Here is a 127,430-nt window from a genome sequence, read left to right as displayed (position 1 = left end):
TAAATTACACGTGTAACACGTGATCCTTGTTTAAAAAAAAAAAAAAAAAAAGGAAAGTTCCAGGAAAACATACAGTAGAGAATAACCACCTGAATTCCATCAGCCTATTTCTGGGGCTTGACATGGGAAGCCATGTTCCCTATACCTGGGTGACAGTAAACTGCTTTATATTCCCCCAACACTCCACCTATTTCATATATCCATGTCTTTGTCCTTTCCTTGGTCTGAGCGGCATGCATTTCTCTCAGTCACTTGTCTTTTAACTTTGCTTCACTCTGCACAAGTTCAAAATTTTCATGCAGTCAACTCTATTATTTTCATGTAATCTGGGAAACACCCTCACACCAAGATTTCAAATCTGTTCCTTATAGATTTTTCTGATCTTCTTGTAGGCTTAATTTTTATATTTAGGCCCTAAATCCATCTGAAATTTATTTTTGATATGTTGTGAGCTAATTAACTTCAATTCTTCCCAATTGGGTAATCAATTGACCCAACAACATTTACTAATTTTTTAAAGATTTTATTTATTTATTCATGAGAGACAGAGAGAGAGAGGCAGACACATAGGCAGAGGGAGAAGCGTGCTCCGTGCAGGGAGCCGCACGTGGGACTCGATCCCAGGTCTCCAGGATCATGCCCTGGGCCAAAGCCAGACACTCAACCGCTGAGCCACCCAGGCATCCCTTATTAATATTTTTAAAGATTTTATTTATTTATTAGAGACACAGAGAGAGACGCAGAGACACAGGCAGAGAGAAACAGGCTCCACGCAGGGAGCCCAACGTGGGTCTCCATCCCAGGTCTCCAGGATCACACCCTGGGCTGAAGGTGGCACTAAACCACTGAGCAACCGGGGCTGCCCCATTTATTAATTTTTAAGTCATCCTTTCCACACTGATTTGAAATTCTACCTTTATCACGTTTTAAATTTATTCAAAAGCGTGAGTCTATTTAAGACCTCTCTATAATAGCTCCATTAGAAAAAAGTAAGAGAAAGCTTGTCCTCCTTTGTCTTTTCAAATTTTTTCATGACTACTTTAATCATTCTTTAGATGAACTTAAAAATTGACAGTCCAAGATTGACCCTGTGTTGGTACTTACTGCAGCTATTCTAGTTTTGAATACATTTGAAAAATTCCATACAAAAATATGTTTTTTTAAAGGATTAATTTGTCAAACAGCATTGCAAATTCTTTTAAGATTTTGTTCAGAAATGTAGTCAATTCATAGATTAATTTGGAGGATAACTGACATATTTACAAAACTGCCTTCCCACTCAAGTCTATTGTCAATCATTAAAAGAAAAAGGTAAACAGTATAGCCAGCAAAATTGAGTTTATTCAGGAATAGCAGAGGAGTTGCAAACTATGATGAACCTAGAAACTACTAAGTTTCTGAAGAAGAAAGAAGAAAGTGATTTTTAAGAAGAAAGAGGTTGGGAGGGGTTATTTTGAACAAAAATTCATTAAGGAGAGCAAGATTTTGAGGTTGCAGCAGCTTCTCATTGGGTGAGTTGTTGCCAAGCCAGAGGAAACTCTTCCTTCTTTCTGGGGATGTAAAGTAAGCTTATTCCTTCTGAAGTATGTAAGGTAAGCTGCCAGGAGTAGTACCTGCATAAGAACCCTTCCTTCATTGAGTCTCTTCTCCATTTTGAGTTAGATTTCCTTTATTTATTTTCACATTTCCCTCTTTTGATCAAGATCTTTCCTTGAAAGCATTGCTGCTCATGCATTTGGTTGGTTATTTATTTACTAATTAAGCATTTTTGTCTGTGCCACTGAGCGGCAGAAAGGAGTTCTTGTCCCATGTTGCAGGGAGAGCATGAGGTGATGGAAACCATATTTGCGCAACAAAGACAGTAGAAAGAGTTTTTAGGTATTTTCCACTCTTGGGGTCATATCTTGTTTGGATTGTAACCTTTGGAAATCATCTCAAAGTATTGAGCAACATCATTCTATCTGGTGCATCACTTCTGTTGAGATTTGACAAGCAACAAATTTAAAAATAATTATGGGGATCCCTAGGTGGGTCAGCGGTTTGGCGCCTGCCTTTGGCCCAGGGCGCGATCCTGGAGTCCCAGGATCGAGTCCCATGTCAGGCTCCCCGCATGGAGCCTGCTTCTCCCTCCTCCTGTGTCTCTGCCTCTCTCTCTCTATGTCTATCATAAATAAATGAATAAATCTAAAAAAATAAAAATAAAAATAATTATGCAAAACAGAATTAAAAGTAATGTAACAAATCCCATATGCATAATCGTTCAAAACCATGACCCAAAACTGAAGGTAGCCAACTAAACAAGTCAAAGGAGCAGGGAGATCAGGTGCAATTTGTTGTAACCAGTGTACTTGTTCCCCAATCTTGTGTAATTGAGTGTCTACCTCTCCGGAGGCATTTAGCCAGGTGCAGCAGGTGGTGTTTGCTATTGCACAAACGCCTTCTTGTTCAGCAAGTAACCAAGGACTATGCAATTGTCCAAAACTATCTTAGCAGAGTCAAATGATCATTGTTGGGCTGCTACTGCTTTGATGTGGAATTGGCTACCTCTCCTAATATTAGGGAGAGATTTCTGATCATCTGTTCATTGGTATTTACACCAATCCAAGGAAGAAAAACTTTCCCTATGGAGTCATGGATGCCTTTTAGAAGTTCCCGTTTAAGGCAGCCATGGAGTCTCAGTGGATGGACAAATGAGAGGCTTCTGATTTGTTAGGCATGTTAACAGGGATGGTTAAATCCCAAGAAGCTTTGGCCTCCAATTCACCAGCTATCTAGACATTCATATGCCCATAAAAATGCCATCCACTGAAGACAAAAATTAAAGCAGGGGGAGCACAGAGGACTTCAGCTGTCTGGTTATTGACAGATTCATTAGCTAGAATTTCCTAATTGAAATTTTCAAGCCAGAGGTCAGAGAAATGAGGATGACATTCTGTGAGGTACCATCCCATCCTAAAGCTGTCTTTTCCAAAAACCTTGCAAAGAAGAGTTAGCTCATTTGTATTTCCCTTGGGTACAGAGGACAGATCATATTTCACTTAGGAAAAGACATAGATTGGGAGGAAGCAAAGATTGTATGATTGGCAAAGGTGGAGGTGTCTAGTTGAGCTAGCATGAGTATGATTGGGGAAAGTATGGGAACACCTGGCGGTAATACCCTGCCCCATATAGGTAACATTCAAAGGCTTGTGGTTATAATTAGTAGTGGCATTTGAGACTAAGGAAAAATTGATTACAGGGAAGACCAAGGGGTCTCTGACATTGTGAATAGATTGGAGTTTCTGGTGTTAGGTCCAACAGTCAGAAAGATTTGCCCCCCCCCTTTTTTTGCCCCTTTTGCAATAGATTGGGAAAGGTGAATAAGAGCATTGTCTTTCCAAGAAAGAAAGAAAATAAGATGAGAAACAATAGCAAGAAAAAAATATACAGGCCTAGTCCAATCATCTTGGGAAAGTTGTCTGCCTTGGTTGTCATTTGCTTCAAATCCTGGTCAGGTCCCTTCCAGACAGCAAGGTTGGAGGGAATCTTTCTGAAAGGGTCTTTTCTAGGTGATGAAATCTCCAAGCTGCAGATTATGATGATGTCTAATGGTTTTGTCTCTTGGGAGCACCATGGAAAGATTGTTCTACTAAGTATAATCATTCTCTAAAGATTTTATTAGACCTTTGCAAAATTGAAATATATCCCCTTTTATCAGCTGTGGATCAAAGGAAGCAGGGGTGAGGTAGGTGCATCGGGCATACTGTGATTATCTCAGAAAGGGAGCTTACCAGTTTCAAAAGGGGTGGATCTGAGATTCAGAAGAACCAGTGGCAGTGCTTTTGGCCAAGGTGTTTCAGGGGTTTCTACAAATTTTGCTAATTCAGTCTTAATGATGAATTACCAACTCAACTGGTTCTGAAAATTGGGGGTGGTAGGCACAGTGAACATGTTCTAAAACTGGCCAAACAGCACAAGTCTGTTGAAGCACCTGACCAGTAAAGTGGATTCCTTGATCACTAGGAAGTTCAAATGTGGGAAGGGGGGTGGTTTCCCAAGTAGGAATGATCCTTTCTAATAGGATCTTAGCCACTGAGGAAGTGGTGGCCTTTTTACAATAACAGATTCTTATTGAACTCATGCAAATAATTATACTGTCATGAAAAAAAGTACTCAAGTTTCTGAATTATGGAGGGATCATTTAGGAATAAAAAAAAATAATTTCATCTTTTTTTTACAAAGATTTTACCCAATTGTTGTAAGCCATAGATCACTTAAGAAGTTTTCTTCAGGGATCCCTGGGTGGCGCAGTGGTTTGGCGCCTGCCTTTGGCCCAGGGCGCGATCCTGGAGACCCGGGATTGAGCCCCACATTGGGCTCCTGGTGCATGGAGCCTGCTTCTCCCTCTGTCTGTGTCTCTGCCTCTCTCTCTCTCTCTGTGACTATCATAAGTAAATAAAAATTAAAAAAAAAAAAGAAGTTTTCTTCAGTTATATGATCCTAAAGCTATCAGAGACCTATATCCTTGGTACTTGTCAGAGTCCTTTTTATGAATTTCTCATTAGATGAAATACATTTGCAAAAGCATTAGAGTAAAACAATAACTGTCTATAAATGACAAAAGACTTAAAAATGCCCATTTTTAAAGATCTGCTAACAGTTCATTACAACAGAATTGACAAGAAAATTTGCTTATTTCTATGACATACATTTTAAAATTATGACTAATATATCAGGACACACCTGAATTTTAGGAATTTCATATAAATTTTGCAGCACCTAATCAGATACACATATACAAATATAAGGTAAAGAAGGTTTAGCATTACTTCTTACTTGACAAGCTTCTCATGTAGTTTAACATACCATATAAGCCTAATAAGTTTAACATTTCCCTTTTTGTAGGGAGAGAGAACAAATATTTTGAGATATTCTAGGAACCTTCTGGAAAAACTCAAGATAGTTCAAGGTCAAAAAGATTTCACCCAGAATTTGAATTTTGGCAAGTTTGTAAAAAATATAAAATTTTTTGAACACTTGACCAAATGGATCACAGAAAATTATGAAACAAGACTTAATTATTCTTTTAACTAAAGTGACAAAAGCATTTTAAAGGCAAATACAGAAAGTTCTGTAGTTGCAAAAAGCCTTAGCTCCTTAGCACTTTTTAATAGGGAAGACTCTGTTTTTCTAAGTAATCAAAGACCTTATAAAGATAAAACACAGAATCTTTGTTTCCTAGGCAGATTACATTAAAGGTAAAGAAACTTTGTTTACAATTTCTTACTAAGAGCAAACAAATAATCTAAGAAAACTTTGTCATTTTAATAGAAAAAGTAAATTTTAATTTAGTAGCAGTATACTTTTTTTTAAAAGGATTTTATTTATTTATTCATGAGAGACACAGAGAGAGAGAGGAGACATATGCAGAGAGAGAAACAGGCTCCATGCAGGGAGCCCGATGTGGGACTCGATACTGGGACTCTAGGATCACACCTTGAGCCATAGGCAGATGCCCAACCACTGAGCCACCCGGGCGTCCCTGTACCAGTATATTTTTGATGTGAAAATTCTTTCTCTTTTTTCAAATTTAAGTAAACCCAGTTCAGTTTTAGCTGGACCACACAAAGAATTTCTTTCTAAAGATTCCTTTTTCACAAACCTACAACTTAACAAATCTATTCAGCTTTTGTTCTATCTTATTCCTTTCTTATTCTTGTAATCATTTTACATTAGGATAAAATCACTATCTTTTTCCTCAACAAAAAGATGAATATCTATTCCTAATACTTCGTGTTACTGAAAACATCCTACTTTTCTTGCCTACCTTTCATATACAATAATTTTCTTTTTTAAAAAATATTTATTTATTCATGAGAGACAGAGAGGGAGGCAGAGACATAGGCAGAGGGAGAAGCAGGCTCCATGCAGGGAGCCCTACGTGGGACTCAATCCTGGGTCTCCAGGATCACTCCCTAGGCTGAAGGTGGTGCTAAACCACTGGGCCACCCAGACTGCCCCAAAGTAGATACATCTGTGTTCAGTAACTAATGTTTTAATATTTGATCTTTATGGAAAATGATCTAGATATTCAATGAAATTCCATCATTTAAAGTTTCAAGTTACCAAAATGATTTGGGGAAGTTATGTTTTAAGCACATATACCATAAAACATAATTACGGCACTTTAAAAGATTCTCATCCCACTTTTATCTATCTAAATAATTTGTTCCTCAAAACTATGTCTAGATTACTCACAAAACCTAATGAGATATTTGACAAAATCAGCCATCATCTCAAGTGAATTTTCTTGCTGACAAATTCTGCAACAGAAATAACATGAACTTATCTGATTACATTTAATGCTGATAACTCTGAAGACATGCTTGTTTTTATGAAACCAACAAACTTAAACTAGCTTTTAGTTTATCTCAGACCGTGTGAACTCAAAATACATTTGGTTCAGTCTATTTAATTTATAGAAGGACTTATTTTTTAAGCCAATTAAATAGAATTGTTTACAAATTAATTTTGGCAGTATTATCCAGAGGTAGAAAAATATCACATATCTGTAACATCCATACAGAACATATAGATAGACACAGAGATCTTATAACTTTTGTTTTAAAATTTTTTTAATATAGACCTACATAACATATAGATAGACACAGAGATCTTATAACTTTTGTTTTAAAATTTTTAGTTATGTGTCAGGTACAAAACTTGAAAGAATAGTTGGATCCAAATTATGTTTCTGGTAATGGCCTAAGTTAAGTTTACCTCTTCAGATGGCCAAAGTTTTTTTACTAAATATTTTTTTATTTGTATACCATAAGGATCCTTTTAGAGTTATTTTTGGAGCCATTTTGTTTTTCAGGACCTTCTGCATTCCAATCTAAGAATGCATTCCATTGTCACTGAGATGTTTGGAATCTTCTCTTTTAAGGCATCTCCTTAAGGTGGATTTATCTAAAACAAAGTTTTCCCAGAATGGTCATTACAATTCCAAAGTATCCAGAAATTTACCCAGTTTTCAGAAAGGTACAAGAATGTGGTCCAAGGATTACATGGAACCCATTTTGCCTTTGGATTCTCTAAAACATACCATGAGGGGCCCTGTTTTCCAACAGCTGTTTTAAAACAGCTGGGAATCACGTGTACTCCCACATTTTGAACAGGATGGGTGAGTTACCAAGAAGCTTCAACAAATAGAAACAGAAACAGAGGAGAATAAACAAAAATAGAGACCAAGTATGCACAGTAACATTGGAGAACTGAGAACGCAAACAAAACAAAACAAGCAGAAATTTAGAAAACAAAACATACTCACCAGAAAGGGTGACACTTTAATAAAAACGGACCCCAAGTAAAATCCAAAAGCTTGACCAAGAGGAGAAAGCTTGAATTGGAGAGGAGACTTACCCAAACCAAAATCGAAGAAGACCATGCACCTTGTGAAGAATACAAGGGGTTCAAGTGGATACTGTGCATAGTCCTGGCCGTTGGTAGTTCCTCAGAGGTTTGTCTCCTTTGGATCCAACGTGTAACACCAAGAAATGTCAATCATTAAAAGAAGAAGGTAAACAGTTTAGCTCCCCCCCCACGACCCCCCTCCCCAAAATCGACCTTATTTGGGAATAGCAGAGAACTCAGAACAAGCAAACCTTAGCTATCCCTAGGCAAGTTCAAAGAACAAAGGAATAGAGCACCCTTTAATAGAGGAAAGGAAAAAGTTTGGAGGGGTTTTTTTGAACAAAAATTCATTGGAGGAGAGCAAGAGTTCAGGATTGTGGTGGTTTCACATTGGTGGAGTTGTTGCTGGGCAAGGAGAAAAACCTTCCTTCTTCTCACTGAAGTATGTAAAGGAAGCTATGACTAGCAGCACAGAAGTGAGAACCCTTCCTGGCTTCCTGTCTCCATTTTGAATTAGCTTTTCTTTATTCATTCTCTTACTATGATACCCCTCCTTGCACTATTTTTATTAATTTTTTAAAAAGGTGCTTCTTCAAAAAAGTCTTAAATGTTTCTAAATCTGTTCTGAGTTTTGGCATACTTTATAAACACTTAATTGGAAAGTTTGCTTTTCTGTGATCTTAAGTAGATACAACTGAAATTACTTTTCCTTAAGGGTTTGGTACAATTACCCTAAGGAAGCATCTAGACCTAGTGTTTTGAGGGAGGTTAGCTTTATTTCTGTAGGATGCTGCCTTTATTTCTTATTTTGTGTTAAATGTCCTCTATTTTTTCTTGATTATGTTACCTAATGGTTTATCTATTTTATTGACTTTTAAATCTCATTTCTTCTTCCTAGTTGTATTATTCTTAAGTCCTTCTTTTTTAATAGCTTAATTGAGATATAATTCACATACTCTACAATTAATTCATTTAAAGTTCACAATTCAGTGTTTTTATTATATTCACAGTTGTGCAACCATCACCACAACCTCATTTTGGACTTTTGTCACTCTATACTCAGCCACCCCTCTTCATCTTTTCCTAACTTCTTGCATTTGATACTTATTTTATTCTTTTTTATTCACTTGGTTATTTAAGGCTTTTTCCTGATCACATTATGTTTTTGTATTATTTCTAGTTTGGAGATTTTTTTTTTAGGTTGTCTTTGAAACCTAATTTATGGCTTCTTTTGGAGAATATCCGTTAGTATTTGAAAAGAAGTAATCATTTCTGTGTTCAGAATATCAGGGTTGATGTATCTATTGGAATTATCTTAATAATATCATTTAAGGGCACCTGGGTGGCTCAGCAGTGGAACATGCAACTGTTGATTGTGGGATTGAGTTCAAGCCCTGCATTGGGCATGGAGCTTAGTTAAATAATAATAATAATAATAATAATAATAATAATGTCATTTAAGTTTTTAAATTTTCCCCCTCTTTATGTGTCATGGATTTCAAGAGGTCATTTAATCTTTCCCACTCCTAATATGATTATATTTTTTTCTGTCTCCTTTTTTATACTTGATGCTTCAGTAGTTGATTCACAGATATTCATAACTATCTCTTTATCAATCATGAAGTGGTCATAACTTTGTCCTCAGTTCAAATTTTTCTGATACTAACATCATAAACTTGGCTTTTGTTATTGTTGTGTTTTTTATTTAGTTGCAACATTGTAATATGCCTTGACCTACACTTTTAACTTTCCACTTTTCTGAATCACATGCTATTAGGTGTGTCACACGACAACAGCAAAATGTCTTTGCTTCAAGACCCAATCAGAACTTTTTGATACAGTAGTTTAACACATTTATATCCAATAATATAAATGTATTTGGATTTAATATTGTTATTTTATATCATGCTTTCTGTTTGATATCTCAAGATATCTTTCATTGTAGGTCTCTTTGTTTTACAATATATTTCATCCTATAACTTAGAAATTTTATTTTTGTTCAATTAGTTCCTTTTACAACTATATATTTAGATAATTTCTTTAATCTTCCATTTCTTCAGTTTCTTTTAATACCCAGAAAGGAACAATAATGAAATTAGTATAATTCTCTTCTCCTTCTCCTTTTCCCTTTACTACCCATTTTTAAATCATATTCTCTTAGTATTTATCTTTGTAGTTTTAGATATAGTTGTATATCTAGCACTTGATTTATCAACTTAATCTAATAAATTTTGATAAGTAGAAATAAAGTAGCATACCTGCTCTATTTCTTACTTTTCTCCCTTTTCTCTACCACCACTACCATTTGTTACTCACTTTGATATTGTTAGCTTATACATCACAGTATATGTATGTGTTCAATAGCTATTACTAGTCATGCTGCATAATGAACCGCCCCAAACTCACTGGCTTACAGAAGAAACATTTATTCTCTCTCATGTACCCAAAGGATCATTAATATAGACTCAGCTCTAGTGGATTTGGTTTCAAGATGAAAGCTGATCCTGCTCTGCTCCCCTCTCTGTCATCTTCCTTGGTCCATGGGTCGGCCAGGTCATGTTCCCCTCATAATGATGAAAGAAATTCAAGAATAATGAGCAGATGTGGCTCTGTACTAATCATTCTGTACACATTCCATTGGCCAAAGCAAGTCAGAGAGCCAACTGCAAAGCCACATTGCAAAGGGAATGAATTCTAGGAGGCTAAAAAAACAAAAAACAAAAAACAAAAAACTGGAAACAATAGTATAATCTACAAAAATATGTTAGCATAATTCCCAGATTTGTTTTAGCTCAATTCTCTAGTTACAGATTCACTGCTCATTATGGATCCTATTGCCACAGTTTATGCAATTATCTCTGGCTTGCTGAAGTTTTCTCCCTGAGAATAGTATCCCCTAAGATAATGCATGTTCTAAAATGTTGGCCTGTTGAGTGTGAATTTTTTTCTTGAAACATTTTTTGCACAATAATTAAAATATAACAAATCACATGTTTGTAAGTACACAATTTGATAACTTCGAACTTATGTATACACTGTGAAACCATCACCACAGTCCAAGATAGTGGACGTATCCCTCATCCTCAACATTTCCCTCCTGCCCTTTTATTCTGTCCCTCCTGCCCCTCCCCTCCTTTCACTCCCAAGTAATCAACAGTCACTATAACTTGCATCGTCCAGAGTTTTATATAAATGAAATAATACATTACATACATTTTGCCTGGTTTCAATCACTTGATATAACTATTTTGAGATTCATTTATGTAGTTGTGTATATGAATGGTTGCTTTTTATTGTTAAGTAGCATTACTTTGAATGGATATACCTAATTTGTTTCTCCATTCATGAACTGGTGGAAAATTTAGGTTGTTTTCACTTTGGGGCTATTACAAATATGGCCACTATGAGCATTTATGTACAAAGTCTTGTATGGACATATATTTCCTTTTCTCTTGGGTAAATACCTAGGAGGTAAATGAATGGATCATATGGAAGAAGTATGTTTTTTTTTTTAATTTTTTTTTAAATTTATTTATGATAGTCACAGAGAGAGAGAGGCAGAGACACAGGCAGAGGGAGAAGCAGGCTCCATGCACCGGGAGCCCGACGTGGGACTCGATCCCGGGTCTCCAGGATCGCGCCCCGGGCCAAAGGCAGGCGCCAAACCGCTGCGCCACCCAGGGATCCCTGGAAGAAGTATGTTTAACAGAAACTGCTTAGAATATTTTCAAGAGTGGCTTTATATTTCCACCAGCAGTGTTTGAAAGTTGTTTCTTCAATAACCTTGTTAACAATAGGTATTGTACTAATTTTAATTGAACTTTAGTTATTCTTAAAAGGGTGTAGTGTTGTTTCGTTATGAATTTAATTTGCATTTTTTCTAACGATAAAGCTGTTGAGCAGCTCTTTATATCCTTATTATCCATATATCTTATTTGATGAAATGTCTATTCAAATCATCTACCCATTTTTTAAATTGAGCTGCTTTCTTATTTTTTGAATTATGAGAGTTCTTTTATATTCACAATACAAATATTTTCTTAGGCATGTGATTTGCAAAGATTTTTTCCTCTCAGTACACATCATTGTCTTTTATTTCTCTTAACAGTGTCTTTTGAAGAACAGAAGTTTTCAGTTTTGATAAAGTGCAGTTTATCAATCTGTTCTTGTATGTATTGTGCTTTTGATGCCATATCTGACCTAATTCAAAATCACAACGATTTTCTACTAGGTTTTCTTCTAGGATTTTGATACAATTGTACTGAAGATGTAGATTGCATTGGGTAATACTGGCATTTTAAGAATATTATCTTCCAATCCATGGACATGGGATGCCTTTCTATTTATTTAAATATCCTTTCAGGGGGATCCCTGGGTGGCTCAGCAGTTTAGTACCTGCTTTTGGCCCAGGGTGCGATCCTGGAGTCCCGGGATCGAGTCCGGCATCGGGCTCCCTGCATGGGGCCTGCTTCTCCCTCTGCCTGTGTCTCTGCCTCTCTCTCTCTCTCTGTGTCTCTCATGAATAAATAAAATCTTAAAAAAAGAAATCCTTTCATTGCTTTCAGCAATGCTTTATATTTTTCAGTGTACACATTTCTCACTTTCTTGATTAAATTTATTCCTAGTTATTTTATTTTGTGTGCAATTGCAAATTAATTATTTTGTAAATCTTGTTTTCAAGTTCATTGTTTATGTATAGAAAGACAATGAATTTATTTTAAAGATTTTATTTATTTATTCATGAGAGACACAGAGAGAGCTGAGAGGCAGAGACACAGGCAGAGGGAGAAGCAGGCTCCATGCAGGGAGTCCGACATGGGACTCGATTCCAGGGCTCCAGGACCATGCCCTGGGCCGAAGGTAGGTGCTAAACCACTGAGCCACTGGGGCTGCCGGACAATGAATTTTTGTATGTTGGTATTTTATCCTGAAAACTTGGCTGAATTCATTTATTAGCTCTAGTAGCTTTCTTTTAATTCTTTAGGATTTCTTTAGATATGTATAAAATCATGTCATAGGACAGTACGATTAGTTTTATGTCTTCTTTTCTAATTGAATGACTTTTTTCCCCCTAATTTCTTTAGTCAGAACTTCCAGTACAATGTTGAATGGCTTTGGTGGAAGTAAGCATCCTTGTTTTGTGACTGATCTTAGAGGGAAATCCTTCAGTTTTTCATCTTTGAGTATGATGTTGTGTTTTTTTTTTCATAAATGTCCTTTATCATGTTGAGGAATTTCACTTCTATTTCTGGTTCTATAAGTGTTCTTATCATAAAAGATAAATTTTGGGCAGCCCCGGTGGCTCAGCGGTTTAGCGCCGCCTTCAGCCCAGGGCATGATCCTGGAGACCCGGGATTGAGTCCTCCATTGGGCAATCTGCATGGAGTGTGTTTCTCCCTCTGCCTGTGTCTCTGCTTCTCTCTCTCTCTCTCTGTCTCTCATGAGTAAATACATAAAATATTTAAAAATAAAAAAAAAAGAATTAATTTTGTCAAATTAATTTTTGTGTCGAGTTGATAACGTGGATTTTTCCCTTCATTCTGTTAGTGTAGTGTATTATAATTATCAATTTTCTTATGTTGAACTACTCTTACTTTCCTGAGATAAATCCCACTTGGTCGTGGTGTATAATCCTGTTAATATGCTATTGAATTCAGTTTGCTAGTATTTGGTTAAGAATTTTTGGATCTACATTCATAAAGAATATCAGTCTGGAATTTTTAAAATATTTTATTTATTCATGAGAGAGAGAGAGAGGCAGAGACACAGGCAGAGGGAGAAGCAGGCTCCATGCAGAAGCCTGATGTGGGACTCAATCCCGGGACTCCAGGATCATGCCCTGGGCTGCAGGCAGGTGCTAAACCACTGAGCCACCCAGGGATCCCTGTCTGTAGGTTTTTAATGGTATCGTTGTCAGCCTTACTTTGGTGTTGGTGTAATACTTGCTTCACAGAATAAGTTAGGAAGTCTTCCTTCTATTTTTTGGAAGAATTTGAGAAGGATTATTTTTCATTCTTCCTTAAATGTTGGGAAAAATTCACCAGCGAGGCCATCTGGACCTGGGTTTTTCATGTTTAGAGGTTTATGATTACTGATTTAATCTGTATACTTGCTAGAGTATACCATAGGCCTACTTGGATTTTCTATTTCTTCTTGAGTGGGTTTTGGTAATTTGTATCTTTCTAGGAATGTGTCCATTTTGTGTAGGTTTTATAATTTGTTGGCATATAATTGTTCTTAGTATTCTCTTATTATTATTATTATTATTTCTGTAAAGTCAGTAGTACTATCCCACTTTTATTTCTGATTTTAGTTATTTGCTTGGTTTTCCTTAGTTAGTCTAACTAAAAGTTTGTCAATTCTGTTAATCTTTTCAGAGAACCAACTTTTGGTTTCATTGGCTCTCTCTGTTGTCTTACTAGTTGTTTATATGTTTATCTCTAATCTTTAATATTTTAATATATTTATTTTAGAGGGAGAGAGAAAAAATCTCAAGCAGACCCCCTGGTGAGCCCTGACCCTGATATAGGGCTCAATTTCACAACCCTGAGATCATGACCTGAGCCAAAATCAAGAGTCAGACACTTAACCGACTGAGCCACCCAGGTGCCCCATCTCTAATCTTTATTACTTATTTCCTTCTGCTAGCTTTTGGTTTAGTTTGGTCTTCTTTTTTCCAATTTCTTGAGTTGTAAAGCTAAGTTCTGGGCTTCCAGTTTCTTCTTTTTTAATGTAGGCATTTACAGTAGTAAATTTTCCTCTGAGCATTGCTTTTGCTGCTTTCCATAAATATGTTATCCTACTATTCTTTTGCCTCTGTGGTTTTTGATGAGAAGTCGACTTTTGTCTAGATTTTCTAGATTTTCCTTGTGTCTGGCTTTTGACAAATTGAATATAATGTATTGCTGTGTAGATTTCTTTTGTTTATCATTTTGGTTTAATTTATCAAATTGATTTCCAAATTTATCAAATTTGAAAAGTTTTGGCCATCATTTCTGCAAATATTCCCTAGGACTCCTATTATCTATAAGGTAGTATGTTTGATGGCATCCAATAGGCACCTTATGCTCTGTTCACTTTTCTTGTTCTTTTTTAAAAAATAGACTTTAATTTTCAGAGTTTAGGTTCACAGCAATATTAAGAAGGGACAGAGATTTTCCATATAACAACTCATGTGCTCACACATGCATGGCTTCCCCCATTATCAGCATTCCCCACTGGAGTAGTTAGTACATTTGCTACAATTGATGAACCTATATTGACGCATCATTAGCACCAAAGCCCATAGTTTACATTAGGAATGACTTTTTCTGTACATTCTATGGGTTTTGGCAAATGTGAAATGAATGTATTCATCATTATGTTATCATACAGTATTTTTACTGTCCTAAAAATCCTCCATGCTCCTCTTACTCAGCCTGCTCACCCCAACCCCTGGCAACCACTTTTTTTTCTTTTTAAGATTTATTTATTCATGCAAGACACACAGAGAGAGATAGAGACATAGGCAGAGGGAGAAGCAAGCTCCCTGCAGGGAGCCTGATGCAGGAATCAATCCCAGAACTCTGGGATCACAACCTGAACCAAAGGCAAATGCTCAACCACTGAGCCACACAGGTGTCCCATCACTGATTTTTTTTTTTTACTGTCTTACAGTTTTTCCTTTCCCAAAATGCCATATAATTGAAATTGTATAGTATGTAGCCTTTCATATTGACTTTTTTCACTTAGTAGTATGTGTTTAAGATTCCTTCATGTCATTTTTGGCTTTATAATTAATTTAAAAAATCACTGAATAATTTCATTCATTTCATTGCCTGGATGTACCACAGTTTATTTATCCATTGGTGAATGGATGATGGAATGGTGATGGAACCTACCAAAGGACCGCTTAGTTGCTTCAGTAATGAATAAAGCTGCTATAAACATCTGTGTGGATTTTGTGTGGACATAATTTTTCAATTCTTTTGATTAAATGCCAAGGAATGCAATTGCTAGACCATATGCTACAAGTATTTAGTTTTGTAAGAAACTGCCAAACTTCCAGTACAAACTGGCTGTACTATTTTGCATTCCCACCAGCAATAAATGAGAGTTCCTGTTGCTCCACATCATTGACAGTGTTTGTCAGTGTTTAGGTTTTTGGCTATTCTAATAGGTATGAGGTGGTATCTCATTGTTTTAATTTCAATTTCCCAGATGATGTATGATAGAGAGCATCTTTTCATATGTTTATTTGACATCTGTTTATGAGGTGTCTGTTAAAGTCTCTGGCTAATTTTTTAAAAATCAGATTGTTTATTTTCTTAGTTGGGTCTTTTTTAAAACAAAATTTATGTATTTTTTCATGAGAGGCACAGAGAGAGGCAGAGATATAGGCAGAGGGAGAAGCAGGCTCCCCGTGGGGAGCCTGATGCAGGACTCGATTCCAGAACCCTAGGATCACGACTTGAGCCAAAGGCAGATGCTCAACCACTGAACCACCCAGGTGCCCCTCTTAGTTGGGTTTTGAAAGTTCTTTTTTATATTTTGCTGAGCTGTCCTTTATTAGATATATCTTTTGAAATATCTTTCCCCAGTCTGTGGATTGTCTTTTCATTTTCTTGATTCTGTATTTCAAAGAATAGACTTTTTTAAAAAATGAAGTCCAGCTTATCAATTATATCTTTCATGGATTGCACCTTTGGTATCATAGGTAAAAAGTCATTGCCAAATGTAAGATCATTTGTATTTTTTCCTGTGTTGTTATATAGTTTTATTGTTTGTGTTTTACATTTAGGTCTGTGATCCATTTTGAGTTCATGTTTGTGGAGGATATAAAGTCTGCCTAGAATCAATTTTTTCCACGTGGATATACAGTTATCTGGCACCATTTATTGGAAAGACTATCTTTTCTCCATTGTATTGCACTTATTTACCTGTGTCTATTTCTAGGCTTTCTATTCTGTTCCACTGATCTATTATCTATTCTTTCACCATTACCACACTGTCTTGATTATGCTGGACTTTTAGTAAATCTTAAAGTGATAATCTTTCAGTTTTATTTTTTATATTTTTAAAAAAGATTTATTATTTGAGAGAGAGAGAAAGAGAGCTAGAATAAGTAGGGAGAGTGGCAGAGAAGGAGAGGATATCTAGCAGACTCCACACTGAGTGTAGAGTTTGACTCAGGGGTTGGTGAGTCATGATTCATGACCCATGAGATCATGATCTGAGCCAAAGCCAAGAATTGGACACTGAACTGACTGAGCCACTCAGGCATCTCCCCACCACCACCACCAGTTTTGTTCTTATGTTCAATATTGTGTTGTCTATTCTGGGGCTTTTGCATCTCCATATAAACATCAAAATAATTTTGTCGATATCCACAAAATAACTTGCTGGATTTTGGTTGGGATTGCATTGAATCTATAGATCAAGTTGAGAAGCACTGTATTCTTGACAATATTGACTGTTGCCATCCATCAGCATGGACTATCTATTTATTTAGCTCTTCTTTAATTTCTTTCATCAGATTTTTGTAGTTTTTCTCATTCTAGATCTTATACGTATTTTGTTAGATGTATACTTAAGTACTTCATTATTTTGAAGTGCTAAGAAATGATATTATGTTTTTTAATTTCAAATTCCACTTGTTCATTTCTGGTATATAGAAAATGATGGACTTTTATACATAAACATTGCAATATTGCTATAACTGCCTCTTAGTTCCAGGAGTATTTTGTTGGTTATTTTGGATTTTCTACATACACAGTTATATTATGTGAACAAAGACAATTTTATTTTTTCCTTCCCAACTTGTATATGTTTTATTTCTTTTTCTTGCTTTATTTCATTAGCTTCAACTTTCAGTACAATGTTGAAAAGAAGTGGTGAGCGGGGACATTCTTTACCTGATCTTGGAAAGCTGCAAATTTCTCACCATTAAGTATGATGTTGTAGGGTTTTGCAGATATACTTTATCAAGTTGAGGATGTTCCTCTCTTAGTTTACCAAGTTTTTTATCATCAGTGGATGTTAGATCTTGTCAAATGCTTTTTTCTACATCTATTGATATGATCATGTTATTTTTCTGATTTAGTGTATTAGTCTGATGGATTACATCAATTGATTTTCTTTTTTTTTCACTTTTTTGTTGTTTTTATTATGTACTACATTAATACACTGCGTTACCATCTAGAAGGGGTAGATGAGCATAACCAAGTTATTTTTCATCAATCAGGAAAATTATTCTTTAATCAATATTTTCCAAACCTTTGATGCATAGTAAGTAACAACTAACTCCAGAGATTTGCCTATCTCTTTCCATCAAACTCCGGTGATATGAATAATAGGCAGCCCTTTTTTCCTTGCCCCCATTAGTGAGCCTGTGGATGTGTGTAGTGGCTATATATGGAGGATGAACAAGCACATGGCCATGAACCCAATCCCAGGTAGAAGCTCAAACCAAATCACATGTTGGTTGCCAAAGTTTAAACCCTTCCTTTCTGGCCTCTTAAAGGAGACCGAGCCTTATTAATTGATTTTCTAATCTGAATAGCCTTACATACCTGGAATAAATACCACTTGTTTGTGGTATATAACCCTTTTTATGCATTATTGGAAAGATTTGCCAATTTTTTTAAATGTTTATTTATTTATGATAGAAAGAGAGAGGGAGAGAGGCAGAGACACAGGCAGAGGGAGAAGCAGGCTCCATGCACCGGGAGCCCGACGTGGGATTCGATCCTGGGTCTCCAGGATCGCGCCCTGGGCCAAAGGCAGGCGCCAAACTGCTGCGCCACCCAGGGATCCCAGATTTGCCAATTTTATTTTGAAGATTCTTGTGTCTATGTTCATAAGAGATACTGATTTGCAGTTTTCTTATGATGTTTTTGTCTGCTTTCAGTATTTGGTATTTGGTTTTAGGGTATGCTAGACTCATAGAATGATTCAGGAAGAATTCTCTCTGCCTTTAACTTCTGAAAGAGATTCTAGAGAATTGATATGATTTAAATGTTTCATGTAGTTTACCAGTGAACCCATCTTGGCCTACTACTTTCTCTCATAGTAAGTAACAACTAACTCCAGAGATTTGCCTATCTCTTTCCATCAAACTCCGGTGATATGAATAATAGGCATGTAGTTTATGTAGTTTACCAGTTTACTTTCTCTTTTGGAAGGCTATTAATTTTATTTATTTATTTATTTTCCCAAGCCAAACTGTATCCAGCTTTATTAAAGATACTTTTCATAAACAATCATAGTATTTCAGGCAGGACATGGGCGGACGATCGTTAACAGTATACAGCAACTTTCAAACTCCCTTCTTCAATGGACTACCAAAATCAGAAAGCCACTATAAAACCCAGTGAAGCCTTCATGTGGTGCTCTGAACAGGGAAAGTTTAGAGTGAGGGTTGACAGTTCACATTTAGAATGTTGTTTAACAACTTTTCACAAGCTGACCCTGACTTTCAGGAAATGAAATGAAAATGGCAGAATTATCAATCTGAAGATCCACAAGCTAAAAAAAAGGAACTCTTTTGAGGGATGCCACCTCAGTGGTGACACTGTAAAGTCCAGATTGCCTGACATACTGGGAACCATTTCATGGGGTCAGATTCCAACAGGTCTCTGGGCTTAAGGGAGTCAAGTCTATGTTGAAGGCAGAGAGGAAAAAGAGGGCATTAAAAAATGAATTTTAGTTTTTCCACACCACCAAGGTGCCTCATGTGTGTCAACATCAAGGAATCCCTCCTCCTGGGAGCCAAGAGGAAGTTTCTCAAAACTAGAAGGGAAAGGTGTTTTTCCCCTTGCTATTAATTTAGCTTCGGAGATATTCTATTAGTGACATATGCCCTTCCCCCAAAACAACAAGGAAGTGTTCCGTGTGCTAACAACATAGCTTAAAAAAAAAGTAAAACAAAATTCTGCATTTTTATAAAACTTGATAAAAAGTAGTATTTCAAACTGTACAATCACCAGAGGTACAGTTATCAAAAATGCACACACTTCATTTGGCATCTCCAGCACCTTCAGCTTTCTGTGCCTGGTCTGTTTTGGCATCTCCATTTTCTGCAGGGTTATTTCCATCTTTGCCAGCATCAGCTTTCCCCTTTCTCCCTTTGGGTACCTTCTCTCCCTTCTTTGCAGAGGCTTTTTAGGCTTGGGCTCTGTCTTTGGAGGAGCAGGTTTAGCAAATAACCTTGCAGATCTTCTCTGTGGCTCATCCTTCACCTTGGCTTTATCTCCTTTAGCATCCCTTTTAGCCTTAGGCATCTCTTAGGCATGGTGGCCGCAGGGGTGGGACATAAGCACTGGACACGGAGATGCAGCGGCAGGCGGGCTTTGGCCGGTCCGGGGGTCGTTCTCACCTTTTCTTCTTCTGCCTATTAATTTTAGATTTGATTTTTTAAATAAATATTGCTTATCTCTCTCTCTCTCTTTTTTTTAGTTGCTTATCTCTTCTTGTGTGAATTTTGGCAGGTTGTGTCTTTCAAGAAATTCATCCATTTTGTCTACGTTATCAAATGTGGGCAGAGAGTTGTTCATAGTATTCTTTTATCATTCTTTTAATCTCCATGGGGTCTGTATTATTCTCTCTTTCATTTCTGATATTAATAATTTGTGTCCTCACCTTTTTTTCTTAGTTATCCTGGCTAGAGGCTTATTGATTTTATTGATTTCTTCAAAGAACCAGCTATTTGTTTCATTGATTTTCTCCATTAATTTCCTGTTTCGATTTCATATTTTTATTATTTATTCTATTTGGTATAGTCTGGGTTTAATTTGCTCTTCTATTTCTAGTTTCCTAGGGTAGAAGCTTAGATTATTTTTAATCTTTCTTCTTTTCTAGTATGTACATTCAATACTGTAAATATCCCTCTAAGCAGTCCTTTCACTATATCCCACAGATTTTGAGAACTTGTGTTTTCATTTTCATTTAGGTCAAATATTTTTAAATTTCTCTTGAGATTTCTTCTTTGACCCATGTGTCACTTAGAAATGTGTTGTTTATTCTTTGAGTATTTGGATATTTTCTAGCTATCTTTTCTGTTATTTTTTTTAAAGATTTTTATTTATTCATTCATGAGAGACACAGAGAGAGAGGCAGAGACACAGGCAGAGGGAGAAGCAGGCTCCACACGGGGAACCTGATGTGGGACTTGATCCTGGGACTCTGGATCATGACCTGAGCCAAAGGCAGATGCTCAACCGCTGAGCCACCCAGGTGTCCCTCTTTTCTGTTATTAAATTCTAGTTTAATTCTACTATGGTCCAGAAGAAGTCATTATATGATTTCTATTCTTTGAAATTTGTTAAGGTATGTTTTATGGCTTAGAATGTGGTCTATCTTGGTGAATGTTCCATAGGAACTTGAGAAGAATGTGTAGTTTCTTGTTGGATGAAGTAATCTATAGATATGCATTATATCCAGTTGATCAATGGTGTTGTTGATTTCTAGTATGTATTCAGTGGTTTTCTGCCAGCTAGATCTGTTCATTTCTGACACAGGTGTATTAAAGTCTCCAACTATAATAATGGATACATCTATTTTTCCTTGCAGTTATGTCTTTGCCTGATGTTGTTTGATGCTCTGTTGTTTGGTGCATACATGTTTAGTCATGTTATGTCTTCTTGGAAAATTGATCCCTTTAACACTACAATAATGCCCCTCTTTATCCCTAAAAACTTTCCTTTTTATGAAGTGTTCTTTGTTTGAAATTAATATTGCTTTTCCTGCTTTGTTCGGTTTAGAGTTGGCATGTTATCTCTTTCTCCATCCCTTTACTTTTAATTTATATTTGTTTTTATATTTAAAATAAATTAATATATAGTTCGATCCTTTTTAAAAAAGATTTTATTTATTTATTTGAGAGCATGAGTGTACATGTGTGCATGATAAAGAGAGCAAGAGAAAGCTTGAGTGAGGGGAGAAGCATAGGGAGAGAATCTTAAGCATTGCACTCCTCACTAAGCATGGAGCATAACTCAGGGTTCTATCTCAGGACCTTGAGATCATGACATCAGCCAAATTCAAGAGCCATATGCTTAACCAACTGAGTCACCCAGGTGCCCCGGGTCTTGTTTTTTGATCCATTCCAACACATGGCACAGTTAGACCATTTATATTCAAAGTGATTATTGATACAGTTGGATTAATATTTACCATATCTGTTGTCTTTTTCCATTTGTTGCCTTTGTTCTTATTTTTTGTCTTCCAATCTTTTTCTGCCTTTTGTCATTTTAATTAAGCATTTTATATAATTTCATTTTCTCTCCTTTTAGCATATAATTTATACTTTCCCCCTTTATTCAGTGATTGCCCTAGAATTTGCAATACATTTATAACTAATTCAAGCCTACTTTCAAATAACACTGTGCTGTTTCCCAGGTAGTGTGAGTACCTTTTAAAAAACAAATAATGGGGATGCCTGGGTGGTTCAGTGGTTAGGCGTCTGCCTTTGGCTCAGGGCGTGATCTTGGAGTCCCAAGATCGAGTCCCACATCGGGCTTCCTGCATGGAGCCCGCTTCTCCCTCTGCCTGTGTCTCTGCCTCTCTCTGCATCTCTCATGAATAAATAAATAAAATCTTAAAGAAAAAACAAATAATGCTATTTCCTCCATTTCTTCCCTAATATCATTGTTATCACTTATTTTATTTATACATAAGCATATATATACATTGTTGTTCTTATTATTTTGAACAAACGTAATCTGTTAGATCAATTAAACATAAGGACAATAACTTTTATTTTACCTTCAATTTATCCAGTGCTCCTCCTTTCTTTTAGTAGACCTGAGTTTTTGACTTATATCATTTTCCTTCTCTCTAAAGGAAGGTTTTTTGCAAGGTAAGTCTACTGGGAAAAAAAATCTATCAATTTTTGTTTGAGAAAGTCTTAATTTCCTTTTCACTTTTGAAGGATAATTTCACAGGATACAGAATTCTAGGTTGGTGAGTTTTTTCTCTGAGCCTTTTAAATATTTCACACCACTCTTTTGCATGGTTTCTGAGAAGTCTTATGTTTAGATGTATCTTTGTTCGTTTATAAGTAAGGTGTTTTTTCCCCTCTAGCTTCCTTCAGGATTTTCTCTTTATCTCTTGTTTTCTGTTGTGTTTTGTTTTTTAAAATAATGTTCCTAGGTATAGTTTTTTTTTGGTATTTATCATACTTAGTGTGTTTGTGAGCTTCCTGTATCAGTAGTTTGGTGTTCAGCATTAATTTGAGGAAACTCCCAGTCCTTGTTTCAAATGTTCCTTTTTCTTTTTCTTCTCCTTCTGTTACAATCTTCTGTTTTAAGCTGTATGTGTTACACATTTTGTAGTTGTTCCCCAGTTCTTGGATACTGTGTTACACTTTTTTCAGTCTTTTATCTGTTGGTTTTGCAGTTTTGGAGGTTTCTATCAAGATATTCTCAAGTTCAGAGATTTTTTTCCCTCAGGTACGTGTAGTCTATTAATAAAGCCGACAAAGGCATTCTTCATTTCAGTTATAATGTTTTTAGTCTCTAGCATTTCTTTTTGGTTCTTTACTAGAATTTCCATCTCTCTGCTTATATTGCTTGTATGTTTCCTATATATTAGGGCCTTTAGCATATTAATCATAGTTGTTTTAAATTCCCAGCCTGAAAATTCCAACATCCTTGCCATATTTGAGTCCGGTTCTGATGTTTACATTACTCTTCAAACTGTTTTTTGCCTTTTAGTATGCCTTTAATTTTTTTTAAATTTTGTAACTGAGTATGATGAACTCAATAAAAGTATCTTCTGTAAATAAGCCTTCAGAAATGTACTGCTAAGATGTAGGCACGGGGAAATGTTCTATACTCCTATGATTAGGTCTGTCTTTTAGTGAGCCTATGCTTCTAGACTGTATATTTCACATATTATCAATTTATTTTTTCATTTCAATTATTGTACTCTATAGTTTCAGTACTTTTGTTTGGTTCCTTTTTATATTTTGTGTTTCTTTTTTTTTTTTTTAAGGTTTTATTTATTTATTTGACAGAGAGATAGAGAGAGCCAGACAGCACAAGCACAGGGAATGGTAGAGGGAGAAGGAAAAGCAGACTCCCCACTGGAGGAGCCTGATGCAGGGCTCTGTCCCAGGACCCTGAGATCATGACCTGAGCCGAAGGCAAATTCTTAACCCACTGAGCCACCCAGGCACCCCTAATTTGTGTTTCTTTATGATGTTCCCTATTCATTGAGATATTATTCTTCTTGTTCCCTTTAGCTCTTCATCTGTGGTTTCCTTTAGCTTTTCAAGCATATTTTAAACAATTTATTTAAAGTCTTCATCTAGTAAGTTCAATGTCTCTGACGCAGTTTTTAAAAAATTTCTTCTGTGAATGGGCTATATTTGTTACTTTATATGCTTCCTAATTTTTGTTGAAAACTGAGCATTTGAATATAAATATGGCAACTCTGGAAATCAGATTTTCTCTCATTTTAGGGTTTATTTTGTTGCTAGCTATGGACTATAGCTATTTAGTTTTTCAGTGGCCTTTAAAAACTATTTCTGTAAAGTCCATATTCTTTGTCATGTGAAATTTCTGAAGCCTCTGTTCCTTTTAGCTTGTGATCAGTTGGTGTTTTGACAGAGATTTCTTTGAGTGTCTGGAACTAAAGGAAAAGACAAGAAAAAAAAAGAAATGGGAAAAATACTTTCAGACTGTGTTGGAGCACTCCTTCAGTGCTTTGACAGGTCATTTACGATGCTGAGCCTCTATTTCTTCCTCGTGCTGCGGCCAGAGATCAGCCAGGGGTGAAAGTTTAGTGTCTTTCTAAGTCTTTTCTACACACATCCTACTTTGGGCATATGCATGGCTTTCTTGGTTTCTCAATAAATGTAGTCACTTTTGAATGTCCTAATTTACAAAAATAAAAAACAAAAACAAAAACTCTTCCCAGCTTTTCCTGCCAAGCTTTGGGCACATCACTGGGCATATCACATGCCTCGGCTGTAATCTTTTGCCAAGGAAACAGCAGTAGTTCATTTGCCTTGCAAGGATTACAAGGAATTCTGACTGTAAAACCACTTTTCTGCCCCGAGTGACTTCCAAGTTAGGGCAAACAAAAGCAAGCACTTTCAGGTAGCCCCCACACAGGTTAGAACAGACAAACATATTTCTTTGAAAATACAACGTGCTCTTCTCTCTGAAACCAAGGACCAGGGTCTCACGGTGATAATGCAAGCTGCCATCATCCAGACTATCTACCCCTGAGCCAGGGATGCATGGGGCCAGGATAAATAGAAATGCCACAAAACATTAATACCATTTTTTCAGTTGCCTTTTTCATAATTCAGCATCCTTTTTGTTATTAACCAGAGTCCTGAAAATTTTGATTCTGACAATTTTTACTTGGTTTTCCAATGTTTCTGAAAGATATTTTGCTTGGTATAGAATTTAAGGTTTACAAGGTCTTTTTTTCTCTTAGTATTTTGTTTATTTGAGAGAGGGAGAGAGCGAGAGAGAGAGAGAGCAAGAGAGAGAGTGAGAGTGCACGAGTACACCCACCCGAGTGCTTGTGCATACACAAAGGCAGAGGGAGAGGGAGAGAAATAATCTTAAGCAGACACTACTCCTAGCACAGAGCCTTACATGAGGCTTGATCTCAAAATCCTGAGATCATGACTTGAGCCCAAATCAAGAGTCCCACCTCTAACTGACTGAGTCACTGAGGTGCTCCTCTTTCAGTATTTTTTTTAAAGATTGTATTTATTTATTCATGAGAGGCAGAGAGAGAGAGAGAGAGAGAGAGTGTGTCAGAGACACAGGCAGAAGGAGAAGCAGGCTCCATGCAGGGAGCCTAATGTGGGACTCGATCCCAGGTCTCTAGGATCACGCCCAGGCTGAAGGCAGGCACTAAACTGCTGAGCCACCCAGGGATCCCCTCTTTCAGTACTTTAAAAATGCTTTGGTGGCTTCTTTTTTAGCATTATTTCCAATGAGAAATCTGATAGCATCCTTTTCTTTGTTCTCCTGTATAACACTGGTTTTCTTTCACTGCCTATATTTTCTCCTTTTTATTGATTTTCAGTCATTTGATTATATGGTACCTTAATTTAGTTTCCCTTATGTTTCATATGCTTGGGATTTATTAACTATTTTGGATCTCTGTTTATAATTTTTATCAAATTTGGAAAAATTTCAACTATGATTTCTTTAAAAAATATTTTTTTAGTCTCCTGCTCTCTCTCGTCTCCTTGTGAATGCTATTTATCCATATATTAGGTTGCTTACTGTTTTTTAACATTAAGAAATGGTGCTCTTTTCATTATTTTTCTCCTTTATGTTTCATTTAGAATAGTTTTTTATTGGTATTGCTTCAAGTTCACTAATCTTTTCTTCCATAATATTTAATTTACCATTAATCTCATCTGGCATATTTTTCATGTTAGACCTTATAGTTTCTAACCCCTAAAAGTATGATTTAGTCTGTTTTATACCTTCATTTCTCTTATCTTTTTAACATATAAAATACAGATTTACTGGTGCCTGGCTGGCTCAGGCAAAAGAATATGACTGACTCTTGATCTCATGACTCTTGATCTCAGGGTCATGAGTTCGAGCCCCACATTGGGTGTAGAAATTACTAAAATAAATAAATCTTTAAAAAAAGACTTAAAAATTATCTTATTTCACTTTTCTTCTATTTTCTGTGGCTGTTCTTGGTTGTTATCAGTTGGTTGATTATTCTCCTCACTGTGGGTGTGTTTTTACAACTTCTTTGAATTCCTGGTCTTCTTTGATTGTCTTTCAGACATTATGACTTTTGCCATAGTGAGTCCTGGATATTTTTGCATTCCTATAAATCTTCTTGAGCTTCATCCTGTGATACCATTAAGTTACTTGAGAATGGTTTGACTTGGGGTGGTTTAGTTTTGATGATTTTTTAGGTGGATTCAGAGCAGTGCTTAGTCTAGGATTACCTATTCTCTTTTGTTGAAGTGAGACCTTTCTGGGTCCTCTACTCAAAACTATATGAACAATGAGCCTAATTGATAGGAGTTGACAGTATTCCCAGACCTCTGTCATCCTGTCCCTCTAATCCTTTGGTGACTCTTTCACAGGCCTCTATTAATTTCCTTACTGACCGAGAGCTGGTTAGTACTCTGATGAACACTAAAGTCGATCCTTCTTTAGATCTCTAGGGTTTTCTCTTTGTGCGGCTGTCATCACTATGGTACTTTATCCTGTGAATGTAGCCACTTTGGTCTCAGAAGCACCACCTTGCCTCAGAGAGTTTTCCAGGTTCCATTTTAGTTCCCTGTCCTTTTGCCACAGCCTGGAAACTCTCACAAGGCAGTAAGGTGCAGCACTCATAGGCCTCACCTTCTTTGACTTCTCTCTTTTGGAGATCACTGTCCTTCATTGCCTAACATCTGGTGTCTTTAAAACCATTGTTTATGTGTTTTGTCTGTGTTGTTTTTTAAACTGTTTTGCAGAAGGGTAAATCTAGTTTCCTTTACCCTATCTTGCCTGGAAATGGCTGTTTCCTTTAGATGGTAATACAATTTGTCTAGTGTGCCAATTATTGGTCTCTTGTCTCTCAGCTTTATTCACAGGCTTCCATGTTCTCTTCTGAGCATTGGGAACAGAAACCTGCACATTACATTTCCACATCTCTTTGCAATCTGGCTTCCACTTAGGTTCTGCCTATGGGGCATTTTGGTAGGAAATTGGAAGGTGGGAGAATGGTGGAATATTTTTTTGGATTATTCATGTACAACTAACATGTACTGTTATATTAGTTTCGGGTGTACAATATAATTATTCAGCAATTCTATACATTACTCAGTGTTCAGTGTAATAAGTGTACTCTTAGTCCCCTTCACTTATTTCACCCATCCCTCCACCTGCCAGTTCTGGCAACTGGCAACTCTGGCAACTACCAGTTCGTTCACTATGTTTGAGAGTCTTTTTTATGTTTTTTTCACTTGTTTTGTTTTTAAAGATTTTATTTATTTATTCATGAGAGACACAGAGAGAGAGAGGGAGAGAGAGAGAGGCAGAGACACAGGCAGAGGGAGAATCAGGCTCCATACAGGAAGCCCGACGCGGGACTCGATCCTGGGACTCCAGGATCATGCCCTGGGCTGAAGGCGGCACTAAACTGCTGAGCCACCCGGGCTGCGCACTTGTTTTGTTTCTTAAATTCCACGTAAGAGTGAAATTATATGGTATTGTCTTTCTCTGACTGACTTTCACTTAGCATTATACTCTCTAGGTCTATCCATGTTGGTGCAAATGGCAAGATTTCATTCTTTTTTGTGGCTGAGTAATATTCCATTGTGTGTGTGTGTGTGTGTGTGTGTGTGTGTGTATGTGTGTGTGTGAGAGAGAGAGAGAGAGAGAGAGAGACATCTTTTTCATCTATTGATAGATACTTTGGTTGCTTCTATATCTTGGCTATTGTAAATAATGGTGCAATAAACATCTTTTAGAATTAGTGTTTACATTGTTTTTGGGTAAATACCCAGTAGTGGAATTACTGGATCATATGGTAAATCTATTTTTAATTTTTTGAGGAAACTTCATACTGTTTTCCAGAGTAGCTGCACCAATTTGCATTCCCACTAGCAGTGCATTAGGGTTTCTTTTTCTCCACATTCTTTCCAACATTTTTTATTCAGCAGAAGCATTTCTTTATTTTGCTTTTAGTACGTGTGTCTGGCAGTGGTATCAGTAGCAAAGGCAGGTAAATCTTGACCACTGCTTCCTACCCAGATATTATGCTTCCCAGAGTAACAGCCACACAGATGCAGTCTTGCCAGCATAGCATCTGTGGGCTCTTAGCCTGGGAACAGCGGGCACTTTGGACTCATGGGCTTCTGCAGCATCAGGAGGAATATGCATTCCTGGGTGTAATGTAGTGTTGGCAGTTCCAAGAGCTGCCCCACCATTACAGAAATAACTGTGGGCTCTGGGTAAAACCATTGCCTATTCTGATTCTTTAGCTTCAGGGCTGGTAGTGGCTTCTTGAAGTAACTAGTCTAGATAGAACTCTTTTTGTATAATTAATATCTTGTGTTAAATTTTCTCTACAATCTATTATATTTCTTCAAAACATCCACAATACTTTCTTTTTCCTAACTGAACACTAAGTGTAATAGGAAGATATGAAAAAATTGGATTATACTTCATTTATTTAAAGATTTTGTCAGAAAAAATAAAAAATAAAGATTTTGTCAGCACTACTCCACTGTCTTCTAGAACTCAATATTGTTTTGAGGAAATTTGAGGTCAGCTTGATTCCCCCCTTTGCTTTATAATTTACTTTAATATTTTTTACTGGATACTCATGAATTTTTTTCTTCATTTTTGACATCCATTAGTTTTATCCATATGTCTGGAAATGGATTGGTCTGTATCAGGTTTTCCCAGACATCTGTACATCTCTTTTTTTAAAGACTTGGGTCTCATTTCTAGAAAATTTGCTTGAATCATAGAATGCATTTATTCCATTACATTATTTTTCTCCAGATACACAAATCAGGTATATGATAGTTTTATCATATGCCTGTCTTTGCCTGTCTTTAGTATCTATCATTTTTTTTGATCTTTTTGCTTTTTTCCCCTAAATATTATACTTCTTTTCCTCTGAATATTTTATACTGTAGGCAGAATAACCCTCTCCCTCCCCCCACACACACCAAAATGTACAGGTCCTAATCACTAGAACCTGTGCCTGTGTTATATTATATGGCAAAAGGGACTTTGTGAATGCAATGAAGGTTATAGGCTCAAAAAAAGGGATAGTATCCTGGATTAGCTGTCTGGGCTCAATCTGATCACTTGAGCACCTAACAGTGGAGAATTATCTCCTTAAAAAGAGATGAATCAAAAAAGGAAGTTAAAGGGACTACAAACAAGAAAAGGAATCAACTTTCTGTTTTTGGTTCTAAGACATAGGGACCCACATAGGGCAAGTCCTCTAGGAGCTAAGTAAGGAAGGCCCAAGTTGCACAAGCAAACAGAAACCTCAGTCTTAACCTACAAGGACCATTCTCCCAGCAATCTGAAAGTATTTCGACATCATAATAGTGACTGTTTAGTGCCATGGCCTATCCTAAGCACTTGCATATGTTTATCTCACTTGATCCTCATTACTAGCATCACTTAACCAATGAGGAATCTGAAAGTTACATCCATGGGGTAGCATGGGTAAGGTAGCATCCTCCCCCCATGGAGGGCAGGATGTATTCATTCAGTCATTCAATAAATATTCTTTGAGTGTCTATTAAATGCCATACATGTTTTAGGGTCCAGGTTACTACAGTTAAGGAGTCAAACAAGACCTCTCTTTTGTAGTTGCCTGTCTCACTAGGGAGACAGATAATTATCAAAGTGAATGACTGACACAGTTTTGGATAGTAACCAGTGCCATGAAAGAAATTGGAGGCCTGCTGGTTGGTGATCGAGGCTCCCTGAAGGGATGCCAACTGAGCATCAGTCTGGAGAGAGCTATCTAAAGAGTAGATGTTTGAACTAAGACCTATAGAGGCAACCTTATGCTAACAGAACCCTGGCATGCCTAGGGATGGAACAGAGGGCCTGGGGGCAGAGTTGTGGGGAATGAGAAAGGAGTGGGAGATAATGACCTATGTTGGTTAGGGATCTGTGAGCTACAGCAGGGTTTCCTTGGTGTAGAGAAGCCGGTTTTCAGTTAAGGCAAACCAAATTATGAAGTAAAGCCTGAGTTCCTCCCCACTGACCTGGTAAAGGTCTCCCTCCCAGGGAGGGAGGTTTATTACAATGACACAAGCCACGTGTAACTGAGATCCTAGTGAGGGGCAAAACATGTGGTCTGGCTGGCTCCGCTTTGGAGGAAGGCTTGAATTTAAGTCTGGAAAGTGTGTTATCAGGAGGGGAAATTTGTATTTTACATGTTAAACAGGATCTGGATACTAGAGAATTTGTATATACCACATTACATGTTATTTCCCCACTGCCTTTATAAAAACCAGTTAGGTAATAAATCAGGTAGGGTGGGGGTCAACCATGTACAATAGCAGCTAACGTTATTGTGCACTTAATATACACTAGACTCTATAAGTACTTCATAGAATTAATGTCCTATTTAATTCTCTCAACAATCTCATGAGTTAGGTGTTACTACTATTTTACAGATGAGAAAACTGACACACTTGCAAAGTACCATACACAAGATGGCAGTGGTAGAGGAGGACTTGAATCCAGAACCATTTGACTCCAAAGCACAGACTCACAGCTGCTATGATTCCTTTGTATTTTAACACAAATGTGATAAAAAGTGACTACTGTATTATAATTGTAGTCTAGTTTCTCAGCCTCCAAGGCACTGTCCAGAAAAAGGCTCTGGGTGGTCCGGATTCTTCTTTATCCAGATTTACAGAGATCCCACCTGGCCCCATGCTGAGTTATCCTACACTATCTGCACCTTCATGTACACTTCCTTCAGAATCTCTCATTATCAGAGTTCCTACTTTTTATTTAGGGGCTTATGCAAATTTCACTCTATGAGGTTCAACTATTTAACACTTCTCTCATAGGAAAGAATTTGTTTCCTTTCATATGCTTTAAAAAAAGAAAAAAGGTGGCTGCCTGTGCATTAATCCAAGGAATTATCTCTTTCAAATTTCCCATCAAGAGAAAGTTAAAAGCCATAGTTATATTGTGCAGAAAATGTTTTACCTTGATACCTGAAATTTCATCCAGTTCTAGAACCTTGCCATATTATTAGCCATGGAAAAATAAGGGCCAAACTTAATATAAATCAGTAACGAAATGGACATTTTTATCCACTGCTTTGGCACCTGTCACATTGTATTTAAATTAGGACCTTAAGCTTGTTTTACTTCCTTTTTTTTAAAGTTTGTTTTACTTTCTTTTTTTGTTTTGTTTTGTTTTTTTTTTGTTTGTTTGTTTGTTTTTTACTTTCTAACAAAGCTTCATCTAGAACCTTTCTGGTAGATAGTTATAACACTGTATCCAGATTTAAAATGTAGCTTGTTGATCTAGAACTTTCATTTTCAGGAAATCGGTCCAACGAAATGATCAGAGTACTAGATGTCTGTGCATGGATAGACGTTGCAGAATTACCTGGAACAGGAAAAAATCTTAGCAAAAAAATCTAGATGTGGCCAACAGGAAGTCAGTTTAATACACCATGGTATATCTTTGTAATGCAGTCATTAAAAATGGAAGTGTTTCTCAGTGGTGGGAAAATGTAGGCCATAATGTGAGAATAGCTTATAAAACAGTGTGAATACAATCCGTTTTTGTACATATGAAAACAAAACAAATGACCTCTGAGAGGTGGCATTATGGATGAACTTTATTTTTATTCCAGGAATCTAAAGTTATGGTTAAGACTATGGGCTCTGGAGGGGCGCCTGGATAGAGTCATTGAGCATTGGACTCTTGGTTTGGCTAGGGTCATGGGATTGAGCCCCGCGTGGAGCCTGAGACTCTGCCTCTCCTACTCATGCTCTCGCTAAAATAAATAAATCTTTAAAAAAAAAAAAAAAAAAAGCCTGTGGGCTTTGGAGATGGCCCAAGTAGGTTTAATCCTTGGCTTTACTATTTACTAGCTGTGTGGCTCTAGGCAAGTCACATTTATGAAAATTATGTCAGTTAATTTATGTAAAATCTTTAGTACAATGAAAAACTATCATTATAAAATGGAAATGAAATTAAAAATAAAAATACTTTAATATCAAAGAGGGAGTGTGTTTATTTTATTTTTTTATAAAGATTTTATTTATTTATTCATGAGAGACACAGAAAGAGAGGCAGAGACATGGGCAGAGGGAGAAGCAGGCTCCCCGGGGGAAGCCTGATGTGAGACTCGATCCCAGGACCCCAGATCACGACCTGAGCCAAAGGCAGACGCTCAACCACTGAGCCACCACAGGTGCCCAGGAGTGTGTTTAATATTGTACAAAAGGACACATGGGAATGAGAATAAGAAAAACTGGGTTTGAACCCAAGTCTACCAAGTGGTTAGACTTTGCGCAAGTCACATCCTCTGAGTCCTGATTTCAAGGGTCAAATGGGGAGAGTAACACTTTCACCATCTCAGAAATGAAGTTGGGATCAAATGAGAGTTTATACGAGGACTACGTAAACCATGTTACACTCTGCAAAATATTTTATTATTATATTGAGTGTTGACTCCTTAATATCGTACACCTTAATATCGTAATTACAAACATTTTGTCCTAATTCCAAAGCAGCAGAGGCACAAACTTAAATGGTCACAGAAGAAAAAGGGAAGTAACTTGGTGTAGTGGAATAAGCTTGTTGGCAAGACAGGTCGGCACTTGCCGCCAGTGGAGTGAAGAAAGGGTAAGAGGAGAAGAGAAAGAACTTTATAATAATATTTTCTTAGACTGGCAGGGCTCCTAGTGTGGCAGTCCATTACATCCTAACTACTTCTTCGTTGCTATTTAAGAGAATATCTAATCTGATCAGTGGATCCTCTCAGGCATTACTGAATAAACTGCTGGGCAACAAGAGTTTGATCTAGATTTGGGCCAATAGATTAACTTTTTCAAAGATAATTGGGAAGAAGCAAAAATGTCACTAGTAAAAGTTCAAATGATGGTGCTTCATTCTGCTGACTCTGCTGGGTGATTCAGAGACTAATAAAGAAATAATAAATTTCAATTCCCACGAGAGACATATGTTACAATTCTCTTTGTAGAGTGACTCATAGCTACGTGACTCTTGACACAACAATTGTATGTTTTGCCATTTTTCAACTGAGGAGGTTGGCTGAATAAGGTTTGAGGTCCCTTGAAGGAATAAAATACTTTTTATTGATGTATAGGTCAGGATCATGCTACTAGGACATATTATTTGGTAATTTGGAGTGAATTCTTTACCTGTAATAATTTTAAGTATTATAACCTTGATGGAGTTCAGAATTAAAATAAGAAGGACCCTTTGGAGAAGAGAGTAACCACCACAAAAATAAATATCACCTTACCTTTTGCCCCTCACTCCCACTCCGCTGGAATTACAAAGGGTACGCTTGAGTCAAAGCAGCAAAACCATGCTAATGCACTGAGATGAGACCATGTCATTTAATTTTATGAAGCTCGCCCAACCCTGACAAAAACAAGTACACACAAAAACTAAAGATCAATGTTATCTAGTATGAAGAAGTAAAATTCCAAAAATATTATTCATCAATTTAGTAGTTTCAAAGGAAATTAAAACAAACTGATTAGACAGCCACAGCATTTGATATTACATTTGATTAAAAAAAAAAAAATCTCGGTAAAAATAGGACCAGGGAGATTTTTCTTCTTAACAGGATGAAGTGTACCTCAATCAATGGCCCACATTATACTTAACAACAGAACCAAAGGCATTCCCGTGCCCTCGTGAATAAGACAAACAACTTTGTATCTGTCTTTTATTTAGCATTATTTTGGAAGTTACTGCAATTAAAGCAGAAAAATAAGAGATTTTAAAATAAGAGATTCAATATTGGAAAATAAGTGAAATTATGTGAAGGCAGTATAATTACACAAAACACCAAAGAATCAACTGACATACAAAGTAGAATTGCTAAGTGCTCTAGTTAATGGCTAAAATTTAAAATATAGTGAAATTAATAGCTCTCATGTCATCATTAATAGAAGTGAAAATTCAATGAAGAAATAAAATGATTCATAATAAAAAGCAGTAAGTGTTAAAAAATGAATATTAAAGAACTTTTTCTCATTTTCTAACCATAAATGAAGGGAAGAACTTTCTAACCCTAAATGAAATAGACTCTTTGGTTGGAATACAGAAGAAGAACAAGAAAGAGGAGGAGAAGGGGAGGGGGAGAGGGGAAAAGAGGGAGGAAGAGAAAGGGGAGGGGGAGGAAAAGAAAATAAGAAAGAACCGCCTATGGTACTTTGTTATAGCAGCCTGAGCAGAGTAAGACAAAACAGAATGTTATGAATAACTCTGCTCATAAGTTTGCTAACTTGGATGAAATGGACAATTTCCTTGACAGTCAAACTGCTAAAACTCAAGAAATAGATAATCTGCATAATTCTACTTAAAGAATTGAATTCAGATAAAAATCTTCCAATAAAGAGGCCCAAATGGCATCGTTGGTGAATACTGTCCAACATTTAGGAAATTATATTAATTCTACCCATATTCTTCCATAAATATACAAGAGGAGGGAAACTCATTTTATAAGAGCAACATTACACTGACCGGACAATGACATTAAAAGGTAAGGAAACCACATATCAATATCCCTTATGAACAAAAATAATAAAATACTAGCAAAGGAATCTAACAATACTCTGGAAATTCAAGGCTAGTCCCACAAAAAAAAAAAATGGATGTGATTCATACACCAATATTATGAAGGGAAAAATAAAAGAAGACAAGATCGTTTTGATTGATGCAGAATAAACATCCAACAGAACCCAACATCCATTCATGATTAACAAGTCTCAGAAAACCAGGAATAAAAGGGAATTTCCTCAGCCTTAAAAAGGCCATTTACAAAAATCCTACAATTAACCTACTTAACGGTAGAAGACTGAATGCTCGCCTCCTAGGATTGGTGACAAGACAAGGATGTGTCTGGCCTCACCACGGCTTTCATCAATAGCTGGAGGGTCTAACCAGTGCAGTAGGACAAAGAAAATAAATAAATGGCATTTGAAAGGAAAATTGGAAAGATTGTAAAGAAAGGAAACATTTATTATAAATAAGCTGCAGACAACATGATTAAATAGAAAACTTCTAAAAATCTACATAAGTGGATCTGGCAAGGTGTCAGGATACAAGGTCAATATACAAAAATCAATTGTATTTCTAGATACAATGAACAATTAAAAATAGAAAACTTTCTAAGAATGAACTAGTTCACAGTGTGCATGCAAGATCCGTATGCTAACAACTAAAAACACTGATAAAAGAAATCCACGACCTACATAAAACAGAGCACTGCGCTGCGTTCATGGAGTGGAAGACAAATATTAAGACGTCCACTCTCCCTCAACTGGTCTATGCATTCGATGCAATTATCATCAAAATCCACGAAGGTGCTTGTTTTGGTTCCTGTCAAGAGGCCAATTCTAAAATGTCCAATGGAAAGGCAAAGGAACCAATATGGCAAAACGTTTTTGTAAAAGAACAAAGTTGATTTACTTTGTGCTTATGGAAAGCTACAGCGACCAAAGCAACGTAGAATGGGTGAAAGCACAGACCCAGAAACTAATGGAACAGTTTAGAAACAGACTAACACCTTGTCAACTGATTTTTGACAAAAGTGCAAAGAAAACAAACTATGATCTATGGTACATATATAATTCTTATACACACCATATGTAAAAAGTGACTCAAATGGATCCCAGACCTAAATGTAAAAACGGAAAACTGTTAAAGTCCTACAAAATAAAAAAGCCTTTGTCACCTTAAGTTAGGCAAGTTTCTTAGATATGACAACAAAACTATTATCCATTGAAGAAAAAGGTGCTCAAGTGGACTTTGTGAAAATTAAGAACTGCTGCTCTTCAAAGAAAGAGCTCGGTCAAGGGAAGGAAAAGACAAGCCATAGACGGGGAGAAAATATTTACAGAGCACATGTCTTATCTAGATTATAGAAATTAGTATCTGGCTAGAAATATGAAAACAAATTGACTTACCACTTATGATTTTTTCAAATTAATAAAGATAGAATATGGGATTTTTGTTCATTAGTGAGAGTGTGAGGATACAGGTAATCCCATATACTTTTTAGAAAGATTTTATTTACTCATGAGAGACACAGAGAGAGGCAGAGACAGAGGCAGAGAGAAAAGCAGTTTCCCTGTGGGGAGCCCCATGTGGGACTAGATCCCAGGACTCCAGGATCACAACCTGAGCCTGAGCCCAAGGCAGATGCTCAACCACTGAGCCACCCAGGTGTTCCTAATCCCATATACTTGTGATGAACTTCCAGTTTTGGAAAGAAATCTGACAAGATACATCAAATCTTAAATATATCTGTACCCTTTAATACACTATATTTCTAGAAATGTATCCTTAAAATCTTACACTCTGATACTTCTATTTACAAAAATGAAAACAAAAATCAGTCCCACAACAGGAACTGATGAAATAAATCGTGTACTATCCACCTATGGGAGGCTCTGCGGACAGGGAAATCTTGCTTAAAGAGTCTTCTCAAGACACAACGTGAAGTGGAGAAATAGGACATAAAACTGTATACAGGATTCCATTTTCTGTGGGGAAAAAAGAAAAAAGCCAAGTATGTTTTCTCTGCATGGTGAGATTACCGGTGAGGTATTTTTTCATTTTGTACCTCCTGAAAAACACATTTCCAAGATACAGAAGTTATTTTTAAAAAGGAAATGGTGTTCTAGAGTTAACATGAAGTTCAACAGAAATCAACACGAAATTCCCGGTCTCTCTGGAAAGGAGAAAGCAAGCATGGCCTGCAAGCATCGGATTTCGCCAAGCGCCGGGCAGACTGTGTGGGCGATGACCGACAGCTCACAGCTCTTGCCTAAGTTCATTTTTGGTGCTTTCCCAGCAAGACAGGACCCTAAAACACATGGGAACTGACACGTGGGAGCCCCCCTCTATCGCCGGGCCCTCAAGCGCTGCTGGAATACTGGTTTTATTTGGACATAAATACGACTTTGAACTTTCCCTTTGTTTGGTTCCCAATTTACTTTTTAATAATTAAGCTCTTACAGAACTCTCCTGTCGGTGCATTCTAAAAATACCTGGTAAGTTATGTTCGGGACTGGACCATTGCCCCCTAGTGGGAAAGCCCTCAAATAACCTGTTGCTGTTCACACTATACGCAGAGCCAGGACACGGAGAAACGAGCCTAGCTTTCCTCCTTACGCCGGTTGGTTTCTTGCCAGGTTTCTCCTCCTGGAGAAATCTCCGTAAGGCCTTCTTCAGTAGGCCGGTTCTATGCTAAAGAGGAACTTTTCATATGTATGAACTTTAAGCCCATAAGGCGGGCACTTCTTTTATTATCTAAGGTGGCCGTTTCTTAATGCTTACACGGGTCACAAAGTCTAATGCAGTTAAGAGGTCAAGGAGACAATTTATCATTATGCTTATAAAAGTATCTCCAGCATTTGAGAACATCCCAAGACTTTGTAAAGTCATTATTCATTTGATAATACTAACGAGTTAGGATGTTTTGACCTCATGTGCATTTTTCCATAATGAAGCAGGGTCAGGTCCAAAGTCTGGGGGGCAAGAGGTGTGTAAAAAACCTTTTTAGCCATAGTAAAACACACACACACACCACTTCGGTTACCAACTGAATAGATACCCCAAATGGTAGTGCTCTCAAATACTAAATAATTTGACTTCTCGATTACCTAGCATTCACTTTTATTTCTTGGCTTGGGTTTATTCTTCCAGAAGTGTACAGTACTATCTCCACCTGAATGTATATGGGACTAAAAAAAATGCTGAAAGTGCTCCCTAAGAAGGTAATGATTTATGATCCACTAAAAATACTTGTCAGTAGTGTTTAGGTTTCACATATAAATTTTCCAAGACTAAAAACCTATTACTTGAAATAAATCCTGTTACACACCAGAAGAACCCATTTTCCTATTTCTCATTTTCTTTAGGAGTATCGGTACCCAGAATCATCCTCACATCGAAAGTTTAAAAAGATCCTCACTTAAAAAAAAAAAAAAAAAATCCTCACAATTTGAAAGGAAAAAAAAGTGTGTGGATGTAGTATTTATTCCAAAAGACTAAGGGCTTCACAGAAGAAAGCTTAATATCCAGTAGTTAGTTATAATATAAATGTGTTTACATAGACACGGAGATTTATAAAGTAACTATTGCCCAGCCACTAAATAAAGATCAAAAGAGATTTTTTTCCTACTGTAATTTAAAAAAAAAAAAAAAAAGGTTAAGACAGAAGGCATAGAATATGAATGTAGGTGTCAAGACAATAGAATACAAGCAATTTGACAAGACTAAGTTTATTCTAAGCAAAATTTTTATTAATAAAAAGATTAACCATGACCATATGAGATGAGTGGCTGGGCTTAGACTTTGCTACATCAAATAAATTAAAAATTGATACTTGAGAATATCATTACAATTTATAATAGCATTCCTTTATAGAGGCATTTTAGTTTTAGCAATGTTTCTCTTAAACATAAAAGACTAACCCTTAAGTGTCATGGGTGAGAATCATTATAGCTACTGTTTATTCAGAAGAGAATTTCCAAGAGCTGTTTGGTGGTATTATCTCAAGACCTACACCCAAACTTTAGGGAAACAATCTTCCAAAAAGGTCTGGAACACTGCGTGATCAGAGACAAGTATCAGTGCTTGATACTGTGGCAGGAAGATATCCCACCCCAAGTCAAGTGTGAAGAACAAATAACACAAATTAAGAATGCACCCAAGACCCCCAAATAAGTTAGTAAAAGTGCCATTACTTTAAGAATTATCAGACATATCATGTGTTTAAATACAAATTCAAATTTGTTAAGTCCAAAAGATACAGTAATTTTATTACATAAAATTTCTCCTGTGTGCTAAAAATGTTAACTTACAAGAACATAATATTTGTATAAGTGTAGAGGGAATTAAGGTCAAATTGTCTAATCATTTTTCATTGATGAGAATAGAACAATAGGTAGTGGACATAGAAGAAGCACTCAGAGTCCTCTAAAATTCCAGGTTGTCTATTACTGCTCAGCCAAAACACACTGACCATTCTCTAATAATATAAATGCCTACTCAATTTTTATTTTTAAAAATAAAGTCCATTTGTTTCTTCATTAAAGCTTCTGCAAGACTGACAAAGGTACATTCTACCTATTAAAAATAGGAGTACTCTTCATCTTTGGATAGGTATCACCACTTAAGGGAAATGTAATCATATACAGATTACTATATTTTTATTTGAGGCAGCTGTTGGAGTCCATTAAGCACTTTTTGAACACTGTACCTTTAAAGTTTGTCTTTAATATTAATACTTTGGAAAACCAAAAATAGAGGAAAAACATCTACGGCAAAGTACATTTCATTCAGATTTGATAGCAGTAAAATACAAAAAAAAAATAGTGCAGTGTCAATTTTATATCTGTAAATCACTTGAGGATAGTTTTATGTTTTATGATTGAATGACAAAAAAAGTTTTAACCTGTTAAAAAAGTTTAAGTCTTTGACTTAGTAAGGCAAAAATGAAATTAAGCACTGTAAAAAGACTTTAAAAATGAAGTTCTACAAATTTGGTTTCCATTTACAACAATTTCATTAACAGATGAGTTAAGTGTAGATACAATGTATCCAATACTCTTATAACCACAGTAAAAAAAAATCTCTAGCAATTTATAGATTGTGAAATCCTTAGTAATACCAATATATATTTAAAACATGTTCATACAGAACCAAGACCTCTCCTTCACCATGTAAAAGAACACTTCTTAGAGATAATTAACAAAAATACCAATTAAACAATGGAAACTCATTTCATTTCACTGCGACCAAAAGTATGACACAAAATATTGGCTTAAAGAGGTAGATTAAAAAGAAAAAAGAAAACCAGATTCTCCATTCTTTGTCACTTTTATTCAGTAGTAGTATTTTTTTTTCCTTATTTTCGGTGCCAGACACGGCAAGGAGTGATTACAGCCAACTGTTATTAAAACATTTGTTCGCAACATATACCCCCTTTACCACTGACCCCAAACTGACTCATTTTGTGTGCTTTCGTTCTTTCAATTTTTAATATACCACCACCAAGACTGGGTGGAGGGGGCAAGGGTAAAAGAGATGAAGGGGAAGAGTCCAGGAGGCCAGAAGAGGAGGAATGCTACAAGCCACAGTAAGAATGAGCTGTATTTAATTTAAAAAAGGGGGGAGGGGTGTACCCCACAAATGATACAGTAATGAGGATACACAATTAAATCCCATAAGCATGACTGAAGGCTTTCACTGTGTTTGACGTCATCACAATGGAAGGCATAAAAAGTGGAGTAAATCAATGTTGATACAGTCCAATCTAGTCCATTAGGCAAGATGGTGCAAGAAGTCATTTAAATTAAAAGTGCCCTACCCTTACCTACATGGCTAGCAGACATGGAGAACACCACAGTGATGAATCCACAGAGATCTCTCCATGTAGCTATAAAAAATGTGTTGTCGAATGGCACATTGTCAAACACTGGAAAAGGGCGCCACAATGGACCTCTCTCTTTTTTAGGTACGAATGCTAGATTCAACTATCTCAACTAAGCAGGAAGTGGGCTCTTCTGTTGGGAATGCCAACCCTAATTCACTTTGTCTTGAAATATATACAGATTGTTTGTAGTAGCTACAGCAATGATATTTTCCTTGGGGTGCCAGGCTGTATGAAGGATTTTCTTGTTGAAGTCTAGGCTGTCAACACTTATTTCATCTTTCTTTCGCTTGCCACTTGCACAGACTTTGCGTGGCTTCAAAACCGTGCGCGGTTTGTTGTTCTCGCGTGATGCCTCTAGGGTTATGTCTCGCTTGGTGTTCCTGTCAAACATTCTGAAGAAATTATTGTAAGATCCGGTCATGACAACACTGTAAAAGTAAACAGAGTATGAAGTCAAATAAATGAACAAAAGTTTATCTTCAGTAAAATGATTCAGTGATGAAACCTAGCCTATTACTCCACAGGAAATAGCTACTTCAAGCAGATTTGGATTTAGGGAGAGGGCTGTTGACACCAACCAAGGGACCATCATTCAAACACACTAGAACTAGTCTGGTACTAGTTAGTGCTAGTTGGATTTCTATTAATGACTCCTTTTCATGACGACCAAAACTATCACTAAAGCTGGGTATATTCTCAAATATTGCTTTTTAGTAGTATTGAAATAACCTCTGCTGAATGTTTTCGCAACTACAGGCTATGTGATTAACCACACTGGTACCTTCTTGAAGTATCAGCCAACTGTTGGCTCAAAGGTTCTGAAACCCTTCAAAATTTAAAGTATGTAACTGTTCATCAGAAACCAATGCTTTATTTTGTGATTTAAATTATAAACTATGGAATTCATTCCCAGGACCTTCTCTGGCTGGGATAATTCTAGCTTAAGGATGCTTACAAGAAATCTCCTACTGAGAATATTAAGAGAGTAGAAAATAAATTTTGTATTAGCAGGAAATCATTTTACCTGTAACATCAAATACAATTTAAGCACTTTTTGCAGGGGGACAAATATTTTTAACAGTATCTGTTTAAAAAGTTGCCGAATTTTAACCCTACCCAAGGTAGTTCTGTCAGTTCAACTTTCCATCCATCACTGCTCAACATTTGCTAAGTTTTAAAGTAGCCAATAAGCAAAACCTCACAAGTTTGAAACTGTTCATTTAGAAAGGGCCTGGGGTACCCTGGGTGGCTCAGTGGCTGAGCATCTAACTTTGGCTCATGTCGTAATCCCAGTGTTCTGGGATTGAGTCCCGCATCAGGCTCCCCACAGGGAGTCTGCTTCTCCTTCTGCCTGTGTTTCTGCCTCTCTCTCTCTCTCTCATGAATAAATAAATAAAATCTTAGGGAAAAAAAAAATTTAGGAAGTGTCTGGTGCTATGGTTACTTACCACGTTCTTCCCCCATGGTTTAAATTGCTATTGTGAATAAGGTTATAGAATATCAAGGAACTGTTTAATGCTTTAAAAAAGACTATTTACAAGTATCATACATTATATAGGTCATACGTGAAACACAAAGGATTACCATCTATTCAGTAATGTCAATTCCTCCAAAGGACACTTGACATTTTATTCCAACTCAAACAAGTGTATGTACCTAAGGGTAATACAACTTATTTATTTTTAAATGATTTATGTAATTTGGGTTGTCATCTTTGTATTATTCGAATTTGTGAGGTTTTAATGGATTAGGACACCTAGGTCTATGGCTATTTGTGAATTTCAGAAATGCTGTGGTATACCTGCCCAAAATGTGTAACCTGAATTAAATCATAAGGAAACATTTGACAATACTCAAATTAACCAATATCCTATAAAATCATTGGCCTGTTTTTTTTTTTTTTTTTAAAGTCACAGTTGCAGAAGACAAGGAAAGTATAAAAAACTATCATTCCAGATTAAAGGAGAACGAGATAGGACAACTCAATGTTACATATACTTTTGGACTGGATATTCAACTGGATTTTTTTCTCTGATAGGAAGGACATGGCTAAGAGGACTGGTGAAATTTTAATGGACTCCATAGATTTGATGGGAGGACTGTGCCAACAGGAACTGTTCTGCTTTAGAGGACTGCCCATCATTACATAGCAGAGACTCTTTTAGAAAACACTCATTAACAAGTTTAAGGGCAATGGGGCACCAAGTCGGAGTTTACTCCCAATTGGTTCACAAATAAAGTATGTGTATCTTTTTGTGTGTCTTTATAGAGATAGAAATAAAGAGAAGAGACTGACATAGCAAACAGTAACAGGAAAACCTGAGGAAGGACTAAATAAGACTTGTGTCACTCTTACAATTTTTCTCCCCACCTGAAATTACTTCAAAACAAGTTTTTAAATGTTAAGGGAAATCAATATTCCTTTTTGATAATGAAACGTAACTTAAAACTGCCAACAGTATGTTTCAACAACATGAGGAAGAGCTGGTTGTAGCAGTGCCTCAGATCGTAGTGTATCAGTATCTTCCTTCTCTTCCTGTCTGCGAATTTCTCCTTTCTCTTCTTCCCTTTCCTTCACCCTTCCTGATGCCTTACGGTTATAGCAGTGGCATTCAAAGGCAAAAGCTTGCTTGTTCCTAGTCTGGTTTACTGTGGCCAGCCTATTTGTGGGTGTCATGTTAGATTCAGATAAAGGTAATATATACTAAAGACAAATGATCCAAGTTCTAGCATCCTCTATAACACAGAACACACCATGAAACCTGAATGCTATCAAGCTTCACTGACTGAACTATTAAATAAAAAGTACCTTAATGACCTTGAAGGCAAGTTTAAGTAATTCCAAATTATGTTTTCTTTTGTTATTGGAACTGTTTTATTGGAACACAATAAATAGTAAATACTGATAAGGAAAAACTGAAAGATTAAGGCTTACTTTATCCTTGGAAATAATGGCATACATTTCCATGATATAGTAAAAACGAATCATACACCATGGCAAAGTTGTGGCTTATAAAAACCCTAATTACTCATGGTAATATGGTTAAAATTACAGAGAGTAATTACCACTTCTATGAGATATTAATGTATTTGGAAAAACTGGTGTGTAACATTCCACATAAACTATCCACTGCCAAAATATTTCTCAAAATTGTTTCATAGGAGATGGAACCACCAAACTGAAATATCACCATTTTAATTGTTGGCACGTCAAAACCGTCATTAATCTGATTCATAAAAGGGAAGTATTTAAAGATATTTAAATCTAAGATATTTAGACTTTTTTGTGTATTTTCATATTTCCTAGTGAAACACAATGTTTAATTTTCATCTGCTATTATTACTACAAGATTATTGAATTTATTTCAAGCAAACTGAGGGAAAATGAAGAGGATTTGTAACTTACGTCAATCTAAAAAAAGCTACGTTTTTTTTGTGAATGTGGCAACCATACTAGAAGTGAAATAGCATATTTCCTTCCTGCAGTAAAATGCACATTTGAATGAGAAGTTCAAATTAAAATCAATTACCTGTCAGATCCATTCCAACAACATTCAAATTTGTCAAATATGCAGTCATTTTCATACAGTGAACAAAGTTTACTTCTGAGGTATTCATGAACCTGGGTTTTAAATGTAAATATATTACTATATATTTATTACTATATATATATATATAACTATAGATATACAACTCAAGATCTGTTAAGTGATATTAGAAAAATGATTTAAATAACTCCTTATTTTTTTAAGGATATATAGACACATAATACTCTGTAATCTTATTAAAACTCAATTCTTAGTAACAACAAAGGCATTTTATCCTTTTCACAAACAAATGAGCTCCCTTCCATGAACACACATTTTCCTACTGTAGGACAGAGAAAAATACCCTTTGGGGCATGACACATGAATTCTTTATAAGTTGGACTAAAATAGGCCAGAAAAATTTGAAAATGGTACAGATAAGAGAATAAAGACTGTTATAGCAATAGTTGAATATGTTAGTTTTTTTCAGTCCATTAACTGCTGATAAATAACACTCAGTATTATGTTTTACTTCTTTTTTAAATACCATTTTCTGGGTATAAATGACTGAAGTCTACATTATCATTACAAGTGCCTATGTAATGTACGGCCTGGTTTGGTGATAAATCATAACGGACCCTTGAGCAGTTTGAGGATTAGGGGCACTAATCCCCCTGCACAGTCAAAAATGTGCATACAGCAGCACTTGGGTGGCACAGCTGGTTAAGTGTCCCACTCTTAGGTTACAGCTCAGGTTGTGATCTTGGGGTCCTGAGATTGAGCCCTATGTCAGGCTCCATGCTCAAGATGATATCTGTTTCAGATTCTCTCCCCCTTTCCCTCTGCCCCTTCCTGCTCATGCTCTTTTTCTCTTTCTCAAATAAATAGATAAATCTCTTAAAAATATATAAATATCCCCATGTAATTTTTGGCTCCCTGAAACTTAACTATCAATAGCCTACAATTGGCTGGGGAAGCTTACTGATAACAAAGTTAACACTTACGTTGTATGTTATATGTAATATGTATTACATGCCATATTCTTCTAACAAAGTAGGCCAGAGAAAAGAAAGTATTCAGAAAACCAAAAGGAAAATACATTTGCAGGACTGTATTTATTTTTATAGGAAAAAACCCATGTATGTATAAAGTATATCTACATGGTTCAAACCAGGTTGCTCAAGGATCATTTGTATATAGTTACTCAATGTATGCATCACTGAAAAAATTTTATCACTTGATATTCTTTTAAAATATTATAAAATATTAGAACTTAATGAAAATGGACCTATTTTTTGAGGTATAACTCTATACTTACTAGTATTTCACAAGGGGATAAACTAAACAATAAATCTGGTATTTAAAAATATATTCTGAGAAATAAAGCATTTCAATCTTAACACTAAATTACAAAACAGGAAAGTTCCAAAGTTCTTGTTATGATGGGGGGAGGGGGAGTGTTGTCTCAATCTTACTGTTTTTACTTTCAGAGAGCCTTAAAAAAGAATCAATGATAGAAAATAGTTACACTTTCTAAATGCTTAGAATTCTCTATTCTTTATAAAACAACCTAAAGTCATTTTAAGTGTCCGTTTCAACTTTTTAAGTATACTGGAATGATTCAGGCCATGTCTATGTGACATAAAGCACAAATTTGTTAACACTAAGGAACTGCAGCCCACATACGGTCAGGATAGAAGGCAAAAATTAGTAAGATCAAAATATTCTTTAGTTACACACAGCTCAGTAAGTTGTTTATATAAATCCAACAACAGTTGAATCTGCATACACTGAGTATAAAATGGGACTCTACTCTGAATCACTAATCAATTTCAGTATAGGCAAAAAAATCCCCTGCAAATCAGGTAAAACATAATTCAGCAAAGTTTTAGAATGCACAGACAATGCACATACAAGGGTTTCTCACCAATTTTAAAAGACTATGAAGTTAAGGTTTAAATCAATTATTCGCAATGGCAACCAGGGGGTGGTGGTGGTAGTGGTGGTGATAGTGAGAACTACCCAGGACACAGATCACAATCTTGGAAGTTACACAAATGTAATTTGAAAACAAAGCAGGATGTATCCCTTTGGCTTTTGTTTCAATATAGCACTTATTTTAAACTTTCAAATACCATTAAGGTAGAGTCTTAAGTAGTTTATGTTTGTCAAAGAGGATTAAAAAGTTTGAGAAACATCATTCTTATTTTATGAAAAACACACAACATAAAGAAGGTACCATTTATAAATTCTGTATTCTTACACAGTGTTCAAGTGTCTTCTACACTGTAGTCTAGGGCTTACCTCAGGTTTCTGTTTGCCCCCACCTGGGCTCCTGTCCCTGGCTGTGCATGTCTTTATTCTTTATTCTCTTTTCCAGAAGAAAAGGATAGGGGAATCAATGGTAGTGTGGCTGGCTGAACTAACATTCTACAACTGACAGCTAAACAACTCAAGCCATCCTCTGGGCTTTCAAGCTCTTCTCCTTTAGCTTAAGAGCCAAAAGGCAGAATGCCAGTCTATTTCACTGGGCATGCCAAGATTAATAAGCTCTAGTTCAACTATTCCACATATTCCAACCAGGACATCTCTACTAGGCCTGGCCATTCTCCCTAATTCTCTTCTCCACCTAGACCTTCTGAGAGTACTTTTCCCTCCTCACTTTAAATGTAATGTAGATAGGGAGTCTGGGTAGCTCAGTGGTTGAGCGTCTGCCTTTGGCTCAAGGCATGATCCCAGGAGCAGGGACAAGTCCCACATCGGGATCCTTGCAGGGAGCCTGCTTCTCCCCCTCTGCCTGTGTCCCTCAAGAATAAATAAATAAAATCTTAAAAAAAAAAAAATTAATGTAGACAGTGGTGGGGGAAAAAATGGTCAATATTGAACCAAACTGGTAGCAATATCACACTTTAACTGAAGAGACAACACAAATTATAGAAAAAGCCTAAGGGTCAACCATGCTGTATTGGGATTAATGCATAGTACAAAATCCTCCTCTATAAAGACTTAGAAGTAAATAGGGTATATGCTAATTGAAAGAAAAAACTATAAATACCTGGTATGTTTCCACAGGCCTGTTTTCCATATTTAAGTCCCAAATTTTGACTGACAAATAGTCTCTAGTCATCATATATCGACCACTATGGCTGAATTTTACATCGGAAATCGAGGAGATGATTTCAGAAAAAAAAGACCTGTTACTGGGATCTTCAGGTTCTTCAAACACTAAAAACAAGCAAAAAAAAAAAAAAAAAAAAAAGGCAAGTTGTAGAACATTCTGGCTTCAACAAAGCCCTTGCTGAGACAACCATTCACAAACCTCCTAAGAATGAGCTAGAGAGGACAGGCTAGTACAGAACTGAAAAACATTGACTATAAGAACATAACCTCCCTGTAAGTTTCTAAGGGGAATGACTTAACATTGACTTCAAAGATACAAAGTATATATAGTATGCTCCAGGGGCCCACAGCTGATTTAGCAGAACCAGGCACATCCAGGACTTCTGACTTCAAAGTGCACTGGGTTTGTAAGTTCTGTATATACCTCAATGACTTTGCCTGTATTGTCACCACAAGGGGACACACCACCCAAATGTATACCACATTTTATTTTATTTTTACATTTTATTTTTTTTTTACGGCCAGGTAGAACTGTTTTGGTAACAGACATGTACCAATTTCCATGAGTTTAAAAAATACTCAACAACATGAAGACAATAATAATGCAACCCCTTAATTTTTCAACCCAGTGCTTTTTCAAACTTTTTTTTTTTAAACCAAGCAAATCTCTTCACAGAAAAGTCTTCCTAGAAAGCTCAAAACAGAAAGCAATAAAGAAAGGGTGGGAGGAAAATAGAGAAGGGAGGTTAGGAGGGAAGAAAAGAACTACTTTACTTGAGACCTGGAAAGCCCAACCCTAAGTTACTCAAAAATAACATTCCATTTAAAAATATATCCACTGAGACATCGACAGACATGCTCCCAAGAAAGCCTTTTATGTTCTTCCAGTAGAATAACATACAATGTCTAATGTGGAGTCAGAAAGCTTACCAAAAGGTACAGGAGGCCCTGCGCACACAGGTTTTTAGACTTGTAAACCTATCTAAGTTAGTCACAGTTAATCTAAGTCACTAACTTAGATTAGTCACAGTTTCAAAAACAGAAAATAGCACTTGAAAAAAGGACACAGTATACTTACGTTTAGAATGCCTATCACAGAGGGCAGAGGCCCGCATGTCACATAACCGAATAGTTCCTTTACTGCTGCTGTATACAAACGTGTTGCAGCTGTTTGGATGGAATTCTGCTGCCGTAATCACCTCAGTTAGCTCTTCCATATTGGCAGGCTTGATATCCACAATATCTGAATAGCATTTTATTAAGGAATTTCCATTTATGAAAAAGGACAATAAAATTCTACATTTCTCAAACCTAAAATTCATTCAAAACTTAAACACAAATATTCATTCTGAATTGGATTCTACTCCTTATAGGATTATAAATCCCAGAGGAATCAGAACTTCTAATGCTTGGAGAAAAAAAAAATCTTAGAAGAAATCATGTTAAAATAAGAGGGGCCTAAAAAAAAAAAACAATAATAATAAAAAGAGGGGCCCTTTTTTCTGAGTATGATACAAATCTCAGAAGCCATAAGGAAAAGACTGGTAAGTTTATTTTCCTAAATATTAATAGGACTTAGTGTACATTCCAAATAAAACAAAAGTAAAAAACTTTAAGGGGGCAAAATGGGGAACCTATCTGCACCACAAAGGAGTGGATTCATTTAATAACAAAAAAAGGTGCTTTAAAAGAACCCCCCCCCCCCAGAATATATATAAACCCAATTAAAAAAACTAGAAAAGAACAAAAAAATATATATATAAATGGTTAGTAAATAGGACTTTCCACTAACTAGACTGGTAATGCTACACAGAAACAAGCTCTTTTAGATACTGTGGATAGAGTATAAATTACAGTAAACTATTGACTTTTCAAATGATGTCTACTTAAAAATACATAAAACAGTAACATTAGCAATAATAACTGCAAACACTTCAAAACCTCTTTAAAAAAAGGTACTTAAATATATTTATAAATAATTCTAGATTTATAAGTGTATGCCAGGTATGTCTGTATCACACACTTGTATATGTACAGAAAGTATTCAGAAGGATAATATAAACAATGAAAGTGGTGTTTGGAGAAGTATTTCTTTTGACTTTATACCACCATGCATCATAACGGATATGAATTTCTTTTGCTAACTTTACTAAGAATATTTTTGTAATTACATTTTTAATGAATAGTACTCCATAAATTTGTTTTATAAAAAACTCAACCATTAAAAAAATGCCTATTTTTATAGGTATAACAGTATTTAATATACACAGTATCATAGCAAAGTACTTAGTATGAAGTACTAAACTTAGTCTAATAGTACTTAAAATTCTAAGAATCCTATTAATATATTATGCTCTTTATCAAAGAACTTCCCCCACTGTCTAGTCACTTAAACACAAAGAAAAAGGGGCATAAAGTAAGAAGCTACTATAAAGAGAATAAATAAAAGGAGAGATGAAAATAAATGTAGTATGGGCACAACATGCCTTCTTTACCAAACACCAAAAAAACCAAATGGATACTAAAACTCCTGTCTGTGATCTCCAGATGCCAAAGATTAATCCGTAAATCGTCTGCAGATAAATATGTTTCATAATCACTATTAATAGAAATTGAGTTGATGTGATATGTATGAGCATTGGCAAATATTCTTCGTGGACTGGCCTCAACCATTAGGTCCATGGGCCTAAAGACTGGCACCTGTCAATAAGACACAGGAAAAAAATGGTCATTACAAAATGCTCACTATTTACAACAGCATTTAAAGTTCAGTTCTTTATCCTAGTTTTTGAGGGACCAATGTACTATATTACACAGATTTAGTTTTATAAAGCAACTGATGCAGATCCTTAAAATGTTAAAATGAGGGAGAAAAATTAGTAATTTGGTCAATTTATTGATTGATAGGAATACTATTAGGATTTGCTGTGCTTTCTAGTTCAAATCTTTGGCTGGAGATTTGCAAAGCTTAAATGTTCTGGTTTGAAGTGGCTAAGAAGGAAATTAGCTCAAAGCATTTAATTCCTGGTATTTCTTAGCTGCAACTAAAGTATCTGGTCCATTTCTAATTTTCTGATCTCAAAGAAAATTAATCTTGAAACTTAAAGTTGTAATAGCTGACATTCAAACCATGAGGACAAAAGAGTGTGGCATAGTAATGTCCTATCTGGTTATAAAGTTGTTGGGGGACGGGGGTGCAGATTATAGTTAATCCTATCCAAGTTCTGCTCAGGATCTAGAATATATAATATAGATACTGAAACCTAATCATCAGAATTACCATTATTTTTTTCTTAAGTACTTACTCGTAGTGTAGTGACTGTAGTAGGATCTCTATACCTTCCATCTTCCTCTTTCAAGTTATACCCTTCTGGTCTTTTGTCCCTTTCACTGATTTTCCATAATTTTATTGTTTTATCTGGAGAGAAAAATGAAAAAAGTCCTCAAAAAAACCCCTGCAATACTAATAGAAGAAAAACATTTAAGGCACATTTAAACATGCTATTTTGTTTTTCACCTAAAAGGATTCCAAGAATAAAATCTCTTACGTGACTTAATAAAAAACAAATTTCCTATTACCCAGTGAATAAAAAACACATATACATAGAAATACAGTATAGACATCACAAATTTTTATGTTAATGACAGTCAAAGTACTATTTGATATTAAAATCAAGTCACAGTCAGGCTCTTGTCCTTTAAAAATAATTAAAGCTAGAGGGGAGAAAAGTTGTGTGTGTGTATATAAGCACCTATATATCTGTACATACACATACATATATATACTTAATATTTTATTTTTAAAAGAAAATAAATGGCAGGGTTATTAAGATAGCCTATAATTTAGAATAAAAACGAGAGAGGAGTATCTATCTCCCTTGGTCCCATACTTCCTAGCAGATCCTACCAAAGACTCAACAAATTCCTTTACAGACTGGATGCCTCTGTTTAAATCCTTCCCTGTTGTATTAAGGATTCAAGTCAAGTTGGCATCAGAGTCTGAAAAAAAAAAAAAGACCAATTAAAGCTATGTCCTGAAGTGTCTGGGTGGCTTAGTTGGTTAAGCTCCTGCCTTCAGCTCAGGTTATGATCTTGAGGCCCTGGGTTCAATCCCTGCATCAAGCTCCCTACTTCTCCTCCCTCTGCTAGCCACTCTCCCCACCCTGTTTATGCTTTCTGGCTCTCTATCAAATAAATAAAATCTTTAAAATAATTAATAAAATAAAGCTATGTCCCCAAATTCTTTTAAGACAAAATTTGTGGGTATCAAGAATATATAAAATAGTATTTTTATAATGAACATTTATTTTGGAGCAAGTTTAGACTTACAATAAAGTTGCAAAGATAGCAGTGTTTCCATTATACCGTTCATCTAATTTCCTCTGATGTCAATATCTTAAGCCACCACAGGTATGATTGTTAAAACCAAGAAATTAACATTGTATGTTACTACTAACTGAACTCCAGACTTTACTCAGAATCCACCAGGTTTTCTACTTAACATCCCTTTCTATGCCAGGATCCAAACAAGTGTATTTAGTTGTCCAGTTTCCCTAGTCTCTCTCATTTTAACAATTTTTCAGACTTTTCTTATTTTTTGTCATCCTGACAGTTCTGAGAAGCAGCAGTAAAGTACTAAAGAATGTCCCTCTACTGGGTATATCTGCGGTTTTCTCATGATCGGACTGGGATCAATGGGTTTTTAGGAAGAATACCAGAGGTGAAAAGAAGGTATACATGGTATCAACATTACTTTTCCACTGGTGATAATTCTTTTCACTTGGTTAAGGCAGTATCTGCCAGATTTCTCCATTGCACAGTTACTAATTTCCCCCTTCTCATACTCTATTCTTTGGAAATGAATCTCTAAGTCCAGTCCACACTTAAAGAAGAACCAAGTTACAGTCCCTATAAGGAGAAGCATCCATCCAAATATTATTTGAAATTCTCCTGTAAGAAGCATCTCCCCTCCCTGCTTATTTATTCAACTGTTTATTTAAATCATTACAAAAAAAAAATCATTACAGACTCATCATGCATGTTTATTTAATGCCTTGTGTTATAATCCTAAAATTGCATTATCATTCTTAATGGTCCTTTCATAAGCAATTTGGTACAATTTTTAAAAATAGTGTATAGAGATACTTTATAAAATTTTATCATATAGAGAGGTAGCAGGGACTCCTGTAGCCCTGCCACCTCTCTCCGCCTGGTGGTGAAGAGCATGCTAGCTATCTCTGTGAATAACCTTTACAAAGAGGAGTATAAGCAGAAAAGAACTGCTAACTTTACTAACTTGTAATCTAATATTTCATCTAAACCCTAGTGATCTTGGTTAGAATTATCATGAAGTTAAGTTGTATGTGTTTTCTATGTACTATGTTTATTTTATAGATATACATATAAAATATAAGTTAGGTAAAGATCTATATATTTTAGGATATTTTACTTGTCCCCAAATATTATTAATAAGTCAAGCCTAAACTCATTATTTTGGGAGTATCTAAAAATAAGGATGAAAAGCTTCCCTTCACCCAACCCCCATAACTGCCTTGTGCCCTGTACAAATCCATCATCCTTACCAAAGGTCCAGATAAATCACCATGCATTTATCAAAATTTTCAAATAAGATGTAATTAGTTTGTGGTTTCTAATAGTGTTTTAGGAAGAAAATTAATTTTTTTAAAATCACGAAGAACTGGGATCCCTGGGTGGCACAGCGGTTTGGCGCCTGCCTTTGGCCCAGGGCGCGATCCTGGAGACCCGGGATCGAATCCCACGCCGGGCTCCTGGTGCATGGGGCCTGCTTCTCCCTCTGCCTGTGTCTCTGCCTCTCTATCTCTCTGTGACTATCATAAATAAATAAAAATTAAAAAAAAAATCACGAAGAACTGAATAAACAGATTTTTAAAAATATGCTACACTTAAAAAAAAATTTTATGTGATAAAATTTGTCACTTAAGAGGTTTAAAAAACTTAATAGCATAAACACAGGATAGAAAAGTACTATACAATTTCAGTGCAATGCCTGGAAACAAGGCATGTCAGAAATAAAATATTTTAATAATTAGGACAAATTTTTAAAAAGTCAAAATTAAGCTCTATAGTAGTGATTTAATTAACTGTAGTTTTTGGCCAACTAGAAGTATGTGACAATAATCAAACTCCATAGAACTACATGCAAAATTATGTAAATATATGTATTTTTCTGTAAGAGTATTATTGGATTCCTTAAAGAAATCTGTCATTTCCAAAAGGTTAAGAGTGCTCTATGGTGTTTCCCTACATTGTCAATACTAACGAGTAAAGAGTATTCCAGAAGTCTAAAAGTCCCAGTGTTTCTCTCACCATAAAGAGAGAGTAGGACAGGGAAAACCATCTACCAAGTTTCCTTGTGGGAATCTGGCTTTGTTATTAAAAAACTTATTAACAGCTGTTAAAACACAAGGTATTTACTGGTAAACTCTGTATTACTCATATATTCAAGATCCACAGTCAATAGGTTAGAGGTGGACATTTTGCAATGTGGAAGAATTGTGGAAAACTCCGAGAAAGCAAAAGGAGATGAAAGAGAATAAAGTTACGTGAAGATAAATGAAATGAACCAAAGTTGTAAGGAGGGCACTATGAAGTTATGTGAATAAAAATGACCTGGGAAACACTGGACAGTTGATGATGACCATGGGAAATCCAGATAAGACCAAAGTGAGATTATTTGTAGTCAATCAAAGGTGGGGGGATGTTTCATGCTATTTTCCACCACCTCCCTTTAGGAGTTCATCTTTTATGAGCCAAAAGGCCTGTTACATGTAGGGGAAGAGGAATTGTTATGCTCAATCTTACAGAGGCAAACATACCAGATAATATAAAGTTATGACTTAGATTTAAGAGATACTAGCATTCTCCCATTATTTTCTTTCTTTGTAAACAATAAAGCTCTCCAGATATAGCTTAAGTTCTATTCCTTCCATCCTTTTCCCATCCCACCACATCCAGACACAACAGTCTGTAAAATTCCCACTAGTATTATTCTTCTACAGTGGGTTCTGTTTTTTAATCACAAAAAAATAATGTAGCTCCAAATAACTGTATTTTATTTAGTGCTCATTAACAGTAACAACAAAAGACAGAAACCTACAATGCACTGTCTAGTGCCCTTTAAAATAATTTGTATTATTAATCAATGACTTAAAAATTCACATGGTAAATCTATTTGGGAGACACTGTTGATTGTCTATAGAAAATACTACACAGGATCACATACCCAAGACCCAACGACTAGAATTCCCAGGGCCTCTCCCTCTACTGAGCGTTTGTAGAATTTACTGTCTAGAAAGGCTCATCTGGTTACACACATGCAAGTATGAACGGAGAAGTGAGGGGTAATTAAGATTTAATCCATAAATGAATCAAAATGGGATTTGTTCCCGAACAATACTGAGGAGGGAAAGCAGAAGTACCTGAACAGACAACTGGCTTCGAACTGAGAAGTGCTAAAGCTGGATGATGGGTACATAGGACTTTCTTATTCTAGTTCAGCCTTTATTTTAAACATTTCCCATTATTAAAAAGAAAAATACTTTATCCTGTAAGAAGTGAACTGCCAAAATTACTAAGAACAAATATCCCAATACATGAATTATGTATGTCCCAACACATCTGCTTGGGGTATTTATCATCATCATCATCATCATCATCATCATCATATATCACATTTACTACCCATAACAATACTATTACATTATTACCATCATCAGTTTGCTGATGAGGAAAATTTGACTTTTGTTACAATGTGCCAAAGGCAACTAAACCAAGATGTAGCACAAATGGTACCTGATCTAAAATCCAGTGGTAAAGTCCTTTTTTTCACTACAGAGTGTGTATATACCAAAAGAATATGGACACCTGAGATCTTTTTCATAGAATTTAAAAACTAAAAGAAAAAAGGGAAGACAAAGAAGAATTTACACATCATGTATAGGGAAGACGTCTATTTCCAAGTGTCTATTTGTAGAACTTTCTGAACATCTATTCCTCTTTGTAAAAGTTAAGCATTGTACAGGATATATGTACACACATATATATAAAAGGCATATAAATAAACATTTAACACTTACCATTGGTAGACAATAAAAACTGAGCAGCATTTTTCTGGGGTAACCACCTAATTTTGTTGATCTTTTCTTCTATTTCTAAACTTTTCAAGTAGTCAAACTCTGGTTCATGGCTCTGAAAGGTGCTGTAAACATTATATTCTCCTCTGCTATGAGACTGGATTTTGTTCTAAAATGGAAACAAAAATATTTGGACCATTGTTGAGAAATATTTCGAAACATAAACATGCAATCAATTCCAACAGACCTTGCAAATTCTGGTTAATTAATTACCTGCATCTTAAATACAACTATAGTGTTTTTTTTTTTTTTAAATATTTAAGGCCTTTAGGAATAAATAAAACAGCTCCTCACAAAAAAGGGAAAAGCTTAATAAAAAGCCTGAGCCCAATTCAATAGGAAAATGACATTAAAATATTGATCAATCTGATTACTAATTTATCATTATATAATAAATAGTAGAGGACTACTAGTAAAAAAAAAAATCTAAGCACCCTTAATGAGGGAGCTCACCTTTTTAAAAAGGGAAGATTAAAATAAAAAATTAAAAGGAAAGAATAAATAAAAGCTTGTTAGAAAACAGCTGGCTGCGGCACACTTTCTTTCTCTGTCCACTGTAGGGTCAACCATCAATCAGTTATTTATTGGATGTATTGTCTTCCTCCTCTTCCTTTCTCATGCCTGTCTCTAGGTCATGTCACTGCTGAAAAACTCTTCTTTAAGAACTCCATCAATGTAATAGTATCATCTGACCCCAGCTTCCCCCAAGACCACAGTTACAGAGCTCTGTGACTCATTAAGTTCACATAAAGCATTACCCAGCAAATCTCACCCCACAAACCCATCAACAATTGCTTCCTCTCCTTAAGTTAGCCTTATGAGCCTAGCACACACTGATGATTTATTTCAGTTAGTATCTGGGTAAGTGAATATAGTTTAAACTATTAGCTAAAGCAACTACTTGTCAACTTCTTCAGTTAACACTAGTATCTTCACAAAAGTGAGAATTATAACCATGAGAGAATTTCACCTTTTAACCTATTATCACATGATTAAAAATCTTTCCGTCAAAAACATTAAAAGTCTAGTTCAAAGAAGAACTTATGGAAAAATAGTTTAAAGGAAAGATATTACTGATAGCCAACTATTCAAAAGTAAAAGTCAATTTAGCAAATGAAATGTTTAAGATTACTTGATTAAAAGAATGGCTCATTAGTTATTGTTCTACATATAAAAGAAAACCTTAGTGAATCATCACCTTAAAAGCTTGTTTTGGGTTGTTTTTATACAGCAGCTTGATTATCTGGATTGGTCATTCATGGTTCCAGTTATATTTGAACCCTCTGATAGCAGTATCAATTATTATTGAGTTTGCCAATATTAAGAATGCAAGGCATACCAAAAAACATAATCCCCACTGGGGATTAAAACCCTAGTCTCATTACCACAGTTTCTTTTTTTTTTAAATATTTTATTTATTTATTTATTCATGAGAGACACAGAGAGAGGCATAGGGAGAAGCAGGCTCCCTGTAGGGAGCTCAATGTGGGACTCGATCCCAGGACCCTGGGGATCATGACCTGAGCCAAAGGCAGACGCTCAACCATTGAGCCACTCAGGTGCCTCTCTTTACCACGGTTTTATGCCAAATCACATAACCTAATCTATTAAATATGTATATGCTACTATTGCTCTATAAGAAGAAATTCAATAAATCCTTTACCGAAAATTACTGTTTCTAAAGGTCTGTTGTGCTACTCTCAAAAAAACCCCTTAACAGCAATTCAATTTTTAATATGAATGCTGTTTTTTGAGCTTAAGAAACTACAGCACTGTGTACATCAAGTCCTACAAGTATAGAGAGATTTAAAACCTACTTCTACCTTTAAGTAACTTGTGTAAGGTTTTACTAAAACCTTAGTTTAAAAAAGTAGGTCCGCTTGATTCAGGTAAGCGATATAGAGAACGAAAGGCAAACACATACAGTTCTTTATGCAAAAACTGGGTTTATATGGGTCACAACATAAAAGATGGTAAGAAAAACACAAACATAGGAACACACCCTCTAAAACAAATGAACAAAACAACCCCATCACCCTAAAGACTCAATAATTACCACATGGTCTAAATGCAAAAACAATCTAAAGACTCAATAATAACCACATGGTCTAAATGCAAAAACAATCATAGAGGTGATTAGAGATTAGCAGTCTTAATGGATTTCAAGAAGCAATGTTTCTTTTCAACAGAGGAAAAAAATACACCACACAAGAATGTTATGCCTACAAAGTTAGAGATGCCAGGCTGGACTCGTATATTAATATCCATACACCTTAAACTCTACTAAAATTACAATGAAAGAATTTTTAAAAACAAATCAACAAGAACAAAGAACAGCAGCAGAGATGACAGCAGTAATAACAAAGAGAAGAAACCATAAAAAAGATGCATGAATGGAGACTGACTTCATGGACTGCAGAGAGCTGGACTCGTAGCCAAAAGTGGGTTGAGATTTTGCCTAAAACTCAGGGAGAGATGTTTCTATTATTACAATGATCATGACAGCGAGCAAGTATGAACTAAGTACAGTGAGCAAAATATGAAAAGGAAATGCAATTCCCTGTCAACACTGTGTCAAAGAAGAATGAACTTAAAAATGCTTTTTTGTTTCAAAATTTCCCTACAATCATGGAGAATTGACACATTCTAGAAAGGCTGCATATTTGTGTTTTACTTGCAAGGCTGTTTACAACTCCCTTTTCTGTAGTCTGTTTTCACTAAGAGAGGACCTACTTTCTTAACCAATCTATTTATACAAATAAATATATATGCATTTAAACATAAATACAAAAGCTTAAAAGAGCTTTATCTTCAAAACATGTAATAGTGCCTGGCATATAACAGGGATTCAGTAAAGATTTTCTAAATGACCAGAAAGAATAAAAGGTTGTGCTGGTACAGTAAAAGAGGTTGGAATTAACCTGGCAATTAAGAGTATAGTGCAGACATCAGGAGAAATGGGTTAGAGGTACATATAGCAAGACAAAAAAAGATCTTGAAAACGTAGCCCTTAGTTTAAAAAAAAAAAAAAAAGCAGGAAACAAAATGAGATGTGAGATATAGCATTCATGTGCACTGAAGACACAGTACATAAAAATGCAAATTACACATCTCAAAAAATAAAATTCATAAATATATAAAGGATACTATACATGACCAAGTTTTAAAGCAGAGTAATAAGACACTGTGGTACTCACACAGTACTTACAAATAAACCAATTGAACAGAACAAAGGGCCCAGAAATAGCCCTGAATTATGACAAAGGAGCACTGCTGAGACAGGACAGTCTTATCATTAAATGGCTTTGGTCAATTTGCTATTCATATGTAAAAAAAAAAAAGAACCTTGACCTCTACTACCTACCTCAAAGCACTCCTATAAATTGATTCCCCGTGAATCAGAAATACAAACATGAATGTTCAATAATCAGGTTCTAGGACAACACTGGCCAAGACAGCTTTCTGTAATGGTGGTAAGAGTCTGTTATCTATGCTGCCCAATATGGTAGCCACTAACTACATGTCATTACTGAGCACCTGAAATGGGACTACAGTGACTGAAGAAATGAACTTTAAATTTATTTAATCAAAATTTAAATGGATGCATGGAGCAAATGATTACCATACCAGACACGCACACATCTAAAAGAATCTAACACATATGTATGTATGTCATCTGGGACCTTGGGATAGATAAGTATTTCTGATGCAAGGCAAAAAAAAAAGGAGTAAGCTCAAGGAAATCATTGATAAACTGTACTGTACTCTTATATTAAACACTGGCAAAGTAACTGAACAGTCAGAATTTTCATATATTGTTCATGAAAATAAAATTGACAGAACTTTTTACTCTTATACCAAATGACATGATTTTATGCATGACTGTGTGCATCAAAAAATATAATCAAGAATGTTCACAGCTGCATTATTCTTTTTTTTTTTTAAGATTTTTATTTATTTATTTGACAGAGAACACAAGCAGGGGGAGCAGGATGCAGAGGGAGAGAGAGAAGCAGGCTCCCCACTTAACAGAGAGCCTGACTTGGGGGCTCAATCCCAGGACCCTGGGATGATGACTTGAGCTGAAAGCAGATGCTTCCCGGACTGAGCCATCCAGGCACCCTGCATTAATAGCCACAAATGAAAACAACCAAAATGTGTCCATCTACAACATAATGGATAAACTGTGGTACGTAATACAAAAGAACATGAGCAAATTATATCTGCAAATGCAATATTGACCAAAAAGACCAGACATGACACTTAATGATTCTATTTATAAAAAGTTCTAAAACTAGGGGCACCTGGGGTGGCTCAGTGGTTGAGTGTCTGCCTTCGGTTCAGGTTCCTGGGTCCTGTGATCAAGTCCTACATCAAGCTCACCAAGAGGAGCCTGCTTCTGAGCCTGCTTCTCCCTCTGCCTATGTTTCTGCCTCTGTCTCTCATGAATACATAAAATCTAAAAAAAAAAAAAAAGAAAAGAAAAAAAAAAGGTTCTAAAACTGTTAAGATCAAACTAGGTGTTAGAAGACAGGCTTACAAACAGGCTTATAAGGGGAGGAAGGACAAATTAGTGGCTTAGAAGGGGAACAAGAAGGGTTATGTGGAAGGGTGGGAAGTTCTATTTCTATTTTTTATTTCAAGATTTATATATTTATTTGAGAGAGAAAGCATGAGTGAGAGCGAGGGCCAGGTGCAAGCGGGTGGAAGGGCAGAGGGAGAGAGAAAATCTCAAGCAGACTCCCCACTGAGTATGGAACCCTATGCAGGGCTTCTCATGACCCATGAAATCATGATCTTAGCTGAAATCACAAGATAGACGCTTACCTGACACTGAGCCACCCAGACTGCCCATCTATTTCTTGACTTTACATGTCTGCTATGTGATAATCTATTAATGTTTTGTAGCTTTTTTGAGTTTATTCCAATCAATTGTAAAAAAACATATACATAGCACATAAAAGGTGCAGCCACTTTGAAAACAGTATGGAGGTTCCTTGAAACAGAACTACCCTGTGATCTAGTTATGCTACTTCTGGATATATATTCAAAAGAATTGAAAACAAGATCTCAAAAGAGATTATTCAAAATAGCCATGTTGTGGAAGCAAACTAAATGTCCACTGACGGATAAATGAATAAAGAAAATGTGACATACAAACACACACCAATATTATTCAGCCATAAAAAGGAACTCATGCAGGAACCATAAGGAGTTAATGTTAAGTCAAACAATCCAGTCAGAAAAAGACAAATACTTTATGATCCCACTTATGAGGTATCTTAAAGTATCCCAACTTCACAGAAAAACCAAGAATGGTGGTTCCAGAGGCTGGTAGGAAGTTGTTCGGTGGTTACAGAGTTTCAGTTCTGCAGGATGCGGGGGGGGGGGGGGGGGGGGGGGGGGGGGGTCCCTAGGAATATGTTGTACAATACTGAGTATATGGTTGGCAATATTGTATTATATACTTGGAGATTGTTGAGAAATTCCAAGTTACATGATATTTTGCTACAGTTAAATAACTGCACAAAAACAAAATACTTATTACAGAACACATTCAAATTATTATCCATGTTAGGGAGAGGTGAAGGGAGCATGTTATGTGTAATGCATTTGCTCCTTCCTGCACACCTATGCAACACAGGTTTTTTTACTGAAAGAGAGGTTCTTATTATGATATGTCATGAACTCAATTGCCCCCTCAGGTTCAAACAAACTAAAACAAAATATAAAATAATAGTAAAATTCAGTGGTGTTAGAACCAACCATTTGACAAGGGAACTGGAACTTCATTTCTTATATATAAAAGTAAATTCCAAAGGGAACAATTAAATGCTTAAAAATAAGTAATAGCAGCAAAAGAAAAATACAATGATGAATTTCTATATATTTTGAAGTGAAAGAGAACTTTTTTGTATAAAAACAAAAACAGGGGATCCCTGGGTGGCTCAGCGGTCGAGTGCCTGCTCCTGGAGTCCCGGGATCGAGTCCCACCTCGGGCTCCCTACATGGACCCTGCTCCTCCCTCTGCCTGTGTCTCTGCTTCTCTCTCTCTCTGTGTCTCTCATGAATAAATAAAATCTTTAAAATAAATAAATAAGTAAATACATACATACATACATACAAAAACAAAGAACAGAGAAAGGCTTGTATCTACTAAGAAAATATTTAAAGGTCAAAAAATATATATAATGGCAAGAAAATTTTATCTTCAAGATAGCAAGTTACTGTCTTAAAAGGTCCTTAAAAATCACTAGGAAAGGGATGCCTGGGTGGCTCAGTGCTTTAGTGTCTGCCTTTGGCCCAGGGTGTAATCCTGGAGACACGGGATCGAGTCCCACATTGGGCTTCCCGCATGGAGCCTGCTTCTCCCCCTGCCTGTGTCTCCACCTGCCTCTCTGTGTCTCTCATGAATAAATAAATAAAATCTTAAAAAAAAAAAAAAAAGGAACATCTAAAATACCCATATTAAAAAAAAACAATCACTAGGAAAAATACTAATACTTTACTCTGAAAGATGACAAAGGTCAAAAGCTGGCAATTTATATAAAAAATGATCAGTAAATATACATGTAACTGCTCATTATCATTAGTAATCAAAACTAAGGAATACTGTTTTGTCCTTAAACTGATGAATAAAAATGTTCTAATGTTCCTCGAAATAGGCACAAAGTCATATACTACTGGCAGAAGTATAAATTTATACAGCTTTTCTGGAGGCAAATTTGTTAATACATATTGAAAGTGTTAAAAAATACAGATACCCAACAATTCCACTTCAAAGTATAACCTAATAGAAAACAATGTATGCAAAGATGTATCAAATTAACGCATAAAAAGCCTCAATGTCCATCAAATGAAGTAAATTGTGAAATACCAGAGTCTATTACATCCAATGGCAGATCAATGTTTCTCAATCATGTTAATTTATGCACAATGCTTTCTGCTACCCGTCTTCTGCAGTTCCCACAAGCTACGTATTTATTAAACTTCTGCCACCTAAGTTATAAAACCAGATTGGAGTGTTCTTCCAACTACATATGCACTCCTTTCCATTCAATGGTTGCAATGAAGAGACCATTCACTTCCCTGAGAATGAGACTAACCTGAGTAAACATCAACAGATATAAAAGCTGAAAGTTATAGAATGATTGACATGTTCAACATGATTCTAATTGTGCAAAATAAAAACAAAAACCCCAGAACATGCACAGACACAGACTGGTCTTGACTCATGAGATGGGATAGATTTTGTATGTTTATCTTTTCTTTGTGAAAATGATAGTTTTCATATTTTCCATGATAAACATATTAAGGGAATCATGAGGAATTAAAAAGAATCTCTGAAAAGAATGTTACTTGATAGTCTATTAACACCTAATTCTAAATATAAATTACTGCACTATGCTTTATTTGTAACAGGTAATCATTTGTTTTCTATTTAAAGGTACTTTAAAGAGTTTTATTAGAGTCTTGTAAAAAGGGCCATTCAGGGGCAATGAGAGAAATGGCACACACACAAAAAATCAATTCGTATCTGATAACAAACCACTATCGATGCAAACTTACTATAGAAAGTTTCAATAGTAAAGCAAAATACAACGCAATCAATGGTATAAACAGAAAACAAAAAGAAATTTCAAGTGTTTTCTCAACTGATCACAATGACGGTGATGGAATACTTCAAGATTTTGTGGGAACTTATTAAGTTACACTCAATAGTAAGTTGTGCCCCTTCGCTGAATGCGTACTGTATCAACTATACCAAGAAACATCCATTTTAGACAACTTGGGACTCTTTAAGGAGTTGATTTCTCTGATACAAGACTCAGCAGATGGACCCCATTTGGCATTAGGTTAAAAAATAATAATTCTACTAATTTTATCTATTTTTACCTCACAGATTCATTAAATAATCCTCAGACCTCAATTTCCTCATGTTTTAAATAGAATTTATTGTCTCTACCTTTGGTGTGACGGAGCAGTTTTGAGAATTAAATGAGAAAATGAGTAATGTTCAAGTATCAGTTTTTCTTCCAGATAGGGACCGAGTCTCATCAATCCATATTATGCCTTTTAGAGACAAGATGATACAGCTAAACATACCATGCCATGGAATTCAAGGAATCTAAAGTCAGTTTCTCAAATAGGGAAACCTGCAACACACTTTATTCTGACCAAGTTATTTATTTTGAAAAGAACATAAAGAGGTATTTTTTTAAAAATATTTTATTTATCTATTCATGACAGACAGAGAGAGAGAGAGAGAGAGGCAGAGACACAGGCAGAGGGAGAAGCAAGGCTCCATGCAGGAGGCCTGATGTGGGGACTCGATCCAGGGACTCCAGGATCACATCCTGGGCTGAAGGCAGGCGCTAAACCGCTGAGCCACCCAGGGATCCCCATAAAGAGGTATTTGAGAAAGAAACCAACATCAATAAATTTCAAAACCTGTATGTATGTATGTAAGTGTGTGTGTGTGTGTGTGTGTGTGTGTGTGTGTGTGTGTGAATTGCTTCTCGGCCTTTTGGCTAAGATCAAGTGTAAAACCTGTATTTACAACTCAATTACAATATGGGAAAAATGAGAAAGAGAAGTACTTCAACATCTTTAGGTTTTAAAAAAGTAAAATATAGTAAAGATTAGATACAACTCTATAAAAAATGTTCTGTCTGATAAAAATGCATTTAAAACAATCATTGTGAAAAGATTTGCAATAAATATGTTAGAATAATCTGCCTGCCAATTTGGGAGTGGGTGGGAGAAGTAAAGGAGGGTAAGATTTCTAAATCATATTAATTAGGGTAATACATCTCAAACAGATAATGAAATGGAAACAAATGAAATATGAGTAAATGTCTAAATAATACAGGCAGGAAATCAACAACGTAAACAAAACTTAAAGGCAGCCAATCTACAAAACTGAAAAACACAGCCTCATGAAAAAACGTATTCTGACAACATGTGACCTATACAAATCAATTTAACAAATACACCATCAGAAAAAACAGGGCATAAAGAAGATAATTTTAATAATTGCAAATATGAAGAGGTTAGGTAAAACTAAAACCCAGTGAACAACACCTTTCAACCACCAATTTGTTATCTTATTTCTTATCTATATGTAGACATTTTTGAAGTATAAATTGGTAAAATTTACTCAGAGAGATCTGGCCAATATAAGACTTAAAAATGTTCATGACCTTATATCCAGTTACTTAACTTCTAGAAAGTTCTAAAGAAGTAATAAGTACTTCAAAGATTCCACTACAAGAATGTTTTTATAGCGTCTTTTATGACAGAAAATGTAAAATGAACAGAAAGCAAGAAATAAACACTCTGGGTTTTATCTACCAAGAGACTACATGAAATGAACTTTAGTACATGTCTGTAATGGAATATCATATAATCATTAAAGATGATGATTTACAATCTTTAACAACATGAAAGGTCGTTATATACAATATGTGAGGGGGGGAAAAATACCATCCTAAAAATATTATAACCTCCTTTTAGAAAGACAAAACTTTAATGCACACCATTAAGTGTTTGTCTTTTTTTGGTGGAGATAAATGTACTTTCTTTGCCCCTTTAACTTGTCTACAACGAACATGGCGACTTTTTAATTAGAGGGAAAAAATTACTTACAAGAAAAATACAACGAAGTAGTATTGTGTATGTGAGGTTGAGGAGAAGATGGCAAAGGGAAGCAAAAGTAAATTCTAAAATTACTGGGTATTATTAGTTTCATAGATTTGGATCTACTTTTTGTTGCTGGAATTGGGGGTACAATATAAGAAATATGGTTAAGTCAAATTTCTGGGCAACAGGTAAAGTAAAAAAATAATGTTACTTTAATATGTCAAAACCCAGTGAACAATACCTTTTCAACCACCAATTTGTTATCTTATTTTTTATCTATATGTAGACATTTTTGAAGTATAAATTGGTAAAATTTACTCAAAGAGATTTGGCCAATATAAGACTTAAGAATGTTCATAACCTTATATCCAGTTACTTAAGATCTAATCTAGTGTTAAGAAAAATAACATTTAAAGAAATCCTACTTTGTCTAAGAGTTGTTTAGTGGCATTCATACTGATATGATCAGTAATCAACAAAGGTACTTTAAATGATAATCAACTTCTGAAAAATATATTCTAAATAAACTTGAACCTCAAAAGTTAGTAGGTAGTTGATAAGTGTATGACAGCTGGTTGGATAGAAATGTGTACAACAGACATCTTAAAAAGAGAAGTGACCACATGAATTCACGAACAAACAGAAATGAGGACTAGAACTCCAGGTACTTAAGCTCTCAATCTAAAACTCTTTCCAACTTTTCTCTCCTTAAACCTACCATAGGAGACAACATCATTCATTAATGGCTACTATTAAAAAGTCAAAATCAAATACTTTCTTCATTACTATAAAGTGACAGAAATGATTTTCCTGCGTGATTTACAGCACTTAGACTCATTACTTAGAGAAGTCTGATTTTTTTCATTTGTTAAAAAATATTCAGCGTGTGGGTATTCATTCCAATTTATACAGAATTAGCTTTTACCCACTTCACTAGTGGGATCTTAGAAAAGTTACTTCTCTGATCTCAATTCATTTATAAATTGGTAATAAATTGAGACACAATAGCAAGTGTGCATACATCTTCACTGTTTTGCTGTGAAGATTAACTGTACGACTTTGGATGAGTAAACCTATTGTCTGGGCCCCTAGTCTCTATATTGGTAAAAGGAGACTGCATTGCCAGGGGTTGTTAATTTGAGGTCCACATACTACCTATTGATGCATAGAACCCAGAGATTTTGTGAACTTGGATGTAGTGGAGGTTTTTCTGACTAATGTCTGGCTGAAATTCAGTATTCCTTTCAATTATGGATAGAGACAATAAACCGCCATATTAGCATCATCTATGACTTTGTCACTATAGAAATGACATGCTTTAAAATCACACCCAGCTGCTGTCCACAAAAAAAAACAAAACAAAACATATTACTCAATAAGTGTTTAACATTGAAAAATATTTTTCAATAAAGGTGCCTTCTAATTTTATGTACCAACTAGGCTGCTGAAGAAATCCATGACACCAAAGGTTGAGAACTCTTGAAAAACCCTATAAATTTTAGCACTTAGGGGCAGCCCTGGTGGCTCAGCGGTTTAGCGCTACCTTCAGCCTGGGGTGTGATCCTGGAGACCCAGGATCAAGTTCCGCATCAGACTCCCTCCACGGAACCTGCTTCTTCCTCTCCCTGTGTCTGTACCTCTCTTTCTCTTCATATCTCTCATGAATAAATAAATAAAATCTTTACAAAATTAGCACTTAATTTCTATGAATGGACCATATACATATAAAGTTCAACACAGGCAAAACAAATTCATCACAGTTAGCTTTGGTAGAGCATAGTACTGACAGAAAGGACAGAGAAAGCTTCTGAAGTACCAGTAGCATATCCAATTTCTTGATCCGGGGAAGAGTTACACAAGTCTGTATGTTTGGTGAAAACTGACAGAACTATACACTTGTGATTCTGTGCATTTTTCTGTATGTATCATTTGATCTATCTTGGGAAACCTTTATTTTGTTTTAAAGATTTTATTTATTCATAAGAGACACAGAGAGAGGGAGAGACATAGGCAAAGGGAGAAGCAGGCTCTCCATGGGGAGCCTGATGTGGGACTTGATCCCAGGACCCCAGGACCACAACCTGAGCCAAAGGCAGGCACTACCCAGGTGTCCCCCTTGGGAAAACTTTAAATGTATTTTTAGGTAACATAAACTTGCAGCTGTATTTTGGAGCTTTTATCATTATTCTGGTACTGGAATGCAGACAATTTCAATTTTACATTTTCTTCTACCAGGTGAAGTCCTCAAAGGACTTACAAAAAAAAAAAGGGACGCCTGGGTGGCTCAGCAGTTGAGCATCTGCCTTTGGCCTTTGGCTCAGGGCATGATCCTGGAGCTTCCTGCATGGAGCCTGCTTCTCCCTCTGCCTGTGTCTCTGCCTCTTTCTTTCATGAATAAATAAATAAATAAAATCTTAAAAAAAAAAAAGAAAAAAGTAAAAGTGGAATCTCAGGCTTCCAGATATTCTAATTTAGTGGTTCAAAGATAGAGTCTAGGAATCTGCATTTGAAATACATGTTCCCATGTGGTTCTAACATTTTACAATCTGAAAAACACAAACTTAGATCAAAGAGTGAATGAAAAAGGAAGACCGGGAAAGCCTGGTAGCTGATTTGGAAGATACCACAGTGGTATTTTCTTGAACTTCTCATGTATTCTTTCCCTAATATTTTGGACAGACAGGCATCCAACTCCTGTGCACACATTTCCATATACAAAAGAAACTAATCGTTTCTTCTCACACAAATCTCTAAATAGCAGAACTCTAATATCATCCCTTCTGGCTACTACACAGTCTTGGTTCCTTTGACCATTCCCCGCTGACATTTCTAAATTTGCTATTTTGATTGGTGCACCAGTAAATACCATGTTAAGTGAATGCTGCCACATCACCCTACAACGAGTGGGTTCTATTTCTTCACTTAAACATCAAACTAAATCAACTCCTTTGTATAGATGGTAGAAATTCTGTTAACATCTTGTTGCTTTTGAGCCCCATTCTAGTCTTTCTAAATAAGTTTAAAAGAAAATACAATCATATTAAAGCCCCACTTATCTTTCGTGATAACCGTGATTTCTGGTTTCTTCTCTATCTTGTTAAGGGATTTTAGGAATACCACATAAGAACAAAGAGAGAGAGAGAGAGAGAGAGAACAAGAAAAAGAAAAATCCTAGAAAGTTACCAGCACACCTAGAAAACAGAAAACAAAGGCCATGTAATAATCTAGGAAGAAATGAAAAAAGGACCAATCTTCCTTCTCACTTTCTCCTTAATTATCCCTTTGAAAAAAAAATCATCATCCCCCACACATTTTAACTTACCATGTACATCAGAAAGCCTCAGAGAAAACTGAAGGTCTGAGCAAACCAAGGTTGTTAGGAAAACAACTATTTCAACAACTGCTGATGAACTAATTTGAGCACCCATAAAACAAAGATCCCTCAAAAAAATACAGAACACCAAACACACCACACCTATTCTAACAGTTCTTTGGAATCTCCCAAGAAAACCTGTATTAATATTTTCATTATCAAAAAGAATAGATCCTATCATTTACTTTGTCTATGAAAATAAATCAGTAAGACTGTTCACTTATTTTAGGACATGCTATAAAAATTAGATTGGATATCAAAGCAGGACAGGTGGGATACCTCATGGAAATCATCTGATCCTTGTGCCTCAATTTCCCTACATGATCTGCTTCTATCAAGAGATTCTATCCAATAGAAAACTGTAAGAACATATTAGTCATAAAAATATTTTTAAACGACAGCAAAAAATGTTACAGGATCAACAAACTGAAATATATTGGAACTGAATGAGGACCCTCTAAATGACTACTCAGTTTCTTTGACGGGAACAAAGGGACAAGCAGCAAGAGGTACTCAACAGGATGACAAGAAGGGGATCTGCCACATTCAAAGAGTAACACAGTGAGACAGAAAGAGGAGTTAAAGGTGTCATCAGTTCAAAGTGCTAGTTAAGTGAAGTTTAGCAAGGAACCCAGCCAATGGATGAGAAGATAAAGCTACAATAATGCAAACGTCACTGTGTTTTGCAAACACAGCTAGCATCATTATCAGAGACGAAGAAATGTTCCATGGATAAGCACCAGTGTGCCCTGAAATGTATGCATAATAGCTGTGATTGTTAGAAGGTGGACTGAAATTTAGAGATTGAAATTCTAATTCCAGAGTTCTGCTATTAAACTAAGGAATGTAACTTTCTGATATAAACCTTTCCTGTGATTATCTAAAAATTAGGAAAAGACCATCTTTTAAGTTCTCTTCCACTTTTCAAACTATAACAGTTTTACAGATATAATAGGTGTGGATTCATAAAACTAATCTAAATATATTAGGTACTAATATAAAAGGTGCCTCTAGATGTAAGCATATAAACAGTGACATAGAAATTGACTATCCTGAAGACAGCCCCATACTAGAAGATCCAGTCTAAGATATGGCTTAAAAATGTGGAAAATAAATTAGGTAACAAGCGCCAAATTAATATTAACAAGATCAAATTTCAAAGGAGGAAACCAATTACTACATCTTATTTATTTTATTTACTTATTTATAAAAAGATTTTATTTATTTATTCATAAGAGACACAGAGAGAGAGAGAGAGAGAGAGGCAGAGACACAGGCAGAGGGAGAAGCAGGCTCCATGCATGGAGCCCGATGTGGAACTCGATCCCGGGTCTCCAGGGCCCAGGATGAGGCCCTCGGCAGAAGGCGGCGCTAGACCACTGAGCCATCCAGGGATCTCCACATCATGTTATTTAACCTATCACTTTTTAAAAAATGATACTTACAACTAAGCAATTCTTAGATGACAGACACACCACTAATCTGAGGTTCTAGATAATGAATTGGTCTTAAATTCTTAAATGCAGTTAAGAATGATAGATACCAGTGGCCCTTCTCAAAAGGGCCAAAATACATAAAACACATACCCTTATGTATTTTAAATATTAGCACTTTAGAATCTTCAGTAGAATTTCACAAAAGAAATCCTTACTTCAAATTTTTGGTCTTGTTTCCGAATACAACTAAAATGTTCAAGTAGTTTCAGTAACTCCATTGTAGACCTTTTATTCCAATTTAAGGTATTACTAACAGGCTTCAACTATTACTCTGAGTACATTTATAGAAAGCTCCAAACACCTTTCTTTAAAACAAAAGCAAAGTGTAGACAGTCATTAACTTCCAGTAAAACAAAACAAAACAAAACCACTCAAGGGCAGAGAATGCCTATGGGAATGCCAGCTAATTTCTGAATAACAAAATTAACATCCATATTTGGTTATTTAACATAAAAGGCACTGAAGAATATTGAAAAGATAAGTCAAAAGTTTTGGGTTCTAGTTGGTAGTTCTGCCACTAATCAAGCGATCTCTTAATATCCTGACTTTCTCATTTGTAAAGAAAGGGAAACTGTAATGATCTGTAAGCTTCCATTTCAACTCTAAGTATTTTCCTATGGTCATGATTTTAGTAGCTTGAAAACAGGAACAGAAAACTGATTTTGCCCCCCCACTTCCCACAAGAACAGTCTTTGTCAAGAAAAGCCTGAGTCTTTTCATATTGTCTTCCAACCAAAAAAATAATAAAAGGAGACATATTTAGGGCTTGTGCATCTTCTAATCAGACACTATTAATCATTTCTTTTAAAATTAAATTACCTACCTCACTGGGGTGTTGTGAGGATTAATTCATTAGTGTTTGTAAAGCACTTTGAGATCCTCAGGTCAAAGGCGCTATAGAAGTGCAAAGTAGTAGTATTATTACTAGATTCTTTGCTTATTTAAGGAACTTCACAATCCTTTAAAACCTAACTCTCTGTTATGATTTAGACATCTATTTGTAAAACCTTGCAATTTATGCATTACTTTAACTCTTTTTGGATATATAGACAGGAACAGAATGTTTCAAAGTAAATGATTTTAAATAAGGTTTAACTTTGATCTACAAATGGAGGAAGAGAGCAAGGGAAAATCTCTAGTGTGACAAATTTTGTTTAGCATAAGATTTTAGTGAGAAATCTTGTCAATTAGATTTAGAAGTGTGCCTAAGCTATACCCAAAACAAAACCTCACTTTAATCTCAAGAGTCTGCAATGAGAAATTCCTTTCTTCAAAGAGAAAAGGAAACAGTTTTAAAATCAACTCCATTTTAAATGGGTACTGGGTTTATAAATTACATTATATGGGTATACATGCAATTATCATTTAAAACTACTTTATTTAAACTACAGTAACAATATTAGTATGAATTGATGTCAAAATAACTGAGCAGTTTTTTCTTTAAACTAGCCTCCCACCCCCAAGTACACAAAGCTAACTAGGCATTGAGAAGAGATCAAAGCAATTTTGCTTTATGGAGTTTTAAGAAGAAAAAAAAAAGGGGGCCAAGGCTTCAAAACCAATTAAAATCTTGGATTAATTCCACCACTTCCCATTCCTTTCTCTAACCAAATCTTCTAACAATTAAAGTGCTGAGTTTTTTAATCAAAACCACACACATACACACAAACACACAAAGCTAAGAGAAACAGAGCTATCTATCCGTTGGGCATTCTGCTTGATAAACAGATACTTCTTAAAAGAGGGGGGAAAAAGTCATCCTCTGATGAAATACTTCAGTGCAACACAAGTTCTAGCCCCAAGAACAAACTGAAATTTAGATATTAAACTTTAAACACTTACCTCCTGCTCCTGTTGAAAGATGACAACTCTACCACCTTTATCTCCTGTTGCTAGTAATTCTCCAGAATGATTAAATTCTACTGTAGAAATTATATCTGCTGTATAATTGAAAAACAAAGAAAAAATGTTAGTTTTTCTTTCCCAAATTACTACAGTTTCAGAATTTAGCATGTTTATCCTAACACAATCCAAGCCTATAGATCAACCTGTCATCAGAAATAAGTAAACCTAAAGCTCTTTTATGAATATTTTGGTTTTCCAAAAGAACACTCTCTGGAATAAATATGACACTACTTTAATAAGAACACAAGAAATACTGAAATACTAGTGGTTTACTGGTATTCCATTAAAATCATTAATGTAATCAACAATTTGTGAAACACTTGATAGCATCATTAAACATTAATAATTATGCTAATTTTCTTTCTTATATCTTTTGATAAGGTAACTTTATCCAAAGGTGGCCTACAAAATTAAAGCAGATATAACTGAAATAGGTAAATTTTATTTTATTTAAAGATTTTATTTATTTATTCATGGGAGAGAGAGAGGGAGAGGGAGGCAGAGACACCAGAGGGTGAAGCTGGCTCCATGCAGGGAGCCCGACGTGGGACTCAATCCTGGGACTCCAGGATCACACTCTGAGCCGAAGGCAGGTGCTAAACCGCTGAGCCACCCAGGGAACCCCAGAATTGGGTAAATTTTAAATGAAAAAATAATTTCAGATGGAATTTTAGCAGCCAAACTATTAATTCAAATTATGGCCTCTCAAACAAAAGTCTGCAAACAGAACACAGGGATAGCAGAAATGCTTTTGCTATGCACCTTCAACTCTTCTTCTGACTCCCAAACACTGCAAAGGCTACTAGAATCAGTTGTTACACCCAAAGTCAGTGCTAACTTCACAGTAAAATCAAATAAAATTACAAGGTTTTCCGCTTGCTTTTTGACACCAGAGCCATTTTTCTAAGGAAAAAATAGCTAAGTTACAGAATTAGGCATTGAAATAAAGCAACTACAATGTATAATCACCACTGTCACTAACAAGTTCTTCACTATAAAGTATGATGCCAAGTTAGGAAAAACTCCATCTATATGTACTTGAAATAAGTAAACTTTTTCTACCAGAAAATGGTAATTTTCTGGTCTATATTAGCTCACTTAAAAATGCTGCCTTGATATAAAAAAGAACACTATATACCTTAAATTCTTAACATTACAGACCAATGTATCTTTATCAATAATCTGCCCAAAAACTGCATTTTACAGGTTTTTTTTTTTTTAACTGATTTTTTCCAAGACCAGCTTGATTTTGAAAAGCTTTCTTCACTTTCTCTACTGTCTAGGTCCAAGGCACTTTACCTTTTTGGAACACTCTGAGAACTACCAGAAGCTACACATGCTATGCCAATAAACTGCCTATGTTTTAAGTGTGCACAAACATTTGCATATAACTTCAGAAGGTATGGACAGCACCTCACTTCCAGGTTAAAACCTTATCCCAGAAGCCCACCATGGTCAGTGGCATCAGGAGGAAAGCGTAAGTCTAGTGTTTGTATATGTAACATAAAAGTATAAAACTGAGTATGTTGGACTGCAAAGCCAAACATGTGTAAATACTTAAAAAGTCATTCTATTTTTCTTAAGTTTTTAATTTTAGTTTTAGTATAGTTAACATCATACAGTGATGTATTAGTTTCTGGTGTACAAAATAGTGATTCAGTAATTCTATACAACATTATTCAGTGCCAACCATGGTAAGTGTACTCAAAATCCCCTTCACCTGTTTCACCCATCCCCTACCTACCCACCTACCCCCTGGTATGCTCTATTTGAAACGAGTACATTTGGTTTAAATTATTTTCTTTTCAACAAGAACATTTTTTATTTGAAGCATACTTCAGAATATATGGTTCTAAATTTATATATATATATATATATAAAACATTCCATCCAAGAAAAATAGAATACACATTTTCTTCAAGCAACACAGAGGAATCCCCTGATTAAATCACATAGAGGCCTAACAAATATTACAAACTTATGAAGACGGAAATCATACCAAGTGTATTTTCTGATCACAATGGTACAAAACTAAAGATCAACAATAAAACAATGCTGGAAAAGCTACAATGTAAATATTAAATATTTAATATGTAAACAGCAAGCAACACACTACTGCACAAGCAACAGGCCAAGTAAGAAATCAAATGTAAAAGCCATTCTATTGGGTGCTCTGTACTGCACTTACTTCTGTGGTGAATATGTTAAAGGGTTAAAAACATACACAGTCCCTGCACTTAAAAGTACATTAGAGTACATGTCTGCGACAAAACCTAAGTAGAAGCTAACAATATCAGGCAATATATGGACTCACTTCTTATTTGAAGATCAGGTTCTAAAATTAGGGAATAAAAATCATACCTAATAAAATTATCTTTAAATTCAAACCCCTCACACAAGCATCACTTGGAGATGCAAATTCTTTCTGCCATCAGTCCAACTCTGTGAATTTCCCCTACTGCATTACTAGTTTATGGTTTCTTTGATTAACACATCAAATAAGCTACTTGATTTGAATATAAAAATCATGCTGCACCAAAAATATCTGAACTCTAGAACTCTTGACTTGGTAAAATGCTAACCTAACACCAGATTTCATTTTCCTGTTCATCCAATGAATACAGGCAGAGTTGGCTCAGTATTTAAATTATTTCATCTTCTTCCCAGGTCCAAATTGTTGCATTCACCTAAATTAAAGAAATCATAACTGCCTGTTAGGTAGATAAGCTGCCATGGCTATAACTTAATAGGGATAAGTCAATGATGATGGTATGACTAGCCTGACTAGCTAGCTTCCCGGCTGAGTAGTGAGAAAAGCAGGACAGATAGGTATGCTGCAAGATGGGTCCATTTCTAATGGGGGAAAGATCTTGATCTTCCTTAGGTAACCTGAACAGGAAAAAAATATAGAGATGATTAAGTCAGAAAGGAGATCATTGTAGTAAAAGGACTGAAGAGAGATGTAGGATGGGGATTCTACAGCTGTGTTATCTTTAGAAGACAGAACAAGAACCAAGTAATAAAGCAGCTTTAATTACACTACCCCCAGGTACTGAAGACTGTACTGGTTCACGAATGCAGTCATTGAATATGTGATAGGGAGGGGAACAGAAGTGTGTAGGTCTCCATCTGCGTGCATGTAAGAGAGAGAAGGAGGAGGCAGAGAACAAAAAAAAAAAAAAAGACCAGTATTTTAGTGCAAGCTGCAACAGGAATAATAAGACATCTGTTCTTACATATGGTAACTAACCAGAATTTAAATAAAAATTTGAAAAAGAAATAAAGACATCTGTTCTCACAATGGTCACTCATCTCAGGAATGGTTATTTTACAACAACTAGAACTCCAGAGTAAAGTCATGTTATAAATGCTTAATACTGAACCACCTTTGCAGAAAGGTTACAAAACTTTAACAGGCACAGTTGAGATAAACTTAAGAATCCTACAAAACAACTAAACTATCAAGAGACCATACACCGCAGAAGTCAACCCACTTTAAATCCTTTAGTAATGGGGATCCCTGGGTGGCTCAGCGGTTGAGTGCCTGCCTTCGGCTCAGGGCGTGATCCTGGAGACCCGGGATCAAGTCCCGCGTCGGGCTCCCTGCAAGGAGCCTGCTTCTCCCTCTGCCTGTGTCTCTGTCTCTATGTCTATCATGAATAAATAAATAAATAAATCTTAAAAAAAAAAATCCGTTAGTAATGAAGAGAAACACTGGATGAATGGCACACAATTTTCTCAATTTACAGATATTCTTAAGATACTGGTGTTTCTTACTATTCATCTTGCCAAAAGATGATAAAAGAAAAAATTTTGGAAACAGCCAACCAGGGATGCCTAGGTGTCTCAGTCAGTAGGGCATCTGCCTCAGATCAATATCTCAATGTCTCCGGATAGAGCCCTGCATTGGGCTCCCTGCAGGGGAGGGAGCTGCTTCTCCCTCTCCCTCTGCCTCCCGCTCCCCCTCCTTGTGTTCGCCCTCTAACAAATAAAAAAATAAAATCTTAAAATAAAAAATAAATAGGCACTGTATCATGGTGTTCCTTCCTCCCTTCCCCCCAAAACAAGAGATACTGCGATTTCTGGATACTCAGTCATCTGTATAAGTGTTCTTCTATCACATAGCCAAGCACCTATTAAATTTCCCAAGTTTATGATGATGCTTTTTGAGTTATTTTGACTTGTAAAATGCCACGATCTCACAGGGTCTCACTGAGAGTACGACATATGAAAGGGAGGAAGGGAGGAATAAAAGAACAAAATCAAGTGCTGCTTAGAGAACAATAAAAATATATAGGAATCACTTATGAAGAACACTAAGAAACTGAGATTTGAAATGCATGTGCCATGGCATACTGGAGTATCAGGAATGGGTTAGGAGTTTGACTAGATGCTGCAAAAAAGCACCCAAATCTGTAACCTCCCATTATGAACAACCTATTTATCTCAGTGTCTCATACTGACCTAACTGCTTCCTGGGGATACCATGATCTGCAAAAGACGAGGAAGCATGGTTCTAAAACCAGTGCTCCTATTACACACTATACCCAAGCAAGGTTGGCCAAATACTGGTATCAGTTTTTGAAAAATAATAATAAATCTATTCCTAGAAAATAATCCTAATATTCCATACCATTTTAAAAAAATAGTAGATAACTGCAGAAAGTATACCATGTGCTGCTCAACAGAACTTTGTTTCAATGGAAGGACACTATTATCTACACTGTTTAATGCAGTAATCACAAGCCACATGTGGCTCCTTAATTTCTAATTTTAGCCATACATGGCTAGTAGCTACCACACTAGACAGTCTAAAACATTACAGAGTGGACACTGACTTCTACTGCAAAGCCAAGAATACCGTACCTAAGATAATTTTGAGCCTTTAAATACTAAGCTATGGGTAAAATAAAACAACAATCTTAACAACACATGGGATTGCTGCCCCAGGAGCAGCAGGATGAAAACATAAATGTGTTTCATGAGAATTTAGATTCCTGGACACTACTTTTAAAACAAACTATTAATGAAAACTTGAGAATACTTTACTCTTAAGAGTAAAGTAACTATAACATGCTTTAAAAAAGCAAAGACATTAACCTCACTGTTAAGAGTCAGAACACTAAATCCCTTTCACAAAGATGGCGCCGAAGGCGAAGAAGGAAGCCCCTGACCCTCCCAAAGCCGAAGCCAAAGCAAAGGCTTTGAAAGCTAAGAAAGCGGTGTTGAGAGGCGTGCACAGTCACAAAAAAAAAAGAAGATCCGTACATCACCTATATTCTGACGACCCAAGACCCTGCAGCTCCAAAGGCAGCCCAAATATCCTCGAAAGAGCGCCCCCAGGAGAAACAAGCTTGATCACTATGCCATCATCAAGTTCCCCCTGACGACTGAGTCAACCATGAAGAAAACAAGAGACAACACACTTGTGTTCATTGTTGAGGTCAAGGCCAATAAGCACCAGATCAAACAGGCTGTGAAAAAGCTCTATGACATTGATGTGGCCAAGATCAACACCTTGATCAGGCCTGATGGAGAGAAGAAAGCGTATGTTCGACTGGCTCCTGACTATGATGGTTTGGATATTGCCAACAAAATTGGGATCATCTACACTGAGTCCAGCTGGCTATAAATCTAAATATAAATTTTTTCACCATAAAAAAAAAGAGTCATAATACTAAACTCTAGGGATGGCCCATTACAACGTATCAACTGGGTCATGTTCTCCCAAACCAATAGCAACAAACAGCAAAAATCAAAGAACAAAAACTTCCTCTTTTAAAGAAAAAAATAAGATCATTTCCCCTGCCCCCCCCCAAAAAAAGCTTATTTCACAATGAAAAAATTGCCTGTGTTAATCTTATAAAATAACATTCTAATACAGTTAATAAAAAGAGAAGACTCCCTCTCAACTGCCCACCTGTGTATTAAAACACACAGCAATTTTAGGCAGAGACTAAATTTCAAGCAACACAAAGATTGTGCTTAAAAGGCACAATTTTTTATTAGGAATACTTAATAAGCACAATGTTTTTGACCTTTATTGTTATATCTTATATACTGTTAATAAAAACCAAGGATTTATAATGTATTATATAAAATGGAACTCTTCACTTCTTCCAAGATCTCATTCGAAACCATCAGCAGCCAGGTTTCATTCTAAAAAGGCAAAATAACTGCTGCTTTTGGGGGCGAAGTGGTAGGTAGTTGGTGGTGGTAAGAGTGACAATAGCAGTATTACTGGGGTCTGTTTTTATTTCATCACCCATAACATTTCCTTCTTGTTACCTACCTTCCCTATTATCTTAAGTGGTTATGATAAACGGTACAGACAGCCAAAGATTCAAAATTGTAAAATTCTCAGCATAAAAATCAGACAAGGGAAAATTAATAGATGGCGTGTATATATATGTGTACACACACACACACACACAGTAGTAATTAATAATAATTGCTATATATTAGGTGGGCAAATAATTATTAGCTCTGACATGGGAGTTAGGGTGAGGACGAAGATGAGGGTTGGGATTGGTCTTCTGCTTCTGGCCATGAAGGAGAATAAGACATCTGGATGCATCCTCTTGCTGGGAAAGACTAGAAAATGGAACAAAATACTGTGGACTGTGAACCCTTAGACAAGAGAAAGAAATTGAGTCATATATTTAACCCACTTTACTTTTGGATGCAGTTAGGAAGAATTCAAATACAAAGCAACACTCTCAGTTAGCTGTGGAGACAGAAACTGGGGGTTAAAGCAGAATCAGCTGGAATTTGTGGCAGAGTACCAAAAGAAAGTTGGAGGGATTTACAGAGGACACTTAGGATCTTTAAGTGAATACTCATCTGAGCATTCCCTAAGGCCTAGGAAAGAACCACCAGAAAGCTTATGAGGGCTTAGAATTGTTAAGGATCACTGGAATAGAGAAACCTCATAAGGAAGCATGAGGTAAAGTCTTCAGAAGAGCATCACCTTAGTACTGGGATCAGCACTAAAGACTGAATTTGTCCTACCAAAGAGAATAAAAGTAAACTTTACAACAATCAAATTTGCCTCAAGTAACTATGTGCTAGAACAAAATCCAACATTCAACAATGTAAATTCACAATGTCTGGCATCCAATCCCAAATCACCAGAATATAAAGAAGAAGAAAAATAAACCAACAGAACCAGAAATTACAAAAATGATGGAATTAAGGTCCCAGCAGACAAGAATCTTAAAATAGCTGTTGTAAATATGCTCCAGAACATAGAATCATGAACATGTTGAGAACTATAAGAGAAAAGACAAAGAAGGCAAACCTAGAAATGAAAAAATACTATCTGAAAGATACACTGAATAGCATTAACAGACTACATACTGCAGTAAAAAAAGATCAAGAATTTGAAGGGCTAGTAATAGGGGAGAAGGAAAAAAATGGCAGGATCAAAGCAGGAAAAAAGAACAAAGAGCTGACTTATAGGATACTAACAGGTGTTCTACCATATAGGTCACTGCAATCCCAAAAAGAAAGATGGAAAAAAAATATATTTTAAAGATTTTATTTATTTATTCATAAGAGACACACAGAAAGAGAGAGAAAGGCAAAGACATAGGCAGAGGGAGAAGCAGGCTCCATGCAGGGAGCCCGATGTGGGACTCAATCCCGGGACTCAAGGACCATGCCCTGGGCTGAGGGCGGCACCAAACCGCTGAGCCACCCAGGCTGCCCGGAAAATATTTTTTAAAAAATGACCAGCATGGGGGGCACCTGGGTGGCTCAGTGGTTGAGCATCTGCCTTAGGTTTGGGTCATGATCCTGGGGGGCCTGGGATCGAGACCCACATAAAGCTTCCCACAGGGAGCCTGCTTCTCCCTCTGCCAATGTCTTTGCCTCTCTGTGTCTCTCATGAATAAGTAAATAAACAAAATCTTAAAAAAATAAAAATTAAAAATGATCACCATGTAAATGTTCAAGCATGATAACACTATATACAGAAGAACCACAAGAGATCAGTTATAAATGCAAACTTACACTATATACAATAATGGTCACTCAAAAACCATCAATAGCCTTGCACTGGTGATATGACTTTGCAAAAGCATTAAGAATTCTTTTTAAGATTCTAATATTTCAGGAGTGCCTGGGTGATGCAATAGGTTGAGTGTGTACAACTCTTGTCACGATCTCAGGATCCTGGGATCGAGCCCCACACCAGGTTCAGCATCAGGCTCCACACTTAGTGTGGAGTCTGTTTGGGGCTCGCTTTCTCTCTGCCCCTCCTCCCTGCTCTCTCTTTCTAGAATAAAATCTTTTTAAAAAAAATCTAGCATTTCAAAGCAGAATCTTCCCTTGATTTACAAGCAGACCTCAGTATACACATTAAACCCATGAAAAAAAATACTTGATAAATAAAACAGAGTTATATTTTAGGCTCAGAATATAAGTTTTTTTCGGCACCATGAACATTTGGCAGAATTTTCTAAATCATGCAGAGCAGGATGGTCTTTTCTTGTTCAAGATTGTCCTGCAAACTGCCAAATAGCTAACACACTTGGCTCATGCCTACTAAATGCCAATAATGCCTCCAATCATTGGTTAATTAAGAAGGAATTCAAAAGGACAAAAGAGTTTATAATGTGTATGCCTGATTAAAAAGTGTGACAGAGATGTTAATAATTGTAAATCTTTATGCCCACAGATTTTCACTATATATGTTTCAGGGTTATCAGAAGTAGAGGAGTTGACACAAATTTTAACTATAACACTGACATATGCCTCTCTATGCCTGACAGATTTTTTAATGGGGCAGGGAAGAAGGGGGCGGGGTAGGAAAAAGTATACGTACTTTAATCATATAATTGATATACACTTGAAGAGAACTTTACACCAATAGGAAAAATAATGTTTCTTCTAAAGAGCTATGCAGTTTTTAAAAAACTCATCCACTGAACCACAGACAGTCCCTTAAAGAATTCTAAGTACAAATTTAAAAAACAGTCTCCAACTACAATAAAACTACCTAAAGATTAAGTAAGAATTACTGGTTCTAACTAACCACTTGGTAATCTTACAACTCTAAGGCAAAGGATCAAATACACAAAAGGATAAAAGGCAAAGGATAAAAACCAGTATTGCAATAAAAACACTTAAAAAGATTTGTAAGAACATAAATATATAAATATTGAAAGCATAATTGTTTTTGTAAAAAAAAAACAAAACAACAGCAATCACTTTAACCAACTTAAAAAAAACTGAAAGCATAAACCTGGAATAGCACCAGTAAGAGATAACCACAGGTGATAACTGAACAGTCTTTTTGCAAACTTGTGCAAATTATAAAATATCTATCTGATGTATTTAAAATACACTATGATTTCTGTAAAATCTGTTTTTTACAGAATCTTTGTATTACTTCGTTTTAATCACACAAATTGCTTTTTAGAAAACAATCATCACTCTTAACCTCACTTCTGAGAGAACCACTATGATTATTTTAGTACACATCCCTCCAAAGTTTGTCCATGTATACCTTACATTTTGAGTATAAAAAAAATAAAAATCTATTTGTATTAAGAAAGAATGTTGTCAGGGCATCTAGGTAGCTCAGTTGGTTAAGCGTCTGCCTTTAGCTCAGGTCATGATCCTAGGGTCCTGGGATGGAGCCCCACATTGGGGCTCCCTGCTCAGTGGGGGGCCTGCTTCTCCCTCTCCTCCTCCCTTGCGCTCTCTCTCTCTCTCTCAAATAAAATCTTAAAAAAAAAAATCTTGTCTACATTATATCACTGAGTTAAAAAAACATACATATATAAAGAATATTTGATCTTACTTGTACGACATAAAGCAATCAGACCAGAGCATTATGGAATTCGTTTCCAGAGTTCAGGCAAGAAGACGAGGTTAACACATCTATAGCCATTACCCTAACAGTAACTTGAAAACTCTTTTGACAAAAGATGAATCTCTACAAGATAAAGAAATAAGATACTACTACACACCATCTGAATTAAAAAAAAGAAAAAAGAAAAGAAAACGCCTATTGCTAACATTGAGCAACAGGAACTCTCACATTTAGCTGATGGGACTGCAAAAGGCACATTCACTTTGGGGAAAAAAAGTTTGGCAGTTTCTTATAAAGTTAAAACACTATGTGACCTAACAATCACAATAGTAGATACTTACCCAAAAGAGACAAAACCTATGGTCACATAAAAATCTGGATGCAAATGTTCATAGCAGCTTTATCTGTAATTACTAAAAACTAGACACAACCCCAAATGACCCTCAATTGGGGAATAAACAAAATGCAATATAGCCATACAATGAAATACCACTCAGCAATAAAAAGGAACTACTAATGCAAGCAATCTCAAATCTCAGAATGCATTATGATAAGCTAAAGAAACCAAATTCAAGGGCCACATACTATATAATAATTCATTTATCTGCTGGAAAAGGCCCAACTACAGAGATAGAGGACAGATCAGTGTTTGCTTAGGAGTGGGGTGGAGGTTGACTACAAAGAGACACAAAACATCTTGGAATGATGAATTGCTTTCCATGTTGTTAGTGACTATACTTCTTTCTGTATGTTTTCTTTTAAGATTTACTTTTATTTTATATATAGAGAGAGCACATAATGAAGTGTGCACAAGGTGGAAGCCAGAAGGAGAGGGACAGTCTTAAGCAGACTCGCTGAGACCAGAGACCGATGAGGGGCTCGATCTCAACAATCCTCAGATCACCCACCACCTGAGCCAAAACCAAGAGTTGGATGCTTAACTGACTGTGTCACCCAGGCACCCATCTGTATGTTTTTTTTTTTTTCAAATCAAACCTTGAGAAACTGTATGCTAAAAAGGATGAATTTCATGTTTGCAAATTATATCTTAAGAAAACTATATCAACACTTTCCCTAATATATACCATCTTACTTTCTAGTACCTTAACATCAGCCAAATTCTGTAAGAAGACTGATGTTTTATATACAACTTCCACATTTATACTTATGCCCACCCTTATGCTTCCTTCTTTAGCTTTCATGTGCTATCTGCCTTGCTTGAATTATCACCTTTCCTCTCATTTCTTTAGCCCTCTGTATGTGGCCCATCAGGAAAAAAAATTCATTATTAGATATTTGGAGGGGTAGAAATACACAAGGATAACCCAGACATAATAAAAGAAAACTGTGATTTTTTTACACAATAACTAAAGACAACCAGACTAGGAAAAAATATTTTTATTTCCAAAAACAGCTCATACAACATAGAAAGACAATTGACAGAAGAGCAATACGGGTAAAATATCAAGAAAGTATCCACTCAAAATTAAATTAGTGTTTAGATAAGACACCATTTTCTACCTCTTAAACTAGAGGAAAAAATAATAAGTTGTTATATCTACATTGTAAGATAGAAGTAGATATGGGGTTTTTTTTTGAAAACTATCTCATAATTTATATCAACAGCCCTAAAGCATTCATTCTCTTGGAACTTCATGTCAGTTCCAGAAGCCATCCTACTGAAATAATCAAAAATATTTTTAAAAATGTATAAAGATGCTCACTAATGTCTTCCAGCTATCTAAAGTGTTAGAGACTATGTGGGAAACATCAGATGTTCTTATTCTGCCAGTATCCTTTCACATTTTGCACATTCTCGAAATCCTCCTCCCTTTCCACTCTTCCTGTAGCCTTTCATTAACCATTAGGCAAGAAGACATCTGGAGATGCAGTCTCAGCTCTGCTATTAAGAAATAATTTGACCATGAGTAAGTCAATTATGAACTTCAAAATTTACAAAGAAATTTCATTTGCAAAGAAACATCAAAAGAGAAGATTTCTCTCTTCAGAGGGTTTATCTTTCAGAGCATATACCACATGTATTCAGATACTTAACACATCTAGAAGAGGAAGAAAACAGAATAATGGCTGGAGAAAAATCATGTGCTTTTGTCAGGCAACTTTCAGTATGGAGAATTCAAGACCTGAAAGGACAACACAACTGCAAATACTCCATTAACTCCACCATAACCATGGATCTCTATTAGAGATCACAGTCTGACAAAAATGGATCTTAGATTTCTTTGTAACCTGGAATTCACCAACCATAGTGACTTAACACAAGTTACTTTCTGTAAGTTAGAAGTCAATCAATGATGAAATCAGGACAAAACAGGTAATGAAGTATGATTCTGCTCTGCTCAACTCCCACCACTGCTATAGCAGTAAACCACGGTACTGGAGATTCTCATGTCATTGATCACCTCACCTGCCTTTTATAAGATGGGGTCTTTCTCACTTTTATTTATTTATTACTTTAAAAAAGATTTTATTTATTTATGAGAGAAAGAGAGAGAGAGAGAGAGAGAGAGAGAGAGAGGCAGGCAGAGACACAGGCAGAGGGAGAAGCAGGCTCCATGCAGGGAGCCCAACATGGGACTCGATCCCGGGTCTCCAGGATCACGCCCTGGGCTGAAGGTGGCACTAAACCGCTGAGCCACCTTGGCTGCCCTCACTTTTATACATGAAAGTCACACACTACTTATCTGCAAGTCATAATGCATATACACGATAACAGAGAAGTTCCCCATTTTTCAAATATCACTAAACAAAAGCTACATAGCACAAAAGTTAACTAATCTGTTTTCCATAAATTAATTTTAGCATACCTTTAGATTTACATAAGATCTGCAAAGACAGTATAGAGTTCCTGTGTACCTTCATCTAGGTATTCCTTATTTGTTAGCATCTTACATTGCTATGGTTTATCTGCCACAACCAAAGAACTCACACAGGAATATTAACTAAAAACTATACTTTATTCAGATTTCACTCATTTTTCCCTAGTGTTCCTTTTCAGTTGAAGGGTCCCATATTACATTTAGTTCTCTTTCCTTTAGTCTCCTCCGGTCTGTGACAGTTTCTCAGACTTCTCTTGTTTTGGATGACCTTTGCGGTTCTGAAGAATACTGGCCAGGTGCTTTACAGTATGTTCCTACATTTGAGATCGTTTTTCTCATGGCCACACTGCAATTATCACTTACTGGCAGGAAGATCACAGAGGTGAAGTGTCATTCTTATCACATCAGACAAAGGTCCATCTTATCAATATGACTTATTAATGATAACCTACATTATCTGGCCAGGGTGCTGCTTGCCAGGTTTCTCCACTATAAAGTCCCCTGTCCCCCAAGAAGGTACTCTGGTAGGAAGTCATTAAGTGCAGCCCACATATAAGGGATACTCCTTTGAAGAGGAGTAGCTACATAAATTACCTGGAATCTTCTGTAGGGGAAATTTGTCTTCTCTCCTACTTATTTACTTGGTTATTTTCAATATGAAGTCACATTTATTTATTTCATGCTTTGGGTTATAATCTACTATGTCATTTATTGTATTGTTCAAATTATTCCAGATTTGGTCACTGAGAGCACTTTCAGGTTAGCTCCTGTGTCCCTTTGTAGGATGCTCCAATTCTTCTGGTATTTTTGAGCATTTCAGGAACTTTAAGGAAATCTGTAACTTTCATATATTCTTAATATTGCCACAAATTAAACATGACTTCTAACTTTTTCATTCTATAGTTACTAAGTTTTAAGAACTGAACTCTCTTGGTGGGTTCTGAAGAGAACAATAAACCATACTGAGAACAAAAGGAGAAAATACAGTAAAGTTCAACACCATAACTAATTCTCATCCATGGAGTATCTGGCTAGGACTAAGATTTCTGCCCTGAAATAAATTTTTCATTTGACCAGCTGAGGTTCTAAAACTTAAACTGTATGTTAGCATTCTTAGAAATTTTAACACATGCCTGCTACTTGGACTTCAGATTAATCTTCTGGTACTCTTTGAGAAGTTGGGGAGGTAGGTGGGGGTGAGAACACAGGGGTATACTGATCATCTTTATCTCTGCTAAACTCAAGGGCCTGCTGCTGTCAGAACATTCTGATAGCACAGAATTCATTCCCATCTTGTTCCTATTTGCTTCAATACTCAGAGCTCCTATTAAGCATCATGCTATTTTGTTTGGACACAGTCTATTTTCATGATCTTTTCTCTTTTATTAGTTCAATGTACCCTAATACAGCAAACACTGAATTTTAGGACTGACCCACACACAACTAATTAGAATATGATTAACCCAAATTTATCCTCAAAGGTAACTACTCCTCAAAGTAAAAAAGTGTTTTTCTGGGTAATGCATCTATAAAATGCTAGTTTGTGGCTGAAAGGGGTAAGCTAGCTTTAGGTTCAGTTTATTTCCCATTATGATGCTTTTTTTTTTAATCACTGTTGACCTCTAGAGGGAGCTCAAAGTTTTTGTTACCTTTTCTCAAAGGACGGTCTACTCCTCCCACAAATGTGACATAGTCAAGATTAAGAACATTTTATTATGGGCAAAATAGAAGTTACGTCTATGCCATCCCTTTAGGAATCTCTTATTCCTGTTAAGTGAATAATGTTTGACCCCACTCACCTGTTCCTTGGGGAATGGGCTCCAACCATTTCTTCCTGTCTCCCTTCCAGACTCTCTGAACATTCTCTTTCCCACTTGGCATTGAGTAGGGCATATTACTGCAGCCTGAGAGGCTGAAAGGAGGATAGCTGTAAGAAGTAGGGGCAAATGCTTCCTCTTGCTGGCTCTTGTGACTTTCAGTGGAGCAGGCCAGTGTGGCTCTATTTTCTTCACGTCGCATACACAGAATACAGTATTTGTACGGCACACTAGTATAAAAGTAAGATTAGGCTGTTCATGTTTGTTCAGTCAGGAACTCTAGTCAGCTAAGCACTCCCCTGTCCAGCTCAGCAGGCATCTCCAGGAACTGAGGAATCCTTATCTTAGCATACTCGAAATATATTCTTAGAGCCACATTTGTAGAAACTTGAGCAGGAAATGAGAAGACTGGACATTTCTTCACTTCACCTGCCTATATGACCCTGAGGTTAAATAACCAAGGCTAAGACTCAGTTCCCTCATCTTTAAATACCTATCTCACAAAGTTGCTTTGAGGGCTAACACCAAGTAATAAATGTAAAGAAATAAGCCTTGAATATGGCACATGCTAGGCACATTGGTAAAAGGTTGGCCAAGTTTTTGGCTTTGTGGCACAAAGCAGAAACCAGCATTTACTCTGTCTGTCTGTTTTTAAACTATTGAAGCCAATCTTCAGGTCAAGTTCTCCAAATGGTCCAGGAAAGCTCCAGGAAGTGTGAGGCTAAAGCCCAAACTAGTTAATAAAGCATTACAGCTTCCCGCTTTGCTGCTTCTTTGCATATATACTCTTGACCTAAGATGGGGTTACAGCCCAATAAACCCATTGTAAACTGAAAATATCTTAAGTTGAAATGCATTTAAATGCATCTAACCGTCCAAACATAATAGCTCAGCCCTGCCTTACATGTGCTCAGAACACTTACACTAGCCTATAGTTGGCAAAATTATCTACTACAAAGCTTGTTTGATAATTAAGTGTTGAATAGCTCATGTAAGTTACTGAATAACTGTACTGAAAGTGAAAAATGAATCATTGCATGGGTACAGAATCATTGTTAAGCGTACTGGCTATTTACCCTTGTGATCATGTTCCAACTGGGAGAATCATACCACATATCACTAGTCACTAGCCCGGGAGAAGATCAAAATTCAAAGTACAACATCTACTAAATGCATACAGCTTTCATACCATCATAAAGTTGAAAAATCATAAATCAAAGCATCATTAAGTCGGCGACCATCTGTACACTCAAGAAGCCTCAGGGTGAAGCAGGACTGGTCATAAGATTCTATACTCCTAGGTCTCTGGATCAAGATATCACTTTGATTACACCATGATTTCCAACAATAAAGTAACTGCGAACAACCTTTATATAATAACCTTTTTTCAACCTCTGACTCAGTGAACAGGAACATATGTGTTAGGCTCAACAAAGACCACTGGCTATTGACGCTCATACAGAACCTACATTGTAATGTTGCCATGAGAGTCAGGGTCCATAGGGTAATTTCCAGAGATGTGTTCTGGAACCAGTCTCCCTTCTTTTTAACTTGTTCCTGGATAATCTGATATCATGTTTGGATAAAATGGAATGGAACCATACCCTCCTGCAACAAAGAACAGAAAGATAAACAGTTGCTAATACATTTACTCTATAGGTGTGATCTTAACAAACAAGCCTTGGTGTATTAATGTTATATATAATGTTAGAATGAAGAGCTCAAAATAGACCATTCTAAACCTAAAATTATCATCTTTGTTAGATGTTCACTAACTCTTAAATTCATCCCACAAAGCAAAGCACCTCATTAAGTTGCCTTATCAAAATATAATGCAAAGTGTTTCCATGGAGATTATACAAACAAAGTAGTACTGCACAAAGCTTGTGCATCTATGCATGCCTTAAGGTATTTTTATACCCTGAATGGGCATATGGTTATTAAGATCTTCCTAAAATCTTTACAAACTAGGATTATTAGGGCCACGCTTTAAGAACCAGAAAGCCCTTCATTGTCCATCTGTCCTGGCAGAGCCATAACCCAACTCTATTTTAAGAGGATTCCTCTCACTCACCTACAAACCCCAGTAGCAGCCTATTTACACAAGGAAGTTAGAGATCACTAAGGTATGTTACCCCAATGATAAAAGGGAGCCCACCGGGAAATTTTAAATACCAGCAAGTTTTAAATCCAAGTAATCCAATTAGATGTGCCTTTAGACTACTGAGGCTGAAGTGAAGAGTACAAGGAACTGGGAGAAGGGTAAAAGCAGAGAGGAGTCTGGAGACAAATACTGGTAAGCAATGAGAGTGATATGAGCCAGTATCATACAGTAACAATATTATCCTCAAGTAGCAAACATTTAAAATGAACTTACAGTATGTTACGGATTTAACCCTCAAAACAAACCTATAAAGTTGGTTTTATTAATATTATATATTCCATTAACTAAACCACAGGGTGAGAAAAGAGGGGACAGAAGTACAGAGATTTTAAAATATACATTTATGAAGTATATAATGCAAGGCCTGGCCATTGATAAGGGGTGAAGAGCTAAAGATGAAAGCAAGAATAATAACATCCAGCTTCTCATGATGGTTGAATATACCTAGTATCATTAGTAGATTGATATTTGTCTTATATAAGTATTATTTAACATTATCTAAATGGCAGATACAACTTTGGTTTAAAGAAAAAGTTAATCTCCATTGGCTAAATAATACAAAAGATTATGTCATGAATGACAAAGCATGAGTGGTCAAAAGACCATTTGGCCTGACCAAAAGAAACACATCACATACTATTACAAAGAAAGAAATTTAGTTAGAAAATTCTTTTTGCCCATCTTTTTCCCTTCTTTTTAATTCTTTTTTTCTCAACTCTGGCATGTTAGTTTGCTCAAGGTGCTACTCCTGAACTTCTTTTCAATTGCACTTACATTCCAATTCAGTGTCTCCACTATACTTTTTAAATAATTGCTCTTATTAATTTTCAATAAATGCTTTTTTAATGATTTGAAATTTTCACAGTACTGTTTTCAAAGATGCAATTTCTTTCATGAACCTCATTAAAAGAGAATTAAACATTAAAGGTTTTCTCCACTTACTTGAACTAAACGTTTATTCCTCTAATTTTGGAAAATGATATATTTAAATCTCATGCACTTATACGGTTTTGCTTATTTTTAGGAAAGCCATTCCTTCAACAATATTTTTTTTCAAAGATTGATTATTTATTTATTTATTTATTTATTTATTTATTTATTTATTTATTTATTTATTTATTTATTTATTTATTTATTTATTTATTTATTTATTTATTTATTTATTTATTTATTTATTTATTTATTTATTTATTTATTTATTTATTTATTTATTTATTTATTTATTTATTTATTTATTTATTTATTTATTTATTTATTTATTTATTTATTTATTTATTTATTTATTTATTTATTTATTTATTTATTTATTTTAGACATACACAGAGAGAGAGGCAGAAACACAGGAGGAGGGAGAAGCAGGCTCCATGCCGGGAACCCGACGTGGGACTCAATCCCGGGTCTCCAGGATCACGCCCTGGGCCAAAGGCAGGCGCCAAACCGCTGAGCCACCCAGGGATCCCCAACAATATTTTAGAGAACATCTATTACATGCTAGACATTCTGAGAAATGCTAGCATTTCTAGCTGCTAAGGATACAGGAGTAAATAAGAGACAAAAAACTCCCTGCCTTCATGGAACATACATTCTAGTGCTGGGGGCACATTATAAACAAATATAAAATGTAGCAGATAGTGTTAAATACTGTAAAAATAGAAAGACCAACAAGAGAATACAAGTAATGGGGGTGGGCCATGTATTTCAGGTAGAGTGGTCGGAGAAAAGCCTCTCAAGGAGGTTGACTTAAACAGACCAAAACGAACTGAGAAGCAGTCATCCAAACTTGTAAAAGAAAATATTCCAAGTAAGCAGCCTAAGTAGAAATGAGCATACTAAATTTAATTAAAACCAGTACAGAATAAGGTGGTAAAGGATATGGCTCATTTAGCAGAGGCCCAACCATATACAGTCTTGTAGGTCATGGCAAAAGGACTGTGGATTTAAGAAGCCACTACAGAGTTTGTACTTTGTGTTAAAGTGATTACCTGTCATGTGAACAGTGCAAAATCGGGGGGTGGGGGTGGGGAATGGAAACTGGTTCCTAAATTACTACAGGAGCATAAGCAAAGACCATGATGGACTGAACTCGGGCAGCCAGAGAAATGGATAAACTCAGAATACGTTCTGAGGATTTCACTGCCAGTATTAAGCTGGTGGAAAGCGGTGTCAAAAGAAAATTACAAGGTTTTAGAACCAAGCCCAATGGAGGAAAGGCAGTGCCATTTACTGGGGAAAGACATGCCAGAAAGGAGCAGGTTTAGGGTAAAAAAGGAGCCAAGGGGCCTCTCGGTGGTGCAGTCTGTTGAACCTTGCTTGCAGGTCAAGTCAAGATCTCAGGGTCTTAAGATCAAGCCCCACCTCAGCAAGGAGTCTGCTAGGGTTTTTCTCTCCCCCTCCCCCTGCCTCTGCCTGTCCCAATGTTCTCTAAAATAAATACATAAATCTGAATCTTTAAAAAAAGAGAGAGAGAGAGAGAGAGAGAGAAAGGAGCCAAGAATTTTCATTTTCACATCTTTGGGTATTGATTTCACTCAACTGTCATATAGGCAGCTGGGTGAATTTGATGGCACTTTAGGCAAGGAAGAGGAAATGTAAATTAAGGTATCATCAGCTAATAGAAGGCATTTAATGCTAAATGTGATTTCTTAGTGAATGATTACAGAAAACAAGAGGTCTGGCCTGAGAGAGGAAGGAGCCTTGAGGCTCTCCCATATTTAGCCTTGTGAAGGAGGAAACAGTAAAGGAGATTGCACGGGGAACAACAGGTAGGGTAGGAAGAGCTTTTCTGGAAGCCAAGTAAAGTGTTTCTAAAAGGAGAGAGTGATGAACTGTGCCCAAAAAGCGCACAGAGATCAAGCAAAGTGAGAGCTGAAACGTAAGCGTGGATTTGGCGGCACGAAGATATTCTGTGTGATTTCAACAGAAGTGGTTTCAATGGATTAAGTGTCCTTAAAATAAAAGCTGTTTTCTGTGGCTTTATTTAACAACTATCAGAAGGAGAAGCAGACCTGAAGTTGAACTGTAGGTTGAAATCACTACTCTGACAGTTTGCACTCTGGATGATGAAGGACATTCTCTTTAGACCCTCCATCGATGATGATTTTCCCTTTTATATATCTTGGTTATTCTGAGAACTAAGGGTTAAACAAACAGGGCTCTGAAGCTGATTCATCAGGCTTCTGAGTTGATTTCTCAGTTCCCTGGATATACTGATAGCCACACATCACAGTTATTTATTGAGCACTGAAACTGAGGAAATGAATTTATCCTATTTTAACTAACTTAAATTTAATAGCCGTACATGCTATCATTAAATAACACAGTCCTAGCATATAGAAGACAAATGAAATGCCTATTCTGATACACCTTCCTTTGCAGGTAACCTTATCTGGGCACTTGTACTACTGATTCCTATATCCTAAAATTTTAAAACCCACTAGGCTATTCCTCATTTATTTTGCTTGGTATACACTTTAGTTATCTGTAGAAGAATAACATTAATAGACCCTACCACATCTGGGAGTTGTAGAGAATTTCAAATGAGTTTCAAGGTGAAAAATACTTAGGACATAGTAAGTGTTCAATAAATGTTAGCTATATATTCCTTGAACCCTTTTGATCTGTTTCTCCCTAGGTTAGAATAATTTTTACTGTTTCTCGGACTTTATCTTTTATGTTTGTTCCTGATCTCTCACTCTGAACCTTTATGATACACTGGATCTATTCTTTGTTTCTTATACTTGTGCCTATAGTTTCCATCTCGTTTTTTCCTCTAAATTATGGGAATATTTCCAAAGCCCTCTGCTAACTCTCCAAAAAGTCAACAGTTAAAAATCACAAATTTCACTTAAGAAGTCTTTTCTGCTCTGACTGATTCTTTCTTCAAATGTTCATGAGTCTCCTTGAGAATATTAATTAGTTCTTTAAATTGCAACATTTTCTCATTTCTTGCAATAAGTCTGTATCACAAGATATCACTTGCTCACATTGGTCATCTTCTTTTAAACTACTGAGTATGAATGTGTCTACTTTTTTGGTACATTCAATTTTAAAGAGAAAGATCTGTGTTTATGTAACTTTTGGGAATTGTGTTAAGTTCAATGGGAAAACTTTCAGAACCAAGTTCAGAACTTGGGGGTGGCAGTGTATGTGTTCACACTGTTACTTCCTGTCTTAGTTCTCAATTGCTGCCTAACGATTTACCCCAAATTTAGCGGCTTAAAACAATAAACATGTATTCTCTCAGTTTTTGTGAAATCAGGAATCTGAGTATGGCTTAGCTGGGGCATCCTGCTCAGGGTGTTTCAAAAGGTTGCAGTCTATGTGTCAGGCAGGGCCTCTGTCATCTCAAAACTTAATGGTGGAAGTCCAAGCTCATACACATGACTGCTGGCAGGCATCAGGTCTTCACTGGCTGTTGGCCAAAACACCAGGTTCTTGCCTCATGAGCTCCACAGAGCAGCTTACAAAATGGAAGATTGTTTCTCTCAGAGCAAATGAGAGAGAACAGCCCAACATGAAAGCCAAAGCCTTTTTGTAACCTAATCTCAAAAGTTTTGTGGCTAAATTAACCCTTCACTTGGAGAAGCAAGTCAGTAGGTTCAGCCACACTCAAGGGGAGAGAAATCAGATACAAGACAGGAGGCAAGGATCATTGGGGGCTATCTTAGAGATGCCTGCCACATTTCTTTAGTCACCATAGAGATTCAGTAATATGTAGTCAAGTGGCAGCATGCAGACCAAAGGCAGCTTTTAGAGCAAGAAGTTTCAACTTTGTGCTTCATGGTTAGTCTCTCTCCTGAAACCATGGGGTGCTAGCCATTCTTCACTGATCATATTCCCCTTAGTAAGAGTCATTTTGTTTCCAATCCTCGCTTCAAAGTACAAAATATCATACCAGCCGTCTACCCCATGGACAACCCTTAAATCCTAGCTCAAAATAGGTCTTTACCCACACCCTTCGAGGGCTTCTCAACCACATAAATGAATAACCAAGTTAACCAGAGGGAGCTTTCCTCACTACATTTCTCATTTCTACCTTTGCCTGCCAAAATTCTTTATTTTACGGCAACCTTCCAGGGTTTCCACGGAGACTGAACTCTCCCATTATCTTGTTGGTCATTTCAGTGTGTGTTTGTCTGTTTGTTTTAACATATGGGCTTAGATCATCATCTCCCATGGAAAGTCAACACAGCGATTTGTTTAAAGCATTTTACACATAGAAGACTCTTGATAAATATGACAGGAAATGCCTTTAGTTTTCCTACCCGTGAATTCAATTTTACTGTTGGATAAAACAAAAATGTTTTAATCAACATCATTAATCCCCAGGATATTACTATGGTAATTTAAGTAACTAAATTTTGATGATTTCCAAAAAAATACAATGTAACCAACCTTTGCATAGACACTTTAACAATATACTTATAATCTCAGAAGCCCCTACAACTATGTGCCCAGGAGTAGGTACTTTAGTACTGTGAAAAGAATCTAACATGGGGTGCCAAGTCATGATTCCAGAGTCCTGGGATCCAGCCCCACAAAGGCTCTCTGCTCAGCGGGGAGCCTGTTTCTCCCTCTTCCTCTGCCTGCAGCTCCCATGTGTGTATGCTTGTTCCATCAAATAAATAAACAAACAAACAAACAAATAAATAAATAAATAAATAAAATATTTAAAAAAAAACAAAACTAGCGCTTAATCTAAGGCAAATCTTAAGTTAGAATATCAACAGCATTGTAACTCACAAACCAAAATGTTTTTGGTTTAACAATGAAAAATTTTTTCCTATACTACATTACTCCTCTACCACTGAGGATTCCCCTGAAGATAATTTATTTGCCTGTTTACTTAGAATACTAAAAAACAGGGTAGGAGGAGAATCAACAAAACTACACAGAGGTCAACAAATTTTCTCATCTGATGATATCTGGTACAAAATGTATATACTCTCCAGGATAATCAGAATTCAGATTTCTTGTCCTCTGCTGATAAATATGCAGGAAACAGAATTAAGGGACTTAATACAAATAACATTAAGCACAAATAACATACTGCTGCATGGGACCCAACCTACACAAGCAGCCAACCTGCACAGACATCTAAGGCAGAGTCCCTGAAGGATAAACCATGCATCTAAGCTCTCATCAGATTTCTAGGTGATATGTTCTTAGTCAAAGAAAAGAGATTTTCAAATATTTTAGCACTTTACTTAAGAAATAACATTATTTGTTATCTCAGCCAAGTTGCAGGACACAAAATAAAACACACAAAAATCAGCTGTGCTTCTAAACACTAGCAATGAACAATCTAAAAAGAAAATCATATAAACACAAATTCATTTTACACTAGCATCAAAAAAAATAAAATATTTAAAAATACATTTATTCAACAAGGTGAAAGACATACACTGGATAGTGTTGCTAAAAGAAATTTTAAAAGTAAATGGAAAGACATCCCTTGTTCATAAACTCTAAGATTTAAAACTGTTAACATGTCAACACTACCCAAAGTGATCCAGAGATTCAATATAATCCCTTATCCCTGATGGCATTTTTTTGCAGAAATAGGAAAATCTATCCTTTCATATAGAATCTAAAACCTGAAGGGATCTGAATAGCCAAACAATCTTAAAAAAAGAAAAAAGGTTGGAGGTTTCACACTTCCCTGTTTGAAAGAATACTACACAAAGATACAATCATCATAATAGTGTGGTACTGACATAAATGCAGACACACAGACCAAGGAAATAGCAACCAGAGATAAACACTACTCCATCTATGGTCTCATGTGATGAACTGCACATATGGTCATCAAATGCTTGCTGGTAACATTGTTTCCATACATGGTGCTGGGGAAACTGGATATCCACCTGCAAAACAATGATGCTGGACCCTTACCTTAAACCATCTACAAAAATTAACTTAAAATGGATCAAAGACCTAAACATAAGACATAAAACTTTTATAAGAAAATCAGGAAAAGGGTTCATGCCATTGGATTTGGCAATAGTTTCCTGACTAGGATGTTTAAAAACAAAACAACAACAACAAAAAAAACAGGTCAAAGAAAAAAACAGATAAATTGAATACCATCAAAATTAAAATTTTTGTGCATCAAAGGACACAAAAGTGAAAAGGCAACATGAGAGAAAGTATGTGCATATCACCTCTGATAAAGGAATTATATCCAGAACATATAAAGAACTCCCACAACTCAACAACAAAAAAATCAAACTAATTTAAAAATAGACAAGAGACTTGGAAAAACATTTCTCTTAAGGAAGATACACAAATAGCCAAAAAAGCACATAAGATGTGAAACATAACCAGTCATCAAGGAAATATAAATCAAAACCACACTGAACCACCACTTCACATCTATTAGCATAGCATGGCTATTGTCAAAAATGAAAACAAAATAAATAGTGCTGGTGAGGATATAGAAAAATTAAAACCCATAGACATTGCTGGTGAATAAAATGGAGCAGCCACTATGGACCACAGTATGGTGGTCTTTTTCAAAAAGTTAGAGAATTGCCTTACAATTTAACAACTGCACTTCTGGATATATACCCAAATGCCCTCAGAGTAGAGACTTAAAACAGATATTGGAATACCAATGTTTAATAGCAACATCATTCAGGATAGCCAAAAGGTAAAAACAATCCAAAAGTGCATCAACAGATCAATGGATAAACAAAGGAGTATTACAATGGGGGAAGGAAAGGACACACTCTGTAACATGGATAAGCTCTAAGTACTGTTATGGGCTGATTTTTTTTTTTACCTCCCCCATTCTATATTTGTATCTTTTTTCCATTACAATGAAAACCTCAGTTCTCAAATCTGTAGCTATCTTTTGACAGAATAGGAAGGCGAAAAGAACCAGGATCTCTGATGAAATAAGCCCAGAATTCATGCTGAAATCCTAACCCTCAGTGTATGAGGATGTGGGGCCTCTGGGAGGTGATTAGGGCATAAGGGTAGAGCTGTCATGAATGGGTTTAGTGCCATTACATAAGAGATCCCAAAGAGCTCTCTCACCCCTTCTGCCATGTAAGGACACAGAGAAGACGGCCATCTGTGACCAAGAAGCCAGCCCTGATCAGGTACAGAATCTGCCTGAGCCTTGATTTTTGGACTTCCCACAATTGTGTGAAATAAATTGTTTAGGCTACCCAATTTATGGTAGTTTGTTATGGCAGCCTGAACAAACTAAGACAAAAGACATTATGCTATGTGAAATAAGCCAGTCACTAGAGGATAAACACTATATAAATGCATTTCTATGAGGTACCTGGAGCAATCAAATTCATAAAGACAGAAAGTAGAAGGGAGTTGCCTGGAGCTGGGAAAGGGGAGAACAGTAAGTTATTGTTTAATGGGTGTGAAGTTTCAGTAGGTAAGATAAAAAGTTCTAGAGATGGATGGCAGTGATGGTTTGCACAATGTGCATGTACTTAATGCCAATAAACTATACATGAAAAATGGTTAAAATAGTAAATCTTATGTATATTTTATCACAATAAAAAATTATTTGTTATCTCCCATAAGAAATCCCAAGATAGGGCAATTTTTTTTTTTAAGATAGGGCAATTAAATGCAGGTTAGTTACTTCATTGGGTTATTTTAAAGATCCAGGTTCTTCCCATCTTCCTATTCTGACAAAAAAGATAGCTTACAGATTTGGGAACTGAAGTACTTAGGTTAAGAAAAAAAGATACAAATATAAGAGTGGGGAAGGTAAAAAAGAACTCTGTAGTAGTGAATCAAAGTTGGCAGATCAGTACAAACTAATATTTTACAAATTTCATCACAAATTATTTTAATCACATACTTAAGTAGGTAGAAGAGAAAACTCATGGCCACTCTTATTTCATCCATAAAATCACCCCATATTACTTTGTGCATATCCCAGATTCCTAATTATTTCACCCAGAAATGTTTCAAAGGTATTTCTAAAAGACCCACCATATTTAATATAACCAAATGCCATTATATCTGGGAAAACAAAACAAAGCACAGTACTTCCTTAATATCAAATATCCAGTATACCATATACATTCAGATTTCTAATTTTTGTGTAAAAAAAAGATAGTGTTAGCTGTCTGAATTACAATCCAGTGAGGTTTTCAAACTACAATTGACGTATTTTTTTTAAGTCTTTTTAAATCCATAGGTCCCCCCTCTATTTTTTTTGTGCAATTTATCTTTTAAGAAACAAAGTACTGGGGATCCCTGGGTGGCGCAGCGGTTTAGCGCCTGCCTTTGGCCCAGGGCGTGATCCTGGAGACCCGGGATCGAGTCCCACGTCGGGCTCCCGGTGCATGGAGCCTGCTTCTCCCTCTGTCTCTGCCTCTCTCTCTCTCTCTCTCTGATGACTATCATGAATAAATAAATAAAAAAATTAAAAAAAAAAAAAAGAAACAAAGTACTATAGTTCATCCTGTATGAATCCATAACTTAAAAGAACCCACGACCTCTTAGAAAATCATTGATTTCAAGTCTCAGAAAAATTACAATTTGAAACATCTGTCAGAAAAATAGGGCGTGATCAAAGATTGACTGGGGCACAGGAGGGACTTGATGGGTCTCCTCCCATACCTCAAATTTAGGACAATTTGAGCCTCAAAAGGAACAGTGTCGTTAACAGATTAACACATTAACACGTAGAATAACTAAAGAACCTATGAATCCAGAAGGATACTAAAAAGGAGAGGAAGAATTGTGGGATAAGGAAAACACCATTCTGCATCCACCAATGGAAAATAACTCACTGCGCCTCGGCAATGCTTATTAATTACAAAGAAAAGAGTTTCTTTCGTGAGAGATCTGGTTTACAAGTGATGGAACTAAGAACATCAATAATGATACAAATTTCCATGATGTGAGGCACCAGGAAGTACGCATTATATATTTTGCTAAAAATGTTTAACCTGGATTTTATTATGAGGAAAGTTGTTGAAATTCAGAATGTATGGTATTTTAGATAATAAGTTTGACTCCTCAAAATTAATAGAAGCTTTGACTGGATCCTGGATTGGAAAAAAAAAAAAATTAAGGATATTTTCTGAGTCACTTGGGGAAGTTTAAATATGAACTATAACAGAGAACATTTCTGAATTAATGTTAAATTTCTTGGATATGATAATGTTATTGTGTTTGTGTAAGAATACTCTTAAGAGGTTAATGATATATTTAGGGGTAAGGAATATGCTTTTTCCAACATATTTTCAAAAGATCTGGGGACAGGGACACCTGGGTGGTTCAGTGGTTAGGTGTCTGCCTTTGGCCCAGGTCATGATCCTGGGATTCTGGGATCAAGTCCCACACTGGGTTCCTGCAGGGAGCCTGCTTCTCCCTCTGCCTATGTATCTGCCTCTCTCTGTGCCTCTCATGAATAAATAAAAATTTTTTTTAAAGTGCAAAACAAAAGATATGGGGACATAAGTGCAAGTATAAGAGGAGAGATAAAGCAAATGCACCAAAATGTTTATAACTGGTGACTCTAATTAAAGAATGAATATAGGGGTGCCTGGGCAGCTCAGTTGGTAAGTGCCTGACTCTTGATTTTGGCTCAGGGCATGATCTCAGGCTGCGATGGGCTTCATGCTCAGCAGAGTCTGCCTGAGATTCTCTCTCCCCCTTTCCCTCTGCTCCTACCTCCTCCCCCCACCCCGCGTGCTTTCACTCTAAATTAATACATCTTAAAAAAAAGGGGGGGGGACAGCTCTCTCTTCCTTGGGTTTCTTTTTAAAGCCTCTACAAAGCCTTTCATGGAACCACCTCCCTTGCTTCTACCCCCAGCAAACAGCTCTTTATATTTCACTGTATAGATCTAATATTATCTGTCTGACCTCATTTCATATTTAGCTTAGTCCTAAAACCATGAATACACGTACAATGAAAAAAAAAAATGTCAGACTGGACATTTCCCACCTAGCCAGCAGGAAAACCAAGATCTAAGCTGGCACTGTTTCTCCCATACCATTACTGGAGACAAAATCTCCCTGGTACTCTAACTAGGCTATATAAGGGCACTCTTAATTGGGGAAGGAGGATACTTGCCTCTTAAAAATGAGATATAGGTGGTTTCCATCCCCCCAGCAAATAAGACACAACCAAACCAAAGTTGAAGACTTTATTTTCTGTCACTATTCTAGAACTTAACCCATTCTGGATTAACAACATTTTATCCGATAAGGAAAGCTGCAGTAATATTTTTATTTTTTAATTTCCTGAAGAAATATCTAATGTTAGGTACAGATGAGGTAGGAAGGAAAGAGCAATGCAATAAGGAGTCAAAAGGCCTGAGTAAAAGTTCTAAGAATTACTAGCTATATAGAAGAGACTAACTATCCCTGCATGTGGCCATGTCTCCCTTTTCTCCTTTTAGTAGAAAGGGTACCCTGTAACCTCTTTTCTCCCCAGCAAAACCATACAGAGTTTTAAGGGGTATTAGAGGTTACATTCCTTGGGCTCTCCTAAGGCCATGTGACCAAATTCTGAACAATGGGATATGAGGGTAAAATCTCCATGTCACATACTTAAAAAGAAGCTACTTGCCATCCCCTCTTTCTCCCCGCTGTAGGCTGAACACAGGTATGAGTCACATCTGATCATGCGGAGAAGAGCATATTAAACACCAAGACAGAAGAAACCTGGGATGCTGAAAAGTCTCTGGCAAAAGCAGCTTATCCACCTTGGACCACTGTCTACCACTGGACAATTACATGAGTGAGAAATTAGCTAATTTTCGGAACTATTATATGGGTCTCTTACAGCAGTTTGGCCCATAATAGCTTGTATGACTCTGGGTACTTCTCTGGGCCTCATTTTCCTGGTTTACAAAACTGGGAAGAATGGCATCAGTGCTGTAACTTCTTCTTTAGCTTACTATATTTTCTATTTTTTAAAAAAAGATTTTATTTACTTATTCATGAGAATACACAGAGAGGTGAGAGAAAGGCAGAGACACAGGCAGAGGGAGAAGCAAGCTCCATGCAGGGAGCCTCACGTGGGACTCAATCCTGGGTCTCCAGAATCACACCCTGGGCTGAAGGTGGCGCTAAACCGCTGAGCCACCCGGGCTACCCTATTTTCTATTTTTTAAAAAAACAACACAAGTATGCACATTTGGCAAAATTAAAAAATTGAAATTTCAAATATTTTTAAATGGGATGACATGTGAAAACACCTTGTACAATTTACCTACCCATTTAACAAATAATTACAAAATGCCCACTAAGCACCAGATACTGTTATAGGCCTGAAACTACTCAACACACTAAGAATAAAGTAGTGAAACAAAAGAAATAAAGTTCATTCACATGTACAACAAAATGTGAGAGGAAGTCTACAATATGCAACCAAACAATAAACAGGATTATTCCAAATAGCAAGGTTGTTTGAAAAAGACAGAAAAGAGCAGAAACACTGAGTTATCTAGGGCTGGCAGGGGAATCAGTTAATTTACACAGGGTCACACAAAAATCTGGGTGAAGTATATTTCAAGTTAAAAAGGTCAAGTTCAAGGCCTTCAGCAAGAACTAGATAGTGTTTGTTCACAAACCACCAAGAAAGCCCCAGTACCTTGGAGCCACTAGCAAGCAAAGGAGAAAAAGAACTAAAGCAGGCAGAAGCAGTATGGTATTAAGTGCACAAATGTTATAGTACTAATATCAGGGGGCAACCAGTTCTCATGAAAAACAGAAAAAGCTATGTCTTGGCTTCAGGAACAAATGATATTCCCAATAAAAATTATGATCTTAGCTTGCCTGCTATCAGTGACTATAATCTTAGACTCTACTTATATCTTTACTCTTAAAAAGCGATTTTAGGAGAATAAAACTTAAAGCTCATTTAAATCCAATAAAGCTAACACTTTCTCTGATATTTTAAATATATGAACAAATCACACATACACAGTCAACAAGTATTTCACGAGCACCTACTATGTATGCCACAGTTGCAAATGCTTTTTTTTTAACAGTAAATAAAGACCCACTCCTTATAGAATTTAATCAGAATATATTCCAAAACTTACAAATGGTAATAAAATTTTTAAAATCTCACTGCTTTTGGCTGATTCCTTAAAGGTGTCTAAAATTTAGATTTGAAAATCCAAGTTAGTATCTTTTGTCATGTTACTATACTTGAAAGAATTCCAGTTCTCCAAAACTTAGTAAAAAACAATAGTACAGAACCTTAGAATTTAGATCTAAGAAAACAACCTTACTTTTATATAGAAAAAGAAATATGAATTCTGTGAATTCTCCTGTTTCATGGTAGATAAAGCGATTATCAAATGTTCTGGGACACAAAGGAAACTTTAAACATTTTATTGATATGCTTGTTAAAGTCAAAACTCCATTCTTTCTCCACTCTATATCCCACTAAAATGACAATAAATGAGTAAAAACAGTTTAAGACAATAAGAGCAAAGGAGCATGCAGGAAAAAAAACAAAAAGAAGACAACAATGAATGTGATGGAAAATAGATAACTTACAGAATAAAAGAGCAATGCAATAAGGAGTCAAAAGGCCATGGAAGGGGTTGCAAAGGAGAAGCAAGCCAATTCACCCAGCAGACCTTGCAAAGGGCCAGGAAAGGACAACAGTGAGGGATGGTGCTCAAAACACTGCTCCTGGTTAAAACATCTGTACAAGATGCAGGGAAACCCACTCTCAAGAAAGAACTGCTTTACTTTCTTAAGTATCTGTACCAGAGAAGACAAGAGTTGGAGCTGAGGATAATGATGAAGTACCAAACTGAAAGATTAAGTGAGAGCACACTTACTAAACAATGAGCTACTCAGTTATCTTCCTGGCTCCCATAATGCCAGAAGCCAGGCTTGAGTATAACCCCCCCATACATACTTCCCCCTGAGACAGGAGGCTGGAAGTTCCTTCTCACACTGAGACAGCAAGAGTCCCTGGCTCATCACCTTACTGGGAAGCTGCCAGCTGATTAGCTCTCTCAGTAAACACAGCATTTCCAATCTACTTCTTAGCTCCTCATTTTTTTTTAAGTAGGCTCCATGTGGAGCCCATGGAGGGCTTGAACTCACCACCCTGAGATCAAGACCAGTTAGTGCTTCATTCTTAAAGGCTACCGACAACCAAGGATTGCCACATACTATAGTCTGCTGACACAAATAAAAAGGAAGCTTAAAAGAAATGGAATGCCAAGACCAGAAAATTTTTTTAAAAAATTAATCTGCTCAAAAAGAAAAGCTGCTGAAAAAGGAACAGAAGAGTTCTTAAAAACATAACTGGAAATGTAAAAATCAGTAAAGGAGTTGGCAACAAAACTGAAGAATTCTCCTAGAACATAAAACATGTAGAGGAGAAGAAAAAAAAACAAAACAAAACTGGAAGATCTGTGCAAAAAGCCCAAAATCCATATAATAGGAGTTCCAGAAAGAACATAAACAGAGAAGAAACTGGAAGAAATGAATCCACAAGTTGAAAGGGCCCAATCAAGACTAACCTGTAGAAGGCACATTCCAAATAGAAGAGTAAACAGAGTGACATTAGGCTTCTCAGATTCAACAATGGACACCAGCAGACAAAAGAAATGCCTTCCAATTTTGAGGAAAAATGATTTCCAATAACCAGCCAAACCCGGAAGTGGCAAAGTAGAATAAAGACCTCTTTTCCAGGGTGGCAAGACCTCAAGAACTGTATCACCCATGAAATCTTTCTCATGAAACACTGATGCTGTGCACCACTAAAATGAGGGAGCAAACCAAAAACAGAAAAGATATGGGATCCAGGAATAAAGAGATCCAACACAGAAGAAGCAAAAGGAATCCCTATGATGGTGAAGTAAAAATAATAATACAGGAAAACCCAAAGACAACAGCTACCCAATGAACTTAAAAAAAAGTCAGACCGGGCAGCCCGGGTGGCTCAGTGGTTTAGCACCACCTTCAGCCCAGGGCCTGATCCTGGAGACCAGGGATTGGGTCCCATGTTGGGCTCCCTGCAGGGAGCCTGCTTCTCCCTCTGCCTGTGGCTCTACCTCTCTCTATATGTGTCTCTCATGAATAAATAAATAAAATCTTAAAAAAAAAAAAAAGCCACACCAAACTGAAGGATAGAGCTCAAGGCAAAAGTAAAACTGATAGAACATTTGACATACTTCAATATACCGACAGGAGATTGAGTCACCTGTCAGAAAAACCAAAGGATGATTTAGTGATAGATCCACAGAAAACAAAGCAAATCACTTTAGATTGAAATACCGTAACAGAGAACTCCAGAAAGGGTGTGTGTGCAAGTGTGTTACCTGATGCTTTTGACCATGTAGAAAATTATATTGAAAGGTGCACAAAGAAAACAGCAATGAGGGGATCCCTGGGTGGCTCAGCAGTTTAGTGCCTGCCTTGGGCCCAGGGCGTGATCCTGGAGTCCCGGGATCAAGTCCCACATCAGGCTCCCTGCATGGAGCCTGCTTCTCCTTCTCCCTGTGTCTCTGCCTCTCTTTCTCTCTGTGTGTGTCTCTCATGAATAAATAAATAATAAAATCTTAAAAAAAAAAAAAAGACAACTGAAAAACAAGGTCATTATTAATCCTATAGAGAAAATAATGTCATAGAAGAAAGGATATAATCCTATTCAATACCTGGCAGCAGTGAACAAGTATATGGACATAATAGCATCCATTCTAATATTAGTTTCCTATGGCAACTGTAACCAATTACCACAAATTTGGTGGCTTACCAGTATACAAATTTATTCAAAGTTCTGGAAACCGGAAGTCCCCAAAATCAGTTTCACTGGATTCAACGTATCAGCTAACTAACTCCTAAAGGTTCCAAGGAAGAATCTGGTTTCTTTACTTTCTTAGCTTCAGGAGGCTACCTCTACTCCTCGGCTAGTGACCCTTTCTTTCCCTGCAACACTCCAACCTCTTGCTTCTAGTATCACATATACTACTTCCTCCTTAGATCTTACCTACCCCTCTTTTCCTTGTAAGGATCCTTGTGATTACATTTAGGGCCCAGGACAATCCAAAATAATTTCCCTATGTCAAAATCCTTATTTTAATTGCACCTCTATTCCCTTGGCCATATAAAGTAGATTCACTTGTTTTGAAGATGAGGATGTCGATCTGAGGGGTAATGGAGGGTATTATTTACCCTATCACAACCTTAAACACCAGTTCAAACAATAATGGTATAAGAGCAGTAAGAGGGGTAGAACATAATTCAATTCTTGGCTACCATTTACATCTGAGGACATCTAAAATTGATGAACAGCTGTAGGAACATACTGTTTAGAAATAGGAAAATAAATACCAGAGGAAATAGCTGAAAGTCTTGGGTAGGGAACTCAAGGTGATTTACAGGTGAGGGAGACAGAAAACTGTCACTTTACTTTTCTTCATAAGCATTTTGAAATTACTTGTTGAACTATGTACATGCATGAGCTATACAAATAAAATGAAAATCAACTTAAACTAAAACTAAGATTAGGTGATTGGGGAGGGAAAGAAATCCTGACTAGAGACTGACAAGGTATCTCCAAGACTAAAGAAGCACATAGAAAAATCACAAAAATTAAAAAGTTAATCATTTATACTTACTAAAAATCTGTTAAAAGATTATAAAACAACCTTAAGGAGTGAAGAGTTTACTTCCTAAATTCATCTTTTTCACAGCACTAGGAGGGCAATCTATTTTAAAAGGCAAATCACTAGCAAAAATAAACCTTTAAGTATACTATGATATCAGTCTGAGCTAAATTTGAAATACAAGCACAAATCTAATCTGACAATTAGGGGTGGCTAACTAGTAGTACACCATGATGCAAGCTGCTCTTTAAACAGTATAAAGTTCCCCAGGAGGTGTTTATTCATTTATTGAACAAATGTTAAATGATGTGAGAACAGCAACAATGAATCTATTCAGTCTGTCTATTCTTTACAGCTGAGTAAAATAATTAAGATACTACCTACCTGTTCTCCCTTCCCTTAAAAAAGGCTATAAACTGCCTTTTCCCTCAAAGCGTAGAGTGTAGTAGACCAACAGAGCAGCAGTAGCAACAACATGGCCATCACCAGAGTTAGAAAAGTAAAATCAGGGCAGCCCAAGTGGCTCAGCGGTTTAGTGCCACCTTCAGCCCAGGGTGTGATCCTGGAGACCCAGGATTGATTTCCACGTCGGGCTCCCTGCATGGAGCCTGCTTCTCCCTCTGCCTGTGTCTCTGCCTCTCTCTCTCTCTCTCTCTCTCTCTCTCTCTCTCTCATGAATAAATAAAATCTTAAAAAAAAAAAAAAAAAAGGAAAAGTAAAATCACAGGCTCCGCCTCAGATCTACAAGCAGAATCATAATCTGCATTTTACAAGATTTCAGGAAAATCCATAAGCACTTAAAGCTTGGGAAGTACTGATATCCAGCTGATAGAATTCCTTTGACAAAACACAGCGCACTTCTGTGAGTAAGGAATCAAAGAGATAGAAGGGTGTTCACTGGTACAATAAAATGTGCTTTCTCTTCAGATTCCTATAAAGTATTTTTATGGGCTCTACATATATTCATCAGCCTACTCAAGGTCTGGTAAAGGATTCAGATCACAGAAACAGAATACTCACTGCCTTAGAGGGGAAGAAGAAGAGGACTTCTTAAAGAGCCTCTGCAGTTAAGGGTCTATACTTCTAATGGGATTTTTCTGAGATCACACTTTCAGGTGCCCCCAAACTCCATTCCTATCAGCTAGGGGAAATGAAACTAGTAGTATGAAGGATGTTATGGTTCTAGTGTATTTTGAAAGCCCCCACACTGATGCAGAGTATCCAATCACAGGAAAGAACAAAACAATGGAGGGACTTGAGAATAGGAAAATGAAACAAAAGAATTAAAGAACAAGCTTGAACTTTTTTTTTTCTAAGATTTTATTTATCTATTCACAAGAGACAGAGACAGAGAGAAAGAGGCACGCAGAGACCTAGGCAAAGGGAGAAGCAGACTCTGTGCAGAGAGCCAGATGTGGGACTTGATCCCTGAGCCAAAGGCAGATGTTCAACCACTGAGCCACCTAGGTGTCCCCAAGCTTGAACTTTTATTGTAAATTAAATTAGTAAGTCAAAGTGCCAGACCCCAGCCTAACCCAAATTCTGATGAACCAAATCTTCCTACTTCTGTCTCTGGATTCCCCAAATTCCTAACTCAACAAAGCTAAAGTGCATTCATTAATGCAACATATATTTATTCAAAGTGCCTATCACCTGCCCTAAATCTCAAAAAACTAGTTGATCTTGATTTGTGGACTCGAATAGGCATTCACTCTGTTAACTGTTAATCTGTTGATCATGCATTAAATAACTGCACCAACTAAATTTTCTGAGCACTAAGTATATGCCAAAACTGAGTACTCAAGTACGTTCAATTATTTGAATAACAATGTAAGTACTATTAATTATGCCCATTTGCAGATAAGAAAACTAATAGTTCTCAAACTTTTTCTTTTCTTAAGATTTTATTTATTCAAAACAAAAGATTTTATTTATTCATAGAGAGAGAGGGGCAGAGACACAGGCAGAGGGAGAAGCAGACTCTATACAGGAAGCCATACGTGGGACTCAATCCAGGGTCTCCAGGATCGCACCCCAGGCTGCAGGTGGCGCTAAACCGCTGCGCCACCGAGGCTACCCCAGATGTTTTTTTCTTACCCTCTGCCTTCTACTGCCTGCCAAAAACGGACAAAATCACTTCATTTAGAAAGACTTTCCCATCTACTCTAGACCCAAATTATGTTTCTGAGCTTCCATACAACTTTGTTCAGTTATGGTGATGAGAGGGGGGTTTAGCTATTACAAATGAATAAGAAAAGCACCCATAAAGAATATCAAAGGACATGAACAGATTCTATATACTTAAACATGTTCAAACAAGTGAAAAAAAAATTGTACTGAATGGTAATATTGTGCTAGACATTGTCAACAGATCAGGAAATGGGTAACTCCTATTCACTGCTGACATGAAAATCAACACCAACTTTCTAAGGCAATTTAGTAATATTCTTTAAGCCACAAAAAAGGTCACATTTCTGACCAGCAACTCCACTTCTAGAAATATACCCTAAAGTAGTAAGATTCTCACAAGGATGTCATCATAAATTTACAGTAGCAAAAGCTATTGCCCAAATTAAGTAGAAGAGCCATTTATCTTCTTAGATGTTAATTCGGGGAAAAAGCATTATAAAAAACTACACATGTGACACTAATTTTTAAAATACATATTCACAGCAGAAAAAGAACAGATCTATGTCGAAATGTTAATAGATCTTAACTAAAAATGCTGAGATTATATATGATTACTTATGGTAGTCCTCCTTTGTTTCTGGATCTTTAAAAAAAAAAAAAAAAAACATTTTATTTATTCATGAGACACACAGGAGAGAGAGAGAGAGGCAGAGGCAGAGGCAAAGGGAGAAGCAGACTCTCCATGCAGGGAGCCCGATGCGGGACTCAATCTCGGGTCTCCAGGATCGTGCCCTGTGCTGAAGGCAGACATTTAACCACTGAGCCACCCAGGCATCCCACTTATGGTAATTCTAAAGTCAGAAGAACCAAGGCTCAACCTCTGGCTCCCCCACTTACCACTGTGTGACCCTGATCAAGTTACTTTATCTAATTCTTGATTTCCTCATCTACAAAATGAAAATAATAAATAATACCTATCCTCAGAGGCTGGCTGTGAAGATTAAATGGTAACGCACGCAAAACACTGGTTTGGCAGTTACCTAAGTTTCTTGAGTACTTTTTTAAAAAGATTTATTAATTTTAGAGAGAGGATGTGTGCACAAACACAGGGGTGATGAGCAGAGGGACAGGATGAAGGAGTAAGAGTCTTACAGCAGACTCGGAGCTGAACCCGATATAGGGGTTGATCCCACGATCCCAAGATCACAACCTGAGCCAAAATCAAGAGTCCAACACTTAACTGACTTCACCACTCAGGCGCACAGCACTTACTTTTAAAATATGTTTACGTTCTATACGGAGTTATTTTTCCTTAAATAATAAAAATCCTTAATATTAAAGAAATACCACAGAAGAATTTGATGAAACTGTATTAACAGCAACCTGGGCAGTGCAAAAATCATGACATTCTGGCATTTTACACAACATTAACAAAATTCCCAAGCAATCTGGTTCAGAATTAGAGATGGTGGACATCTGAACAAAAGGAGCTAAGTATTTACTGAGTAGTCAAAAAGACACAAAAGGAGAAGGGGAAAAAAAGACACAGTAGGTCTTTAGGATCTAGCCTACTTTATAATATGTAATTTAGTTATACATCATCACCTGAAAAAAAAAGACCTAGTCACTTCAAACATCACATCAGGCACAATAAGATTCAAATGGAGAAAATGCAAGGCCTAGTTTAATGAGGAAGTAAGAGACAGACTTCACGTATCAATGGACCCAAATTATTATTTTTAAAGATCTGGATACCTTAGACATTATTACTTCATTATTACACATTATTTCATAAATTTTACTTAGCTGTAGAGTCTACTAATTGTACATCTAGATGCACATCCCAAACACATACAACTTTCTCAGCAACTCTTCCAGACCTATAGAAATCACAGGACAGGAACACCTGGCTGGCTCAGCGGTTAAGCATCTGCCTTCAGCTCAGGGTGTGATCCTGAAGTTCCAGGATCAAGTCCCACATTGGGCTCCCTGCATGAAGCCTTGCTTCTCCCTCTGCCTATGTCTCTGCCTCTCTCTTTCTGTGTCTTTCATGAATAAATAAAAATATCTTTAAAAAAAAAAAAAAGCTGAGAATCTTATTAAAAAAAAAAAATCACAGGACAGTTAAAAGAAAATGGTAGCTACTTAGGCAATTCATTAGATCCTCTCTAAGATAAGTCCTATACATACTTTGCCTATCATGGATCTCTGGAATGTATTTCCCCACTTTCAAATAAAATGCTAAAACATGCTCTGTTAAATTAAAAACATGCAACTATGAAACACTTCTGAAACCGTATGTAAGAAATTTGTGACAGTTATCTCTAGGGACATAGAACCTGGGAGAATGGGGTTAAGAGGGAGAGACATACTTTCACTCTATACCTCTTGCACTATTTGGATTGACAATCTGTAAGTATAAGTAATCTAAAAAGTTTATTTACTATTATTCGTTTGTCAAATTCAGTGTACAATTCAGTATTTACTACATTCACAGAATTGTGCAACCATCACTATCTAATTCCAGAACATTTTCATCACATAGTTAGAGAAATGAGGTACCCACTGGCAGTCACACCCACCCTCCACTGGCCCTACCAACCACTGATCTATTTTATTTTGATAGATTTGTCTCTTCTGGATATTTCACATAAACAGAATCATATAATATGTGGTCTTCTGTGACCAACTTCTTTTTTTTTCTTAAATTAATTTTTATTGGTGTTCAATTTACCAACATACAGAGAAACACCCAGTGCTCATCCCGTTGTGACCAACTTCTTCAACTCAGCATACTGCTTTCCAAGTTCATCCATGTTGCAGCATGTAACAGCACTTCACTGCTTTCTATGGCTGCATAATATTCCACTGTGCAGATACACCACCACCTTTTCTTTATTCATCATCAATTAACAGACATTTGGTCTATTTCCACTTTTTGGCTATTATAAATAATGTCGCTACAAACATTCATGTAAAAGTTCTCTTAAGTATATACATTGAAGAAGAGAATTGCTGGATTATATGGTTAAATCTATATTTAACTTTTTAAGGAACTGCCAAACTGATCAAATGAAGGCTTAAAACACACAGGATAGAGGGAAGAGAGAAAAAGGCTTACAGGTTACCACATTTATCTGGAAAGATCTCCAATAATTTCATTAATAAATTCTACTCACACCATTTAAAACCACAGAAAGACAGTCATGTCTTAGAAAAACTTGAGATACGTGTGATTCTTTCACATTTAACTCCATGAACAACCAAGTATTTATACTACAGCACCATCTCAATATCAAAAAGCATGTCAACTTGGAAGAGAGAAAACAATTTATTACTCACATTCCAACATCACTTGTAAATTTTTTACATAGGATTAGCCAAGACTCTCCCAGTAATGAGGACAGGTTAATACCAGAAGTCAGAAGGTGTGATGGAAAAGGCTTACCGTAATAAAATTGACCCTCATAATATACCTAAAGTGAAGGATATATAAAGCTATGGCCTCACATTCTCCACAGCACTGGGCACTCAACATATTCTTACTGACTTGTGGATAAGTAAGGTGTCACCTTAGTTCTCTACTCTTTCCCTATGAAAACCAGAGATTTAGATTTTTAGTCAAATAGTATTTTTAAAAACTGAACCACAGAAAAGCAACGTGGAAGCCTAAAAAGCAGACAGAATAACTCACAATCTTAGGTTAACATTGCACAACTTTGAGTTTCACTGTCCTGTCCTTGGGTACAAAATGACAATAATGTCAAAAAAGACAACCTTGATCATTCCTTATCTACAATTTCATTACAAAGAAAAACAATACAGTTACCAAATATTCTTATCACGATGAAGATTTTGCTTAATTAAAACATGTATGAAATAACATACTGGTTGTCTTCACTGTTAATATAAAGAGGCTTACAATAATGAAATGTGATTTACAAAATCCATGGGATTTTCTATTTTTAAACTAGAAATTACAAAACAAATGAGGTAAAACTTTAGCCAAAAACTTAGACTTTGTTTAACCCTGTCCTGAAATAGCCTACAAAATAAAGTAATCCAGTTCTAGCTTGAAAACTGCTAATCTGGGATAAACAGATATGTAGCACAGCAGTACCAATCTGTATTATCATCTTCTATTCTGGTATTTTCATGTTCCATCCAGGGCTCTGTCCACCTCCAGTCATTTAAAGGAAGCACTTCTGCTGTTCCTTCCCACAGAAACCCCAGTTATATATAAAAAGAGTTGAAGCAACCTAAATGTCTATCAACGCATGAATGGATAAACAAAATGTGATATGTACACACAACATAGTATCATCCAGCCTTAAAAAGGAAGAAAAACTTATCAAATGCTACAACATGGATGAACCTCAGGACATGAATAAGCCACCCACAAAAAGACAAACACTGTATGATTCCATTTGTAGGAGGTATCTAAAGTAGTCAAATTCAAAGAAACAGAAAGCAAAATGGTGGATACCAGGGGCAGAGGAGAGAATGGGGAACTGTTAAACAGGTCCAGTTTCACTTTTGCAATATGAAAAAAGTCTAGAGATAGCCTCACAACAATGTGAATACAGTTAACGCTCGAGTGTATACTTAAAAACAGTTAATATGGTAAACTTTGTTATGGGTTTTTAACAATTAAAAATGTTTTAAAATAATTTTTTTTATTTTATAAGCTAAGAAGCATTTTGCTTAAAGAATTGGTTCTGCCACCAGAAAAAAATCATTTCTCCTTTTATGTCAAGGGGGAAAAAAGAGTAGGAGCAATCCCTTCTCAACTACCAGGTCCCATAACCATTTTTGCATGCTGCATCCCTAAAGAATTTGACAAGAATTATTTACTGCCTACAACCTTCCCCATCTATATGCCAACAAGAATGTATTCAAGATTCCTCTTATGCTACCTTAAAAACACATCTATTGCAGACCCATAGGACTCTTGTGGTAAGCTGGAAAAAATACAGGTAACACCAAGAAGGTTCTATCTCCATTTTCACACAAAAGAGACTTGACACCCTACCTACAGTGCCAGGTTCTAAAAGTTAACATTTTCCCAGATCTTTAGAAAACTTAGAAAATTTTCTCATCAATTTCTTTTATCTATACTTTGGTTTCTCTCTTAATATGGGCTACCGAAGAAGTTTAGATTTCTTCTGAATTAAGTATAAAACAAAAAACTGATTCAAAACCCAGTATATTCCTCTAATGATTTTACCTGTGGTTAAAGAGACAGAAATTTTTAATTAAAAAAAAAAAAAAAAAGGGGGGGGGATCCCTGGGTGGCGCAGCGGTTTGGCGCCTGCCTTTGGCCCAGGGCGCGATCCTGGAGACCCGGGATCGAATCCCACGTCAGGCTCCCGGTGCATGGAGCCTGCTTCTCCCTCTGCCTGTATCTCTGCCTCTCTCTCTCTCTCTGTGACTATCATAAATAAATAAAAATTAAAAAAAAAATTTAAAAAAAAAAAAAGATGAGAATATACTAAAGCTGTCAAGTCCAGTATCTTAGAAAAGATTCATCCCTCTAATATCATAGCAGGAACATTAAGTACTAAAGTAATAGCTTTTGGAATACAGTCCAAAAGCTATTATTTCCATATAAAATATCCTCAACTCTTCCAAATTTCAGCAGGCATATAACCACAGGCAAAACTTTAGGTTAAAGCAGAGGTTTTTAAATAGGGTCACTGGTCCATGAACCTCCTTGAACTGGATAAAAGAAATAATTCAAAGGTTCCAGAAGAGAAAATCCCAATTGATATTGAAACATTCAAAAAGGAAATCAACGAAAAGAAACAAAAAATTACAAAAGCATAACCTCTTTTGTATAGTGGCTTCTAGAAAAGCATTCCATCATGATTTGCCAAGGATTCCACATATGACTCAAGCAAAGACCTGGGTGACATTTTAATTAACTACGAAGATTAACTAAATACGTTAAAAATAATTAGTTGTTTCTTTTTTAACAAACCTAACATTTAAACGCATATGGGAAACTGGTGTAGCTAGTTTTAAAAGGCATACAGTACTTTGACAAGCATTCTCTAAAGGGTAGAAAAAGAGCCAAAAAAATACTGAAAATATTAAGCAATAAAAGGCTGATACTGCGTTCCTAGAATGGGAAATTCAACTGTTTTAAGAATTATGCTGTATTTTTATTTATTTATTTATGAGAGAGAGAGAGAGAGAGAGAGAGAGAGAGAGAGAGAGAGAGAGGGGCAGAGTGCACAGGAGGAGGGAGAAGCAGGCTCTATGCCGGGACCCGACGTGGGACTCGATCCCGGGACTCCAGGATCGCGCCCTGGGCCAAAGGCAGGCGCTAAACCGCTGAGCCACCCAGGGATCCCCTATGCTGTACTTTAAAGTAAAATTTTGGGGTGACTGCTGGCTCAGTCAGAAGAGCACGCGACTCCTGATCTCAGGGCTGTGAGTTTGAGCCCCACAGAGTGTAGAGATTACTAAAAAATAAACAAACTTAAAGAAAACACTGTCCTCTTTCCCTTTCCTCCCTATAGTAATTAATAGAGTTGGGAAATAGAAAATTACAATGCCAATTTTATGCCTTTCTTACAAGAAAAAAAAAAAAAACACATCAAAGTGCTACATGTTGGGCTCAAAATAAAACACAATTCCAAGGTCACCAACTCATTTCAAATAACCAGGCAGCAACCAGAAATGGCAGCACACCAGGCTCTGAGGAACTCAGTAATCCTACATAAGTGTTAATGTTAACTGGACTGAGCAGATAGTGGGAAATGCCCTAAAAAAAAACCTTTTAGATCCAAAGTATTTTGACAAATATAGTATGTAATCTCTGCAAGGGAGGTTAAGTTTAAAAATAGGTATTTTAAAATCCTAAAAGTATCCTTCCTTCACCAAAATCACCAGATGAAAGAGCTTAAGGTACATCTAATTTGGTATCTAAAGTGAGGGAATAGGCTGAAACAACAATATCAAGTCACAGGAAATATCACTTCAGATATTCATGCACAAAAGCAGCATACTGCTCTGATCACTTATCTTGTGGTCTGTGAGACTTTTTTAAAGCATTAATACAGTGAAACCTATGACCAGACTAAACCAATGGCTGTCAGCTATTTCTAGGCGGCACTGATTTCTTTACACTTAAAATCCGAGGACCCCAAAGGCCTTACGAATTTTAAAATACTTATCAATTTAAAAATATTAATGATAAACCCTACACATTAACAAAAAAAGATGAATGACTTTACCCTCAGCAAAAAATTAGCAAGAATGGCACTGTTTTACATTGCTGCAAATCTAATGTGTGGCTTAAATGAAAGACACCTAGATTTTGACTACTACACTCAACACACTCCACTGCACTGCATTGGTTAAATATACAAAGAAAATCCACCTTCATTCAGGTATGTGATTGAAAAGGTAGGAGTATTTTAATAGGCTTTTTAGGCAGTATGGATATTCCTTTGATACTATACCCAAACTGGACAAGTGGTAGTTTCTTAAAAGTTTGTGGAATCTGAAACCTTTGTCTGTTACATTAATATCCATTGCTGTACCTTGCACTTTTACTTATGCATTTTTTTTTACCATCACAGGCATTGGATAGTTGTGAAACACCGATTCAGAGTCATCCAGATATTCATTTTTTTTTTGTCATCCAGATATTCAGAGCTTCCAAACGTTGATACATTTCATTACATTTCATCAAAAATTACAGTCATTAACACTACTGATCTCATCTGAAAAATCTTTAAGTATTGGGAAGTTATCCAACTCAAGATGATCGAAACATGTTTTCCAAAATTCTCACTTTTGCTTGAAAGCTCAAATTTCATCATGGGCAACAAAGACTGTGTCCATTGAAGCAACAAATTCACTGTTCATTTGAGAAGATGTCTGCTAAATATCCAAATCTGAATAACCATCCCTTATTAGTAGTTCTTTCTAACAAAAATAATGTTCCATGAAAGGAGCAGATAGCTAGTTCAGCTTAATACCCAAATAAGCGCACGAATGCTTTTCCTCTAAGCAACACGTATTCTGATCTGTAGCAGAGTGCTTTGGTGTACCTCATTTTGTCACACAGAATGTGTAACACACATGTACTCAAAGAGTCAAGATTTAATAAAATTAGTTTTTACTGCTTCACCAAAAACATTCATATGTAAAACTGGCATTATTAAACTGCTGGTACATGGTATAGATTACCATGACTACTGGGACCATTTGGTGCCAAAGCCTTGATTCACACTAAGACACCAGCAGCTTTACCCACATTGCTTTTGTTTTGTTTTGTTTTGTTTTTTTCCCACATTGCTTTTGTATCAGTGCTGCAAATATCAACATTGTCAAAAAGGCAAATATCATATTAATATACAAATAGTTTTGACTTCATACACCTTTTGAATGAGTTGAGGAGTCACCAGACCACACTCTAAAATAGCTATTTCGATAATAGTTATGGACTCTCGCTGACTTATGTACAAGTATACACAATACAACTTTACATACAACCTCAGAAGGTTTATAAAGCCTGTACAGCCCACTTACAGCACATCCTAGCTTAAAAAATCTGTTAGAAAAATCCAGAAAATCTCCAAATTGAATTACTTCAAAACAACTGCAATCCACTGGGCATTATAAGTAACTCTGTTATAAACAAGTCACATTCCAACAACCTCAAACACCTTCACATTAACCAAAAAAAGTAGCAAGTTTTGAAATAAGTAAAATTACATTAGGGAGATTAAAAGGAAAATTAAATTTGAAGTATGAATCCTAGGTTCCAACACCCGCTCAAAGACACACAGTTAATAAATTAAACTTCCAAGTCTGTAATATGGAAAAGCAGCATCTACTTACTTCACAGAGGTTTTATGAAGTTTAATGAAATGTTAAAAAGCACCTAACGTATAAAAAGTACCTGGCACATAGTTAAACACTCAATAAACTCTGGCTGCTATGACTACTTAAGATGACCAGGCCATCTCTTCCTCATACTGACTATACAGTGGTAATAATCGGATTCAATTATTTATTTAAAAAAAAAAAGTAATAATTTAGAAATTACCAAGACTTTCTGTTTACTTCTACTAAGAAAGCAACTTGTGGATCCTTGATTGCTCAATTATAATTTCCATTATCACTTCAGGGGAAAAGAGATCATAGTTGAGATTAGCTCAAATATCCATGTCCAACTATTCAATTTTCCCATTTAATGACATAAGAAACTTAAAAATATAGCTTAGTTTTCTTTCTGCAATTCAACTAAACCAGGCATATACTGATGTAATATTTTAAAAGAAAAAAGGATATTGCCTAATACTAGAGAGTCACTCACATTATTTAATGGGCAACTTTACACTAAGTGATTGTATCACATGAGTATGAAACTTCTATCAGTAATACCAGTGTTAAGAGCAAGGAGGAGTGTCATGTGTGATACAAGAATGTTAAATGAGGCCTCTACCATGGGTCATTAGGTTTTGTTGTATTTTGAAATCTGCAAAAAACAGGGTTCTACAATTTTTTCCTACTGATCAGCCTTAGTGCCTAAATCTAATATGCATACCACTCTAAGAAACACAGAACACAGATGATATTAAATTCTTTTTATATTGTAGCATTAGACATTTAAAACCATTAAATTTAATGTGATATTCCAAAAACTGTTTTTCACAATTTTATTTATTAGGTCTTTATTCGGGGACTACTTAGACTCTACTACTGAACTCCACCCCCCCCCAAAGAAAGTCAGTCCATTGGTCTAAATACTACCAAAAATAAACAAGATCAAAGCATTGAAAGATGCAATACATATGGATCCAAGTTTCGTAAAAACAAGGTTTTATGTAATAAAACCATATCCTAAAATAACTTCCTATAAAAAAATTAAGGTTAAATAATGGAGATAAGGAAATACATACTTGCATTAAATTATAAACTTAAATTACTTAATAGTCAACAATATTGAAAATTTACATTAATTAACCATCTTGAATGATAACAATTGTTCCATATGTTTAACCAAAAATTACACACTTCAGATTATCCACATGTATTTGAATTTTTAATATTTCCATAACTAAAACTTAAGCAAATAATAGATTACTAAGTATTGGTACTGCAAAAAAAAAATCATTAGGAAAAATTATTTTTGTTTCACTTTAAACACTTTAAACTGATGACCTTGGTTTTCTAGTTTGTTGAATCCTGATTTTAAAAACAAAATCAGTAATGTTTCTACTACTAAATACAAAGGGCTGAAAAGGGATCAAGTGATGTATAAAAGGGCCAGCAACGGCCATGGGTTGATGATGCTGGGTGATGGAGATTCAATGCATTATTCCACACATTTTTGGTAATGTTCAAAATCTCCCATAACAAAGTGTTTTTTAAAAACCGCAAATATAGGGCAGCCCAGGTGGCTCAGCGGTTTAGCGCTGCCTTCAGCCCAGGGCCTGATCCTGGAGACCAGGGACTGAGTCGAGTCCCATGTCGGGCTCCATGCATGGAGCCTGCTTCTCCCTCTGCCTGTGTCTCTGCCTCTCTCTCTCTCTCTCTCTCATGAATAATAAATAAGTAAAATCTTAAAAAAGACAAAAACACAAATATAAAAAAATAAAAATACAAAATGCAAATACAAAAAAAAAACTAGGCAAATTAAAAATGGGCAATGATTAGCTTTAGGACAAATGAACTGGTACGCGAGGAACAATGTAGAGTAGTCTTGGTTCAGCAGTGAACATGTGCATGCTCCTAACAATGTAAGCACCAACTTCTAATTTAACCATACTATATGTTAAAACATTGGGGCATGGGGTTGATAAGGGGAACAGCTTAAGCTTCATCTACTAGAGAGGAAAGTCACCTGGTTATGTCTAAAATGGATGAGAAATATTAGTATCATTTCACTCACAAAAAAATAAGCACCAGGGAATACAGCTGAAAGAGTCCAATATAATCGCCTTTAGAAGGATGAGGGAGGATTAGGGAGTAGATGAAGGTAGGGATTGCCAGTTTTCACTCTAAACCCTTTTTTAATACAGTATTGATTTAAACACACGCACACTCTTTTGGGGTGAAATCAAACAAATACAGAAAATCAAAAATCAAAAGAAAAATATCCAGGGGGTGCCTGCGTGGCTCAGTTGTTGAACATCTGCCTTTGGCTCCGGTCGTGATCCCAGGGTCCTGTGATCGAGTCCTGCATCAGGCTTCCCACAGTGAGCCTGCTTATCCCTCTATGTCTCTGCCTCTCTCTGTCGCTCATGAATAAATTAAATATTAAGAAAAGAAAAGAAAAAAAGAAAAGAAAAGAAAAGAAAAGAAAAGAAAAGAAAAGAAAAGAAAAGAAAAGAAAAGAAAAGAAAAGAGGGATCCCTGGGTGGCGCAGTGGTTTGGCGCCTGCCTTTGGCCCAGGGCGCGATCCTGGAGACCCGGGATCGAATCCCATATCAGGCTCCCGGTGCATGGAGCCTGCTTCTCCCTCCGCCTGTGTCTCTGCCTCTCTCTCTCTCTCTGTGACTATCATAAATAAATAAAAAATTAAAAAAAAAAAAAAAAAAAGAAAAGAAAAGAAAAATGTCCAGGATAATCAGTTAATCAGTACAACTGTCACCCAGTCAGGATACCATCTCCATGAGGCCCCCAGATTCCCTTCCAAGAACTCCCTTCCATCACTTAAAGGTAACCACCACATACTGGCTTTTATAGCAATTATTTTGTAGCTTTTCTTCAGAGTTTTACCTACCAGTTTAGTATGTGTCTCTAAGGCTATGGTTTAGTTTGGAATGTTTTCTGAACTATGTGTCATTGGAATTAAAGAATATGTGTAAAATATACATACCATCCCCACTTTGAGAAGAAACCCTTAGTAGCCTTTAAAAACAATTGCCCAGTTTTCTCCTTCTCCAACTCTTATTTGCCATAAGTGTTCAAAAAAATAACAGCTAAATCCTTGTAACACCCTTACTATGTGTCAGGCTTCTGCTTTATGCATATTAACTCATTTAAAAATCACAAAAACACCACCATAAGATTTTATTGTGATCTTCATTTTAGAGAGGAAAACGGCACAAAGGTGAGTTAATTTGCCCAAGATTACAAAGCTAGCAGAGGGCTGAGTAGGATTCAAACTATGTGGCCTAGCACCAGTGTCTGTAACTACGCACTGTCTCATGAGAGCAAGTTGTCAATAAAGGAAAATTTTCAATTACAGAATATAATAAAATCTTATTACCACTACCACAAAGATTAAAAGGAAAACTGCAGGACATGAGACTGAGTGATAGAGATTTTAGTACCTCCCCTTCTAGACAAGTGGCTATACCAAAGATAAACCACTTCAAGTGCCTAAAGAGATGTGTGCATAGAATAAGTATCCCAGTAAGAGCCTACATTGGCCAAAGATCAGAGTATTTGGTAAAACATCAAAATTCTTAATTTTGCAATATACTTAATGACAAATTGAGCCTTAATTAAGTCCAGTAAAGACTTCTTTCTAAATTCAGTCCCCCAAAGAGCCCATTATCTCTCACACAATTTAACTTTTTTTTTTTTTCCACACAATTTAACTTACCAGGAGTAATAACATTGGACTGTTTCTTTCCTAAAACAACTCTGAGAATTAACAAGATTAGAGTAAACGAACAACAACAGAAACCACTCGTTTGTCACCAAGATAAAAACTTCTTCCCATTACACAGCTGTATAACATCAATCCGGTTATAAAGCCTGCCAAGTGGATACATCCATGATTTTCAGAAGCATATCACAATCCTCTTTTCAACGTATCTCTTTCCCCCTTCAAAGCCTCATAATATTAACACATTCCTTCATTCAACAAATACTCAACACCTACTATGCACCAGGCATTGTTCTAAGCATAGCAGCTTGTACAGGATGTTCTGCATAGAGCACAAAGATGCATTAGTCCTGCACAGTGTAACAGCAAAGGTTTAGGATAAGTTATAAATACAAAGCGCTATGAAGAAAGATTTCTAAAATACTTCCAAAAAAGGAAGATAAATAGAAGAGTTACAGATGTGACTTGAAGAATTCTGATAAAAGCAATAAACTGTGGGAGGAGTGTATGTAAGGCATTCCAAGGTGGAAACAGCAAAGACCCAAAAGTAAGACTGTACAGGATTTGAAGAACAGCATCCATTTAGCTGGATCATAAACCCTCTTAGCAGATGAACTTAGAAACAGGGGTCATACTGGTGAAACATCTCATATTCTAGGCTGAAATACTTGAATGTAATTTATAATCCTGGGGAAGCAGTGACCACTGAAGATTTCTGAGGAACATAAAAATGGGATAGCATTTAAGATTAACTTAGAAGCAGAACAGAGGACAAGAAGCAGGAAATCACTTAGGAAGTTACTGCAACCTGGATGAAAAATACTAAGAACCTGAACTAAGGTGACAGTGGGTATGGAAAGAAGACTAAAGCATTACAGAAGTAAAAATGGTATGCTGTGACAGCTACTGCATGTAGGAGGGGAAAGACAATTTGGAGCCTTTGATGGGAAAGAAGCTGCAATGCATCATCAACAGAAAACAGGCAAGCTAAACTGAAGATTTAGCTAGATGTAACCTGTTTAGAGTTTACAGTCTAAAACAAGAGGGGAAACATATTCATCCTATTTAAGAAAAGCAAATCTTCCCTTAGTAACAAACATAATAGACTATGACACGCAAAACTACAGTATGCAAAAAAAAAAATTAGAAGTAAAATTTGAAAATTAGGTGTTTAATACTACAGCAGCACAAACAGAAGTACTAGAGTTAAGTCATGTTTTTACTAAAATATACATACCAAACCTCAGCATGTTAAGACACTAGGAATGCACTATATGTTAAAGTGTTATTTAACAACATTAAAAAAAAATAAAAAGTATTTCATCAATCAGGAGCAAAATGTAGCTATAAGTATCAGCAGAAGAAAACTACAACTGATCCATCATACATATCACAAACTATCATTTAATTCAGTTAGGTAAGTTTAAAACCATCAATTTCTTCTAATTAAATAAAATCTATGTGGTCTCTCTGCCTACTTAGTTTAGCAAGTAAACCATGAGCTCCTTCAGGGCAGGGTTTATGTCCCAGATACCTGGCAGCCCCAGTGCTCAATATTTAGGAAACTCAACAGATCTTTGATATAAAAAAATAAATGGAAATTAACCCAGGAATAGTTTCCAAGTATATAGCATTCTCATAACGAGTATTATACAACAGCACAGAATAAATGATCCAATATCTGAGTGCCTAATATTCAACAGGTAATGGAATTATAAAATGAGTAACACGAGTCCTCTTTTGAACTTAAAGGATTTCTCTCAACAAGTCAACCACCACAAGCTTCACCAGAAAACCTTGATTTGCACTATTTGTGTGACCATCAGTGAGTCTCTTAACTAAGGCTTCTGATTTCTCATCTGAAAAAGATGAGGATTCAATAGAAAAGAAATGTGATACTGCTCTGTAAAGTATCACAAGCACAATGTATGCCAACTGGCTCCAAAAAGGACACATCAAGCTGATCAGACACTTCACTGAGAATGACAGGGACACAGGCAAATCCAAGCATCTGACTGGCTCAACACAAGCCATCATCCTACCATCACCTGAAGAAATCCTCAAAACAAACAGTACTGCAGACAGTAGGTCAGAAATAGTATCTTAAAAGGAGGACAATACAACCTAAAGAGAGAAGATTTGTAAACTTTCACTAGACAAATTTTTTTAAATTAAAAGGACATTTTAATTCATTTTAGTTTTGTTGGGAAATTCCTACTGTAATTCAAGACAGAATGCCATTAAAATCCAAACTTTATAAATATTTCTGAACAATGAAATGACACAACTACTTTATGGGAAATAATGCCTCCACCACCTAAGACCATCTCAAATTAAGTGCAAATCTGTAACGTTTCAAAACTTTTTAAGTTTTTGAAATACACTAATAAAACAAATTTGGCAAAGAATTAAGACTTAAGTACTTCAACTGATCAAACCCAGCTTCTAACTGCACAAGAATAAGCTCCCCAGAAGCCATGCTATATGTCTACAGCATTGTTGCTTCCTTATCCATCTAAATTAGTCCTTACACGACAATAAAATGTATCATTTGAGCCAGCATTTCTTCACAGAATGTCAACACCACACTTTGAAAGTATGCCAGTTAAACACTAAAAATCTTACCCAAAAATGAATGACAGTCATTCAAAAATGTTTCTGAGCTAAACACTGATGACGCCTATTTTAACACGATTATCTAAAACTGACGTACGAACATGAAAATGCATCACCACTTATCTGTACAGGAAATTTACAGTCAAGAAACCTTTACCATATGAACCTTAGATTTTTCTTGTGACAAGTTTTATATACATCATCATCTAGTGCTCCTTTCACTTAATAGAGATAAAAAAATGATACAAGGTATTAATAATAAGGGTATTATTAATACAAGGTATTAAAAATAGAAGACTGAATGTCTTCCAGAAAGGTGACTTTTAAAACTGTTCCTCCATTGGTGAGACAATAAACGCAGTATATTCGTAAACTAGCTACAAAGAAATCCTTCAATAATCAAGATTCTGAAGATTCCATACTCAAATTTTGCATTATTCAATGCTTTCTTACCTTCTGCTACATCATCATCTACTGCTCCTTTCACCTGAGAAAAACACCACTGAATATCATTCCCTCCTCCAGCTCCTGGAAAAAGAAAACATACCAATTAAAACTGAGTTCTGTTCATGTTTACTCTCGTAAACACAGAGATGGTATCCATGGTTGGCATGATACTAATAGCCTACTACTGCCCACACATACAACCACAACCAGCCCAGAGCACTAATTTGGAAGGTTAGTCTCCAATAGTTGGTACTGCATTAAAAAAAAAGGGGGGGGGGGGGGGAGAGAGATTCCAGGTATGAAATATTTAAAGGCCATGTGCTACCATTAACATTGTGCATGTGTTCAAAACTTCCACTTGCCCTTCCCTCAAATACAGCAAAAGCCTGACAGTCACTCAAGACCTACCAGAGAAAAGTAAATACCAAAAGTTAAGACAGTTTTCCTTTAAGTTTACAAAAACCTGCAGAAGGGTTAATAAGGTTAAACTACCATAAAACATGGAGCGAAGAGAAAACTTCAGGAACATTACTGCCTGGGTGAGGAGTAATGATTCATATGAACCCAATCACCAAAGCGCACACACAGCAAACACAACACTCACCACCCATTTCTTTGCATTTCATTACCAGCAAATCACTGGCTCCAGACAGGAAAAGAAAACGAGAAAAAAAAAAAAAAAAAAAATGCGGGTGTAGAGACTGTCAGAGGAAGCTTGCTCTGCCTCCCTTCACCTTATCCCTCAGAATCCAAAGGACCTTGCAAACAATTTCACTAGTTGGTCGTCATCTTGTGCAAAAACAATTTTAACTTCATTTAATCATTCAACAAGGCCAAAGAGCCAACTTATTTACAGCAAGACGTTAAGTCCAACCCAACACACCTCAACTTTTTCTTAAAGGTCTTATCATTTAAAGGTTCTTATCTAAATCTTGGGAGAAGCATGGAAAATTGATTTAGTCCCTGAATGTTTCTATTTCGCTCCCAAGCACTGGGGAGGGAGGAAATGTCCTGGTTCTATTGGGGGAGAGAGGGGGGGGAACGACTGAATCAAGCTCTAGAATTGGTTCTCCTAAAAGAACGAAGACGTTCAGCGACATCAAAACGTATTTAAAAAAAAAAAAAAAAATCATCCTCAAAGCCATCACCTTCCTCTTCCTTCACCTTCCTTCCTTGCTAAATATTCCAAGCTGGTTTTTCTGTCTGTATGCATCCTTTCCCACCCACCCCCCCAACCCCCGCCCCGCACCGCACCAGGCTTTTACCTACATCTCTCTCTCCTCTTGGCTATTTATAACACTGAACTCCACAACTATTTTAACTAACTCTACGAAACCCTTTTGGGAAAAGGACATCTGCGCAAAAAAAAAAAAAAAAAAAAACTAACACACACACGAAAACGCAAAGTTTAAATTACATTTTTCATGCAACTTGGGGGGTATGAGGGGGCCCTGCACTCTCTGGACACGAAGGGTGAGAAACGAAAGGGAACTAGTTCGAGACCAAAAAAAAAAAAAAAAAAAAAAAAAAAAAAAATTTAGGTTCATGGTCTCAAAAATAGACGTACCTACCCACAGTTGCAAGGGGGCAGGGGAGGGGAGGGGAGGGGGGGAATACACATAGGTCCCCATTGTATTTTAACTTGTAAAGCACTCTTCTCAGGGCAAAAATACATTAATATAAACACCCAGAAGGCTTGCAGCAGGGGAGGAAAAAAATAGGAATTAAATGAAGGAAGAGCGCCTAAAATAAGCCCCGGGGAGCGGCGGGGGGCTGGCCGGAGGAGGGGGGAGCGAGCGGAGCGGGCCCCAGAGCCGCAGGGCCGACTCGGCACTCGCCCCCACCCCGCCCCACCCACGCCTCACCCCCGGCTCGCCGGCACACACCCCACCCCCACCCGTGCCAAGCCTCCAAGCCTCCAGCCCTCGCTCCCGAGCCCTTCCGCTATCCCGGCGACCCCCCGCCCCCCCACAGCCCTCCCCACCCCCACCCCACCCCGCTGGACCAATTCCCGGAGACCCGAGGGGCGCCCCGTGGCTCTACGGGAGGCGCCGGCGGTCGCTAGGGGGTGATGGAGGGAGAAGGAAGGAAGCGGTGCCTTGTCAGTGGACGAGGGTGATTTCTCCTTTACCTGCCATGTTGCGCTGCAAATGGTGACCCTGCTGGGTTCCTCGGGGTCTCCGCTTCCTGAACTCACCCCCCTCACCTGGGGATGGGGGGGTAGAGAGGGCGGATGGCGGCGGATGGCACCTGTGGGGGGAGAGGGCGGGGGTCGGGGGAGAAGGAAGGAGGGGCGGGCAGACGAGCCAGCAGGATGGTGGATTTCACTCTGGGGCTTCCCCGCTCTCGCTCTTTCTCCGGCAGCGGCGGCGGCAGCTACGACAGCGGCGGCGGCGGCAGCGGCAGGGGTAGGCGACTCCACTTTCAAAATGGCGCCGGCTGGCCTGGCCAGTGACGTCACCGGGGGCGGGGCGGCCGGGCCGGAGGGGCGGGGCGAGGCGGGGCGGGGCGGGGCGGAGACCAGAGGGGGAGGGGCGGGGAGCGGCCGGCCGGGCTCCAGGCCCCGCCCCTTCCTCCGGGCCCGCGGGGCTTCTACGCCGCGCCCTCTGCCGCGCGGGGTGCTCGGGAGCCTCGCGGTGGCCTCTGCGGACTCCGGGGCGGGCTCCAGCCGCGCAGCTGCAGCTCCGGGGGTTCGTGCGACGCTGCGTCTCCAAGCCCGCCTGCTCCTCCTTAAACTAGTGACCCCGTGGCCCGTGCAGCAAAGGACGAAGGGTGCACGCTCGGCGGCTCGGCCCGGGGGGCAAGTTCGCGGCCCCGAGAAGGACGCAGCTGGGCCGGCTCCGTCTGGGTGAATGAAATACTTTCTCCCGGGCCCCGGGAACTGAGGCGACAGTCCTTGGCCACTGAGAGCGGTGCAGTGTTTTCTGGACGGAAAACCGAGTTTGCTAGCAGCAGAACGTGGCCGAGAAAGTGGCCCCGGTCCGTCCTGCTGGAAGCGGCCGCCCGGCTGCCGAATGCTCCATCCTACCTCGTAGGATGGTTTCAAAGATTAAATGACTTAGGGTCCGTGATAAGAATTTGCTGCTGTTATTATTAGATTTGTGTTGAAAGCAGCTTCAGCCGGCGTGGAGAGGTATAAGGGGGAGAAAACGGGAACCCCAGTCGTGGGCCAAGAGGGGATGTGTATGTACTTCATAGAAAGATGCACCGGGGACACCTGGATGGCTCAGTGGTTGAGCATCCGCCTTTGGCTCAGGTCGTGATTCCGGAGTTCTGAGATCGAGCCCCACGTCGGGGTCCCCGCAGGGAGGGAGCCTGCTTCTCCCTCTGCCTGTGTCTCTGCCCCTCTCTCTGTGTATCTCTCATGAATGAATAAATTTAAAAATATATTAAAAAAAAAAAAGAAAGATGCATCAATGGGGGATCCCTGGGGGGTTCAGCGGTTTAGCACCTGCCTTCAGTCCAGGGTGTGATCCTGGAGGCCCGGGATCGAGTCCGAATCGGGCTCCCTACATGGGGCCTGCTTCTCCCTCTGCCTGTGTCTCTGCCTCTCTCGCTCTGTGTCTCTCATGAATAAGTAAATAAAATCTTTTTTTTTTTGTAGTAAATAAAATCTTTAAAAAAAAAAAAGAAAGATGCATTAATGATGCAGTCATTGAATCCTGGACAGTTCACATATCTCGATCCCCACAATACTCCTCGCAGACAGATACCCACATTTTGCACATGACAAATACCTGTAAAAAACAAATCCAGAATTTGATCTTAAGGCTGAAAGGAGTGATCAGGCATTCAGAAAGCAAGGGGAAGTTGACACCTCCTCTCCTTATCTCCACTTTCTATCTTGTTCTTGATTTCTAGAACAGTTCAATTGTAAAACAAGTTTCAAAATGTCTCCACACAGAAATAGCTGTACCATTGGATTATAATTCCTCCATTTCTTCGTTAGTATTCCTCACTTAACCAATGAACAATCCCAAAACTAAAATTCCGCCCTGTATCTGTCATCTTTCAGCTACCTGTACAGAACACTAACGCACCATGTGCTGTATTTACTTCTATTTTCGTTGGTTTCTCTGCCTATGCCTTTACCTACTCGTTTCCTTTTTACTTTTTACTTTTTTACTTTCTGGGCCATTGTTTAATAATTCAATCCAAAAAATAAATAAATAAAATAATTCAATCCTAGACTCTCTAGTGAACCTTAACCAGAACTGAGAGAGAGAGAGAGAGAGGGAGGGAGCATAGACCGCTAAACTAGAGGACTGGACCCTATACACAAGTCATTTTCCCGTTTTATGCTTCAGTTTTTGCTATGTGTAGGATTTGTATCTTCACACTTCCTGGAGAATGATTTGGTCTACATAAATGATTCGTTCTTCTTAGAAGCCAATAAAGCTTGCCTAGAAACTGGGATAATTATAACAGAAGTTCATATAGCACTATGTGCTGGGTGCTGTTCTAAGAACATTATATGAAATCTTGAGGGTACTACATGCCCATGGGACAAACTGAGAAGGGTCTAATAAACAAGGATCGGTGGCTCTAAGCAGTTATTTCAGCAGGCCACGAGCTGCCTCCCTTTCTTCTGAATGGCTATTAGGAAGAGAAACCAGAATACCTAGTAGCCCAAAGACAAGGGTTACTCTTGTTGGTCTCTCCTTCCTTGTCTTATTTTCTATCTTCTATCT

At 36.6% G+C, this 127,430-nt stretch overlaps 1 protein-coding gene and 2 pseudogenes across 2 annotated transcripts; all 3 read right to left on the bottom strand.

Moving 5' to 3' along the window:
- Positions 1-17,626: 17,626 nt before the first annotated feature.
- On the bottom strand, positions 17,627-18,417 carry LOC112926741 (NADH dehydrogenase [ubiquinone] 1 alpha subcomplex subunit 1 pseudogene; annotated as a pseudogene).
- Positions 18,418-19,377: 960 nt separating this feature from the next.
- LOC112926719 (non-histone chromosomal protein HMG-17 pseudogene) lies at positions 19,378-19,652 on the bottom strand (annotated as a pseudogene).
- Positions 19,653-38,355: 18,703 nt separating this feature from the next.
- PPP2R2A (protein phosphatase 2 regulatory subunit Balpha) lies at positions 38,356-125,207 on the bottom strand. Of its 2 annotated transcripts, XM_072719508.1 has the most exons (11): positions 124,871-125,189; positions 122,746-122,820; positions 87,696-87,834; positions 71,687-71,784; positions 55,277-55,442; positions 50,465-50,577; positions 49,682-49,859; positions 48,238-48,402; positions 47,095-47,264; positions 44,043-44,134; positions 38,356-40,940 (listed from the first exon to the last, which is right to left on the bottom strand). In XM_072719508.1, the coding sequence occupies exons 3-11, from the start codon at positions 87,709-87,711 to the stop codon at positions 40,661-40,663; spliced, it is 1,278 nt and encodes a 425-aa protein (XP_072575609.1). In that variant the 5' UTR covers positions 87,712-87,834; positions 122,746-122,820; positions 124,871-125,189; the 3' UTR covers positions 38,356-40,660. The 2 variants fall into 2 exon arrangements, with proteins under 2 accessions (XP_072575609.1, XP_025863687.1); XM_026007902.2 differs by lacking the exon at positions 87,696-87,834 and having other exon boundaries at positions 124,871-125,207.
- Between the last annotated feature and the right edge of the window lie 2,223 nt (positions 125,208-127,430).

Source organism: Vulpes vulpes, chromosome 9 (genome assembly GCF_048418805.1).
Source record: "Vulpes vulpes isolate BD-2025 chromosome 9, VulVul3, whole genome shotgun sequence".
In the NCBI taxonomy this organism is placed as follows: Eukaryota; Metazoa; Chordata; class Mammalia; order Carnivora; family Canidae; genus Vulpes; species Vulpes vulpes.
Note: the sequence above shows the minus strand (reverse complement) of the source record. Positions and strands in the feature narration are given on the sequence as shown.

Bases quoted from the DNA above. Each gene is read 5' to 3' on its own strand.
- PPP2R2A (XM_026007902.2), bottom strand. The intron at 49,860-50,464 runs GTAAGTACTTAA...TCTTATTGACAG, and splicing joins CTACAGTCACTACACTACGA to GTGCCAGTCTTTAGGCCCAT. The intron at 48,403-49,681 runs GTATCCATTTGG...AATGCTATTCAG, and splicing joins GATCACAGACAGGAGTTTTA to ATATTGTGGATATCAAGCCT.